The sequence below is a fragment of the Schistocerca americana genome, chromosome 2 (assembly GCF_021461395.2).
Source record: "Schistocerca americana isolate TAMUIC-IGC-003095 chromosome 2, iqSchAmer2.1, whole genome shotgun sequence".
In the NCBI taxonomy this organism is placed as follows: Eukaryota; Metazoa; Arthropoda; class Insecta; order Orthoptera; family Acrididae; genus Schistocerca; species Schistocerca americana.
The window spans coordinates 488,696,346-488,834,461 of NC_060120.1; the positions used below are offsets into that span (position 1 = coordinate 488,696,346).

A 138,116-nucleotide genomic window follows, 5' to 3' on the forward strand; every position below is an offset into this window, starting at 1 on the left:
GTCAAATGAAATAGAAACTCAAACAGTTTTACCAAGAACCTTATAAATGTTCAATATGAGCACCATTTGTCACATGGAACACATCAAATCTATAGGCCGAGTTCTTCCCAAATGTTGATAAGTGTGTTTTCAGTATTGTAGCAACAGCTGCTTCAATCCAGTTTCTTAATTCAGGGCCGGCTGAAGTGGCCGTGCGGTTAAAGGCGCTGCAGTTTGGAACCGCAAGACCGCTACGGTCGCAGGTTCGAATCCTGCCTCGGGCATGGATGTTTGTGATGTCCTTAGGTTAGTTAGGTTTAACTAGTTCTAAGTTCTATGGGACTAATGACCTCAGCAGTTGAGTCCCATAGTGCTCAGAGCCATTTGAACCATTTTTCTTAATTCAGGGAGGTCTGCTGGTAGCGGAGGCACGTACACACGATCCTTGGTGAAGCCCCAAAGGAAAAAATCGCTTGGCGTTAGGCTGAGTGAACATGGAGGCCTTGCAAAGCAAGCCCTGTCATTGGGCCCCTTGCGGCCTATCCAGCGCCTGGGTACAGTGAAGTTCAACCAATTGCATACTTTGCTACGCCTGTGAGGTGGAGTATCATCTTCCTGGAAAATGAAGTTCTCTGGTTCATCTTCTTCCAACTGAGGGAAGAGCCATTGCTCTAGTGTATCAAGGTAAGAAGTTCCAGTTACAGTAGGTTCACCAAAAAAGAAAGGCTCATAAACTTTCCGCTGGGATGCAGCACAAAAAAACAGTCACTTCAGGGGAATCTCGTTGCATTTGTACCACCTCATGAGAATTTTCTGAGCCCCAGATGCGCGCATTTTGAGTGTTAACATGTCACTAAGGTGAAAGGTCGATTCATCACTGAAGACAACATGATCCAGAAAATCTTCATCGTCATGAAACAACATTCCGTTTGCGGATTTGGCACGTAATCCATGGTCTGCTGGCTTTAGAGCCTGTAATGACTGTAAATGGTAAGGTTTAGTTGTATGTGTTTTCTTAAAACTTTCCAAACAGTCGACACAGCCTTCCGAACTGATTTCTTTGGGCTATGAGTGAATGACTCTGTCACTCGTTCAACAGTCACTTCACTAACTCTTGGTCGTCCTGTGCTCTTCCCTTTACAAAGGTATCCAGTATCTTCAAATTGATGATACCATCTACAAATGTTATTATCACTTGGAGGATCACAACCGAACTTCAGCTGGAACACATGTTGCACAGTAACTACAGATTCGGTCTTTGCAAACTGCAAAACAAAAAACGCTTTCTGTTCACTAGTCGCCATCTTCGCTACTACCGCTGTCTAGCGAATTGTGGCGGAAACATTGTGTGCTGCGCATGCGCACTGGTGCCAAACACAACTGTTTGAGTTACTCTTTCATTTGACATATCATTTATAACTGTAAGTTTAATGTAATAAATATTATGCAGCGTTAAAACGCCGACGTTCATTTAGAAACACCCTACTAAGATTCAGCCACGATTCTTTGCTCCAGGCACTGATCAATTGCAAGTCCTTGAACGCTGTAACAGTGTGCAAACGAAGTCACCTCAATGTGCAGTCTGTTTTAGATGTCGCAAGTACGTGGTCCGAACCTGCACTTTTAGCTGCTGTGACGTGGCATCTGTGATATGACCCTGACGTACCGAATTGTTTCATTGCACATGGTCTCCGTCGCATCCAGCCATTCATGCTGATTCAACTGCTGCCTTTCATAACAACATTTGCATTGACGAAATTCTCAAATGGTGTGATTTGACGATTTCTCTGCTGGCCCATCCCTAGGTTTTATTATTATTATTATTATTATTATTAATTCGTGGCCAGGAGTTATCTTAAGGGACAGGCTCGCTGAAAACGGCAGAAATTTTCATGACAGTTTTCTGTGTAACACATTATGAGAGAATTTATGTAGTTTTCGTTTCTGTGAATTGTTTTTATATTGTATGAAATGTAAAACTGTCCGAGCAGGCCTCGGAAAGTCCAAAGGTAGCGACCGACAGCTGTATCATCGTCAGCCGATAGACATCACTGGATGTGGATACGGAGGGGCATGTTGTAAGCACACCTCTCTTTCGGCCGTTGTCAGTTTCCGTGACCAGAGCCGCTACTTCTCAGGCAAGTAGCTCGTCGTTGGCCTCACAAGGGCTGAGCCCACCCCGCTTGCCACCAGCGCTCGGCAGACCTGGATGGTCACTCACTCAAGTGCTAGCCAAGCACGACAGTAGTTAACTTCATGTATGTTTTTTCGGACAACAGTTAACTTCGGTTATCCGACGGCAATCAGTGTTACCACTGTGGCAAGGTCATTGGCGCTATGAAACATGAAACTTCCTTGCAAAAATGTTAAACGGTCTCGCCCAAAGGAAATTAATTTTCTAAATATATTACTGTTCATTCAGATGAGTCCAGAAGCGAGAAAGAACCAGCTTAAATACGAGCAGTCAAATAGAGAGGAAAAGACACATGTCTTAAAATGGAAAGAGAAGTGGTATTGATGTTTTGTTCTTTTCTGGCGAAATTTGTAATAGTAAAACAGTTGAAACTGAACGATATAATTGTTTAACTAAGAAGCGAAAGAGAGAAGTAAGAAGGAGTGTGTTCTTTGTAATGGAATTCAGTGGTAATTTAAAAATATAAGTGTTGTGCAACGAATGACAGATAATTCCTTTCCTCTGTGAGGGAGAGGAGGTGTGAGTACCAGTTATTCTACACTGGAGTGACAAAAGTCGCGCAATAGTGACAGGCACATACACAGATGGTGCACAGATGCCGATAGTATTGCGTACACAAGGTATAGAAGGGCAGCGCTCTGGCGGAGCTGTCATGTGTATTAATGTGTGAAAAGGTTTCCGACGTGATTATGGCCACACGACGAGAATTAACAAACTTTGGAGGGGTGAATGGTAGTTGGAGCTAGACGCATGGGACTCTATTTCTAAAATCGTTGGAGAATTCAATATTCCGAGAGCCACAGTTTCAAGAGTGTGCTGAGACTACTAAATTTCAGGTATTACCTCTCACCACGGACAACGCAGAGGCCGAGGGCCTTCACTTAACCACCTAGAGCAGCGGCATTTGTGTAGAATTGTCAGTGCTAACAGACAAGTAACACTGCGTGAAATACCCGCAGGAATCAATGTGGAACGAACGACGAGCGTATCCGTTAGAACAGTGCAGCGAAATGTAGTGTTAATTGGCTATGGCAGCAGACGACCGACGCTAGTGCCTTTGCCAACAGCTCGACATCGCCCGCAACGCCTTTCCTGGGTTCGTGACCATATCGGTTGGACCGTAGACGACTGGGAAACCGTGGCAAGGACAGCTGAGTCCCGATTTCAGTAGATAAGAGCTGATGGTAGGGTTCGAGTGTGACGGAGACCCGACGAAGCCACGGACCCAGGCCGTCAACAAGGCATCTAGTGGTGCCTCCACAATGGTTGGGCTGTGTTTACATGGTATGGATGCTCGGCTACTAGAGACCATTCGCAGCCATTCATGAACCTCATGTTCCCAAACGACAATGGAGTTTTTATGGATGACAATGTGCCATGTTACTGAGTCACAGCTTTTCGTAACTGCTTTGAAGAACATCCTGGACAGCTCGAGTGAACAGTTTGGCCACCGAGATGGCCCGACATGAATCCCGTCGACCTTTATGGGACATAATGGAGAGGTCAGTCGGTGTACAAAATCCTGGCCGGCAACAGTTTCGCAATTATGGACGGCCATAGAGGCACCATGTGTCAATATTTCTGCAGGGGACTTTCAACGACTTGTTGAGTCCATGCCACGTCGAGTTGCTGCACTACGCCGGGCAAGAGAAGTTCCGGTGCGATATTGGGCGGTATCCCATGACTTCTGTCACCCCAGAATAAAATTACTGTGTATGAGTGGTTTTGTAATTCAAAATGGTTTTGTGAAATTACACACATCAAAAAAAGTTTTGCATCGCTCTGGTTTCCAGAACTCCTGAAGATAGACGTTGACTGTGGGTACTGTATAACAGACACAGTCCCTTTGACTGTTCAGAGATGTCAGTAAACCCACCCAAAGATGTAAACATCCATGCATGACAGCCGATCGGTTCCAGTCATTCCACCAGGAAGGAGGTACAGGGCTCGTGCTGTCTGTAGTTCAGCCATGCCTAGGCGGTCAATACCGCGGTTCGATCGCGTCCGCATTGTTACTTTGTGCCAGGAAGGGCTCCCAAAAAGGGAAGTGACCAGGCGTCTCGCAGTGAACCAAAGCGATGTTGTTCGGACATGGAGGAGATACAGAGAGAGATAGGAACTGTCGATGACATGCTTCGATCAGGTCGCCCAATGGCTACTACTGCAGTGGATGACCGCTACCTACGGATTATGACTCGGAGGAACCCTGACAGCAGTGCTACCATGTTGAATAATGCTTTTCGTGCAGCCACAGGACGTCGTGTAACGACTCAAACTGTGCGCAATAGGCTCCATGATGCGTAACTTCACTCCCGACGTCCATGGCGAGGTCCATCTTTGCAACCACGATACCATGCAGCGCGGTACAGATGGGCCCAACAACATGACGAAAGGACCGCTCAGGATTGGCACCACCGATGTGTGTCGCATATGCCTTCAACCAGACAATCGTCGGAGACGTGTTTGGAGGCAAACCGGTCAGGCTGAAAGCCTTAGACACACTTCCCAGCGAGTGTAGCAAGGTGGACGAGATTCCTTGCTGTTTTGGGATGGCATTATGTAGGGCCGACGTACGCCGCTGGTGGTCATGGAAGGCACCGTAACGGCTGTACGATACGTGAATACAATCCTTCGACAGATAGTGCAACCGCATCGGCAGTATATTGGCGAGGCATTCGTCGTCATGGACGACAATTCGGGCCCCCATTGTGCACATCTTGTGAATGACTTCCTTCAGGATAACGACATCGCTCGACTAGAGTAGCCAGCATGTTCTCCAGGCATGTACCCTGTTGAACATGCCTGGGATTGGTTGAAAAAGGCTGTTTATGGACGACGTGATCCACCAACCATTCTGAGGGGTCTACGCCGAATCGCCATTGAGGAGTGGGACAATCTGGACCAGCAGTGCCTTTATGAACTTGTCGATAGTATCCCACGACGAATAAAGGCATGCATCAATGCAAGAGGACGTGCTACTGGGTATTAGAGGTACCGGTGTGTACAGCAATCTGGACCACCACCTCTGAAGGTCTCGCTGTATGGTGGCATACCGTGCAATGTGTGGTTCTCATGAGCAATAAAAAGGGCGGAAATTATGTTAGATGTTGATCTCTATTCCGATTTTCTATACAGGTTCCGGAACTCTCGGAAGCGTGGTGATGCAAAACATTTTTTGATGTGCGCATATGATTTATGTGTCAGTGCACGTACCTGAAACTGCAATACGCAAGTCTTCCGATTCTATAAAAAAAAAAAAAAAAAAGGTTCCGTCTACATCCCGAAATGAGATTTTGTCAAATTATTTTTCAGTTTACATAACATCAGAATGCATGGAGAAGTTCTGCACACTGAAAAATTTGCTGAAATAACAACTAGAATTTTCCACCTGTTGAAATTAAAGAGGCTCAATAACAATGTTGGCACGCACATCGACGGTCATGGATTATTATAAGCGGATTATAGATCAACGAGGAACGTTTTCCACTGTCGATGTTATGTCGCGTAACAGAAACAGCAACACCAACCATAGCTGACAACAATGAACAGAAGAGTAGAAGCGCAAAAAAAAACTGTCATCAATTGTAAAAAACTTATCGGAGGCTTGTAATAAATATTAACGTAAATTATGAAGAGTTTTTTCAGTATAAAAACATACACAGACGGTATGAACTCAGGAATATATTCTGTCACTATTCCATTGTAATGTAAAAGTAATTCTCACAGGTCCGATTATGTGTGTGAGTTTTGATATCAGCAATACTTGGTCATGTAACTTCTGTTTTGGATGATATTCTGTTAAAACAGTTATATATATATCAGATAAAATGATTCTGACAAAACAACTTAAATTAGTTTCGCTTTATTCAAGTGCAGATATTTTTATAGCAAATTTCAGAAAACATGTAGCACTAAATTTCTTGTACTGGCTATGTTGTTGATGAACTAAATACACTACCAAACTATCTTTGAATGTATAGAATTGTTATATTCAAATTGTCGAAGTCCTGTAACAACGGCGTTGTATTAGAGACTGACTTTCTATTGACAGTGTGTGTGGTTTGTACGTCAGTGTAGTATAATTCACTCAAGAAGGCAGAAGTAAGGTCCTGTACTGCAACTTCCGAGTTAAGGTCCTAGCCGAACTAAGAATGAGCATACTACGGACAGTCGCCATGTAGTCAAGTATCAAAGAATACCAATGTGAGACATAAGAGGGTTTATATGATACAAGTGCTATATCCAGCGCAGATGTATTTGAAAAGCTGTAACAGTAGGCAAAGTTTTTAACCATTTAACGCCATTCCAACCCTAAATGTTATATTGACAAATAATGTGTTGTTGAACTGTTTCGGAAATGAGCGTGTGTAGAACATGAACGGGCGGAAGGCGTGGTTTAGACACAAAAGCACTCTTTAATACGGTCGGAAAGAATTACGTTCAGTTCGCATCACTGTGCTTCTGTAATAAATAACAAAGGAAGAGACAGTCCTCACTTCCATACTTATGTATGCGAAAGAAACTCTGTTACGTATCCATGACTAAACGGCTGAACCGATTTCGATTAAATATGGTTTGGAACACTAAGTAAGGAAGAACAAAGGCTACTTTAGAGAGTGTGTAATATAAGATACTTATTGATTTGAAGAATATAAGGCGAATTAAGGAAATAATTACTTTGTAAAACGTATTTAATCTTTGACTTTTTAGCTTCATCATATTCGTGAGAATGGTTTTATTGGTTCATATGTTCCACATAATGCGATTCAACGTAATGAATACAATGCTTAAACCTTCCTCATCGTGTTTAATCCATTCTTCCATACCAATGTTACTGAATGTGGCAATAACTCTATTAGGTTTCCACGACGAACCCGCTGAACCGATTGCAACGAAATTTTGTACACTGAGGAGGAACATAGGCCTCTTTGGGGTGAAAAAGGAGAGAGAGAGAAACCACCCCCTACGAGAGTGAAGTAGGGAATGGAAAATCTTTTTTTCCGTCAGGGAACATAAACATCTACATCTATATGATTACTCTGAATTTCACAATTAAGCGCCTGTCAGGGGGTTCATCGAACAACGCTCAAGTTATTTCTCTATCGTTCCACTCTCGAACAGCGCGCAGGATAAACGAACGCTTAAAGCTTTCTGTGTGAGCTGTTATTTCTCTTATTTTGTTATGATGACCGTTCATTCCTATGTAGGAGGGTACTAACAAAATATTATCACGCTTTGAAGAGAAAGTTTGTGATTGAAATTTCATCTTGTCGCAACGAAAAACGCCTTGGGATTGTCACCCCAATTCACGTGTCATTTCAGTGGCGCTCTCCCCTATTTCTCGATAGTGCAAATCGAGCTGCCCTTCTTTGAACTTTTACAAGGGTAACGTAGGCATTCCCTTTAGTAGACCTGTTGCATTTTCTCTTTGTTCTGACAATAAATTGTAGTCTTTTGTTTTCTTTATCCACAACATTACCTATTTGATAGTTCCAATTTAAATTATTCGTAATTGTAATGCCTAAGTATATGGTTCAATTTACAGCCTTTAGATTTGTGCGATGTATCGTGCAACCAAAATGCAGCCGATTCCTTTTGATTCCCATGTGGATGACTTCACACTTTTCATCATTTAGAGTCAATTACCACTTTTCGAACCATACAGATATCTTGTCTAAATAGTTTTGTAATATTTTATCATCCGATGAGTTTATAAGACGGCAAATGACAGCATCATCTGCAAACAATCTAAGAGTGCTACTCAGAGTGTCTCCTAAATTGTTTATGTAGATCAGGAACAGCAGAGGGGCTGTAATACTTGCTTGGGAAACGCCAGATATTAACTCTGTTTTACTCGATGACTTTCCGTCAGTTAATATGAACTGTGACGATAGTCCATAGGCACACAATTTGATTAGAAGTTGCTTATGAGGTACGTTGTCAAAAGCCTTGTGGAAATGTAAAAATATGGAATGAATTTGACGTCCACTGTCAACAGTATTCATCATTTCGTGAGAATAAAGAGCTATTTGTATTTAATAAGAACGATATTTTCTCAATCCGTGTTGACTGTTCGCCAAAAATCGGTTTCTTCGAGATATCTCAGAACGTTCGAACTTAGTATATGTTCCAAAATCCTACTGCAAATCGACGTTAGCGATATGAATCTGGGATTCAGCGGATTACGCCTATTTTCCTTCTTGGGTATTGGCGTGACTTCAGCAACTTCCTAGTCTTTAGGTACGGATCTTTCAACGAGCGATCGGTTGTATACGATTACTAAATCTGGAGTTACTATGTCAGCGCACTCTGAGACGTATTAAATTTCTTGTATAATGTGCACATTGTATTGTTGTTGTTATTACTGTTCACGATGTCTGTTGTTGTGCTCCCCAGAAAATTTTTTATATAAAAAAAGTTGCTAGGAGTAGTACCATAACTGCTAAGCATAAAAGGCACTGGAACACCTGCTTGCGTTAACCTGTAGTTTTCTGGAGCAGCTTGGTAACTACTGTTTGTATTGATCTGAGGTCTCCTCATATAGCGCAGCACGTCCAAGACAGGGAGGTGAGTGTGGACCACGTTAGGTTATGTACCCTAGCCAGCCCCGGCGTGGTGTTAAGTCTGTTCCACATGTCTGCTTAAGTGAATGGTTCACTGGTTCCCTATCTCTGAAATAATAACACATAATAAAGATACGATAGCACACAATACAGATGCGGACTCAGCAAAGCAGGGTAATGGCAGGAAAAATCCAAAAAAATAGATATAGTTGATTAGCTCTCGTGGTTTGGCGGAGTGGATAAAATGGATGGAGTTTTAATCTGTTTACACTAAGAATAACATTTCACAAAACGTTTGAAATATTTTTTACGGCCTAAAGAAAAAGGGCAGACAATACATTCCCATCGTCACCAGCTAAGAATACGGCCATACTAGGCATCACAAATCATCGACGAATAAAGAAATATAAAGTAGGTGGTGCAAAGCAAGTATGAAATTTCCAGCACAGAAGTCGTCTAAGTTACTAAACTGTTAAAAGGAAGAAAACAAACAATTGACTTTCAATTACAGGGCGTAAATTGGTAGCTAAAAGCCCTCCGAAATCCAGAACTGGGTTTCCAACTGAAAAAGCAATATTTTATCATTTCTATGCGAAACAGTAGAGCCGCTTCATGAAACGCTTCGACCAGCAGATTTCCTTTACGACTTAATATACTTAATTTATTGACTCGTGTGAAACTATAGAACTGCGGCCTCGGATGAAAAATTACATTACTGGCTTCGACGTAAGATATGTCAGCGAAAGACTGCAGAAATCCCGCTCCCTGACATCTGTGTTTATCTACCCTGTACTCGTTGTGCCGATTATTATTTCAGTTGTACTGTCGAGATACAAATGCAGCCCCCCTTGAAACAGATGTTGATAGTAAAATCGGTCTTGAATATTCTCCAACCAAGTAACATGTGAAAACAGAAGCAAGACCATATTGAACATTTTTTAGAAGGATTCCGTAAACTAAGCATTATAACGCATTTTTATGACATCAAGAAACTGTGTAATTTTTTTGTCTCTGTTTCGATGTCTCTCTGCCATTTACTGTTTCGTTGAGAGCTTTTAAGAAGAGCGCGGATTAATCGAGTTCAGGAATATGAAAATTTCTGTGGGAATTGGTATATGAAATAATATGGTACATGGTATATGAAATTACCATAAGCAAATGTAAGAATATCATGGAGAGCTGGTTTTGTACTACTAAAGACTTCTGAGTTGCTTGCATAAACAGTAATCAACTGCGAATAATACAAAATAAGTGGTGAGTCGTGGATCATCCATTCTAGGCACTCCAAATAGGTTTTTTCTCTACGAACATTATTACTTGAGAATAAGAGCATTAGGACTATCAAAGTACTTCGAGGTGGGCATTTGCCTCCACATTTATCTCATTCTCTTCCTGCGAGCATCCTTTCTCTCTTCAGACACGTTGTTCCAGTCTTCTGATACGGTTTTTCCTCTTGGTCAACTTGGATTTGTGAATTTTAGAACTGAAAGTCTCCGGTTTTGTACGTCATATGCAGTAATTCCTATCAATTTCAAATCAGTTTTGATCTTGCCAATCCATTTCGTCGTGTTCGTTTTGGTTTTATTCCTGCTGTCGAAGAATTCGACTACTTGTTTTATAAGTCTGTGTTCATACTTTTAATGTTCTCATAGACTATTAACATGCGAATTTTAATGTCACTATGGCTATTTGTGTACTGACTGATTTCCTGTTTGCCCTTGAATCGGTATTGCTCGTCTACGCGTTTTGCTTCTAGAATTTTCTTACGATTGTATGTTCCTATTTCTCAGTGTTTTCGACGTCTTTCTTCGTGTTCAGGATTTGTGTTTTTGGTCCATACAGACATTCTAGTTTAATTATGGGACTGTAATGTCTTACTTCTGTGTGCTTGAAGATCGATTTCTCGTTTTACATAAATGGGCAAGTCGGTATGCAGTTTCCGTCTTTTGCTTTCTACTTTTGTTTCTTTTGTTTAGGTTTCATTTTCCTGAATAGTTTTACTGAGATATTTCAACTGTGAAACTCTTTTACTTTGTCATATTCCGTCTCCACGAAGTTTTGCGCTTGTTTACAGCAGATAACGTTGGCTATCTTTTCAAAAGATATCTGGAGACCGTTTTTTGTGCAGTTTAGTGCACGGTTGCCAGATTCTGATGATGTCATGAATGTTGGTAGTATTTGTATGGTGATTCTGTCCCACTTTGTTTACATTTGTGATTTAGATCAATGACCTAGACATGGATTCTGGCCCACTCCATTTAGATCACATGACATAGGTCATTGACCTCTTCATGATGGCATCAAAATACATGCCCCATTGTCACCAAGCCCTCCCCCCATGCTCTCACAATCCATCCCAGCCCCTTCCCCTTCCAGCCAATCACAATGTGTAATACAAGGAAACAATCAGTATCCTAAATGGCAGAATTAGTCCAATTGTGCTGGTGCGAAAATTAGAAAACAAAAACATGTCACACCCTCTTAGCCCTCCTCCCCTCCTTCTCCATCAAATCACAGTGAAAAGTAAAAATTACAAGGTCAAAGATATTTGACACACACACACTGCATAATCCATAATCCATCACTTATCTATCATCCAATCAAAGCCTAGTATTTTAGCCATTGTTAAAATGAAAGAGTCAGTTACCATGTAGCACCATATAGGCTGTGCTCAAAAGTATATGAGTGACCTGAATTATTTATTAGAATAGGTCACATACTTAAAATGTGTTTGAACTGCGTAAAATGACGAAAGGGTGTCGAAAAAGTTTTCATTACTGACTTCAAAAAATCGTTTATGGACTAGCTCACTATTTGCATCAGTAAATTTTGTGGAAAGCTATATATCATTCGCCACGGAGAATTGGAAAGTGTGTAAAATATACTCTCCATAAATAGCTAAAAACCACTGTCTGCTTATCCAATGTAATGAGCAAATCAGAAATAATGATGTTGTCAGTGATGATTTTCACTTTAAATACTTCTCCACAAAATATAGAAAAGGGAAATAAATTCAACTACTGATTTAAGCTCATTCTGCGTGTCTTAGTCAATAGATGGCTGTTCTGGAAAGACATCCATTGTTCAGTCTGAATGTCAAGCTTTGTTCAAGGCACAACAGAGCCTCAAATTATTTTCCTCATCTAGGATGCTTGTCAAGTGCCATAAGGCTTTTCCCAAGCCCAAAACGTCTGAAAAAATACGTCAGTGGCACAAAACAGTGCTGTGTTTACATCAAGTATTTCAGTGCTACATATTTTTCTCATACGCAGATATTCGTGAAATTAAGGCCTGAAACATGATTTCCTACTCTAAAGTAAGTTCACCAATGGTATTTCCATGTCCAAATAGCTACATATAACACGTTAAAGCAACAGTGGATATTAGAAGTTAGGCATAAGAGATCAGTAGCATAAAACTAATCATAGTTGCAGAAAATACGTTAGTTAAAATACTATGCTAAGCAAGAAAGCACACAAACTTCCTGGAAGAACGTAATTTATTGGGTCAACTTTCTATGTAAGTCACAATACTCCGTCAAATTTAAAATTTCCATATCCAAATTGTCCTGAAACACCATTTTGGGAGCGACAAAGATAATGCATCATGTTATGCACTAGAAAAAATATAATCGATTATATTGACTGACAATTACTGTTTTCATGACTAATGATTCAGACCTACTAGAGGCTGTATACAGTATCAACTTTCGATGAAAGCTGCAATATTTACCAATAGTAATTATGGTGCCAAGGGTCTCTAAACGTTTATAGACTGTATCTCCTATAATCAACTACCGGCTTCTAATAAAAATACACGATGTGATAACACACACCACACATGTGACATAACCAAAAGACAAACAAACAGAGCAAATGCCACGTTATGAAGGAAGAAAGAAGGTGTTTTGATTCTTTTATTGCAATATAGCTCTTAAACCTCATGTTTTTTCTTAATACAAATCGAGAATTTTTCCACTTCTTAGACATATATCACAACTAAAGAAGATGACAGAGCTGAAACATCTCCATAGGGGATGGTGCAACAAGACAAGGTCGATATCTCGAAAGTATACTCTTTTATAAAATCGTTTATCGAGTACAAATACACACACACACACACACAAATGCACACAAAAAGACACATAGGTTGTTTAGCGTAAGGCACAAGCATAATTGTAAATGTCTACAAAAATTCGAGCAAAATAAAATTGTAATATTGCTCAATATAAGTAAGACTTTGCTCACTTCGCAAGCTGTAGAGTCCCCCAAATTTAATAAATTCTGCATCTAAACTGTTTGTATTACTTACTATAATATACATAGGTCAGTTATTGGTACCTTTTAAATATATTATGGATTAGTAGACGACTGTAGTTCGATCTTGTATTAAATTCATCTAAATACATAACGATTAGTTGCAAACACATGCACATGAGCACTTCTGCAGATCTAACTTATAGCTTAAAATGCACCAAGAATTAACAATGTCGCTCTCACGTCTAAAATTCGTCTCTAAGACGGGAGTCTGATATTCCTACTCACACTCTGCAAGTGCAATGGACCTTCAAATTAAATGTTTCCACTTTTAAATTGTGTGTACAGCACATTGAAGTACACATGGCCTACCCACTGGCAACACTAAATTCATCTAGAGCGTTAATGCAGATTTAATTTACAGCCAAAAGTACACCAAGAATTAGCTAAGTAAACGATGATAATATTAAAAGGAAGCAGTTAACCATACATCTTGAAATGCGTTTAGCGTAGTAATATGATCAGAATACCTTCCACTAGCACAGTGAAAAACGTGTTCATCTTTTGCTGTTACACAGTGAAAAACTGTGTTCTCTGTGGACTGTTTTTTATAATGCTGTTATCTTATTAAAGTAACATTGAAGACAGAGAAAGTATTATATAGCTTATTAAAATGGTGTGTCTCTGCGGTAGGTGTCAGTTCCTGAGTATGTCAGCAACTAAGAGAGCTATTAGCTACTGGGAGTGTTAGGTACTGCGTTGTCAGCTACTTGATCTTAAATAGGAGGGTTAATTATTACAATTGCTGCAGTATTGCTGCAACATGAGTTAGAGGTAAATATAATGCTGTTATCTTATTAAAGTAACATTGAAGACAGAGAAAGTATTATATAGCTTATTGAAATGGTGTGTCTCTGCAGTAGGTGTCAGCTCCTGAGTATGTCAGCAACTAGGAGAGCTATTAGCTACTGGGGGTGTTAGGTACTGCGTTGTCCGCTACTGGATCTTAAATAGGAGGGTTAATTATTACAATTGCTGCAGTATTGCTGCAACATGAGTTAGAGGTAAATAATGATATCAGTACTATTCTTTACCCAGCACTAATTTTCGCTGTAGGTGTGCCTTGGTGTGTTTGGAACTTGGTATTGATTTGAATGAAACATTAAACTCTAAATGTCCTTCCTATAAACAGTAAGTGATCATCGACAACACTCTCCTGTGTAAAATTTTGTTTCCTTGAAGAGATGGGAGTGCTATTCCATTCATGCAGACAAGCTGCTCTTTAGATTAAATGTATATCCTTCGTCATGTGCTGTGTGTCTGAATCCTATTTTAGCTAGAGTAAGGGCGTTTCTTTTTTGTCACAATAAATTTACTAAAAATTAACAGTTTTCTCATATACAATGTGTGATCAATTTTTTTTCATTCATAATTTTATCTCTTCTAACAACGAACTGCTAAGGCCAGCAACAACTGAATAATGTGTGAACTGCTCTATCTGAATGTCACATTCCAACAGCTGACACAGTAAGTTTCGACGTAGAAATGTGCTAGGTGTCTTCGACATAGCAACAACTGGACTGTTTCTCGGACAGTGCAAATTTGTGAACTACTAAGACTCCCTCTCCAATAGCTGAACTGTTAAGTCTCATAGGATATCTGTTCAATGGAATAACACCATATTATAAATTGAAAAAAGTATTATTAATATACTATTTGATATATTTTATAGACATTTTTGTACTTTATATACTGTGGAAAATAAACCAATATCGTCAAAAAATCATACACTAACTCTATTCAGCGCTCTGCAACATTTTCCAAAAACTGTTTTTCATATCTTTTAAATTCGGCTTGTATTGCACACAAACCAATTAGAGCACTAATAGATTTAGGTATGCCATCTGCAAACTCAAATTCAACAGAATTTCTGTCTATAGGAGTAATTCTGACACAAGTACAACACACGTACAAACACTTGTATACTTATCTGACTTCTGCTCCTCATTGTGAATTTTATGTTCCAGTACGTACTTGACAACATTATCGAAGAGCAGTTTAACATGTGTGTGCCAGACTGAGAGTATGCACTGAGATGTTAACTTCATCTTATCACCCACAAAAATATCGACAAGGATGCACTGTTTGCTGCTGAAGATACTAAACTTTTGAGGGAAGGATTTGTAGTCAGTTGTCATGCTATCCTCCATGTATTTCAGTTTCCTGCACAGTTGATCCCACTTCATATCACTGAACTGCACCTTTGTTCCTCGCCAGACATTCTCTATATCTATTATAACTTCATTGTCTATGACAGATGTTAAGCTGACATTCTGTGTTCTGTTCTGATACACCATATTTTGCATCAGAGAGCTTGTCTATGGGCTTAGTTAGTGGAGCAAGTGATGGGTCTCGAAATAGTTCTGCATGCTGATTTCCACTCCAGCATGGTGGAAGCTGTATACTGGACTGATTTCTGGTGTTGCTCAAATGTATTAGCACACTATTATATACATGAAGGAGACGTTGTCCTGGGGGGAGAAATAAAAGAAAATCACGAAAAAAACAAATAATGAATAAAAACAATAACATGAAGACAGAGGAATGTGTCAGTACTTATTTCCAAGTGTGCAAAGCATTTTTTTCTGTCTGAAGGTGGTAGATGATTATCATCCTTTCACTATGGAGTACAGACAGCAAGTGGCAGGTCCACTTGATGGCTAGTAAGCTTGGATGCTGAGGAAATTGAAACAGCTATTTTCGACTAACAGCAGCGCAGGCTGTCCCCATATCGTCAGGTCCGCCAGCTTGTATTGTGGTCTTGGATTCTGATATCGCCATTTTGAATTCTAAACTCAGAACCACGCAGACTGTACCACTACCATCAAAATTATCATCTCACAAGTTTTCTTGTGCTGGCCATCTTCGCAGCAGCTGTACGTAAATTAAAGTAGTTCAAAAGAAAACTCCTTTTGCGTGCTGCACATTAAGTTTTTTATTGTATTTATCTTGTGCACTCAGATGCGTTTTGCCTTAGTTGCAAGGCATCTTCAGTGGGTGTCAGATCAGCGTCTAATTGATCAATTTTAAGTCAAATAGCTTTCTTTCAGCCGGCAAATTGGTAGAAAGTTTGCACTTATCTTTTTGGTCAGTTTTCAACGCATAGCAGTTGCATTTGCTATACATTGAAAACAGTGATCAAATGATTAGTTTCTACACCTGCAGTTTACAGTAGTTGTGTCTGATATTTCCGGAAGAAACCTCTGTAGAAATGATTTGTCTTCATGCTTCACAATCGTGAGCCTGCATGTGGAATGTAGTGTAAGCTATAGCAGCAGACTCTCACTACCATGAGCATTCACAACCTTGGCCAGCAAGAGACTTACTGCACAAACATCGTTGTTATATGAAGCACATGAGTATTTGTCTGAAATAATTTAGAAATCCTATGGAAACATCAAATGTCTATAACACTTCCCTTTTAGAACTTATTACAAGAGACCATTTTCGCATGAAATCCGCTAATTCGACGTAATATTTACTGTATGCATCCACTATAGTGTCTATGTCCAGCGCATATTCTGTTGTTTTGGATAGTTGTCTTTCTTCGTCTTGCTTGATCTCCATCCTGATATGCAGCCGATATCATTACTTCATTCCCTTCCCTTTCCTTTCTCCCCTCTCCACCCTCAGTTTCTATACAGACAAGGCTTACGGGCGAAAGGCTGCATAATTATGGTAACGAGTGTGAGCGTCAAGCAGGGCTCAAATTAGCAACAGGTCATCGCTTTTGGTTACAGACAGAGGGCACTGAGCTCGACAATAAAGTCTGGAATCCCTAAATACAGGATGCGAGTAGTTTCGCACAGTTACGCATGTTTAACTGCCTGCTTGCGAATCGAGAGCGCAAATAAACCACGTAGACGGCTTGTGGCTGACTCCGAAACGGTGTTGTACGCACTTCCGTCAGGTGCTAGAGCGGTACCATGCCGCAAACACAACACTGCTGGAAATCATAGGAATGCGTATAACCTTTAGGTACACAACTGTATACGAAGACCACTATGCTATTGCGTTGCTGAGTGGTAGACAACGAAGCGTTGTTTAGCCACCTAATACGAAACGTTTCCTTCTCATTAATTGACCCTTTCCCTTCATTATGTATGTTGTAGCTTAATTGTATCTGTTAACAGAGCTGATTGCCTATTTGTTATTCGTCTGTATTGCCGATAGATAAAAGGTACGACGCACTCGGTGGAGGGTAGAAGAGGGGATAAAAAGGAGGCTTCGTAAATCTAACTCGCCTCATGCCCCACCAGGCAGATAGACGTATCTGTTCAGCATCCGTTCGAAGAAACCCAAAGAGAGTAGCGGACAGTGACAAGTGGCAAGCGTGGCGCCTTGCTAGAGCCGTTTGTCGTGAAATCTCAGTACTGTTTCGTCACTCATCGTGAAACTTCCAGCACAGTCTCACCCTCGCCCTTCCTCCCTCCCTCCCCCAACGCTATTTCAGATCCTGTTCACACAATCCTAAGGAACAGAGAGAACTGAACCCCGGTGACGGAATACTCACCGAAAAGCCAAACCATTGTGACCACTGCCAATACCAAACAACGCCGCCTGGTGTCATTTCACCCACATGACACGGTAGGCAAACCCCAGCGTGCCACGAATGTAACGATTCATCTTCATGGAAACATTCATGTAAACAGTTGTTATTGCACATGTCCTTAAGATGCTCTCTGTAAAAGAAAGACCGGCCGGAGTGGCCGAGCGGTTCTAGGCGCTACAGTCTGGAACCGCGCGACCGCTACGATCGCAGGTTCGAATCCTGCCTCGGGCACGGATGTGTGTGATGTCCTTAGGTTAGTTAATTTTAAGTAGTTCTAAGTTCTAGGGGACTGATGACCTCAGAAGTTAAGTCCCATAGTGCTCAGAGCCATTTTTGCAAAAGAAAGAATAGCCATTGTTTCCTCGAAACTTTGTGATAAAACATTCCAGGAGGTGTGTGCGCTTTATCGCCGAAGTTGTGGAAGAGAGACAACAACAAAGACTGATATCAGGCTTCATGTCAACAAATTCAGACAAAGAGGACGAGTGCTCAACGAGGAACGACCTGGACGACCATCAACATCTGACGACGCAGTCCAAGCATCGAGGATGCCAAAGAGGATGCCACTAAAAGGAGTTCACGAACTTCCATTCGTCGGCTGAGCGGCGAGTTTAGCATTCCGCGATTCATTGTCTGGTGTATTCTTCGTTTTACGGTGAAGAAGAAGGCGTATCGCATCCGGGTAACACATCACTTAGAGGAGGAAGATAACGTGGTCCGTATGGAAATGTGTGCTGACTTTTAAGAGGTTGTGGAAAATGTAAACCTGTTAGATAACCTCGTCTGCTGGGACGAGCCCATATTTCACACAAATGGTTTTGTGTGCCATCACAACTTCCGGATATCGGCCGACAAGAATCCTCACGGGCTGCAATAATGCTTGAAAACCACGTAAAAATTGAACGTTAGTGTAGGGATGCCCAAGCCTAAGATTTATGGACCACTTCCCTTTGCAGAGGAATCCATGACAGGTGTCAGTTACCTTGACATACTAGAGCTTTTCCTGGAACCGCCCTGAAATCTGATGGAATTCTCAATTCCGTTGTGAACCAAAATGACCGTTCTCCTCCATATTTTTCTCACATTATTGGAGACTGCGCCAACAGCATGTATCCTGGACGAAGGATCGGCAGAGGTTCACCGCCTATGTGGAGTCCGAGGTCACCTGACCTTAACCTCGTAGTCTTCTTCGCATGGGGGCTACATCAAGTCTCACAAGATTAACAATCAGTAACCTACGTCAGCTGCGTGATCGGATTGTGGAGGCAGTCAACACATCACACCTGATCAACTCTACAGGATGTACTGCAGCGGAAAAGTAATCTATTTATGTTGACAGACAGGATGGCCATTTTGAAATATAATAACACTCTAAGAGAAAAAAGGGACGCGTCACGCAGGAATTACTCAAATTCGTCACAAATTGACTTTCACACAGGTATACTTCGGTGACTGATGGATGTTGTGACGCTGCAGCGCAATTTTAACGGGCAGCTGGCAAGGATAATAAACATCGGATATGTCGATACCATGGCATAAATTCTTTGCAAATTTTATTCCGTCCACTCAGTTCGAAAGTAATTAGGCCTCGCAGATACGCACGTGAACAACATACGCAGATGTCACCATTTGAGAGAGGACGTGTTGCTGGGCTCAAGGAACCCGGTTGCAGTAATCGGCGAACCGCGTGTCACTTCACTAGGGCGATGCCACTATTCGACAGTGCTGGCGGGAATGGATGAACCACGGCTAAACACAGCACCAAGAAGGATTCGATCCATAGAGACAACAAAACTAGATGACCGAGCAATCGTCAGAGAGGCACTCAGAGCCCCGGATTCATCATTATCACTGAGCTGTGACGCCATATTTTACTTCGTTTGGGCCTCGTGTGGCGCCCTGGAACGAGTTTTCTATAGATTTACTATTTGTTCAGTAAAAAAATGGTTCAAATGGCTCTGAGCACTATGGGACTTAACTTCTGAGATCATCAGTCCCCTAGAACTTAGAACTACTTAAACCTAACTAACCTAAGGACATCACACACATCCATGCCCGAAGCAGGATTCGAACCTGCGACCGTAGCGGTCGTGCGGTTCCAGACTAAAGCGCCTGGAACCGCTCGGCCACATCGGCCGGCACCAACAGTTTGCCCAGGTTTGAATTCACTTGGTTCCGCACAGTTACACAAACAACTGTTTCGACCACGACTGACACTCGCAACGATATGTTCCGTTTGTTGTCCAATACAACAGCGCAAGATGCATACTTGACTAGCATCTACATACAGTTTAAAGCGTGCATTTCTCGAGGCGTTTCGGTATTTTTGTAACTCCTGTATACATTGCTACAACACAGATACACACACGATCGTCAACTGATCTAGCTCGTGAATCGTTTACCACGAAACGTTGTCGATCTTAATCCATAAGCTTCTTCGTACTAACGCATACCATCCAATCTGGTGGCACCGTTGAATCAGTATTCCATTTTGCTGCACAGCAGCTTCCATTGAAACGTCTTTCTCTAAAGCATCTCACACTAAAATGATGACTGATGATCCTTCTAATCGTGATAACAATGCGTCACCATTGAAGATGTATCATGTAAAACATTCTTCCACAAACAGAAGAGGCGTTCAGTGAATTCGAAAGTAAAGTTCTATGTACTGACTCGGTAGAAAATTCTAAGAAATTTTGGTCTTATGTCAAAGCGGTAGGTGGATCAAAACAAAAATGTCCAGACACTCTGTGACAAAAATGGTACTGAAACAGAGGATGACAGACTAAAGGCCGAAATACTAAGTGTCTTTTTCCAAAGCTGTTTCACAGGGGAAGACTGCACTGTAGTTCCTTCTCTAGATTGTCACATTGATGACAAAATGGTAGATATCGAAATAGACGACAGAGGGATAGAGAAACAAAATCGCTCAAAAGAGGAAAGGCTGCTGGACCTGATGGGATACCAGTTCGATTTTACACAGAGTACGCGAAGAAACTTGCCTCCCTTCTTGCAGCGGTTTACCGTAGGTCTCTAGAAGAGCGTAGCGCTCCAAAGGATTGGAAAAGGGCACAGGTCATCCCCGTTTTCAAGTAGGGACGTCGAACAGATGTGCAGAACTATAGACCTATATCTCTAACGTCGATCAGTTGTAGAATTTTGGAACACGTACTACGTTCGAGTATAATGACTTTTCTGGAGACTAGAAATCTATTCTGTAGGAATCAGCATGGATTTCGAAAAAGACGATCGTGTGAAACCCAGCTCAAGCTATTCGTCCACGAGACTCAGAGGGCCATAGACACGGGTTCCCAGGTAGATGCCGTGTTTCTTGACTTCCGCAAGGCGTTGGTACAGTTCCCCACACTCGTTTAATGAACAAAGTAAGAGCATATGGACTATCAGACCAATTGTGTGATTGGATTAAAGAGTTCCTAGATAACAGGAAGCAGCAGGTCATTCTCAATGGAGAGAAGTCTTCCGAAGTAAGAGTGATTTCAGGTGTGCCGCAGGGGAGTGTTGCTATTCACACTATATATATAAATGACCTTCTGGATAACATCGGAAGTTCACTGAGGCTTTTTGCGCATGATGCTGTAGTATATCAAGAGGTTGTAACAATGGAAAATTGTACTGAAATGCAGGAGGATCTGCAACGAATTGAACCATGGTGCAGGGAATGGCAACTCAATCTCAATGTAGACAAGTGTAATGTGCTGCGAATACATAGAAAGAAAGATCCTTTATCATTCAGCTCCAATATAGCGGGTCAGCAACTTGAACCAGTTAATTCCATAAATTATTTGGAGTAGGCATGAGGAGTGATTTAAAATGGAATGACCAGATAAAATTAATCGTCGGTAAAGCAGATGCCTGACTGAGATTCATTGGAAGAATTCTAAGGAAATGCAGTCCGAAAACAAAGGAAGTAGGTTACAGTACACTTGTTCGCCCACTGCTTGAATACTGCTCACCGATGTGGGATCCGTATCAGATGGGGTTGATAGAAGAGATAGAGAAGATCCAACGGAGAGCAGCGCGCTTCGTTACAGGATCATTTAGTAATCGCGAAAGCGTTACGGAGAAGACAGATAAACTCCAGTGGAAGGCTCTGCAGGAGAGACGCTCAGTAGCTCGGTACGGACTTTTGTTGAAGTTTCGAGAACATACCTTCACCGAGGAGTCAAGCAGTATATTGCTCCCTCCTACGTATATCTCGCAAAAAGACCATGAGGATGAAATCAGAGAGATTAGAGCCCACACAGAGGCATGCCGACAATCTTTCTTTCCACGAACAATACGAAACTGGAATAGAAGGGAAAACCGATAGAGTTACTCAAGGTACCCTCCACCACACACCGTCAGGTGGCTTGCGGAGTATGGTTCTAGATGTAGATACAAAAAATCTTTTTCCTGCGCACACACTGAAGTCAGGAATAAATATTGTAGTGGTAGTCAGGTGTCCTTGGCTGCACACTGTACAGTAGCGTTTGGAATACAGATACGAAAGTAGAAGCAAAGAGTGTTGAGACATCAAAGGCAAGCATCGCACTCGTTAATGCACACGGAGTCTAACGGTGTAGCTTGGCTCTCGTAAATAACAAATGGTAAATGCATATCACCTCCGGCAAACAGCTGCTTCTCATTTGCGCAGCCACATGTATCATGTTATTGTTATATACGTCCGATAGTCTATTGCTTTGGTGGTATGATGTACGACCAGTGCCAGAACATTTCAAGCGTTCCATCACGCTAATAACCGGTTTATCGTTGTGAGTAGTTGTACGCAATGAACTGCCCGTCGCAATACGTTCTGGCTATATGAGCTCGTTTGTATTGATATCATTAGAGGTATTCTGTATGAGAGGTCGGTGTAGCGCATTGGTGTTCTCTCAGTATGAGTCATTGTTTCATCAATTTCGTGAGCAAACATGCAGTTAGCAGGAAGTGTGAAGGTAAAATTTAAAGGATCCACGATGATATTACTGAATTTTTAATTCATCATTCTATATAAAATGTTAGAACTTCTGCAGATATAATTCGTATCCACTAGCAGTAGGTTAATTCCGCGGCCTATCGAAGTGCTTTCCAATCACAAATTTGTCAGTTTTCATTGTTTTTGCTGAGATTTTTGACGTTTGCTTGAACAATGTCAAGTATCTTATCGTTCTAAGTACAGTTTCTAAGTACGGGTGGGGGGGGGGGGGGGGGGGGGAGGTAAGATGCCAGAGATAATTTTAACCAGGCTATTCGCCCAATGTTTTTATTTGCTTTTTCTTCTACTAAATGATAAGTATATAAATTATTTGCAAAGATATTTTCACGTTTCATTTAAGAGCAGTTACTCAGTTTAAAAGTAAAAGAAATAATCAGAAACTAATAACAATTTCAATGTCAGTTACCTGAAGTGATTAACAGACTTTACCTCAAATATTAGTGAAATTATGAAATGATAAAATCAATAAAAAAACTTAAGTTAGTTGTACTAATCACTCTTATTTCAAAACAATAAACAAAGTACACTTCTGGCTCACTGGTGTTGGTATAACTAGCCGAGCGGCGCCTTAGAATGGTAATAACATATGGACAAAATCACAAATAACGAATTGCCTTATCAGGCATGAAGCAGCAGAATTAGAAACAGCGTTGAAACCGTTAAAAACATCAATTTAAACACAGATCAAATTTGGCCACTAAAAACACGAGAGATACAGAAACATACTCGGCTAAAACCTTAAAACTTTTAAAATTACCACAGAATATAAACAAAGATAGTTACAGTTCAGTGCTCTTAAGTATATTGTGCTTTAGCAGTCCCGAAATCAACGTAGTTCAAGAGCAACAAACAATAGTTACGTTACAATAATTCCACAGCTAAGCAAATAATAGAAAAGATACCATATTCGATGCGACCCAGAGGAATATGAGTACGTGTTATCACTCAGCATGGATGACCCTGTTGAACGCAAACACTAAATACCTACCACGCATACGATTAACAAGTTAAAGTTCAATGCCAGTCTCCGGTGAGATTAGCAAGGACAATGATTAACGTATGGTTCTCACCAAAGCAATTTTCCTCTGTGACTGTCCTGAAATAACGATTTCATAGCTGTCAGTGTCGTGTGTCTGTGCACTCGGGCTCACTTCCTTCTTAAGGTGCTTCTCGAAGTGCATAGCCATGTGCCTGGACTGCAGAAACGCTCCAGAAACAAAGGTCCCAAATAGAAGCCTCCCGCTCGTCCACAAGGAGTAGCGATATGACCAAGTAGCACATCTAACCCGCGGTCGGAGACGCTGACCGTGCTTCCTCCAGCCGCTCCATTTTAAGTCCCCCTCTGGGCAAGAAAGGTAAACATGTACTCTTGAGCCTAACTAAAACACAGTCACTCACTCTCTCTCTCTCTCTCTCTCTCTCTCTCTCTCACACACACACACACACACACACACACACACATACAAACATACCTACTGTATTATCAGTCCCGCGCCCTCTCACTGGTCAGCGCCAAATCTGGTTTACGTCCGCGAGGAAACGAAGGCCCAAAGCTACGCAGCCAACGGAAAAAGATACTCCATATGGCATTCCTTCCATTGTGTGAAGCAAAGTTGAAAGTACACTGTGGTCCACTACGCAAACTTAAAGAAACACATCTTAAGTAAAAAGGAGTAAATAAAGAAATGAGAAAGAGATCAGCGAACGTTCAGACTGGCGTAAACATTCCTGTGAAGTGTTAGGAGTCTGGTTTGGAACAAAGAATTCCCACAAAACAGCAAAGAAGTGATACATAAAGAAGTTACTACATCCTAATATTGACCTGATTATAGGCACGTGAAATGAAGTTCCTCAGAAGTAGGATAGGAGTAACAAGGAGAGAGTGGATGAGGAAAGAAAGGGTAAAGGAAACGGTGAAAGAGGAACCCTTGCAGACCAGGACAGGAAAATCAATGCTAAGATCGTATGGTCACTTAAAGAGTGTGAAAAGTAAGAGGATTCCCAAGAAGATACTCCAAATGGAGACTCGAAGGAAACGACCAATAAGACCAAGGGATAGATGGCTGAAATTTGTGTAGGAGTGTGTTGAATAAACAGGCGAGGGCTGAGCCAGAGTGAACATAGGAAGTTGCTTGGAGAACAGGACTAGATGCTGAGGCTTTTGGCTCAGACAGACCCAGTCTGGGGCTGAGAACTGTTCAAGATAATGATGATGATGATGATGATGAAGCTCAGTATAAGACTGCCTTTGTTTGAGAGTACCTGTTGCTAACAAAGGCCGACAAACATTACATTTGAGAGTACCTGTAACAAAGCTGATAACATTACGTGTAGCAAACAACATGCACCGCGTTCGAGAGCTATACAAATATCACATCAAATTTAGTCAATTATAGTGGAACGCAATCTTATGAAAGGACGTAGGATGTCCTTTGAAGAAAAGAAGATTTTATTTAATGCTTCTTCTTACTAGTCCCTGTCATGATCTAACCTGTGTGTGTGTGTGTGTGTGTGTGTGTGTGTGTGTGTGTGTATTATGCGTCTGTGGGCTTAGGACGCACAACGGCGACGCTATTAGCGTCGTTGCTAAAATAGTCCGAGACAAATATGTTTGAAAGAATTAAAATTGAAAATGCTGAAATGTAATGACACTTGAAATTACAGTCGCTTTCTCTCTCATATTCACTAATCCTCACCTACCCATTCATACCGAATAATGAAGAATGTAAAACTTAAAACTTCGTCAACGTTAAAAGGTGTTATTAAAATCCTAACTGAACTACAGGATAAAAGTTTAAGAAACTCAGGAGAAAGTGTGATTCGTTGAAGAAGCCAGGATCAGTCAGCCATCCTAGTGACACATCAAAACTTTCTCCCTAATAGGATAAGAAAGAAGTTATAATCTCACAAAATCTGAAAGTCGTACCACATTCGCCTCATTGTCAGCCAAAATGGAGGACACATGAGTCAGTAAACTACTCTCTGCCTTCTTCTCTGAAAATAACACACATTCATTGAAAATGTGGTGTACTGTAATCCATACCAGTTGGAGGATCTTTCTGCCAGAGCAGGAAGCCATGGCTCACCGGACTGTGCCCTATCTCAAGGCGACTGAGAAGTGCTTCATGTCGTCTCAGTGGCCGGGGCAGTCAGTCAGTTCCTGACGATGATGATGATGAATATCTCCGAAAGCTCAAGTTTGAACACGGATAAAATTCTTCTATTCAAGTTATACGTTCGGAAACATCCTTTTTTACACCACTGTTTACTCTCCGTTTCGTTTATTTCATTTTAATTTATTTTTTGTTTTCTTTTTGATGGGCCAATTATGGACCGCATACCGATTTCAATTCCTTATTTGTTGTTATCATCTTTTCTTACAGTACACTTTCATATGTTCACTACGTTTTTTCTTACTGCATACCTGTTCTTTTCGCTCTTCCACCTTGTAATCCTTCATTTCTTTTTCCTAAGCACTTCTCTGTCTATTGTTTCTTCAGCTTATTTTTTCTAAATTCTTTTTTATTTCATGGGTCCAACTTGTTGCTGACTTCTAATCCCAAAAACATCTGAAGATCTTTTTGTTTAATCTACTGTCTCACAGTCGATATAAATGTCCAAAACACCAGTCTTCTTTTTCTCATTGCTTCTGACATGTTTCCTGTGATTCGATAAACTTCATCATTACTACGTAATTTCCAACCTTACATAGTTTCTTATGGGACAAATATTTCCGTTATGATTAACTTTTCTAGTATTTCTAGGTTATCTAAATTATAGTTTAATGCTAGACATTCGATTGCATGTAAACGTTCTGACTTCACAATTGTATTGTAATGACTTATTGTTGCATTTTTAAAAAGGCACTTTTGTTGTAAAAGTCTTCAGTTGTACCACATTCCCTTCCCATTCTATGAACCCTTATCTTCATAGCAACTTTCATCAATCATTTTCTTGGATTATCTCCCCAAGATATTTCTTCTTTTTTTTTTTTAACCTTTTCAATCTCGTCAACATTTGTTTTCAGAAATTTCGGTTCATTTTTATGTTTGTAAGAATTTGTCTTTTCTGGTTACTTCTTCTACAAGATTAATTTATGTTACGGCTCATGTAACATTTTCGGAAAGTATAGCAGACGCATCCACATATGTGATGCAGTTTATCCCAGTACTCTTGTCCCCCCCCCCCCCACCTTATTGGTGAATTATATTAATTCAGATTTTCATTCTAAATTCTCACTGTTTTTTTCTTTTTTCTAGAACACAGCTAAAAAGCATTGGGAATGCACCATTTCTTTGCCGTACACCTGTGTTTATTTAGAAAGGATCAGGTATTTCTCCCATAAGTTTCACTTTAGATACTGTGAGTTTCACGACTTAGATTTGCCAATTTAAACTTTACACTAAGTTTTCGGATTATGTTATCTATATTATCTGTCACCGAAATCATTTGACTTTAACAAACATTAGTACAACATCATTTGAATTCAGTAATCTAAGGCGAATGACTGACTTCGGATGAAATATTTGTTCAGAACATGATCTGGCCTTCCTAAAATCACCTTGATATTCAATCAAATGACTGTCCAATGTTGTTTGCACTATGTTTGGTGAAGTATTGGAAATTATTTTATGTGCAATTGGTAACAAAGAAATCGCTCTGTAGTTGTTTACTGCCTTTCCCATGTAGTGAATTATCAAGACTACCTTCCACTCTCCTGGGATTTTTTTATGTTTTCCTTATTGCCTCAAAGTAAGCCCCCGGTAGCTGAGTGGTCAATGCGACATAATGTCAATCCTAAGGGCCCGGGTTCGATTCCCAGCTGGGCCGGAGATTTTCTCCGCTCAGGGACTGGGTGTTGTGTTGTCCTAATCGTCGTCATTTCATCCCCATCGACGCGCGAGTCGCCGAAGTGGCGTCAAATCGAAAGACTTGCATCCGGCGAACGGTCTACCCGACGGGAGACCCTAGTCGCACGACATTTATTTATCTATTGCCTCAAAAATTAATTGTAGCTCATTTTTTATTTCAAAAAACATCCTAAATGAATTTTGATGTGAGAGTAAACGCAAAAAAGACGGATATATTGAGGGGACATTGGATACAGTTCCACATTGTTGTTTAGTGAACAAAATACGAGCTTACAAAGCATAGGACTAGATTTGTGACTGGATCCAGGATTTTCTTGGAGGTGGAACTCAAGACATCGTTCCTAACGCAAATAAAATCTGCAAATAAAAAGGTAATTTCGGGAGTGCTAGAAGAGAATGTCATAGTGGCGTTAGTATTCACAGTTTATAAGGGTCACTCAAATGGAAACCCAACACCCACCACAAAGCGAACATGGAACAGTTCGATCATCACACGCGTTAAGACATTTAGTCCACTGGGAGATGAGACAATCATTTCCTATTTTGTAGAACGCCGTCCGCCGCTGACGCATGCACAACCGCACCCACTCATGCACTTGCTCATCCAACTGAAACCGACGTCCACACATGTCTTACTTCAGGTCGACAACGATGTGAAAATCACATGGCAAAAGATCCGGGACGTACGGAGGATGTTGTAATGTTTCCCAACCAAACCGCTGAGGCGTAGCCATCGTCCGATTGGCAGAGTGGAGGCGGGGCTTATCCTGCCAACAGGATGATCCGGTCCGATCAGTTTATGAGTTTATAGAGCGTTGCAGTTTCCACGAAGTGTCTTCAAACCGTTGAGCGTTGATTGTGGTTCCACACTCGAGGAACTTGACCACCCGAGGACTCCTGTAGTCAAAGAACGATGTCATCATGACCTCACCGGAACTTAGGTGAAAAGCTTTGGATTTCCAGAATGAGATTTTCACTCTGCATTGGAGTGTGGCCTGATATGAAACTTCCTAGCAGATTAAAACTCTGTGTGCCGGACCGAGACTCGAACTCGGGACCTTTGCCTCTCGCGGGCAAGTGCTCTACTAACTGAGCTACCCAAGCACGACTCACGCCCTGTCCTCACAGCTTTACTTCTGCCAGTACCGCGTCTCCTATCTTCCAAGCTTTATAGAAACTCTCCTGCGAACCTTGCAGAACTAGCACTCCTGAAAGAAAGGATATTGCCGAGACATCGCTTAGCCACAGCCTGGGGGATGTTTCCACAATGAGATTTTCACTTTGAGATGTACTGGAGTTTCAGCTTTGGATTTCTTTGGCAGAGGAGATGTGGAATGTTTCCGTTGTTCCCGTTTGCCGTTGGACGGAAACATCATGCTTGCCTCCACACAGCCAATCAGACGAAGGCTACGCTCCATCGATTTGGTGGGGAAACACTGCAACATCCTCCGAATGGCCTGGATCTTTCATCGCGTGATTTTCATATCCTTGGCAGCCTGAAGAAAGACACGCTTGAACGTCGGTTTCAATCGGACCAGTGAGTGTAAGAATGGGCGTGATTGTGATTCCTTCATCCGCCGATCTCGTTCTACGCAAAAGGATTCGATCGTCTCGTCTCAGAGTGGGATAAATGTCTTAACGCGTGTGGTGAATATTTTTGAATGGAAGCATTCCATGGTTCCGTTATTGCGGTCGTTCCTTTTTCATTTGACTGCCCCTCGTATATTAATGATCGAGTGGATAATGTTGGGGATTCTGTGAGGCTTCTCGCGGGCGATGCTGTTGTCTGTAGGGGAAGATACATCAGAAGAGTGTAGCGAAATGAAGGAAGAACTGCACAGGAATGATGGTTGGTACAGGGACCGCGAGTTGACCCTGAACTTAAAGAAATGTAACGCGTTGCGCGCAAAAAGACTAATAAATCCACAGCTGTTCTTCTACACTATTGGCAGCAATCACTGGAAACAGTAACTGTCGTAAAATTCCTAGGGATAGCCATCCTGATCGACATAAAATTTAATGATCACATAAAACAAACAGTAGGAAAAACAGACGCCAGGCTAAGATTCGTTGGGTGGATCTTAAGGGTATGTAATTCATCCACGAAAGAAGTGACTTACAAAACGCATGTTCGACTAACTCTTGAGTATTGTTCAACTGTCTGGGAACCAACGCGGATTAATAGAAGAGATAGAAGATCCAATGAAGAGCGGCGCGTTTCGTCACTGGACCATCTACTCGGAACGAAAGTGTTACGGAGATGCTCAGAAAACAGACGCTACAACAGAGGTAATGGAAATGAGCGTATGGAGTCGGTGGCGGAGAGTTCTCAGACGGGAAGTTCGGCCACCATGTGCTGGTCTTATTGAGTGCGACGCCACATTGGGCGACCTGCGCGTCGACAATGGGTATGAAATGATGATGACAGCACAACACCCAGTCCCTGAGGAGAGCAAATCTCCCTCCCCAGCCAGGAACTGAACCCAGGCCCCCGTGCGTGGCAATCTAACGCGCTAACCATTCAGCTAATGGGGCGGACTTACAACAGAGGTATTGTGCAGTTACGCATCAAGAGGGTTTACTGTTGTACGTCGCAAGAAGAGTCGGACACACATATTACAGCCTCCATTATACGCCTCGCAAATGATCTCGACGAGAAAATCGGATAAATTAGAGCTCGAACTGTGCTTCACCTCGCACCATTCGTGAATAGAAAAGGAAATATAGGGGAAGCGGGGGGTGGGCGGGATGGTGGAGGGGGAGGGGAGGGGGGTAGAATATAGTGGTATCAGAAGAACCCATTCCCTCTGTTTGCGGAGTACTAATATAGATGGAGATGATAGGCTGGCCGAATATTAAATTGGAGCACTGTAAATATAACTGTGGATGAATGGATTTGACATTCCTGACAAAAAAAGTGAAGCACCCAGAGGGAGATGGAGGAAACGAAATGAAAGTCATGGGTTGAGATGGTATGCGATATTATATTGCTGATTTAAAATCGAGTCAGATTTAAAAAGAACTTGGCAGCATGAGCCCACTTATGAGTATGACGTTGCATCCCCTCTCGTCTGGACGCATGTACACACTGTTTCGGTTGAGAAGGGCGCCATAAGGCGTTGTTGAATCCTCTCCTGAGGCATGATGGCCCACAATTGTTGTAGCTCGTTGTTGATGTCCTGGATGCTGGCGCTCAGATATATTTGACATCCGAGCTGGTTCACACATGTTCTATTAGGGACAGATCTCGGGATCTTGGTGGTCACTAAGTATCTCAACACAAGGCAGAAGCTCGTGGAGACATGTGAGATGTGTGGACAAATACTGTCCCGTTGAAAAGAAGCACCACGATACTGTCACATGAGGATGCAGCTTGTCCATGGCGTCACGTTGTGCCATCAGAGTTTCCTCAGTCACTACCAGCCATAACCTCAAGTCATACCCGATGGTTCCCCACACCATGATGCCAGGAGTAACACCACTGTGCCTCACCAAAATATTGAAAGAATGAGACTTCCCCTCTCCCCTCCCCCCGGGTCGCTATCACAGTCAACGACGATGGTCCATGCTTCCCAATCACGGCACCACTTCGAATGCAGCCGTTTGTGTTGTTGTGTTAACGACAGCCTGCACGTGGGACGGTAATTTTGTACGACGGCTGCTGGTCTTCTACCAGTGGTGCGATATGGCTCAGAATGTTGCGGGCAGTCCACCACTTATTCTCGGGTGGCAAGTGCATAAATGAAGAGGTTACGGTGTACTTGGTGCACAATAACGCGAGCCTCCCTTGCGGTGGTCAGACATGGTCGACCAGTATATTGACAACAAGTATGCCTGCCCTCACATTACCATTCAGCCCAACATCGGGTCATTGGCACATCCGAACCCGCCACAAATCTGGGAATTGCACGATTCGATCAGCACATCAATTGGAGACCCACAATGAGGCCCCTTTCAAACTCTCTCAGGTGCTGATGACGCTGTCTCACACGTTTACACAACCTCTCCGTGTCCTTCATAGTGATCAAAAATGGTTCAAATGGCTCGGAGCACTATGGGACTTAACTGCTGAGGTCATCAGTCCCCTAGAACTTAGAACTACTTAAACCTAACTAACCTAAGGACATCACACACATTCATGCCCGAAGCAGGATTCGAACCAGCGACCGTAGCGGTCGCGCGGTTCCAGACTGTAGCGCCTAGAACCGCTCGGTCACTCCGGCCGGCCATAATGATCACTCATCATCTGAAGCTCTTCGCGCCCTTATCAACCCTACCAGGCCTGGTATCACCACTAATCACAAAAGAAACAAAGAAAAAACACTTATCATTATGCCTGTCACGATTAAATGCAAAGCTAATCATTTACATAGCCGAGCAAGAAATTAGACTGACATCCGATATGGCTTCCGGGTGCTTCGATTTTTTTGTCGGGCAGTTTATTAAAACTGAGGGACCCATCGGGATACTTGGTACCTTCAGAGAGCTCGTGGGTTTATGCACTTTGACACGTCACGTGTGTACAATTTCCGCTATGACGCTATGCCTACCTGTGCCGGCGGCCGCCACGCCTTGCGGCGGCAATAACGCCGGGTCTGCCGGCTCTGGCGCAGACGTAAACACGGCTGTTTATTCTGGGAGCCAGCGGTTCGCGAAATACGAGCGCACCATTTGTTTCCCGCCGGCACGGCTATTGGCGTTAGTAATTTGCGCTGATTTACAATTCGCGCTGCGGTCGACAAGTCACAAGTCGGCGTGCGATGACCGCATAAAACAAAACTAAAAAAAAGGTGTAGGGTGAGATGATGAAGGGGAGGGCGCGAAACATACGCTAAGAGATACTGCCGTTCTGACTGTCCCGAAACAAGGAGACGTTTTTATTGCAGAGCATACGTTACGGCGCGGCCATCCAAGAACTTGCGGTATTGCCGTGCTCTCTGCGAACAGTGTGACTGCCAGCAAACTATTGCGCTCATAACGAGTACCTCATTCCGGTTGACTCTACAAATTCGCTATACAAAGCCGGTGTCGTAAAACTCGCAGAGAAAAATGGCTTGTTGGAACAGGGCCCTTGGTCGCAAATTATTTCGTAAATAAATCTTAAAGGCGGAACATTATTGAAAGACGCGCCAATAATCACGGGAGTAGCTCTATATGTCTTCTTTCGGAATATAGTTATGCTGTTATACAAAGCGGGCACTGTGTTGACAGCGCAAGATACATCGTCCCGGATGAAGGGGTTTTTGAATATGGCTACAGAGCGCCTCCACAAAAAACCCTAAAGCTATAAAGAATACTATATACTTAATTTCAACAAAAATTGACTCTGCTCCTCATACGACAGGGCCTGTCGTTAACGACCAAGATTTATTACTTACAGCAGGGATCCATATTCTGAATAAATGGTGTACAAAGTTGTTGTGCTCATTTTCCACAGCTATCAATATTCCGTGTGATCTATTGTGAAGCTATAGCGCAACTGTATCTTCATATCAATACAGAGATTTTGACGCACCAGTTATCCAAACGTGTGATTTATTCAATTTAAAAATTGTACAACAATTCTGGCATTAGAGTCTACCAACCTAAAGTGTTTAAGCCAGTATCCGGATTTCATCTTTCAAAAGACGCATAAATCTTCAGATCTGTATTCATCAACGTGAATTTCTCCCAACAATCACTGAGTTCTAAATTACGTACCTGAAAAAAAATTACGAACTCAAAGTTTGAATGGTTGCAAATTGTGGAGTTCCTGAGCTTTCTCTACAATGTGAATCAACTAAACTTTTCGCCTTAAATATTTTCAGAATCGTTTATGGCAACTTGAGAGAAAATTATCACTAAATACGCATATTCTTTTCATAGCTATAGTAGATACAGAGACATCAGTATCAGCTTTATTCTTTATCGAATGGAAATATAGTAATTTCTGTTGCTGGTACGATACTTAACATAATATAATTTTAAGCTCTGTTCCCGTGCTAGCAGCAAGTAACAAAAAGTTAAAGACGTACTACCTACTTGCAAAAAGCTCTTTCTTTTTGTTGAATTCTCAAACATAGTTCATCACAGATAAGGTATCTCAATAGATTTTCCTCTCTTATTGTTTCTCAAATATATACAAGCACATTTCATGTAGATTGGGGTCATGTTGACGTCAGATTGTGTTGTTGTTTAGATTATATATGTACTTCACCCTTTTTGCATTATATGTGTCCTGTTGCTGTCAGCAGAGATCAGCCGCAAGTTTATATTAATAATGCAGCACTACATATCCAGCACAGTGATGTTAGTATTACGTCTGAATTGGATGTTTGTTTAGAATATAACCTCTAAACTATGTATTCTGGTAACATAGTAGTATATGACTCTTTTTGACGCTTACAATTACTGTAGTTGACCTGTCCTGAGGTGTACTTAGTTATTTTTTGCATGGCAAATTTGCTATTTTTACTGTTTTTATATTTAAAGTGATCTGTGAAAGTCAGTAATCGGTACTAGAAGAAATAACTGCTTAACACCATACAGATTTAGAATTAGTCAGTTTTATTAAACAGTCTCTAACGCTTTATGACATTATTGGACAAGTGAAATACCATGTCAAAATAGTAATAGAATAGAAGCAGCGGACACATGACCAGAAACTGAAGATATATAACAAAACTGGAAGAAAGGAGTGATACAGGAAATTTTATTGCAGGGCTAACCATAGAACCGGTAGCAGATCAGTCGTACAGATTATTAGAAATGACAGAAACACAGTCAATGCTAACAAGATAACCACGGAGGAGTAAACAGCAAAGACACACACAACAAACTGAAAGCACACAATGTAATGATCGCAAAAGTGGAAAAGGGGAGAACATTGGTCATCAAACATGAAAGACAAGATACTGAGGAAAACTGCAGCTCCTTACAGAAATCCAAACAAAACGGCTAAAAAGTGACCCTACCCAAGGATTCCAAAGAAAAACTTAAAAACTACTGAAAAACATTAAATTTACGCTGTCACAAAGCCAACTAAAAACAAAAAGACACAGATAACCCCCAGAGACCCAAAGTCAGCTGTTTACCAAAAATTCACAAGCCCAGGACACCAAACAAAACACTGATAAATTTCAGAACTCCACAAGTATATCATTTAGACAGACATTTGCACACTTTTCTGCAAAACACTACATGTATACAAACGACAGAAAACATCAAAGACCTAATCTACAAAAATTACAGACATAACTGTTTTCGACACAGCTATACTATTCTCGTTTAACATTACATCAATGTACACCCACATACCAACTTAAGAAGCAATCCTAATAATTGAAAGGCAGCTAAGATAAACATTATACTAGAAATACAGACACAAAAAATTAGTCATAAGGTAAAACTATTTCAATTTTAAGAATGAATCCTGCATCCAATAGAAAGGAATCCCCGTGGCCCCACTTATTGTTAGCTAACATCTTCCTTTAAAATCTTGGAAACAGAATATTTGAAGACATAATGAAACCAAATCAGTACAAAGCAATATTTGATACCACTGTGTTAATGGAATAACTTGTTTGCTACATGAAACACATGACCAGATTCAACAATCACACAGAGACATCAGTGCTGTCCACCCGAACATTCACGTTACACTTAAAATCAAAACATACAAGGAAACACACTCCCTAAACATCATAGTGAAAACAAAAATTACCATAATCGTTTCTCAATTCACAGAAAACTCACAACAACGACTACAATAATTCAGAAAAGATCTAGCCATCCCACAACACACAAACAAGCCAGCTTCGGATACCACCTAAACACACTGAATATAGTTCCATTGGGTAAGGATATCTACATGTAAGAACTAAACATAAGTGGACAGACCGTCACAGAAAATGGTTACAAACACGGTATACAAATTAAACCAAAAAATAGCACCACAACTGACACAGAACACACACATCAATATTACAACACAACGCACCATCGTAAAGGGAAGAAGTTGAACGGACATGAAACCAGCGCCAGAGTGCCAGGATCGCAGGGAGGCCACATACTGGATGGAGTCAGGCAGGTCCCAATAAATGAGCATCAAGGTGAGAGGACTTCTATTACTTTCACGTTTCAGCCATCTATGTGAAGAAACCAGGGCAGTCACCAGGAGGAATTATAGTTCGACCCACTGCCAGTTATGACAGCCAGTCATTGCCATCTCTCCAGATAATTCGGCATGACAAGCCAACGCCACACCTCCCGCTTGGTCAGCAAGTTATAACAGCCCATTTGAACCACTCGCTCATGATTCGACCAGTTGGGTAGTATGTGACGTCCAGTCTGTGTTAACTGGAGCCACTGCCGTCATCACTGCCACAGCCAGGCCATGATCCATCGACTTAGGCCTGTCTGTCCACCCCACGCAGCCACTGCGCTGTTAACCACTCGTCTCAGGCCTTCAGTATCGATCCAGACGTCGACTCTGGGCAACGCCAGTGCTGTGCCACTGGGACACTGCGAATTCCTGCAACGCCAGTCGACTCGGCGTCCTGCTCTCAGAAAGCCACGAGCGGTGCTTGTCCACCGCTGCCTCCTCAATTCAGCTTACCAGAGACGACAGCTCGGCGCTTCCTCCTGATTAGTGTCCACCATGCCCACGTTGAGTGCTGCTACAGCGCTAGGATATTGAGTGAAGAAGAAAAAGCGCGAGAATGACTGTGTGAGTTGCCTGCATTAACTAAAAATTTGTTCTGTCTGTCCTCTTGCCTTCCACAGCCACTTCAGACCAGGTACATTGTCCAATCCAAGCTACACAAATTAAATGAAACAACAAGTTTACTGTTACCAGTCACCGTTTTATTTACTTCCACTACGCGTTTCAAAGGTTTAAACCTCCATCATCGGGTGGATTTACATTAGTTAGTATGACATTTGTGTGTGTGTGTTGTGTTACGATTTTTGGAGGAAATTGTGGCACAAATACGGCGTCATATTTGTTTACAAATGTGACAGTATACATTTGATGTGTTACGACAGTGAAAGGAGCCTGTGACCACTGGAGGCAGTGCCACAAGTTCCTCCAAAAAATCGTAACACAACACACACACAAATTTCATACTAACTAATGTAAATCCATCCGATGATGGAGGTTTAAACCTTTGAAACGCGTCGTGGAAATAAATAAAACGGTGACTGATAACAGTAAACTTGTTGTTTCATTTAATGTCAATAACAGTCACGGTAAAGCCTAACCTAAAATGTTCGCATTTAAAATCTACACAAATTAGTGAAGAAGTAAAAAAGAAGTTAACGTATCCTCACCAGGGTCTTCGTTGCCTGCACACCTGCATCCAGTGTTCAGCAGAAAACTGCACCACCACGTACAGTGAAACCTTTCCCCCGATCCACTGTTTTTAAAGCAAGAGATTCGCTTAAGTATGTACCCACCCTCATCGATGTGCTTTGCACTGATCGCCTTCAAACAACATTCCAATAAGGTAAGGACACAAGTTCACAAGCTGTGTATACCTGCTGCCTACAACAAATCTGACAGGGTTCGTGAGTCCACAGATAGAATGGGCAAATCATAGAACATCGAGTAAGACAAGATGAAAAGGGAAACGCCTTCCACTATGGAACATCTCCTTTTCTAACTGTAGATAGGAATGCACTCGAATGACTGTGTAGTTGGCTGGATTAACTAAAGACTTGTGTTCATCCTTATGCCTGTCCACAGCCGCTTCAGACTAGTTACATTGTGGAGTCCAGGATGTATAAATGTATAAAGAAGTAATAAAAAAGTAAAATAAAGAAGTTATTCAGCAGAGAACCATGCCCACACCCAGCTTTCAACTTTTCTCCTGGCATAAAATTAATGATCATACAGCAGAGGACATACAAAGTGCACATATTCAAGAAAGTGGAAACAACAGGAAAACATAACGCACACATTTGACAATAAGATAACCCACTGCATAGGAAAATATTACGAGAAAACATAGAGCACATGTGGCATACAGAAGAAACAATGCATTACAGAAAAGATTAAAAACATCCAACACCACCATAGATCAGTTCAGCCAAGGACGTATGTATATACCAGTTAAACTACAAAGACTTTGATTCTTTGTATGAGTGACAGACATGAAGAAATTTAAGAATAAGATACATGAACATTGAGAAGTGCAGCACACATCCCACATATGCTGACTTCACTGAAAACAGCCACCACCCTAGATGTACAATAACAGACCTCCAGATCTTAACACATTAATCTTCTGCGCCAGTTATTGACAATGGAAGAGAATTACCACTTTCAAAACGCTATCACACGGGGCAAAAAAGTCATCAATTATCAAATAATACTCTGCAACCGAGTATTTTCAACAATCTAAGCAACGTGCCAAAGAACAAACAAACCAAATGAAACCACACCTGAACAAATTCAAACTTCGCGGCCGCCACTCCACTACAAAACAGTGAAACAAATAACTATCAACAAAATATCTGAAATTAAAATGTGCAGTGAAAATTGTGTGTAGGCCCCAGCAACATACTAACATCCAGAATTCACCAATGAGCACGAGAGAACGTAAGTTAAAGCTCCTAAAAATCTACAGCACGATCTACAAACCGCAATCCAGGCTAAATAGTTCCAAACCAAAGCCTCCCGAAATTTTACCGATGCCCGAAGATCGCTTATTGAAACAATTAGACCAGCACATTTAGCGTGCAAAAAGAAAAGAAAACTAGGTACAGCACAGCACAGATCAACTACAGTAATGATAAGCGTCACTATTTTGACGAAATATATAGTTCAGAGCTTATATTCTAAATAGAAATTGAATTCAGGTGCTGTTCTAACCTGTGGCATCTCGTAAGTATACATTCTGGGTGGTCACAGACTTTTTAATCAGCTAAATAGGAGAGTGTGGAATTATAGCATCCGCTCTACAGCAGTTATGCTTATCAACATTTGATACAGCTTCACCCTCTGTCAGTAATACTAATAATAATAATAATAATAATAATAATAACAACAACAATAATAGTAATAAGGTACACCAATCTTCGGCATGACTTTTCTTGTGCATAGATCTATCATCAACTCTGTCAAGGAAATCTCACCTGTCAACAATCGACTTATGACAATGTGTATCCAGAGCGCCCACAAAAAGTATACCCTCATCAATTCACCTGCCCCCACCAACATCGACAATAAGAAGAACCCCGAAACCGTCGAAAAATTCTGGAATCAACTCGAAAAGACCATTAGCAAAATTCATAAAGATGACGTGAAAATCCTAATGGGAGACTTCAATGCTCAACTTGGCAAGGAAAACATCTATCGAAAAATCTTGGCAAGAATTCTGCACACCAAAACACAAACACGAATGGTACGTGGCTGGTTGATAACTGCCAACAATTTGACCTCAATATTATGTCTACCCACTTCAGAAAACCCTCGCACAAACAGAAAAAGTGAAGATCACCAATCCAACAACTCGGTGAATACCAGATCAATCACGTAGCCATCTCCCACGCCCTCTACAGAACCATCCCGCGGGGTGCGAACATCCCCGATTCGGACCACTACCTTACATGAATCAAAGAAAAATTTTCCCCGAAAAGTGTTCACCACAAAAAAGCCCACGTCCAAAATTTTGATGTATCGAAAATTCAGGAAACAAAAATCGCAGAAGAATGGGAGAAAGAACCGACGAATAATTGGACTGACTTCCGTAACAAAATAATCAGAAAAGCAAAAGAATTGATTCCACTACAAAAGAAGGTAAAACACCCCTGGTGAAATTCTGACTGTGATCAAGCCATCATTAAACGCAGGCTCGCCTTCCAAAAATACAAGAGCCACAAATCACCAGAAACCCAACAGCACTTCCTCAACATCCGCAAGCAGGCTAACAGCACCATCAGGAAAACAAAACGCGACTGCGTCACTGAACAACTCCAGTCAATAGAGGATAACTTCAGGAACTTCAACAGTAGAAATTCCGACAGTACTTTCGCAAGAAAAATTGAAGGTTACTCACCGCAAAATCTGACTTTCAGGAAACTAGATGCAAACTTGCACTCAACAAACAAGAAAACTGTGGAGAACTGGCACGGTACTTTTCCGCCCTCCTCAACTGCCCCAAACCACCCGAACTTTTCCAACACCTAGTCCCAGAGCACACAAAACCCGATGAGAATCACCAACACAAGAAGAAATCCATCACCACATCAAGAAACTCAAGAACGGAAAGACATCAGGAGAAGACGGAATCGTCGCAGAATTACTGAAAAATCTGGGGCCACGATCGCTTCAGGAAATCACACAGATCACCCAAGAAATCTAGCAAAGCGAAAACTCCCAGACGACTGGAAATGTGCACTCATCCGCCCACTCCACAAAAAAGAAAACAAATCCGACGTAAATAACTACAGAGCAATTTCCCTCCTCTCCGTCCCTTACAAAATACTCTCCGCCTGCCTCCTGCAACGCGCACAGGAACAGCTCGAGACCCTAACTGGTGATTACCAGTCAGGGTTTAGACAACACAGATCATGCACTGAACAAATTTTCAACCTGAAATCCACATTAAAACTTCGAGCCACACAAAATGTCCCAACCATCTGCACATTCGTCGACTTCAAGAAAGCCTAAGACTCCATCGGTCGACAATACCTCTTTAATATACTCTAAAAAAGCAATCTTGACCCGAAAACAAGACAATTCATCCAACAAACCCTAACCGACACAACTTTCAAAGTCAAGTTCGGCGGAGAAATCTCCCAACCTTTCCTCATCAAAAACGGCGTCCGACAGGGTGACGGACTCTCCCCACTACTCTTCAACATCGTTCTCGATAATGTCATCAAAGAATGGGAAAAGGAACTGAAAAGACAAAACAGCTGGAGACCCATTATGCTAGAAAAAAAAACGGGATAACATCAATCCACATGTTTAGCCTTGGCTGACGATCTCACGATCTTCTCGGAGGATGAATAAACAGCAATTTGTCAGATCGAAGTACCCAAAGAATGTGCCGAAAAAGTCGGGCTCCAAATCTCTTTCATCAAAACTGAATTTATGGCCACAAAACACTTCAAAACAAAAAATTTGATCATAAAATACGGCACAATAAACAGAGTCAATCACTTTAAATACCTGGGTGAATTCATCGGACCCGCAGGAACAGAAAAATTTGTCCAAAAAGCACGTGCAGTCAAAATGCGAAAAGCACACGGAAAAATTGCGAACATCTGCAGCAAAAGGTGAGTGAATATCAAAACAAAAATTCGACACTATGCGACTGTCATCAAACCCGAAACACTGTATGCAAACGAGACCCTAAACTTTAATTACAAAGGAGATCTCGACAACATCAAAAAAGTTAAAAGGAAAATCATTCGCAAAATCCTGGGTCCAAAGGTCACAGACGAAGGATATCTGCTACATTCAAACGCAACAACAGAAAAATACTCCAATACTGAAACAGACATCCACAAACGACGACTGAAGTTCTGTGGACACATCATGAGACTGGATGACAACAGGTTAACAAAGAAAATTCTAATGTACTCACAGAAACTAAAAACGACACATCGGCAGGCATCGCAGATCGAAAAATCTTCAGACAGGAGATCTGCTTCTGGGAAGTTGCACCAGAAGAAAAACCCAAAAGATCTACGGGAAAATGGACGGTAGAACATCGAACGAACCACAAAAAATGGTTCAAATGGCTCTAAGCACTGTGGGACTTAACATCTGTGGCCATCAGTCCCCTAGACTTAGAACTACTTAAACCTAACTAACCTAAGGACAGCACACACATCCATTCCCGAGGCAGGATTCGAACCTGCGACCGTAGCAGCAGCGCGGTTCTGGACTAAAGCGCCGAGAACCACTCGGCAACCGAGGCCGGCGAACGAACCATAGCAATAGGATGAAACAATTCTGGAAGGACAAGAAAATCCTCTATGGGTCTAAACAATTTAAATAAATAATAATAACAGTAATGATGATAATATTAACAGTTATAATAATAATAGTAATAATAATATGGATAACTTGTCTGAAAAAGAAAGAACTGATTTCGTCGAATTTTGTTGTTTTGTACAAAATTACATGCAGTTTATGACAAGATCGAAATAATATTGAAGCTTTCACTATTCTCCGTTTCGTATTTTCATGTGATTGGGAGTTTTCGTGATTTTTTATGTTTTTGGGCAAATGTACAATATCCATAACACGTATATTAGTTAACTAATTAACATCCAGGTTGAAAATAAAAAAATTGTTCAAATGGCTCTAAGCACTATGGGACTTAACATCTGAGGTCATCAGTCCCCTAGAACTTAGAACTACTTAAACCTAACTAACCTAAGGACATCACACACATCCATGCCTGAGGCAGGATTCGAACCTGCGACCGTAGCGGCAGCGCGGTTCCAGACTGAAGCGCCTAGAACCACTCGGCCAAATGGCCGGCCGGTTGAAAATCAGACATTCTTACGTTGCACCCACACAACAGCTTACGCTTATTATACAGGTCTTTATAAAATGTTCGTTTCTGTCAAGCTTATTTGATTTCGTTACTTTCTCAGACAATAGATGTAGTCTGGGAGACCCTAGTTCCTTTGCGGCTAATTTTTTCTGGTAATTTTCTTTTCTATTAGCACTTAAAAACAGTTTCAACAAAGTTCACATTGACACCGGTCAGGGAAGCCGATTTTTGCACAGTAAACAATCAACTCCCAACACAAACTGCTGTTTCGGAAATTTAAGTAGTACTGTCTAGCAACAGGGTCACTTGACTAGAATACAAATGAGGCGGTGGGAGCCATAAGGGCCAAAATCACATCGTCTTTGACCCTGCATTTAAGTGGATATCAGAAAATCCAATGAGACAGCTTTTCATGAATGTTCGTATATACTCGTACAATACAGTGTGGGCCTGCAGTACAGATAAACCTGATTCACCATAAGAGCAACAGATGTCAGAAACATGAATAAATGCTACAATCTAACAATCGATGATGATGATGCGCTTCATGGATATCAGCACCTCAAATGGATTACTGTATTGTAAAATTCAAAACTTAATATACTTTATCTTATTCAGAATCCCACAAAATAGAATTTTTATCAGTATAACTATAACGTATACTGATATCCAATCCAGTTGTACTATATAGTGAGTGAATCGGCATATCTGAGGAATGTGCTATAGCGCACGCAAATTGCCATGGTCACTAGTGCGCAGTGGGCTGGGCAAGACTGCGGAGAGTGGCAGTGGTGGGGGTCCGCTCAGACCGCTGGAGGGGAAGTGCCACGTGCTGGAGGGGAAGTGCCATTCTAAACAGAAGCCTACGCTCAAATGTTTTGTGAACATTAAGTGGGGCCCCTCCATGCCCACACTTGCGTGGTGGCCATTCAAAAAGATATACTGTCACCTCTGTATTCGTTAGAATCTAAAAAGAATTGAGCCGAAAATACAGCGCTTTATTTTCGCCCGCCTTGTTAACAATGAGTGGCGAATGACAAAAACCTACAGATTTCTCTCTGGCTGCCATATTAAAATTAGCTTCTTTTGCCAAAACACAGCGGGATTATTAAGTTTATTAAGTGAAGAACTGACGAAAAGTAAAGTCAGTAGCTTATGGAAAAGCACATCCCAGTACAAAAAAGACATGCAATGTCTTCACATATTTTGTGCCAAAACCCATAGCATTTCTCGTTTCACCAGCTATCGATTGCCCTTAAAAATTATTCTTTCACCGAAAAGTCTATAGTTACTGGAATAACACGGTAGATAACGAAGTTTTATATAAAAACGATATTGTAAAATACTATCCTGTTTGCGTGGTATCATTTGCCAAAATCTCATTTTGATATCTGAAACTGTTTGTGAAATATAAGGAATGTTAAGATCACTTTTCTCCAGATTGGTGACAGCTAGATACCTCTACGCAAGTCTAGAGAAAAATTTAATATGTTAGCTAAATTTCATATGCTGCAAACATACTATGTAATATGCACCAAACGCAAAATCATAGCGACCTCTATTTTTCATTGTACAATTTTCCGAATTTCGCGCTGTGGCTTACTTTCACGTAAATTTACAATAACTATGACCACTAACGAAATGCTGGGCACATCATGAGCCTGACATATAAAGCAATAAGTAAAGCAAAACTGAATTTTTTTTACCAAATAGTTTCCGTAGAATCGTTTGAGAAAGATTGCAGACTGCGCGCTTCCATCTGTCATCGCTAGCCGCCCGGAAGGTGGAAAACATTATCGACCTCCCCTTCCAAACAAACGACTGAACTCGCCCAGCATTTTGGACGAAAACTGGTCTCTGCACATCGACCGCGTTATCCTCTGCGAGCTATACCGTCTATGAGGATTTATGCCAAGTGAAGTCTGTTGGAATGTGTTGGCACTAGCGTAAACTTTTAGCTGAGCAGTAAGTGAACCATGCACGTTTTTTTTTTTTTTTTTTTTTATCAAATCCGTGTGTGTTTGGCCTGTAAGGCAGTTGTGTCACAAAAATCACGCATGCGCAAAACCTCCTTATACTGTGCACAAGTCAAGGCCAGCTCACGAGCACGATGCGAAGTTTCACCGAGTCTAGAGGAGCAATGTAGCGTAGTGCAGTAGATTCAGTGCTGTGTGTTTCAGATTACCACATCTACGTTCCTTTTTACAGCATTCAAAGAAAAATAACCAACAAATTTGCAAGGTGTCAAACGTTAGGGTCATCAAATGCTCTTGTGCTCTTGCACCACAGCCGCCACTGGTCCTAACATCACCGTGTTGCTGATGACATGCTGCATAACTATTGATATGTGGCTGATTTCTGTTGGCAGTAACAGGGCATACATAATGTAAAATAAACGGTATAGCGTAAATGTAATCCAAACAACAGCAAAATCTGATGTCATCACACTCCTAACCTATATTAAATTTCTATGTATATATTTCAGGAACAATAAAGAAAGATCCATTGCAGATACCATACTTTGGTGGGACTTGCTTGGGTATCAAACAAAAAAAAAACTGTTCTTGCAAGAAGATGGACCCTGTTTAACCCATTACCAAATAAGGAAATATGTCTCCTTGGATAAGGAGGGAACTGCGTTGCACTGCCGCAATACCAGTAAAAAGGGACGCAGAGAAAATGAAGCTTTAATTCTGCGCCATTCATTTCTGTTGAGTGCAGTTTAGTTTGAAAAAGTAAATGCCTTTCGCAACCCAAGGGAAAATATATATGCTACCTTTTTATGGAGAATGCAGAAGGAAGGCTAAGATAACAGAAAACACTAAGCTTTCCCACGGAAGGTGTCCAACAAGATTGACCACTAAGCCATTCTGCAAAAAATTGTTGTTGGAAGGGCACAGAAATACTATGCAGAGGGTAAAAAACAAACTTGAAACAAGCGCAGAGAACGAAATAAAAAAGATGTACTGGTTGATGTTGCTCACAGTCCATATATCAGCTCCAGAGAAAATGCGAGTGCCTCTGAAATAAGTCAGCTTATTGTTAATTACATTTTGCACGAAAATAATTTCCTTCTGTATCATCGCTCACTTCAACAACAGATTAACCAGAGGGACTGCAGGAGGCGTATGTAATTCTGTGGATCAGTAGATTCTGTGCAGGATACGATGGCCGATGCCCAGCGACTGATTTTCGTCCAAAGCACTGGGCGAGTTCGTTCATTTGTTCGGAAGGGGAAGCCAACATTGTTTGTCAGTTCTCGGCCGGTTAGCAGCGCACTGCGATGACAGAATCGAGGCACACGTCCTGCAATCTTTCTCAAACGATTATACAGAAGCTATGCGGTAAAAAGCTTCAGTTTTGGGTTACTTATAACTTTATAGGTTAGTTTCATGAGGACGTACCCATCATTTCGTTAATGGTCATAGTTATTGTGATATTCGGACTGAAGTAAGACACTGCGCGGAATTCACAATAAAAAATAGGGGTCGCTATGATTTTGCGTCCGTGCATATTACATAACATGTCTCTGCATAAGAAATTTAGCTAACATATTGAATATTTCTTCAGACTTTTGTACCGAGGATGTGCGCTTTCATAAGCTATTCACCTTACTTTTCCTCAGTTCCTCATTTAATGAAATTCATGAACCATTGTTTCCAAATTCTCTCGCAATTGCTTCTGCACGACATGTTAGTGAGGTGACAATTTGTAAACTCCGCTGTGGTCTGGCAAAAGAAGCAAATTTTAAAGCGGAAACAAGAGAAATGAATGTTCTACTCAAAATTCACCACTCATGACGCTTCTCTGTAAGTTACAAATGGTGAATAAGCGAGGCAAAAATAAATCGCTGCTTTTGTTGCATTTTCAGTGGAATTCTTTTTTAGATACTAACCAAAGCAGAGTTGACAGCAGATCTTTCTGAATGGTCACTATACATGTGTGGATGTGGAGTGGCTCCACTTAATACTGACGCAAAATGTGAGCGTATGCTCCAGTTTAGAATGACACTTCCCTTCAGCGCTCGTTACATCCCTTACAGCGCTTTCCCGCAACCTCAGTCACCACTACTCTCCACATGGGTGCCCTGCCAACTGTTCCCCTACCGGCCACGTTGTTTTGTGCACTTTAGGCAGGCAACATCAAGACAATAGGTTTTTTCGCCAAAGATAGACCTTTACCGATGAAATCACCTTTACAAATCATGGAAGGCTGAACGTAAGAAATATGCCTTATTTGACCACTGAGAATCCACACTGGCGTAGGTAGGCTCGACATCAAAGCCAGTGGAGTGTAAAGGAATGGTGAGGAATTGTTGGAAACTACATAATTGCGCCTTACATCACTGAAGAAACCTTAAAAAGAAAAAAAGTGTTACCAGCTCTCTTAGATGAAATGAAGTGTTACCAGCTTTCTTAGATGAAATAGCGCTTGAAGTATGTAAAAAGAAGAAGGAGGAAGGAGCATTATGTTTTAACATCCCATCGATACTGAGGTAATTAGAGACGAAGCGAAATACATAGATGTTAGTGTTATCTGTCTGGCTCACTACTCGTTTGTGACTAGGAATCTGTTGAACTATCTCTTTCTTAGTCACAGGATAGGACGTGAACGCATTATCAGCTGACCTGCACATTCGTCTGAGTTGGAAACTATTTTCGCTGGGGTAAATCCAAAGATGGGGTAAACCCAAAGATGTAGTCAAGTTTCGACGAACCAGGAGTGTTTAAAACATCGCATTGTTGCAACATGTTCAAGGATATCGAAGTAATCTCTTCAGTCTGTCTAAATGACCTATCACCAACGACTGCAGACGTGTATGACATTAGACGGAGGGCATTTCGAAAACAGATGATATAAATTTAATTTTATAGAAGTTTTATGGCGATGTTTTTAGTTCCTGAGAGGTAGTGGCTATTTCTACTGATAAATACGACACGCTAGTACGCTCAAAAGAACTGTTTTATTCATAACATACTACACGATATAATACAGGTATAATAGGTAAGATGGTCTGGAAAACCAATGTCCTTGTTATCTCTTTCTCTCAAGAAGCCACACTTTTTGGTTGCATGGGTATCTTGCCTGCTATAGACCTCATTTGGAACAATCATTAAACAGTTAATGTTGTAGTGCTACATATTCATTCGTGATGTCCCTTTTGTTGCTGATGTAATTTTGCAAATTACATAATTGTCAATCATGAGGTTAAATTCATAATGTGTAGTTACACTCTATTTAACAATCTTCATGCGTCAGTTCCCGTTTCACAAATCCAATCATTTTTGACGTGCACTTTCCCCCTTTCTTTCAAGGTTATGGCAAAAACAAGATGAGAACTGTTACTGCAGTTTAACTGGTCCTTTGCGTCCCAGTTGGTGTGGCAATACAATCACATACAGGCAACGAGAATTAGTATCAATTTTAAATCAACTTTTCTCCACTGTTCTGCCCTTGTAAGTTGACTCTCTTAGCTGCTTCAAACTGGAGCGCCCATCAGGTTTATGTAAGTGTTTCATTCAACAGCACCAACTTCCACATAAGGCACTAACCGGTTTCGTGTTCAAAACAGATAAACTCAAAGTTCTAATTATTGTAATTTCTCCGAAACTTTTAATCAAGTTTTGGAGAGTATAACACCATTGAATTCGTCTCTTTTAGAAATACTAGCAGAAGAAATTACTGCAGTTCCATATGAAAAAAACGAAGTTGACACCAATTTGTTTAATTGAATTAAGATTGAACTGTGAGTTTGCTCTTACACGTTAACCCTGCTAACCTAAAGATTGCTATTCTTTACAAGTGTACAAAGTACGCCACACACCTGCTTGTGTTATGAAAAACAGCCTGTCTGCTCAAGGGATAAATAAAGTAAAATTAAAAGGCAAAGACCACCTAATTCATAGGACTTTTACAGCTGATCACAAGCTTTAACTGTTTCACTTTCTATCAAAAGTTTTATATTCAAAATAATAGTTTAGCAATGGGGCCCAGAATTTCAGGGTCTATGGCCAACATTTTCATCAATGACCTAGAAAATAAAGTTCTAAAATCTGACCAAGCTATAAGGGTAAATTTGCTTATTACAAACATTTTCTAGATGACACATTGTTGCTTGTTAATGGTTTCAAGGAAGATATAAAGGAAGTATTATATTAGTTTAACAACGTTCACAGGTATCATGCAGCATGGAACTGACACCAATTTACAATTATTTACTTTAAGCATTAAAAGGCATGGTCACAAGCATGTATTAATGATCTACAGGAACCTCACAACACTCCTGATGCTGTAATTCCCAATGATTCATGCCATTCAAGGCTTATAAAGAGAATGCTTCCATATCTTCAGCTAAGATCAGTGTCCAATCATCCAACATTGATTGGAATTAAGCTTAATCAGACGTTCAGACAGGCAGATACTAGAGATGTTAAAATATCACAAGATTCCCATAACAGTACAGTGAAAAATAATATTAGTATGTCACAAGATTCACATAAAAGCACAGTTAAAAATAATGTTAGTATATTGCATCAGAATATCAGGGGATTAAAAAACAAAGTCGATGAGCTTCTTGTTTGTTTAGAAGATTTATAAACTGAGGGTGGAATAGATGTACTATGCCTGTATGAGCATTACATAGTCACAGGTATGGAAATGGTAAATATAGGTGGATATAAGCTATCAGCACATGGATATAGAGACGCTATTTAGAGAGGAGGAATTCACATGTATGTTAAAATCTGTCATAGTGTGAAAAAGTTGGAAACTAAAAAATTTTGCGAAGACCAGCATATAGAAGCATGTGCATGTGAGCTTATACTAAATAATAGCACTTTTATAATTGTAACCATGTATAGGTCCCCATTGGGAAATTTTCAAATATTTTTGAAAAACTTGGATTCTTTGTTGTGCTATCTGTCAGAAAGGGGAAAGCAAATTATTGTTTGTGGGGATTTCAATGTAGATTTTCTGAAAGAGTCTGATAGAAAGCTTGACCTTGAAGTATTACTTCGATCATTCAATTTGACATCAGTTATTGATTTTCCTACTCAGGTGGTACAGGAAAGCAGCATACTGATAGATAATGTTTTCATAGACCAAGATAAATTTAATCAAATAAAAACTTTTCCTGTTGAGAATGGTCTGTCTGACCATGATGCACAGCTAGTTACATTATATATTCCAATGTCTGTCTTCCCTATAGTTTTTAGCCTCTATCGTTAAATAGTAGTACACGAAGGTACTCGCAATATCTCTTTGGGACGTCAACTGCCAAACATCTACCCTGTCAAGGGTATGAATCTGTACTCTCCGACACTGCTGGTTCTCTCTGGCAGTGTAGTGCATTGACGGGGGTTCCCCACATCATTGCTCCCTCAAGGCGGCGATGTGTAAGCGAAATAAACTGTACCTCTACCCTGTGAATTTCAACCTGTCGATCAAGAGATGGTGCTCGGCCAGAGAGCTCCAGTAGCAGTGTGAAATAAAACCCCATCGCATTTCGATGCCAATACATCTTTTCGCTATCATATTTTATCATTGTGTGACGCATCGCAGGCTTAGCACATTCGAGCCACCACTAAAGCGTTGAAGGGTATGTTGGAAGGCGTGTTTCGCAGGTGGTCCATGTTGCCTCTATTAACTGCCTGCACTCCGGATCCCGGGGAAGTGCGACATTCAACTTCCATGTGCCTCGACTGCGCCACACTCTCTGCTATTGGAGAGAAACAGTGTATATGTACGCGATAAGTCCACAGAAGGCTATAGGCACAGCTCAGTGTCAACTATCACAGCTGTGAGACAGTAGGAAACATAGACACGATCAAGGCCATTCGCCGAATGCTCGTTACGTACGTATATCCACTTCGATCACCATGTTGATGTTCCCACCTTCAGCGATATTCAAGTCCAATACCAGTTGTTATAGTTCCTAACATGGTGTATAAAGGAGAAAATGATTCTTCTAAGATATCACGCAGTTGAAGTCTCTGCCAAGAATAGAATGATCGCAGTGGCCTGCAAACAAAGGCGCGACCTCTTCCAAATAAAACCGAGACGATTCCCGTCGTTTTTCCATTGATGTTTTTGTAGAGATTAGAATATATTGTTCTTTCTTTATTTATGTTGATTATAATTTTTTATTGAATTTGATTATGATTAGTTTTTCCCTGGGAACACAAACATTGATGCCCCGGTCACCATGGAAGGTCATTGCGATTCCTGACCAATGGCAGATAAACCAGATCGTCGACGACGGTCCCCTCCCATAGGAGTAATGCCGTACCAATGTCGCCTTCAACGCGTAGTGTAACATAGATATAGCATTCATTAAGAACTGGAAACTTGTGCTGTGATATTCAGATCACAGTGTCTCCCACAGTTTGTTTATATTCATGGAGGTCGATGTCCAGCGGACGTCTATATACACTCTGACTTATAATGCTATAATTGTTTACAATTTGGACATGGGCGTAAACAGTGCACAAGTAACACAAGATGTGAATACTGTATAGATCCACACCGAAGTGATACCTGTGGGAGGGTCAACCAACCAACATGTATTCATTGTACTGGTGGTCACAGTGCCCATTGTTCATTTGTAATCGACCACTATTAAATTATGATGCTAACGGCGCCTTCTATTCCTACATTTTGTAACGTAAGTCTAGCTATTCGATTTCCAGGTAGTTTATTACTTGCACATTAGCTCAAAGTCCTCAACCCATTCTGTCTCTTATATAAAAAGCTTCAGATTGGCTGACTGTTGTTTCATATTCTTTACTGAACAAGAAACATTTTATTGTTCCATATCAAAGGGAACATAAATCTGAGACATCAGAAGCCTATTACTAGTAGCAGTGTTCGTTTGTGTTCGTCTAAGTTTCTTCGTTCGGCCATTCACTTAGCTTTAACAATGACTAGATGATTAATTACTATGGATCTTTGAAGAGGAAATTTTTTAGCAAGCAATTCTCGTTGGATATAAAGAGTCATTTCTTTGGGTTCTATTAGAGGGATATAACGTTACACATATCTAGGCGAGCTCATCAGCTGCCTAGAATGCTACGAGGTAAGGTGAATTCGATGCATGGCTGAACGCTAGCGGTCCCAGGGCGCAGAAAGCACCACGACCAGCCCAGATAGTGAGAGACAGAGACAGTGAGTGCGTCGCCAGAAACAGGTAAATCCCAGAGCTATGAATTTGGACGGATGATGTTCTTATTGCCTTTGTGCAGAGTATGTTCCAGGAAACAGCGGAGTGTCAGACAGTCTTCAGAGTGAACAAGTCATAGGTCTTTGAAGTCAACAATAACTCACATCAAATATTAGTGCAAATCTGAATACATTTATGATGTCAGAAAAATGAGGCGCATCGAATGACATAATAACATTTCAATACCTTTAAAACTACAGAAGTTAATATCACACAGAGACCCTTTGAATTAACAACTTTTAATCGCTTCATGCGCTTTCAACCAATGTTACCTCAGATGATAGCACTGTATATTTGTACCTATTTTATTTATTGACACATGACTTTTTTTATATCTTTTATTACTCAAATTTTTGTCAGAACAGTGTACTCTCCACATTTACACAGCGAATGAACACAGCATGTTACCTCATACTGTCATGCTTTTGTAGTTACTTAATGTACATTTACTATTTTTCCAGTAACTTTATTTAAATGTTGGTTTAACAATTGCTATAAAAACCATGGTAATTTAAAAGAGGTCAATTGGTCCACTATTGTAAAGAGTGCCAAAAGACACTCCTGGGAAGCAGGCATAAATAATTGTTTAAACAATACTTAGCGATAATCTATAATCATTTAAAGTTAGTGCACTTGCTCAAGAGTACTGGCTTATTTATCTATGAACAAACTATTACTTATATTTATTGTAAATGATTTGAGTGCAAGAGAATTTTTATGACGTTTCTTTCTTTAAGTAATGTTGTAATATATTAGTTTAGTCCGGGAAGTGGTTAACTTGAATCACATCATGTCTATAGAACTTGAGAACGATGTATTTTTGGTAGGTATGGCCTTCAGCCAATGAGAGTTGGACAGTGGTGGAACACAGCTGATGTGACGACTGGGACTTTTCGAGTGAAGAGCTCAATGGAGCGTTTTGGATACGTTATGTCGAGTTCTGGAAGGAGGCAGACCTGCCTATGGTAACGCGTGTGATTCAGTCGTATAAATGATTGATTCTGGGTGGTGAACGGGCCTTGAAATACTCTAGCTTTTGAAGGGACTTTGTATTTTGAGAGGTCCGAATATGCTCTGGAGCAGAACTGTAACTTTTGCCGCTTGACTTAGGGAACTGAAAATAGACAGAGAATGAACTACTATTCCTTGCATTGTGTGTGGTTAACTTGAACTCTGAACTATTTTCAGATGAAAAATCTTTATGTATTGTGATCACGAAATGGACTTAGCCTTCACGAGTCTTTTATGATTATTTAGATTGGGGATTTTGCTACCACTTTCGTAACGCTCTCAACGTAACTTTACTGCATTTGATAAGGGTATTTTTGTCTGTATTTTAATTGAATATCGTAGGTCCACTTCCCATTTATTTGAGATTTCTTGAATGAACAATATTCAACATAATTCTCTGTCATCTACATTAATTACAGACGTTAGAATAGAACCTTTTTTAATAAATTGGTAATTGATCTTTTATTAATTCGCAATTCTAGCAAATGCACAGGCTATTTGACTGCAGGATCATAGCTACAGGTTATTATTTCCAGCATATTAGCTGCAGTCCATGAAAGCAGACATGCGCGGCTGGACCCTATGACTACACCGAGCTATTCTTTTCAAAGATAGCTATGCATAGTCCTAGTACCTAAAGTACAGGTAACCCCAGGTAAGAACACAACTAGTTTGCTTGTAAATACTGTTGTTTGGAAGAGCAACTACTTAGCAGTAACCATTAAGCACCATCACAAGGGCATTAGTTGGAGACAACTTTATTGCTCCCCACTGAGTATTTTAGGTGTTTTCATGTAAGAAAACTACAAAAGATTTTGACTATTCCTCAGCATCATTTAGATAGTAGATCAATGGCATTATTCATTCACGAGCAACACAATTCCATGTTGATGAATGCTGTATGGTTGCAGACATCAAGTGGATATTGTAGCACATGAATAGTGGGGCCAAATATGTTTTCCAAATCTGCTATAAATAAGGTATATAAAAGGGGACTTAGAGCAGCACCTTGAGGTTGAGAAGGGTCCATATAAACTGTTGTCTTGCTTTCTAACGCAAACAGTTCTAAGATGTTAATAAGTTTGAGGAAAATGAAAACAAATGTGTGGCACACCTAAGTTGTCTAAATTCCGAAAGAGTAAGAAAACGTCAACAGAGTTACATGTTCCTGATATGTCAAAGAATAAAGCCTTAAGATAATCTTTATCGTCGGATGCTTTTTCAAGGTCCCATCTTGAGGATATTTATGTGGTCAATAGCGCTGCTTTCTTTCCGAAAGCCTTACTGTGACAATGGAAAAATTGCATTATGTTCTAACCAGCACTCGAAACTTAACTTGAGATGGCCTTCGAAAGTCTTTGCTAAGCGTGATGACAGTTCAATTGGACGATATAAATCCGCTGTTGAAGGATCTTTACTGGCCTTTAGTGTTGGTAAAATAATTTAATAATTTGCATGGTCCTTTCTTGAGGAACTTCGGTTTCTGCCCATAGTGCATTAAAATCTGTAACAGTATGTTTTTTTGCTGCTGTCCGTAAGCTGTATGTGGTTATCACGTATGGTTGGTCGGTAATAACACACACTATGTATCGTATAGACATTTATTAAAGACTTAGACAGAAAAAACAAACATGACAGAACACAAGTTGCGCGCCGAGAGAGGACATAGAACAAAAGTAGTTCAAAGAAATAAGAGTCAAAGATAGGATGCTCTGCGCCAGAGACCCCCCCGGTAGTGCGGAGTACGACGGAGGGAAGCTTCATCACTCGAATTCATAATCTTCGGTAGTTGTAGGCGGCGGCCGGCGCGAGAAGTATGTGCGTCAGAAACTGCACTGCAAGAGTCCCGTGCGTCCAAAGGTTGTGCAGGCGGTGAGACATCGGTCAAAGGCAGGTCGTCAGTGGCAGGAGGCAGGGCAGCAGTGCCGGGATGTAGGTCGACAGTGTCTGGTGGCTGCGCAGCAGCGTCGAGAGGCAGGTCGGTGAGTGACCACACTGCTTTCAGGAGATTAACAGACACAGTCTATGGTCGTCTAGGTATGTGAATTACAAACGTGATCGTACCCCAACGTAACACGTGGTGAGGGCCCAGCCCGAATAAGGCGGCTGCAAGGCCGCTCGCACGGTGTCATCGCAAATATCACAAATTCACAGCCGGGGTGGAGTGAGGCCGTGGAAGGGGGCTGCGGAGGCATGTTACGTGTGCACGAACCCACTCAACCAGAGCAGGAAGATCTACAGTATCAGCTGACGGTGAATGCTCCATGAATTCTGCAGGAAGGAGGAGGGGTTCGCAGTACAGAATCTCGGCGAGCAATGCACACAAGTCTTCTATATGGGTCGAGCGAATACCCAGTAGGACCCAAGGGAGGGCCTCAGACCATAAGCCACCGTGGCACATAAGCACAGCCTTGAGAGTACGGTGTCACCGTTCGACCAGGCCGTTCACCTGTAGATGGTAAGCCTTGGTGTGGAATTTGGCAACACTGCAGAGTTCGCATAGTTGTGCATAGCGTCGACCCGAGTAGGATATGGGGTTGGACAGAGAGAGATGACTCTTTGTCTGATATTATTCGCTGTATATCGTCGTCTTCGGGTTGAAGTTGGGCGAGCTCTTCAAGATTCAGCAGTGCAACTAGCACGCAGATGCAATAAAGATAGTCTGCCACAACATTCTCCACACCGCGGATATAGCACATGTCGGAAGAGTGCTGATAGATGTAGTCCATATGGCAGAAACGCCTTGGCGGAAGGTCTTTAACCAGGTTATGAAGAGTGTCCACGAGTGGCTTGCGATCTGTGTAGATCGAGAAAATTCGCCCCTTGAGGTCACTACGGAAATGTTTAATTAACTTGTACATAGCAATAAGCTCACGGTCGAAAGCCGAACACTTACACTGGCTCTTAGTCAGTTTCTTGGAAAAGAAGCGGAGCGGTTGGGTTGAGTCAGTGGTGTGCTGTCGTAAAACAGTGTCCACAGCTAAGTCACTGGCATCAGTGGTAATCGAAACATGGGCCTCAGGGCTAGAGTGTAACGGCTTTGGCAAGGGCAGTTTTAAGGTTACCAAAGATGTCTAGCATGTGTTTTGTCCAGTCTAACCTCCTTTTTTTGCTGGAGAGGGCGTCAGTGAGGGCCATTTCGAAGAGGAATATGTCGGCAGTAAAAGTTGGCCATACCCAGAAAACGATGGAGCTGCGCATAATCCATAGGAAGAGGAAGATCAAGTATGGTTTCCACACGAGAACGCGTCTGCTCAGAGGCCATTGGCACAGACAGTATGGCCTAGGAAGGCAACTGATGTGGATCGCAGTTGAGATTTATCATGGTTGATCACCACACCGTTGCAGCAAGGGCTGAATGGCCTGCATCGAGATGAACTTGATGCTCCTCAGCAGAGGAGGAAAAGATAAATATGTCATCTAAGTAATCATAATCAAATGGCAGAGGTAGCAAAATGGAATCAATGAACTGCTGCCACATCTGTGCAGCATTTTTCAGTCTGTAAGGCATGTAACTGTATTCAAATAGGCCAAAGGGTGTGATGATGGCCATCTTGGGAATATCTGGTGGATGCATAGGGATTTGATGGTACACCTGGGAACAAAACAGAGAAAAACTTAGAATTATGTAAGAATTGCATGAAATCCTGGATATGAGGATTGGGTAGTTATCAATAATAATTTGGGGACCTGTAGTCCCTGCACATGCATAAGGTGCCATCCTCTTTAGGGACAAGGTGAATAGGTGAAGACCAGTTGTTAACAGAGGAGTGGAGCATGCCTGAAGCCAACAGATTCTGAACGATTTCCCCGGCACGCAGCAGTTTAGAAGCATTAAGGCACTTGGCCTTATAATGTACAGGTGTGAATCCAATGACAAGTGCCGTTACTGATGGCTGATACAAAGGGAGGTTGGCAAGAGGGGTCAGGAAGAGGTCCACAGACAAAATCAGTTCACTGACCTTGCTGAACCGGGGTGGCATAGGCGATGCATCAGCTGAACTCGGCAATGGAAGATGCGGTACAGGAGTGGAGCATGGAAATGCATCTTGTAGATTCTCCTGCAGTAGTGAGAAAATAACAGCAGGTGGGGGAATGCTTGAAACAGGAGCAGATTGGGAAGAAGGCGCAGTAGCGGCATGTGTTGGGTCACCTCGTTGTGGTTCTGCAGATAGGCAACATATTGTATGTCATGCATGTGACAGTTCAGCACAAGCACAGGCAATGCAGATGTATAACACATCATTCTGGATGCAGAGTTCGTCGATTTGTGAGCGCACATCCGTCAGGTCAGAGAGCCGTGTAGTAATGTGCTCGAGCAGGGATGCACATATGGAAAGCGTAGCCAAATAGCAGAGAGCAAAGTCGTGCTGAACTCGTTTGAGCAGAAAACAGTAGAGCCAGACAGATGGCGTAACATGGCAGCCTGCAGGCCTGGTGAAAGTTCGTAATGGTGTAGAAAATCCAATTCGATCACAGGTTCATCCACCTCGGCAATGTGGAATGTCCAAGGAAAGGTGGACCAGTGACAGGCGAAGCAACATTTTGATGGAGCCATGGACCGCAATAGGAGAATGATTGGCGGCGATCAAGGTGAGGTTAGCAGGTGAAAGTGTGTCGCCGGCATGCTTCGCCAGGATAACGCTAACATCAGCGCAAGTGTCGACGAGAAAGCGAGTGCCCGATGAGATGTCTGTTGCATAGAGGTGTCGCATCACTGAAGCAAGTGGTGCAGCATCTTACGGTAGGCGCCGTGGAGGTACGTGGCCGGACATGGCGCCTAACGTGCCCATTGGAATCGTTTGGGTAGGCGCAAGGAGTGTGGCAGTTGCGGGCAGTGTCTCTGTAAGTAGCGTGGTACCACCATAGCCAGTAGGCTGGTAGGCTAGGCGATGTGGAGTGGGAGGGCGCCGTAGTTGTCCGCTTCGGGGCTGGTAGCCGATCGGCCTGGTGCTCAGACGAGGTCGGCGGCTGTCGGGAGGCCACCTCCTGTAGGCCGCTAGGTGGCAGCTCCTGACTGGCAGCTGAGGTGTTGAGGCGAGTGCACTGGCCTCTGCTGGCAGGGTGCGGAACCGAAGTTGGAGGTGTGCCAACTGAGGGTGATGAAAATGTCGTCCATGACAGGCAGAGTCGGTGATGAATAATAGCGTAAGCTCGATATGCCATGTATAAACGTACCTCAAGTGGGTCGGTGACTTGAGACAGCAGATGGAGTTGTAGATCCAAAGGCATTTTGACCATCCACAATGTTCAAAGTACAGCATCAGGCAATGCTTGATCATCAATTAATGCACGTAGGTGCCACCAAAGGTGTGAAGGAGTGCAGTTGTTGAGATGCTTGTCATGAATAATGTGGTGAATACCCTCCAACGGAGAGCGAGAAAGGCGCTTCATGAGCAGTTCTTTCGCCGTTGAATACTGGTGTGAGGTGGGCAGTGAGAGAAGCAGATCACTGATGAGGTCCAGATGAGTGTGGAGGTGACTCACCAGGCAGACAAACGTCCATCGTCGTCCAAAATGCCGTGGATGTCCAGTAGGTGATCCACTAATGCGAACCAAGTCCTAAGGTTACCTTTTTGCAAAGCAGGTAACTTGGGAAACCTGTCGGGTAACACATATTGAGGCAGCACTGGCAGGCGGAGATCCAAGCGAGCAGGGTGTGTTGCCTGAGGTTTGCATGGGGGGCGGCCGCATGCAACACACTGTGTGCGGGTGCAAAAGTCAGCATGGTGTGTCAAAACTGTATGCACAAAGACGAGCACAGCGCAGGTGTAACGGCCAGTGCTGTTGCAACAGTGGCTGGAATGTGGTCGCAGCCACAGGGGGGCTGACCCAGAACCGGCGTGGATGGACTGGCTGGTGCCATTACGAAAATGGGTGGAAGGCAGTTGTGGTGCAACCACAGTGCAACGGTCACAGAAATCGGCACAGTAGAGGCGGCCGGCGTCGCTGAGACGACGTTTGGTCGAGGGGGGGGGGGGGGGTGCTGCAATACTAGGCATATACGAATTTGCTACCTCGTGCATAGAAATGTTCGAATCACAGTTCTGGAACTTTGGCTGCACGTCGCACCAGCCCGAAAGTAACTGTGTAGATTAGGGGTGAACCACAATGCCTTTAACTGGATGATTGTTGGCGATGTCATTGGGTGTACACTGTCCATGTTGTGGCCATTGTTGTGCTGCTGCACTAGACATTGGCCATGTTGAGCCTGTTAAGGTTAGCTGGCTGCTGGCGTGGCCGGGTTTAAATAATTGTTCACTTTTAACCAAATGTGCATTAGGTACACTTGACCACTCGTGGTCGCAAGCGAAGTTAATAGGGTGTGTGGCACTAGCACAGAAAGACACTGGTAGATCCATTGTGGTGAGAACAATGTGGGCTGGCACAAGTAGAAAATAACTCATGATCGCATGATGATGATGTCAGGGTCACCACTGTGGTTATCACGTATGGTTGGTTGGTAATAACACACACTATGTATTGTATATGCATTTATTAAACACTGAAACAGAAAGAACAAACATGGCAGAACACAAGTTGTATGCCGAGAAAGGACATAGAACAAAAGCAGTTCAAAAAATAAGATTCAAAGATAGGGCACTCTGCGCCAGACACGCCACATGTATATCATAGAGTAATTTATTTGAAAATTTCCCAGTGCCGTGGATGTAGGACACTTAAGTACTGTTTCTAATTCTTGGATTGTAAAACGTTTTGTTAATAATTCGCTAGATGACTGTGCCTCTTTGTGAACGCTCGTTTCAAATTGTAATGTTCCTCTTTCTGCCTATGGAGGTGCAATGATATCTGTGAAGTCTTCCAGATTTTGGCATTAGAGGTTTACTGTTGATTCTTCTTATCATTGCCCAGATCTTTGAATCAGGGGTATTTCTTGCAATCCTTTACAGTATTTTTTTGCAGATAGATTTACTTTGGGGTTTAAGGAAACGTTTAGTTTTGGCATCTCTTTCTTACAGTTGCAAAAATTTTTCCACATGCTGTTGCACTTTTACAGTGTATATGCTAACTTACATTGAGCATCTACACATGAACACTCAGCATTTCACCACAGAACAGTTTGAAATTGTGGACTTGTTGTCGCCTTCTTCTGAGGAATGGAGGTTGGCGCTACTGCATTGACCATATTTATAACTTTACTGTACATAGTAGGGCATTCTTCTGAGAGATCAAATGTCTTATATTTTATGTCTAAAAGTCTTTGTTATCAAGTCCAGTTTTCTTTCCTTACATTCCATTTCAATTCTGGTTCATAGGTAACATTAATTGAGGAATTATATATCGATATTTCAATTGGAAAGCGACTGGAACTTATTGGATATGAGTCAGCTTTCCACTCGAATGTGTCTGCTAGCGATGCTGAACAAATATATGAATCAACAGCCAAATTTCACCAGAGTGGAGTCGTAAGCAGTGTCAGAGACCCATCATTTAATATAAGCAAATTAAATTCATCCATTGCTTCAATAATGACTTATCTGAAGATAACATCTTGGACCTACTGATAACAGACAGACCCAAACTTTTCGACTCTGTAAGTGCAGAACAGGGAATCAGTGATGGTAAGGCCGTTGCAGCATCCCTGAATATGGAAGTTAATAGGAATATAAAAAAAGGGAGGAAGGTTTATCTGTTTAGCAAGAGTAATAGAAGGCAGCTTTCAGACTACCTAACAGATCAAAACGAAAATTTCTGTTCCGACACTGACAATGTTGAGTGTTTATGGAAAAAGCTCAAGGCAATCGTAAAATGCGTTTTAGACAGGTACATGCCGAGTAAAACTGTGAGGGGCGGGAAAAACCGACCGTGGTTCAACAACAAAATTAGGAAACTACTGCGAAAGCAAGATAGCTTCACTCCAAGTTTAAACGCAGCCAAAACCTCACAGACAAACAGAAGCTAAACGATGTCAAAGTTAGCGTAAGGAGGGCTATGCGTGAAGCGTTCAGTGAATTCAAAAGTAAAATTTTATGTACCGACTTGACAGAAAATCCTAGGAAGTTCTGGTCTTACGTTAAAGCAGTAAGTGGTTCGAAACAGCATATCCAGACACTCCGGGATGATGATGGCATTGAAACAGAGGATGACACGCGTAAAGCTGAAATACTAAACACCTTCTTCCAAAGCTGTTTCACAGAGGAAGACCGCACTGCAGTTCCTTCTCTAAATCCTCACACAAACGAAAAAATGGCTGACATCGAAATAAGTGTCCAAGGAATAGAAAAGCAACTGGAATCACTCAACAGAGGAAAGTCCACTGGACCTGACGGGATACCAATTCAATTCTACACAGAGTACGCGAAAGAACTTGCCCCCTTGTAACAGCCGTGTACCTCAAGTCTCTAGAGGTACGGAAGGTTCCAAATGATTGGAAAAGAGCACAGGTAGTCCCAGTCTTCAAGAAGGGTCGTCGAGCAGATGCGCAAAACTATAGACCTATATCTCTGACGTCGATCTGTTGTAGAATTTTAGAATATGTTTTTTGCCCGCGTATCATGTCGTTTCTGGAAACCCAGAATCTACTGTGTAGGAATCAACATGGATTCCGGAAACAGCGATCGTGTGAGACCCAACTCGCTTTATTTGTTCATGAGACCCAGAAAATATTAGATACAGGCTCCCAGGTAGATGCTATTTTCCCTGACTTCTGGAAGGAGTTCGATACAGTTCCGCACTGTCGCCTGATAAACAAAGTAAGAGCCTACGGAATATCAGACCAGCTGTGTGGCTGGATTGAAGATTTTTTAGCAAACAGAACACAGCATGTTGATATCAATGGAGAGACGTCTACAGACGTTAAGGTAATCTCTGGCGTGCCACAGGGGAGTGTTATGGGAGCATTGCTTTTCACAATATATATAAATGACCTAGTAGATAGTGTCGGAAGTTCCGTGCGGCTTTTCGCGGATGATGCTGTAGTATACAGAGAAGTTGCAGCATTAGAAAAGTGTAGCGAAATGCAGGAAGATCTGCAGCGGATAGGCACTTGGTGCAGGGAGTGGCAACTGACCCTTAACATAGATAAATGTAATGTATTGCGAATATATAGAAAGAAGACTCCTTTATTGTATGATTATATGATAGTGGAACAAACACTGGTAGCAGTTACTTCTGTAAAATATCCGGAAGTAAGCGTACGGAACTATTTGAAGTGGAATGATCATATAAAATTAATTGTTGGTAAGGCGGGTACCAGGTTGAGATTCATTGGGAGAGTCCTTAGAAAATGTAGTCCATCAACAAAGGAGGTGGCTTACAAAACACTCGTTCGACCTGTACCTGAGTATTGCTCATCGTGTGGGATCCGTATCAGATCGGGTTGACGGAGGAGATACAGAAGATCCAAAGAAGAGCGGCGCGTTTCATCACAGGGTTATTTGGTAACCGTGATAGCGGTACGAAAATGTTTAGCAAACTCAAGTGGCAGACTCTGCAAGAGAGGCGCTCTGTATCGCGGTGTAGCTTGCTCGCCAGGTTTCGAGAGGGTGCGTTTCTGGATGAGGTATCGAATATATTGCTTCCCCCAACTTATACCTCCCGAGGAGATCACAAATGTAAAATTAGAGAGATTCGAGCGCGCACGGAGGCTTTCAGACATTCGTTCTTCCCGCGAACCATACGCGACTGGAACAGAAAAGGGAGGTAATGACAGTGGCACGTAAAGCGCCCTCCGCCACACACCGTTGGGTGGCTTGCGGAGTATAAATGTAGATGTAGGTGTAGATGTCATTGATTTCACAGCCCCATGAGTTATGAGCATTGAAGTCTCTGCATATTAAAAATGGTGGATTTAAATGGTTAATTAATGAGTACCATTCTACTATTGTTATTGTCGATCTTAGCACCCAATACATTTAGATTATAGTTAAAAATTGTGACGATGTATGTACTTTTGCTATTACTGCTTGCAAATTACATGTATTGGTAAAATCTGTATACCATTCAGCAAAAGACACAGAAGATCTTATGAACAGAGCTATGCCTCATTTTCCATCGTTTTTATCTTAGCGGAGAACATGATACCCTTTAAATTTAATATTTGAGTCTGGTTTGAATAACATTTCACTTATCGCTATGATATTGACGTTTTTGAGAAAAAAGTTCATACTCTAAAGTATCCTTGCTTGAGATTGCTGCCGGCCGCGGTGGCCGTGCGGTTCTAGGCGCTTCAGTCCGGAGCCGCGTTGCTGCTACGGTCGCAGGTTCGAATCCTGCCTCGGGCATGGGTGTGTGTGATGTCCTTACGTTAGTTAGGTTTAAGTAGTTCTAAGTTCTAGGGGACTGATGACCACAGCAGTTGAGTCCCATAGTGCTCAGAGCCATTTGAACCATTTTGAGATTGCTGAGTAGGCGCTGCACTGTAAAATTTTCATTAAATGTATTTCTTTTAAGATAAAATTTTAGCAATTGCCTGTTGTATACCTAATGAGTCTATCGATTCCATGTTTGGTGATTGGGCTTGTCTTATAAGCGTAGCAACAAAGTTTACAAGTTCTTCAATAATTTGTGTTTTGCTTGGCCCATCTGAAGAAGAAATACTGATTCTGTTTATTTCCTTCTGATTAGGAAATTTATAATACTGTGGGCAATATGGATTTGCTGCTCTGTGTCCCAATGACAGTCTACTTTGACGATGAACGATTGGGAATCGTGGTACAGTAGAAATTACTAGACGGTTTGTTTGTTTTCAAGGCTGCCTGTATGTTGCGTACCTGTGTTGTGTGTCAGGAAAATTGTGGTAAGCTTGCCCATTTCTCTCGGCGACTGAGTCATCGCAATTTCTGTGTAAGGCCTGCAAATTTCTAAATTCTTAGCTTCAGTGTATGGAATGTCGAGCTCAGCAGAAGTTATCTTTACTTTCTCTGCTTCTCATATTCTGGACAGTTCTCATGATTCCCTTTGCAGTGACCACGTGTGGAATTTGGATTTGAGCACTCAGTTCCTGACTGATTATTATCAAGATTTTTTCGACATTTCTGAGAAAAACATTGACTACTAATATGGTTTTTGAAACCGTGTCTGACTGTTGGTACATATGGTCGGACTTGACACCTCATACCATACGCACTTACATATGCCTGCAAGTTTTGGGAATCAATAGTCAAAACACAGGTTTTGTATGAGACAGATGACAATATGAGACAGATGTCAAAGAATTGCGATTTAAAACAAGCTTAGTCATTCTTCTGATACTCAGAACTTTTGTTGGTGATTCTATGGCGTTGGATAATTCTTCATCCTTAATGTTCAGATCAGCATTACGGATTACAGTGCGTTGGGTTAATCTGTGGACTGGAATGTGGGTTAATAACTGTTTAATATGAAATAAGGAGACGATTCTGCTAAGCTGTTGGCAGCATGTGTAAAATTTAGATCTATTCTCATTCTGTTTCGCACTGCAGATCTGATGTTTGTCATGTTCCTTGGGAAATCTGGTTTTCATTGAAAAACAATTTTTCCCAATGCCGTCGGGTGCATGTTGCCAACATTTCCGGCCTTTCCTTCTATGTATATGTAAAAAGGACCTGATGAATCGATTTTGTATCGATTGTTCTTGGATGTCATGTACACACATTCCATTCACATGGGACCCCCAAAATCGGATTTCGTAAATCGATTTTCCAATAGTGTTTCTGGATGGTCATGTAAACACTTCAAAAATCGATTCTGGACCTCCACTTCTGATTGCCGGGTTTCCAATTCCTCAATCGATTTTCGCTCCCATGTAATTGCAACCGGTTCTGAAACGCGTTTGGGCTGTCGGGTTTCGTCTTGTTTCTAAAAAATTTCGGTTAATATGCACGGAGTGGCTTTTTGTACGGTGAAGGTTGAGTAGAAATGGTGAACTAAGGCTATTTACGCATCGTCTAATTGAAGATAAATAGCAATTATGCTGACTAAATCATAAACTGTAACACCTGTTTTCCAGGCGCGATATTTAACCGAGCTAGCAAATCCGCTTCAGACCTCAACATGTAAACACGACAGCGAAAAACGGTTAGCGAAATTCGGTTTTCGTCTTTCTGAAGATGTGTCCCATACAAACGTAGTGACAGATTCTACGTCTGTCGTTCTAACTGAATGAGCAGTATTGAACACAGGATGTGCAGGGGTTGTTTTTCCATCGGTTTTGCAAGACTTTTCATTAGGCAAAACAATATAACTGATATCTGGTTCCACTGAGTGTTCCAAGTTATTGTAATGCAATACCTGTGGCGTCTCTTCGTCCGTTTAATTCGGTAGTTTCTTTGTTTTTGCCTGCTGCTTATCTTTATTTTCAGCTGTTTCATCAGATAAACGTTTGCATTTCATTTTACTATCTATGGGGTAGTCATCCTTGTTCAAGGTCTTGTGATTTGTTGTCTTCATTCTGGTTAATGAGAGGCACAGCCTCACTTAAATCTGCGTACCATGGCTCCCGTGTTGCGAATTCGTCGTTGTTCGCCATAATTTTGAATGGCGGCCTTCACCGTACTATCCACTGTCTATTATATCAATGTTTGCTGATGGGTCTGAAACATCACAAAAAGCACCATTGTGTAAGGCAGCTGGCTTTAGAAGTTAGAAACTTATTTCGCAAAGCAAAAAAATACCGAGCAATGTAAACACCAAATTCTTCGTACGTTGCTAGGTCAGAGATGGTAGACTACATGTGAAATCTTTGGAGAAACAAGTATTTGTGTGCCAGACAGTGTTGCCAATTTAGCTGGTAATAGCGACTTTTGCCTTCGTCTTAGCAACCAAAAAACAAAAAGGGCAAAAAAACTTTTTAGCGAAAAAATTATTTAGCGACTTATCTGGCTACTTTTGGAGTACTGACGACTTTTGAAGTACAAATCAAAACTATTTTGGGCCAGTATTTTCATTAACAAAACTAAGATTTTAACTATAGAATGGGTACTACACTGACTTTGTTCTAGATTTACTAAGTTATATTAAGTTCTTAGCAGATGATGTAGTATTGTTCAGCATTTAGTAAAACTGAATGTGGGAATTGCCTACAGAGTAAGAAAACCTTAACTATAGAACAATTCATTATTCATTACCCACTAGCCTGTTATCATTGATAGCGTATCGATCTATAATTCTTCAAGTTTTGAACTCCCTTTATTTTTGGAATTGACAAAAAACATACTTAATATTAAGTATAATAAAATACATTTCTGTCCAGCAACCTCTAATTTTTCGAAATGTTAACTCAAAGTCAAATTATTACCACATGCACAGTGGTAACGCAAAAACAATTCGGTGGAGGTATCTCAGACATTATTACGTTTTAAACAATGAACGATAGGACTGATATCGAGTTACCGAGTGAGTAGATCGTTTCATGACCTCTAGTTCGCCTGAGTTTTAATGTATTTTCAGTGATTATAAATTGGTAAAATCTATGTTGTGATGGCTTACATAATGAATTTACCGCAGAAGAAGAAGCACTACGCTCAAAAATATCGGGATGCGTGGGAAGCAGAACCTGAATTCAATGGATGGCTGAACCCAGTCGTTGGAGACTTGTCCAAGGCAAGATGTCAAATATGTGCAAGAGAGTTTTATGCTAAATTGTGTGATATTAGAAAGCATTCGCGAAGTATTAAGCATAAACAAAAAATTGATTTTAAAAAAAAACACCAACCACCTTACCCGTGAAAATTTTTCCGAAAACTACAGTTAGAATAACAAGCAGAGTGGAAGGCGCCCTTTCTTTATTTATTGCTGAACATTGTTGTATTTTAGCTGTAGATCATTTAGGAATACTGTGCAAGAAGGTGTTTTCCGGTGATGAGGGCGCTAAAAACAAGAAATTACATCGTACAAAGTGCACTAACATTATAACTGAAGTTTTGGCTCCATATTTTGCACAATCATTGGTTGAAGCTATAGGTAACCAAAAATACAGTGTACTAATAGATGAATCCACAGATGTATCAATGTCTAAAATGCTAGGTGTCATTATACGGTACTATAGTGTAAACAACCAAATCATTAGATCAGCATTTCTCAAACTCGCTGTAGTAGAAACTGCAGATGCACGAAATCTGGCTGCTGTTCTTGTGAATTCTTTGAAAGATCTCAAACTTCCAATCGCTAATATGGTAGGAATTAGCACAGATGATGCTTCTGCAATGGTTGGAATAAACAACGGGCTTTTCGAACAACACAAGAGAGAATATGGTTAGAAGCATTTGGTATTGATCCGTTGCATTTGTCACTCTCTTCAGCTTGTAGTTTCGCACGCCTCAGTGAATACCATACCTAGAAACATACAGTTTCTTGTACGGGAAACCTACAATTGGTTCTCCATTTCACCCAAAAGACAAGAGGAATATGAAAAGGTTTATGAGACAATAAAGTGTGGAAATCAGCCACTAAAAATTTTGAAGGTCTGTGCAACACGTTAGCTTTCAATTGAACCAGCAATACGAAGAATTCTGGAGCAGTGGGAAGAACTAAAGCTACTTTTTCACTTGCCATGGTTCAAGACAATTCTTACACAACCGATCTTTTGTACAAGATGTATTGTGACGACTCAAATCATCTTTACATGCTTTTCCTTAAACTTGCTTTAAAAGACGTACAAATAGCAATAAAAGCTTTTGAAGGAGAAGACAATGACCCCACTAAATTACTAGATACACTCGTATTTCTCATGCAGTCACTCGGACAAAACATAGTTTTTCCAACTGTTGATTTGTTGACAACACCAGTTCCAAGCGAAAGTATGTACGCAAATTCGAACCATGGCTTTATGTTTGAACAGAAATTGTCTAAGTCAGGTTTATTTGAAGAAGAGATGCATTCAGTTTAGTCTGAAACTCATAAAAGAAATTCAACAAAGACTGCCAATTAACGTTACGAGCCTGAAAATATGTCAATGCAGAATGTTGAAGAAACACTAAAAGTGAACAAAAATAATGCTGTAGCGGATGTAGCCAAAGAACTGGGTTTTAGTGGCGATTTCATAGACGGTATACTGCAAGAATGGCATAATATCAACTTCATTAGGTGGAATAACACTACTAACACTGTTCGATTTTGGAGTGAGGTTTTGCAGTATAAAAATGCCCCAGGGGAGAATCCTTTTTCTTTGATTTCACAGCTAGCAATGACTGTTCTATGCCTACCGCATTCAAATGCAGAAGTGGATAGAATATTCAGTTCTATGAACATTATGAAAACTAAACAACGTAACAGATTATCGTTAAAGACAATTAATGCTTTGATCATATTGAGAGACCAGCTGAAGAAACAAAATAAAGATTGTGCATCTTTTGACATACCGTCAGACGTATTGGAGCTTATTGGAATGAACAAAAGTTACTCTTTTGCGACAAAACCAGTCGAACTACAACATCATCTTTTGAGCGACGTTCAACCCTCTATATCAACTACAGTTCTGTCAGACATGAAACAGAAGAGTTACTCGATCTTCTGAGTGACGACGATGAATAGCTCACATACCGGTATGTATATATTTTGTAACCTAATTTGAGTTCTTGCTTTCTTTTGTTACAAATATAGTTGTATATTTGACTACTGTGATTGAAACAACAATTTATGTATTGCGTCAATTATGATAACATGTTTAATTAAACGTTAGCGTATTTTGTATGTATGTTGTTGCAAGCGATGCATCATTTAATTAAGACAGTATAGCAGTTACGTATGAGACAATTTTTATTAATATTTTATTACACCCCCCCCCCCCCCCCCCCCACCTGGCTTATTGCACCATTCACAGCACGAAATTTTCAGTACACCCCTAGTAAAATCAGTTTCAGCGACTTTTGATATTGAATCTAGCGACTCGGGTTTTTTTAAAGTTGGCAATGGCAACACTGGCGCCAGATGTAAGCGACGACAGTGGAGTGCATGTAAACAACATGTTTGCTATCTAAATTTTTCCGGCGAATTGTGAATGTAATACTCTGTAACCAATGGAAGATTATGTAGAACATTTGTGGCGTTCAGCGGACAGTCTTCCACAGACAGGCACGGAAAATACGAAAGTTCGCTCATATTTATTGTAAGTAGGCCTTCTTTATTAGCGGCACCTTCTACCTAAAAGTCACTCATCTGTTTGACTAAACAGTAATACAACACACTTCACTTTGTTAACCAAGAAAATACAGGGATAACATTTCTACAATGTTTATTTCCGTTATTTTTGCACCTTTATTTATTGCGTAACTTTTAATGTGTTGGAAAAAATAGCCTCCGGCATTCTTATGTTGATTGGCTTATGAAATTTATAATAATACTCTCTTGTATCCGACGTAACTGTTGTGTCAAACACTATTCGGCCGGCTCTTCGTAACGTCCGTTTCTGTGGGTGCACATTTCATACAGCTTAGAAATAATCAGTCATTCCGTCGTATTCCTTTCCAAAAATGTTGTGGTCTGGTTTTACTCCGGATAATCAGTTAGCCGTTGCATAAAACCTAGCATCAATTGTAAATACGCGACCTCAACATGACAGTGCCTACACAGTCAAAATGAGCAGACTAATTTCCTGTTGCGGAAGATTCCAGCTGTATCCCTGTTTTGATGATGGCTTATTATTATTCTTACACAGGATCATCAACTATTTAAAAAATAAAATTGATGAGCGTAATATTCACTTAGGTATGAGAAGTACGTACTAATGAACACCAGCAAGCGAAGATCAGTTACAAATTTATGCACCACCTGGCTTTGAATTAATTAAAAGTTTCTGCAGGCAAAAAGATGAATGATGAAGCGGCATTGATAAACGTTAGTACTGGCGCACATTTGCAATATAATTCCTAGTGTTAATCAGCACTGTATAGAAAATACACTGGGAGCAACTGCAGTGTTACTGCTCAAAGTAAAAATTATTATTGTATCATTATACTGTACACCATATTTTGATACTGAAGCATTTTCACATTTCTGTGATAAAATCATAATATATTTGTAAAAAATGATTTCATTATGGTATATTAATTTTTGGTGATTTATATATTAACAGAAGATGGTTTTCTTAATACCTGTGCAAAGATCACATGACCTTTATTGCATTAATGATAATTCACCTAGAGGGTCATTCCATGTCAAGTCACCCAGGCCTTGACACCAACCATGTCAGATTTTGATGAAACTTGGTACAATTACTTCTTTTATCATCCTGAAAGCACTTGTAAAATTTTTTTGCTCTATCTCTCATAGTTTTTCTTTTATAAATTTTTAAAGGTTTTAGATTTGGCGTTGTTTCAGTAGTCGGAAATAGTAACTTAAACGTGTCCTCACAACTAAAAAAAATTGTATGTTAAAGAATACTCAAGATATCAGTATGAAATTTTGGAATAAGTTTGTGTATTATATCTAAATGTTAAAAAAATTACCATAAAGATATATTAAAATCTTCCAAATGAAAAAAAATTACAAGTAGTTGTTGGGTTTCTTTTTGTTTAGTTTTACAAAAACTGCAATATCTAGAGTCTCAGACCTGATAGAAAGCTCAAATTTGTTTTAAAATACTCTTTAACTGTATAGGCTATTAGATAAAAGAAAAATTATGTTGGCTTTTTAACCTGTTCAATAGTTATCTAATTTTTTAAATAATATTAATTATATTTTAAAAATAAAAAGTACCAAGTGACTTAGACACCAAAAATAAGTTTTTGTCTTCTTGGAGTAACAATGTATGCTTGGATTTTGTTTTGTTATTCCTGTGTTTTGAAGTAAAAAATTATTACAGTGTTAAATAGTGCTTGGATAGTATTTTATTAAGTTTACTCGAACTTTCAGTAAGTACTGTTACTTAGTTTACAGAGATTCTTTTCCAATATCCTATAAAAGTAACCAGAACAGTAATCATACCAAAAGTGAAATCAGTATGTCAGATATTCAAACCTGTAGCGTAGGGTTATTTAAAAAATCTGACTGTTTCCAAACAACCTACACACCTTCAAAAAAGTTACAACCGGTACCTGAATTGAGTGAGGAAGAAAAAAATTTGATCCTCTTCCGATCTGGAATTAATCTGTGTGAATTTAAGAATATATGTTCACACCACAGCTACTACTTTTTAAATGTTTTTGAAAAGTATCAAACAACATGTGTAGACCCACTAAAAAAACACAAAAAGCCCATCAAAAGTTGCTGAGAAGTGTAGGCTTGGATCTTTCTAAACAATTACTGACAAAAAATAATAGCATAAAACCTGGACAAAAGCTTTGCTCAACATGCCATAACTTTTGTGAGGAAAAATTAAGAGTTGAAGTCAATGAAAGTGAAACAGATGATGAAGTATCATTGGAATCCAGAAATGAATCCCTCGTACAAACAAACATTGCTCTTGATAATTTACGTTCAACACCGATAAAGTTTCATGGCTTGTCAGAACAAAGTAAAGGGTCTTATTTTAAAAGGAAGGTTAGTAGTATTGAAAAGACTGCAAAAAAGGCGGTTTCAAAAGCATTAAAATATGATGCACCAAGTTCTGATGATGATAAAGAAGATACAAGTGTGGTTGAGAAAGCGAAGGATTTTGATGTAATGATTTCTCTTATGAAAGAGAAGATGTCATCTGTTGGAGGTCTAGAAAAATCCAGATTCTGACCTTGGCTCTAGATTCTTGGAATCGAAATAAAGTGATGAAAGAATTTAATGTAAGTGAGTACATGGTGCGACAAGCTAGAAAGCTAAAATCTGAAAATGGTATTATGGAAACTCCTGGTCCAAAAAAAGGTAAAACTCTTTCTGAAAATACAGTAAGACTTGTAACAGATTTTTATGAAAAGGATGTAAGTTCCAGAGTGCTACCTGGAACAAAAGACAAAGTAAGTGTTCAAAAAAATGTGTACATGCAAAAAAGACTCATTTTGTGTAACTTGAGAGAACTCTATTATTCTTTCAAATGGGATAATCCCAAGGTAGAAGTAGGATTTTCAAAATTTAGTTTCTTGAGACCTAAATGGTGTATCCTTGCTGGTGCTGCAGGCACACACACTGTATGTGTATCCAGTATCCACCAGAATGTTAAACTATTATTGGATGCTGTGAAAATTGAAGAATCTTATAAAGACCTAATTAAGATGCTTGTGTGCAACACGGAAAACCAAAACTGCATGCTACGTCATTGCGACAGCTGTCCTGCAAATGCTGCACTAACTGAGTACTTAACTGAAAAACTAAGTGAAGATTATGATTTAGAAGAAGAAATTGTAATCAGTCAGTGGGTTAACACAGACAGGGCAGAAATGATCAAACAGTCTATCAGTGTTGAAGACTACATTTCTTTATTGGTTAGGTCATTGAAAAAGCTCACCCCACACTCGTTTATAGCAAAATCTCAATCAGCAGCCTTTAAAAGATTGAAAGAAGACCCACCACCCAAAACAGCAATTATTGTGATGGATTTCAGTGAAAATTATTCCTTTGCTATACAAAGTGAGATCCAAAGTTACCATTGGAATAGAGGTGGTTGTACTCTACACCCAGTTGGAGTTTTCCTAGGAAATGAGGAAAACAATGTTTTTGTTTCCAACCACTGTTTTATTAGTGATGACCAAGAACATGACACTGGTTTTGTTAACTTTGTACAAAAAGAAATTACAAAGTGGCTGTCATTACATCATACTGACATTGACTCAGTTCACTACTTTACAGATGGTTGTGCTGGGCAGTACAAAAATAGAAACAGTTTTAAAAATTTGACTGAACACTTGAGAGACTTTAGTTTGAAGGCCCAACACTCTTTTTTTGCAACAAGTCATGGGAAGTTAATTTGTGATGGCCTAGGAGGAACTATTAAAAGAATTTTAAGGAAAGCCAGTCTACAGCTTTCAGATGAAGAACAAATAATGACAGCAATCGATGTGTACAAGTTTTGTGAAAAAAATATTGAAAACATTCATTTTCACTTTGTTGACAAAAAAGAAGCTGATTTGCTATGGTTAAAACTAGAGAAACGTTTTTTCAGCAACCCGAACCATTCCTGGAACAAGAAGTTTTCATAACTTCAAACCATTTCCAACAAACAACCTTGAAATTAGAAAGACTACAGATAGTGTAAAACCTTCCTTAGTCTTTTCTTTCCATTCTTCTTCTGATTGGGTTCGTGTTGAACCATGGAAATCATGATGGTAACTGGTACTTTGGACAGGTAAAAACAATATTCAATGATGAAGAAGATGCAGAAATTCTATTTCTACATCCTTCAGGACCAGCTGCATCATTTTATTGGCCTGAAAGAGAAGATTCTTGCATAGTGCCTTTGGAGCACGTAGTCTGTGTAGTAGACACACCTCAATCAAGCAGCGCTGGAAGAATGTATTACTTCAAAAAAGACTGTATCAAAAGAACTGAAAGCTCTTGGATGAAGTGGAAAAACAGTTTGAATCAGCATTAATGTTTATTAAAAAGACAAAATTACTCAAAAAATTCAATGTTTCAAGCAATCAGTTGGGTTATACATAAGTGTTGTAAGAACACTATCTTTGTACATAATTCTAATGTAATCTGCTATAATTAATAAACATGTTAAAAAGCCATCATAATTTTTGTTTTATCAAGTAGCCTATATGTTTAAGAGTAAATTAAAACAAATTTGAGCATTCTATCAGGTCTGAGACTCTAGATATTGCAATTCTTATAAAACAAAACATCTGTTAAAAAAAAGAAAAAATACATATATATATTTTTTTCATAGAAAATATTAATATATTTTAATAGTATCATTTTTATCTTCAAATATGTATAATAAATAAACTTGCTGCAAAAATTCATGATGTTATCTAAAAGAGTTTTTAAGATAAGCAATTTTAAAGTTTTGAATACAAATTAAATTTACCATTTCCAAAGGTTCGGCAAACGCAAAACATAAAAACTTTAAAAATTTATAAAAAAAAACTATAAGAGATACAGCAAAAAAAATTACAGGTGTTGTCAGGATGGTATTAGAACCATTTGAGCCAAATTTCATGAAAATCTAAGGAGGTGGGTGTAAAATTTATTTTTTATTGGGTGATTTGATATGGAATGACCCTAGAACAACTTTCCTGTCTTGATATTTTAGTCATGAATGTTTAGCAAAACTGGTCTGAGCCTGAATGTTTCACTATCTGTTTTTAAGAGACCACAAGGGTAAATTCAAAAGAGAAGTTCCTGTACCACACTGCATCAAAGTGAAGTGTATTAGACTTCTGGGTGATGAGAACATAGATTATTATGTAGACACTGTTAGAGATCAATCCAAATTCTCATCTTGATGATACATTTACATTATTTATCAATTTACTTGCAGATAACCTTATAACTTGTTGACCTAAAGAAGTATAAAAATATAAAGCAAAGCCAGGAAACGTGAGCTCCCACTTGGACATAAATTTTTCACGTGTGACCTGCAAAGAATTAAAACTCTTAGTGATGATTTCTTATAACAAATTGAAAAATTGTGAAGCAAAGAAAGTCAAATACATATAGTTAATAAGCAAATACAGGTCACAAATCACATTAGCCACATGGGAGGTGGATAATGATTACATCAGTATCTCTCAAAACAAATGTAAAGCCACTTTAGATGTTTTCAAGACCCAACTAATTAGAATTAAGATTGGCAAAAATACTTCCTCTGATTCTGTTATCTCTCTAGACGTTTCAGTACTTTCTTCATTAATGTCTGTGATTCAAGCAATACTGCTGCAGATGAAAAAACCGTATATTAGACCTCATCCTGAATGCTGGCTATGATAGCAACTTCCTTCAACGATTTGAAACATTGTTCCTGCCTTTCGGTAGAGAGAGGTTAAAGTAAGCAATAGCAAAGTAATTCACTCAGTCAAGACATTTATGGTCTCTCCAACACAATGATAAAAAACATAGCACACCTACTACTTTCCTAATTAACTTGATATTTAGTAGTGGCCATTTCACTTCATCCTTAAAAATGTCAATTCTTACACCTCTACTCAGAAAAGGTGACAAGTCATGTCCTAATAATTGCCACCCAGCCCTCTCTTCTACCCATCCTTCAAAAGTAATAGAGTATTTGGTGCAGCTCCAAATCTATTTATTCATTAATCTGTGAACAAGTAACATTCAGAGTGGCTCATAATATGGTTTCACGACCAGTTTGTCAATGGTGAAAGCAACTGAAGGTATATATAACAAAGAGAAAGAACTCGATAGAATATGATTACAAGATTATTAGTGACTGTCTGGAGAATGTCACATTGTTTGGATATTTAGGAGTAATACAAAGAAGGGATATGTGGTGAAATGATCACTTGAGATCAGCATGAGAAATGGCGAATGAAAAACTTAAATTTGCTGGAAGGATTCTGGTAACATGTGAGTGCACTTGTGAAGCAAATTATGTACAATATGTGAATATGGTGTCCAGTGTTTTGATTCATTGTCAAATAAGAGTGACAGTTGTGATTTGATGAATCAGAAGAAAGCCTACACTGCTAGGATCATAATAGGATTGGAATAGCCCACACGAAAGTGAAACAGAAATGCTCAAGGATTTAAATGGGAATCCTTGGAAAAAAGACAAAATACGAGGGAAGATTGAAAAGTAACACACAGTAATTGGAAACACGGAAGCGTCCGATCCCGCCCGTCTGCTTTGACCCGTGACGTCACAAATATGACGGAAACGACCGTAAACCACGATTCCAATATGGTGCATATAAAGTCGTTATGTACACAAAAATACATCGAAAAACAAACACACACACTTCCAACAAAAAGCCCTATGACACAAACAGGACAAGTGCGGAAAATGGTGGGGTTTTTGGGTGGGGACAAACTAAATATAAACAAATTTAGACACCCACCCCCATACAAAACCACACAAAATGACGAAAAAAACCGACATCACAAAACTCCGCAAATACCACTAAACACAATATTATCTGGAATCGGACACTTCCCTTGACCTATATAGCTCAACAGCAGCTCCCAATCCCAAAAATTAGGATCAAACACTTCCCTTGACCTATATAGATCAAAAACATCTCCTGATACCAAAACCATCACACACAGCCACACATTGGGATCGAACACTTCCCTTGACCTGTACAGCTCAACAGCAGCTCCAGATCCCATAAATTGGGATCAAACACTTCCCTTGGCCTATATAGCTCAACAGCAGCTCCCAATCCCATAAATTAGGATGAAACACTTTCCTTGATCTATGTAGCTCAAAAACGTCTCCGATACCAATACCAACATTCACAGCCACACATTTCAATATAACACTTCCCTAGACCCCAACACACAACACATACATTAAAAACAAAAAAATAAAAACTTACCACAAAAAAAGTTCCTGCGCCACAAACTAGGTTGGCCACCACAATCTCTCTCTCTCTCTCTCTCTCTCTCTCTCTCTCTCTCTCTCTCTCTCTCTCACACACACACACACACACACACACACACACACACACACACACACACACACACAAAACCAATGAAAAAATACTCAACTAAAAGAAAGACCCGACCCACCCACACCTCAACAACCACCCCCCAACCAACCCAACCCCCCCCCCTTCATCCCAAAATAAAAAACCCATAAACAAAAACCAAATGCAACATAAAAAAATCTGTCACTCACTACAACTCAACAAAAACTTCAACAAAATAGATCCTCCACAACTAAAACACAAACCAACACACTCCCTCCCCCCCCCCCCCCTTTCACAAACATGAAATAAACCAACCACCCCACCCTGAGCCGCACCCACCCACCCACCTACCCAAGCCACCCTAACTAACCACTTTTGGCCTATAAATTTTTCTAACAGCCCTTAAAAAAACCCGAAAAACTCAGTAGCCCTCAGGGACACTCTTCTGCCAACAGTACTCGTCTAAATGAAGGTTGGAAGAGCACCTCTTTCCCCTCCCAAGAACTGACTTAACAGTCCCCCACATCCCCTCTACTGCATTTGTGCAAGCCCCTGTCTCATAATTTTTGAACTCTAAGCTATGGTTAACAACTAAATGATGGAATCCCCTCTCACCCAACCCCCCCCCCCCCCCCCCCCCAAATATGAAGAAAATGCATCTGAAACTACTGTGGACCCCGGATCTATGTACTCCTCAATTAACCCCACTAATTCCGCCATAGACCTCCCTTCCACAACCCTAAAAACACATTCAGAACACCCACTCCCCGGAACAACAGCCCCCCCCCTCCCCCACACCCAGACACCAACCACAGACTTACCCCTCCCATACTTCCTTTTCCCAAACTGCGACTTGTCCACCTCCACAACCACCCCATGCTCCTCTCCCCTCGCCCCCGCCCCCCCCCCCGCCCCCCCCCCCCCCCCCCCCCCAGCTTACCACTGTACTTAAGGAACTCGGAACACACTTCACAGCAAAAAGAAAACTATTCAAGCACACTCCTCTCACTCACACCAGTCTCATGCGTGCAAAAACTGTGTGGGGATCTATAACAAAAATAATAAGTCACCAGTACAATCTCGTGCATGCCCAACCTAGACTTCTCAAACCAGTAATCATGCCGTATGGAACGCCAAATGTCATCTTTTCGACAGCACCACATATAACTGTCCCTGGTTTGAGATGCCGGAACTTTAGCCAACTCCATTTCCTCACAACAAATAGAGCACTTCACAACCTCGGTAATTAAACCGAAAAGCTGCAAAAACTTTATCAGTTCCAAAGGAGTGTTCCCCATCATATCCCTCAGATGCGCACTGTTAATTTTATCTGTCTGATCCATTCCTGAACAAAAACAACAACCAATTAATTTTACTAAAATTACCACACAACGTACAGCGAACAACACTAAATTAACCTTCACACAAAACCACAAAATTGTTAACTCACTGAAACGACTTCCACTACAAACATAGCCTACACTCAAACAATTCTGGATAATGAGCAAGAGCAAACTGAGCCCATTACACCATGCAAACCCTGAACATACCACCAGAGGGCACAACAAATCACAACACAATGACATCTACAAACACACCATACTCACAAACCAAGCTCCGCACCGTCATGACGTCACACACCACAACACCCTTACGTCACGGGTCAAAGCCGACGCGTGGGATTGGACGCTTCTGTCAACCCCAGTAATTTTATTACCAAAAAGTTGAATAGGTAATGAAACAAAAAAATCACAAATGAACTTACATCTTTTGCCTACTTTTTTACATAGTCACCAACATTCTCAACACATTATCGCCATCGTTTTATCAGTTTCAATATGCCCTGTTGGTAGAAGTCCATTTGGTTGGAGTATAGCCACCTGTGGACTGCCAATTTCACTTCTGCATCTGTTGTCAGCCTGGAATTTCCTCATGGGACCAAACAGATGAAAATTCAGCAGTGCAAGTTCAAGATTCTGGAGCACCTCCCAACCAAATTTGGCAGTTTTCTCACAAATAGGAACAGCAACATGGGGATGAGCATTGTCATGAAGAAGTTTGACACCGTCAGCGTTTATGTTGGGGTGTTTATCGTGAAGGGCACGACGCAGCTTAACAAAAGCTTTAATGAAGCCTGCAGCATTCATAGTGGTCCACCAATGACATGCCGTGCATATCCTATAGCACTGTCACAAGCGCTTCACAGCAGATTGAGTCACTTTGAATTTTTTTGTATCCAACCAGCATGTTTCCACTCCATAGAGGGCTGCCTGGTGTCAGACAAGTAGTGGTAGGCCCACGACTCATCACCAGTGATGATTTCTTTCAGAATGTCATGCCCTTCTGCAGAGTAACGTGTTATGTGATCCAAGCTTGTCATCATTTGCTTGTGGTTATCTGTCAGGTTCTAATGCACCCATTGAGCACCAACTTTATGAAATTTCAGTGTGTTGTGAACAGTATCATACCTCCCACCGTAGGATACTTTGAACTGCTGCAATAAGATTTGCAATTCCACATGCCAGTCATTTGAAATTGCTGCCACAATGGCTCTGACATTCAGTGAGGTTGCAGCAGTTACCAGTTACCTGGAGTGTGGGGAATCACTAAGATTCACACGGCCCTCTTGGAAGAATATACACCACCTGGAGACATTGCTATGGTCCATTCAGTTGTCCCCATACATGCCATGCATGTTCCTGTGCACTTCATTAGGTTTATGCCCTTTGGCCCACAAATATTGATCTACATTTTACTGTTATTCACAAGTTGACAACAGTAACATGTGCTCCATGCTTGTTTCGTAGTTTGAGCTTTTCACGCTAGAGTTGTACATGAAAACAAGATACCCTATGTAGCGCAAACTTCAAAATGTATGGTATTGAAATTTCAACATTCCAGCTGCAAGAACAGGGGAGTAAAAAACTACTGTGTGATACTTTTCAATTCTCCCATGTGATTAACAAGGAATGCTGTTGAGTAAATTTAATAAACCTATATTTGGGAAAGACTGCATGTTGATTCTGCTGCCATCTACATCTGTGTGATTACTCTACTATTCACAATATAGTGCCTGACAGAGGGTTCAGTGAACCACCTGTCTCTCTAGCGTTCCACTCTCGAATGGCGTGCGGGAGAAACGAGCACTTAAATTTTCCTGTGAGAGCCCTGATTTCTCTTATTTTATTGTGATGATCCTTTCTTCCTACATAGGTGGGTGCCAACAGAATGTTTTCACAATCAGATGAGAAAACTGATGATTGAAATTTCATGAGACGATCCCGTCGCAACAAAAATCACCTTTGTTTTAATGATTGCCACTCCAATTCACGTACCATGTCTGTGGCACTGTCACCCCTATTTCATAATAATACAAACTGAGCTGCCCTTCTTTGAACTTTTTCGATGTCATCTGTCAGTCCCACCTGATACTGATCCCACAACACACAGCAGTACTCCAGAATAGGGTGACAAGCAAGGTGTAAGCTGTCTCTTTAGTAGACCTGTTGCACCTTTTAAGTGTTCTGCCAATGAACCGCAGTCTTTGGTTTGCCCTACCCGCAATACTACCGATGTGATCATTCCAATTTAGGTTATTTGTAATTGTAATCCCTAGGTATGAACTTACAGCCTTCAGGTTTGTGTGAATTACCACGTAATTGAAATTTAGCGGATTTCTTTTAGTACTCATATGAATAACTTCACACTTTTCTTTATTCAAGGTCAATTGCCACTGTGCACACCAAACAGATATCGTATCTAAATCATTTTGCAATTCATTTTGGCCATCAGATGACTTTTGTTGTTGTTGTTGTGGTCTTCAGTCGTGAGACTGGTTTGATGCAGCTCTCCATGCTACTCTATCCTGTGCAAGCTTCTTCATCTCCCAGAACCTACTGCAGCCTACATCTTTCTGAATCTGCTTATCATATTCATCTCTTGGTCTCCCTCTACAATTTTTACCCTCCATGCTGCCCTCCAGTACTAAACTGGTGATCCCTTGATGCCTCAGAACATGTCCTACCAACCGATCCCTTCTTCTAGTCAAGTTGTGCCACAAACTCCTCTTCTCCCCAATCCTATTCAATACCTCCTCGTTAGTTATGTGATCTACCCATCTAATCTTCAGCATTCTTATGTAGCACCACATTTCGAAAGCTTCTATTCTCTTCTTGTACAAACTATTTATTGTCCATGTTTCACTTCCATACATGGCTACACTCCATACAAATACTTTCAGAAACGACTTCCTGACACTTAAATCTATACTCGATGTTAACAAATTTCTCTTCTTCAGAAAAGCTTTCCTTGCCATTGCCAGTCTACATTTTATATCCTCTCTACTTCGACCATCATCAGTTATTTTACTCCGTAAATAGCAAAACTCCTTTACTACCTTAAGTGTCTCATTTCCTAATCTAATTCCCTCAGCATCACCCGACTTAATTCGACTACATTCCATTATCCTCGCTTTGCATTTGTTTATGTTCATCTTATATCCTCGTTTCAAGAGACTGTCCATTCCATTCAACTGCTCTTCCAAGTCCTTTGCTGTCTCTGACAGAATTACAATGTCATCGGTGAACCTCAATGTTTTTATTTCTTCTCCCTGGATTTTAATACCTACTCCGAATTTTTCTTTTGTTTCCTTTACTGCTTGCTCAATATACAGATTGAATAGCATGAGGGAGAGGCTACAACCTTGTCTCACTCCCTTGCCAACCGCTGCTTCCCTTTCATGCCCCTCGACTCTTATAACTGCCATCTGCTTTCTGTACAAATTGTTAATAGCCTTTCACTCCCTGTATTTTACCCCTGCCACCTTCAGGATTTGAAAGAGAGTATTCCAGTCAACATTGTCAAAAGCTTTCTCTAAGTCTACAAATGCTAGAAACATAAGTTTGCCTTTCCTTTATCTTTCTTCTAAGATAAGTCGTAGGGTCAGTATTGCCACACGTGTTCCAGCATTTCTACAGAATCCAAACTGATCTTCCCCGAGGTCGGCTTCTACCAGTTTTTCCATTTGTCTGTAAAGAATTCGCGTGAGTATTTTGCAGCTGTGACTTATTAAACTGATAGTTTGGTAATTTTCACATCTGTCAACGCCTGCTTTCTTTGGGATTGGAATTATTATATTCTTCTTGAAGTCTGAGGGAATTTCGCCTGTCTGATACATCTTGCTCACCAGATGGTAGAGTTATGTCAGGACCGGCTCTCCCAAGGCCGTCACTAGTTCTAATGGAATGTTGTCTACGTCCGGGGCCTTGTTTCGACTCAGGTCTTTCAGTGCTCTGTCAAACTCTTCACGCAGTATTGTATCTCCCATTTCATCTTCATCTACATCCATTTCCATAATATTGTCCTCGAGTACATCACCTTGTATAGACCCTCTATATACTCCTTCCACCTTTCTGCCTTCCCTTCTTTGCTTAGAACTGGATTTCCATCTGAGCTCTTGATATTCATACAAGTGGCTCTCTTTTTCTCCAAAAGTCTCTTTAATTTTCCTGTAGGCAGTATCTATCTTACCCCTAGTGATATAAGCCTCTACATCCTTGCATTTGTCTTCTAGCCATCCCTGCTTAGCCATTTTGCACTTCTGTCGATCTTATTTATGAGACATTTGTATTCCTTTTTGCATGCTTCATTTTCTGCATTTTTATATTTTCTCCTTTCATCAAAAAAATTCATTATTTCTCCTGTTACCCAAGTATTTCTGCTAGCCCTCGTATTTTAACCTACTTGATACTCTGCTGCCTTCACTACTTCATCCCTCAGAGCTACACATTCTTCTTCTACTGTCTTTCTTTTCCCCATTCCTGTCAGTTGTTCCCTTATGCTCTCCCTGAAACTCTGTACAACCTCTGGTTCTTTCAGTTTATGCAGGTCCCATCTCCTTAAATTCCCACCTTTTTTGCAGTATCTTCAGTTTTAATCTACAGTTCATAACCAATAGATTGTGGGCATAGTCCACAACTGCCCCTGGAAATGTCTTACAGTTTAAAACCTGGTTTCTAAATCTCTGTCGTACCATTATATAATCTATCTGAAACCTTCTAGTATCTCCAGGGTTCTTCCATGTATACAACCTTCTTTCATGATTCTTGAACCAAGTGTTAGCTATGATTAAGTTGTGCTCTGTGCAAAATTCTACCAGGCGGCTTCCTCTTTCATTTCTTCGCCCTAATCCATTTTCACCTACTATGTTTCCTTCTCTTCATTTTCCTACTGTTGAATTCCAGTCACCCATGACTATTACATTTTCGTCTCCCTTCACTACCTGAATAATTTCTTTTATCTCATCATACATTTCATCAATTTCTTCATCATCTGCAGAGCTAGTTGGCATATAAACTTGTACTACTGTAGTAGGCATGGGCTTCGTGTCTGTCTTGGCCACAATAATGCGTTCACTATGCTGTTTGTAGTAGCTTACCCGCACTCCTATTTTTTTTATTCATTATGAAACCTACTCCTGCCTTACCCCTATTTGATTTTTTATTTATAACCCTGTATTCGCCTGACAAAAAGTCTTGTTCCTCCTGCCACCGAACTTCACTAATTCCCACTATATCTATCTTTAACTTATCCATTTCTGTTTTTAAGTTTTCTAACCTACCTGTCCGATTAAGTGATCTGACATTCCACGCTCCGATCCGGAGAATGCCAGTTTTGTTTCTCCTGATAACGGCGTCCTCATGAGTAGTCCCTGCCCAGAGATCTGAATGGGGCACTATTTTACCTCCGGAATATAAGAGAATGCCATTATCAATTAATCATACAGTAAAGCTGAATGCCTTCGGGAAAAATTGCGGCTGTAGTTTCCCCTTGCTTTCAGCCGTTCACAGTACCACAACAGCAAGGCCATTTTGGTTAGCGTTACAAGGCCAGATCAGTCAATCATCCAGACTGTTGCCCCTGCAACTACTGAAAAGGCTGCTGCCCCTCTTCAGGAACCACACATTTGTCTGGCCTCTCAACAGATACCCCTCCGTTGTGGTTGCACCTACGGTATGGCTATATGTATTGTTGAGGCACGCAAGCCTCCCCACCAACGGCAAGGTCCATGGTTCATGGGGGGGGGGCAGATGACTTTACAAGATGGTAAATGACAGCATCATCTGCAAACAATCTAAGAGGGCTACTCAGATTGTCTCCTACGTACTTAATACAGATCAGGAACAATAGAGGGCGTGTAATGCTTCCTTGGGGAACACCTGATATTGCTTCTGTTTTACTTGATTATTTTCCATCTATTACTATGAACTGTGACCTGTCTGACAGGAAATCATGAATCCAGTCAGGACAACTAAGGCAATATTCCATAGGCATGAAGTTTGGTTAGAAGACATTTGTGAGGAACTGTGTCAAAAACCTTCTGGAAATCTAAAAATATGGAATCAATTTGACATCCCCTGTCGATAGCACTCATCACTTCATGCGTATAAAGAGCTTGTTGTGTTTCACAAGAACGATATTTTCTGAATTTGTGCTGACTCTGTGTCAATCATTTTCTTCGAGGTAATTCATAATGTTTGCACACAGTATATGTTCCAGAACCCTGCTGCAAATTGACATTAGTGATATGGGCCTGTAACTCAGCAGATTACTCCTATTTCCCTTTTTTGGTATTGATGTGGCTTGAGCAGTTTTCCAGTCTTTAGGTGCGGATCTTTCTGTGAGCAAGTAGTGGTATATAATTGCTAAATATGGAGCTATTGTATCAGCACTCTGAAAGGAACCTGGCTGGTATACAATCTGGTCCCGACGCCTTGCCTTTATTTAGTGATTTAAGCTACTTTGCTACACTGAGAATATCTACTTCTATGATTCTCATCTTGGCAGTTGTTCTTGATTGGAATTCGGGAATATTTACTTCGTCTTCTTTGGTGAAAGAGTTTTGGAAAACAGTGTTTATTAACTCTGCTTTTGTGGTAGTGTCATCAGTGACTTCACCATTGTTATAAGTGAAGTTATTGATTGCATCTTGCCACCAGTGTGCTTTATGTATTACCAGAATCTCCTTGGGTTTTCTGCCAGATTCCAAGACAGAGTTTTGTTGTGGAAATTATTATAAGCATCTCACATTGAAGTATGCGCTATCTTTCGAACTTCTGCAAAACTTTGCCAATCTTGGGATTTTGCGATCTTTTAAATTTGGCAAGCTTTTTTCGTTGCTTCTGCAACAGCGATCTGACCCATTTTGTGTACCATGGGGGACAGTACCATCACTTATTAATTTATGTAGTATAGGCTATATCTCTCAATTGCTGTTGATACTATCTCTTTGAAATCATTCCACATCTTTTCTACACTTATATGATCAGAATGGAAGGAGAGGAAACTGTCTCTTAAAAAGGTGTTAAGAGAATTTTTATCATTTTTTCAAATAGATGTACTTTGCATTTCTTTTTAATGGTTGAGGGTGTTATGCTATTCAGCCTAGCACCAGCTGCCTTGTGGTCACTAATCCCTGTAACAGTCATGATACTCCCTATTTGTCCAGGATTATTTGTTGTTAAGAGATCAGGTATGCTTTCTCAACCATTTATGCTTAGAGTGATCTCATGAACTAAGTGTTCAAAACAATTTTCTGAGAAAACATTCAGTACAGTTTCAGATGATGTTTTACACCTGCTGCCGGCTTTAAACGTATAATTTTTCCAGCCTATGAGGGTAGATTGAAGTCATCACCAACTATAAATGTATGATTAGGGTACCTATTTGAAATGAAACTAAAGTTTTCTTTGAAGTGTTCAGCAACTATATCTTCTGAGTCTGGAGGTCAGTAAAACAATCCAATTAATAGTGTAGTCTGATTGTCAAGTGTATTCTCTACCTACACTATTTCACAGGAACTATTTACTTCAATTTCGCTACAAAGTAAACTATTTCTGACAGCAGTAAACCCTCCTCCTCCAACTGTATTTAATCTATCCTTTCTGAACACTGTTAGGTTTGAAAAAATTTTGGCTGAACTTATTTCGACCTTTAGCCAGCTTTCCATACCTATAACTATTTGAGCTTCAGTGCTTTCTGTTAGCTCTTGGAGCTCTGGTTCTATCCCAGCACAGCTACGACAATTTACAAATACAATACCAATCATCTTTACAACTACCTTATTATGTTTTACCTGCTCCCTTTTAGACAAACATCCTTTCCGTGGTTTCCTGAGACCCTCTAACCTAAAAAACCATCCAGGCCCTTCCACACAGCCCCCGCTACCTGTGTAGCCACTTCATGTGTGTAGTGGACTCCTGACCTATTAAGTGGAACCTGGAAACCCACCACCCGATAGTGCAAGTTTAAGAATCTGCAGCCTACACGGTCATAGAATTGCTTGAGCCTCTGTTTCAGACCCTCCACTGGGCTCTGCACCAAAGGACCACAGTTGGTTCTATTGATGCTGCTGCAGATGGTGAGCTCCACCTTACTCTTGCAAGCAAGACTGGCAGTCTTTACCATTTCCGCTAGTCGAATCTCCTCCGATCCAAAGTGACATATGGCATTGGTACCAGCATGAGCCACCACCTGCTGTTGGCTACAAATTGTACTCTTCATGGCATCTGGAAGCACCCTTTCCATACGTCTGGGATGACTCCTCCCAGCATGCACACAGACGGCACACTGGCTTCCTTCCCCTCCGTGGCACCCATGTTCCTAAGGGGCCATATCATTATATATCTTGCATAGGGAGCATAAAAATAAGAGAAGAGAAAGATTAGGGCATGTAAAGAGACAGTCAGTTTTCTCTGCATAAATTAGAAATGTAATAGGGCTGTTTTTCACAGGAAATATCCTCTGCCAAGCACCAAACAGTGGTTTGGAGAGTACATGTGTATATGGGGAAAGGTGACAATTGTTTAAAGTACTGGACTCACATTTAAGATAAGTGTTGCTCATCCTGATTTTATTTTCCCGTTATTTTAGCACTTTAGTGAGTACTGTGATGGTTTCTTTCAAAGGGTGATGACCAGTTTCCTGCCTGACCCTTACCCAATGAAAGATTGTGCTCAGCCTGTAATAATGTTGATGGGGTATTAAACCCCAATTTTCATCTTTCTTTTCTAATATTTAGCTTTACTTCACAGTATGCTTTTAGATCATAAGTTGTAATTTTTGTTTTTGACACTTTATTTCTTTATTTCCTTTTCAGATCTCTTTGCAAGGAAATTTTAGCAAAGGAAGGTCTTGAACCACCAAGCAAATTCTTTGGTGGATATACAATATGTAAATTTTGTTTAAATCATTGGAAATCAGGACGATTTACAGTTAGAATTCTTCCTAGGGTAGTTCCTGGTAAACGAATGAAGAAAATAATTCGAAAAAAGCTCTCAGATACAATATCTCTGAACAAGCATGAGCTGCGTCTCTTTGAAAGATATGAAAAGAGCAACACCAATAAATTGGTAAGGTAGTAGTTGTTTGATATTTATCTATAATGCTTGCTGTAGGAGAAAAATCCAACTTGTGCTTGGTGAAACAAGTGCCAGTGTTATGTCTACTGTCTTTCATAGTGTACTCTGTGACAGGTTTATGTTATGTTAACTGTGTAAGAACTCTGTCCTTTTATCCAACTTGTCATCCACTAATATAAAAAGATTACTGTATTTCTCACACCGTTCATTGAAGTTTTCCATCAGCCTTGTAACATCCTGAACTGCCCTCTTGCCTTTACTCAACTCATTTTGAAACAGTCGGTTTCATATCTTTGTGGTTTCCACTGCAGAGAAAATTCCCCAATGTAATCTTTTATTGTTACCCTTTCATAATCTATCATAAGACAGATTACATCAAAGGAAGACTTGTCTGCCACCAACTTCAGTGGCTTTATAACTTATCGTAAGACATATTACATCAATGGAGGAATTGTCTGCTACCAACTTCAGTACCACAGAACGTGTTTTATGTCATTTGCATTACCCCAGCCAGTAAAAGTTACATAAAGGACTCCCCTCGAATTTTTCAGTATGGCGCAGCTGTAAGCATTAGGCTTACAACCGATCAGTTTGTTACCACAACCAGATATTGTTTTTCCACATTTGTTGGCTTCGCCAACTCACAACCAAAGTGTCACCTTCCAACCTAACCTAGGCCTCAGGCTGCCACATTTTAAACCCCTCCCCAACCACTCACAGCCCCCCAGCCTCCATTTGGTCTACTTGCTTTTATTGTTTCCGTAACTTTCTTTTTCACACTTACCATTTACTGCCATCATTTTTCATGTAAATTTTCCATTCTGTTATACTTATTTTCTTTTTCACTTCCTTTCCAATGGTATAGTAAAAGCTATTTACTCCCTATTATTTTCCTCATTCAATTTTGGATTCTGCTACCAGTTTGGTTTTATCTAAGTCTGTCCATTCAGTTGATCATTGTAGCACCTCTGATTTATTGACTGGCCTTCTCTACTACTTATAATTTCAAGTTTTCAAAACTCTTCTGTTACCAGCATTTCATTGTTGATTGCTACTTCATAGTGCTTTCCTATGTACTTCCTAACCCAGAGTTGAGGGAACCGTAAGTAATCAATGATTAGTTTTTTTTTCCCCACAATCTTTCTCACTTTTTTTCCAATACAGGAACCCAGATATCAGCAGTGTTGTGACTTGGTTGTTCATGTCTGTCTCTGTCGTTGCTCAGAAGTGGTTTAAAACTCCAGCAGTTTAAGATAGTGAGGAATTCAATTTTGTAAAAGAGCCCTATTTAAGAATGTTAAAAATCAGTCGTTTCTGCCAGGATTGTGATTGTTGGCCTTTTATTTGCAAACTGAAATCTCTGTCTTATACATCTTGCCACAAGCTTACAGTTATTATGATATGAGATTTCTAACAGTTCTGGGTCCAATTGATTTACTCAAAATGTGACAAAAAATCACTAGCATTACTTTGTGTTGTCTAGTATATTCGACTAAGTGAAGTAATCTTCGAAGATTCTGTGGATAAGGAGCTCACATTGTACCAATGTGATCAGAAAAATGTCTTCCTGTCACTGTTGTATTCTTTGTTTCTAAGAATAGTAGCCCTACCTTCATTTTTTGTGCAACAATCAGCTTTCCTTTATCTGTCATTATCATAAGCTCATGGTTTCACTCACTGTTCCTATCAACAGACAACATTATGTGGACAATTTGAAAGGTAACATGCCAGTGTTAAAGATTCAAAAACAGAATTACTTTTGACGATACTTTGTGCACCACCCTGTAATTTCTCACCTAATTTATGGCATGCATTCCTTTTATATTCCATTTCTACACTGTGGTTTGCTTGTCGTATGACAGTTAGCTATCTGCCACACACATATATCTACCTGACCCAGTCTTACAGAGAAATTTTCTAAGCCTATGCATTAAAAAAAAACCCCCCCCCATGAACCATGGACCTTGCCGTTGGTGGGGAGGCTTGCGTGCCTCAGCGATACAGATAGCCGTACCGTAGGTGCAACCACAACGGAGGGGTATCTGTTGAGAGGCCAGACAAACGTGTGGTTCCTGAAGAGGGGCAGCAGCCTTTTCAGTAGTTGCAAGGGCAACAGTCTGGATGATTGACTGATCTGGCCTTGTAACAATAACCAAAACGGCCTTGCTGTGCTGGTACTGCGAACGGCTGAAAGCAAGGGGAAACTACAGCCGTATTTTTTCCCGAGGGCATGCAGCTTTACTGTATGATTACATGATGATGGCGTCCTCTTGGGTAAAATATTCCGGAGGTAAAATAGTCCCCCATTCGGATCTCCGGGCGGGGACTACTCAAGAGGATGTCGTTATCAGGAGAAAGAAAACTGGCGTTCTACGGATCGGAGCGTGGAATGTCAGATCCCTTAATCGGGCAGGTAGGTTAGAAAATTTAAAAAGGGAAATGGATAGGTTGAAGTTAGATATAGTGGGAATTAGTGAAGTTCGGTGGCAGGAGGAACAAGACTTCTGGTCAGGTGACTACAGGGTTATAAACACAAAATCAAATAGGGGTAATGCAGGAGTAGGTTTAATAATGAATAGGAAAATAGGAATGCGGGTAAGCTACTACAAACAGCATAGTGAACGCATTATTGTGGCCAAGATAGATACGAAGCCCACGCCTACTACAGTAGTACAAGTTTATATGCCAACTAGCTCTGCAGATGACGAAGAAATTGAAGAAATGTATGATGAAATAAAAGAAATTATTCAGATTGTGAAGGGAGACGAAAATTTAATAGTCATGGGTGACTGGAATTCGAGTGTAGGAAAAGGGAGAGAAGGAAACATAGTAGGTGAATATGGATTGGGGGACAGAAATGAAAGAGGAAGCCGCCTGGTCGAATTTTGCACAGAGCACAACATAATCATAACTAACACTTGGTTTAAGAATCATGAAAGAAGGTTGTATACATGGAAGAACCCTGGCGATACTAAAAGGTATCAGATAGATTATATAATGGTAAGACAGAGATTTAGGAACCAGGTTTTAAATTGTAAGACATTTCCAGGGGCAGATGTGGACTCTGACCACAATCTATTGGTTATGACCTGTAGATTAAAACTGAAGAAACTGCAAAAAGGTGGGAATTTAAGGAGATGGGACCTGGATAAACTAAAAGAACCAGAGGTTGTACAGAGATTCAGGGAGAGCATAAGGGAGCAATTGACAGGAATGGGGGAAATAAATACAGTAGAAGAAGAATGGGTAGCTTTGAGGGATGAAGTAGTGAAGGCAGCAGAGGATCAAGTAGGTAAAAAGACGAGGTCTAGTAGAAATCCTTGGGTAACAGAAGAAATATTGAATTTAATTGATGAAAGGAGAAAATATAAAAATGCAGTAAGTGAAACAGGCAAAAAGGAATACAAACGTCTCAAAAATGAGGTCGACAGGAAGTGCAAAATGGCTAAGCAGGGATGGCTAGAGGACAAATGTAAGGATGTAGACGCCTATCTCACTAGGGGTAAGATAGATACCGCCTACAGGAAAATTAAAGAGACCTTTGGAGATAAGAGAACCACTTGTATGAATATCAAGACCTCAGATGGAAACCCAGTTCTAAGCAAAGAAGGGAAAGCAGAAAGGTGGAAGGAGTATATAGAGGGTCTATACAAGGGCGATGTACTTGAGGACAATATTATGGAAATGGAAGAGGATGTAGATGAAGATGAAATGGGAGATATGATACTGCGTGAAGAGTTTGACAGAGCACTGAAAGACCTGAGTCGAAACAAGGCCCCCGGAGTAGACAACATTCCATTGGAACTACTGACGGCCGTGGGAGAGCCAGTCCTGACAAAACTCTACCATCTGGTGAGCAAGATGTATGAAACAGGCGAAATACCCTCAGACTTCAAGAAGAATATAATAATTCCAATCCCAAAGAAAGCAGGTGTTGACAGATGTGAAAATTACCGAACTATCAGCTTAATAAGTCACAGCTGCAAAATACTAACACGAATTCTTTACAGACGAATGGAAAAACTAGTAGAAGCCAACCTCGGGGAAGATCAGTTTGGATTCCGTAGAAACACTGGAACACGTGAGGCAATACTGACCTTACGACTTATCTTAGAAGAAAGATTAAGGAAAGGCAAACCTACGTTTCTAGCATTTGTAGACTTAGAGAAAGCTTTTGACAATGTTGACTGGAATACTCTCTTTCAAATTCTAAAGGTGTCAGGGGTAAAATACAGGGAGCGAAAGGCTATTTACAATTTGTACAGAAGCCAGATGGCAGTTATAAGAGTCGAGGGACATGAAAGGGAAGCAGTGGTTGGGAAGGGAGTAAGACAGGGTTGTAGCCTCTCCCCGATGTTGTTCAATCTGTATATTGAGCAAGCAGTAAAGGAAACAAAAGAAAAATTCGGAGTAGGTATTAAAATTCATGGAGAAGAAGTAAAAACTTTGAGGTTCGCCGATGACATTGTAATTCTGTCAGAGACAGCAAAGGACTTGGAAGAGCAGTTGAATGGAATGGACAGTGTCTTGAAACAAGGATATAAGATGAACATCAACAAAAGCAAAACAAGGATAATGGAATGTAGGCTAATTAAGTCGGGTGATGCTGAGGGAATTAGATTAGCAAATGAGGCACTTAAAGTAGTAAAGGAGTTTTGCTATTTGGGGAGCAAAATAACTGATGATGGTCGAAGTAGAGAGGATATAAAATGTAGGCTGGCAATGGCAAGGAAAGCGTTTCTGAAGAAGAGAAATTTGTTGACATCCAGTATGGATTTAAGTGTCAGGAAGTCATTTCTGAAAGTATTCGTATGGAGTGTAGCCATGTATGGAAGTGAAACATGGACGATAAATAGTTTGGACAAGAAGAGAATAGAAGCTTTCGAAATGTGGTGCTACAGAAGAATGCTGAAGATTAGATGGGTAGATCACATAACTAATGAGGAAGTATTGAATAGGATTGGGGAGAAGAGAAGTTTGTGGCACAACTTGACCAGAAGAAGGGATCGGTTGGTAGGACATGTTCTGAGGCATCAAGGGATCACCAATTTAGTATTGGAGGGCAGCATGGAGGGTAAAAATCGTAGAGGGAGACCAAGAGATGAATACACTAAGCAGATTCAGAAGGATGTAGGTTGCAGTAGGTACTGGGAGATGAAAAAGCTTGCACAGGATAGAGTAGCATGGAGAGCTGCATCAAACCAGTCTCAGGACTGAAGACCACAACAACAACATGCATTAAAACTATAAAGTTCATTATGTCCACTGTGTGGTGAAGTAACTGTGCTACTGATGTTTTTACCCTCATTTATATTGTGTCATGTGCCAGGTGTTCTGATGGTATGTAATTCAAATCTGTTGATGATCAAGATCAACTTAGGCCCTGTCATCCAATGATGCAAATCTTAGAGAAAGACAAAAGTGTTCTTGACAACTTGCCTGTTAATTGTAATTCCTTGTTCAGATAATTTATTCCCATAAATAGCAAAACATGTTGTTCACCTTGATTTATGATATCTTTCTTAGATGCTGGACTGATATAGGATTGGAAGTATATACTTGTCACAAATGTATATGCAGAACTTATTAGATTGTGCAGCGTTGTATACAGTCTTTTAACTAGAAATAATGTCCCATTAATTTTTACACATTTAGCTGGTATCATTTGACACAGCGTCTCACTGTGCTGAGTATTCTCAGAACAAATGCAATGTGCTTGCAATGAGTTAATATTACTAGCAGCATTGTTCCCTTTCACAATGTGGTCCATCATAAAATTCTCCTAATTTCACATCAACTAGTGGAAGTATTCCAACTTATTCATTTATTTATGTAGGTACTTTCATGCTCAATGGACCATTTGCATGATAAATCATAATGACGTGGAATGATCATTTTACATTCACATCGGAAATAAATGTGCCTATGTGTTGAAAATTTATAGGTTTTTTTATTTTATTTTTTAAAAATGTTCAGAGGTAAGTAATTCTCACCCTCCACATTTTACACATTACAATAATAGTTACTCTTCTACAGAATAAAAGGAGTTGTCAAAGAGAAACATTTCTCAGTTTATTTTCAAATTTTACTTTACTGTCTTTCAGACACTGGATAAGCGGTTAAAAATTTCAGTTGAACCAGAGTGCACTTCTTTTTGTGCTAAATACAACTTTAATGCAGAGTAATGAATGTCATTTTTCTTTCTGGTGTTGTAATTCTGCATTATTCCTATCAAACTGCACTGGATTTTATATGGCAAATTTCATGAGGGAATAAATATATTGTGAAGCTGTAGTCAAAACACCCAACTCTTTAATCATATGTGTACAAGATAATTGTGGGCATGCACCACATATTATTCTTACAGCATGTTTTTGAACAGCAAAGACTTTCTTTCTTAAGGATGAGTAACCCTGAACATTATTCCATGTGACATTATTGGATGAAAATGAGCAAAATGTGTCAATTTACTGATTTGTTTCTCCCCGAGATTTGCTATGATTCCAAGTGCAAATGTGGCTGAACTAAATGTACATTCTCCAGTTTAAACCTAAGAAGTTTGAAATGTCCACCCTATTTATTATTTCTTCACTATGTGTTAAACTTATCATTTGTGTACTACCCCAAACTAAATATGGTGAGTCTTTTCAAAGTCGAGGATGAGGCTATTTGCAGAAAACCACTCAATTGTCCTTTTGAGAACATTCTGTACCATTTCTTCCGTTTAACTATGTACGCTTGGATTGATTACGATTTTAGTGTCATCTGCAAAAAGAGATTATTCTGCTTATTGTATATTAGACAGAAGATCGTTTACATGTATGAGGAACAATAGTGAACCTAAGATTGAGCCGAGGGAACCCGATATGTGATTTCTTCCGCATCAGAATAATGTCTCTGGACTACATTTGTTGAATTACTAAGTACAGCTTTCTGCATTCTTTTGGCTAGATATGGTGTCATCCATTGATTTGCTATACCATTAATCCCAGTAAACCTCAATTTATCTAGGAGAATACAGGGATCTCATGGTTAAATGCCTTAGATAGGTTCCAGAAAATACCAACCACTGCAATTTTATTATTTGATACTTGTTAAAATTTTTACCTTCAGTATTGTACCATTTCAGAATAATGTTTACAAGGATGGTTGTACTGAATCCTGAATTAGGTCCAGTATCCAAACTAAATTTCTCTTCCAGATCTATATGTTGCTTCCTGTTTTTCTTTCATAGTTAACTAAAATGGTTCCATATCTGCAGTGCAGGACTGGCATACTAAGCATCTTGGCTATACCTGTGTATGACTCTATCTTTTTCTTTTTTCATCTCGGCTATAAATCTGTTGAACAAACGACCCAGCATTTCACATCTGATCCAAAACCATCCTACATTCAAGAGGATACTGTAGTTTTTGCTGCTGTTACATTACATTAACATTTGTTCCGTAGATTGTGAATACGACATTCGGTAATGATGTTTGATGTGTCAGCTTAACATAAGTTTTCTTTGTGCAGAAATTCTTTTTCCTATTTCATATCTAAAAAAATTATCTAATCTTTTGCAATTGCTATTTCATATCAAAAAATTCATATGTTGAATAAAAGGAGTTGTCATTCAGAAATTCTTTTAATTTGTTTTTAAATGCTGGTTGGCTGTCTGTTAGACTTTCAATGCTCTTTGGTAGATGACCAAGGATTTTTGTGGTAGCATAATTCATCCCTTTCTGTGCTAAAGTCAGATTTAACCCAGAATAGTGACGATCATCCTTTCTTTTAGTGTTGTAGCTACGCACTTTGCTATTATTTTTGAATTGAGATGGTTTATTAATAACAAATATTCATAAGTGAATATATGTATTGTGAAGGTACTGTGAATTTCCCAAGTTATTTAAATAAATGTCTGCAAGGTGGTCTTGGGTGGGCTCCAGCTATTATTCTGATTACATGCTGTTGTGCAATGAATACTTTTTTCCTTAATGATGAATTAGTAGTCTAAGTTCCTGATATGTTTATCACCAAAATTTGCAGTAACCTTAATAGCATAAGCAGCAGAACCTAAATGTTTCAGCAGATTGTCAATGTGTTTCTTACAGTTCAATTTCTCATTGATATGTACACCCAGGAATTTTTGAATATTCTGCCTTAGGAACTGACTTCTGTTCGAAATCTATATTTATCAATGATGTTATGCCATTTACTGTACGGAACTGTATATAGTGTGTTTTCTCAAAATTTAGAATGTCCATTTGCAGTGAACCTTTTAATAATTTTTTGAAAGACGTTATTTTCAATTCTTGTTTGTTGGGTGTGATTACTATACTTATATCATCAGCAAAAAGAACTAGCTCTACATCTTCATGAATACAGAGTGGCAAGTCATTAAAATATGTTAAGAACAGTAAAGCACCCAAGGCTAAACCCTATGGGACTCCATTCTTGATAGCTCCCCAGTTAGTGGATTCTGCTGATTTTTGCAGACTGTGTGTACTGTTAATTTCAACCTTCTGCATTCTTCCAATTAAATATGAATTAAATCATTTGTTTACTGTCCCACTCATAGCACCAATCTTATGCTTATCTAGAAGAATTTCATGATTCACAGAGTCAGAAGCCTTTGAGATATTACAAAAAATCCCAATTGATGCTGTTCGATTATTCAGAGTATTTAATATTTGAGAAGTGAAAGCATATATATGGCATTTTCTGTTGAAAAGCCTTTCTGATAACCAAAACTGATATTTTGTTAGTACTTCATCTTTACAAATATGTGAAGCTATTCTTGAATACACTACTTTTTCAAGAATTGTGGATAAACCTATCAGAATTGAGGTTTGGTGGTAGTTGTTAGCATCAGACGTATCCCCTTTTTTTATGCAGTAGCATATTTCAGTCTGTCCGGAAAAGTGCCCGGTTTCAGTGAGCTACTAAGCATGTGGCTGAGAATATATTTATCTGTTGGGAACAAGCTTTTAATATTCTGTTGGAAATGCCATCAATTCCATGCAAGCTTTTACTTTTGAGTGAATTTAATATTTTCCTAATTTCAGGCGGAGAGATGGAGTGAATTTCAGTTTTATCAAATTGCATAGATATTGCCTCTTCCATGTACAGCCTTGTATTTTCTAATGAACAGCTGGATCCTATTTTCTCGACAACACACAAAAAAATTATTAAAAATATTTCTACTTCTGACTTTGTGTTTACAAACTTTTCATTCAGTTTGATATAAATAGTCCTCTTGTGCTCTTGGTTGTCTTGTTTCCCTTTTAACAATATTCCAAATTGTTTTAATTTCATTATCAGTGGTGCTTATCTCAGACCTAATGCACGTACTTCTGGTTGACTGTTTCTGGATCATTACTCCTTCTAGCTATAAGATACATTTCCCTTTTCTGTTTTCAAGGTATTTTTATCCCTTTAGTAAGCCATGGCTTTTTAGATGATTTCTTACAATTATTTTTCACTGTTCTCTTTGGGAAACTGTTTTCAAATCTACTCATAAAGGTATTATGAAACAGGTTAAATTTTAAATTAACATCAGGTTCCCTGTACACCTCAACCCAGTCTAAAGGTTGCAACCTTTCCCTGAAATTTGCAGTTGTTCAATAATTAATTGAATGCACTTTTTTGGAGGGCTGTAAAATCTACATTGACATCCCCAAAATAATAATCTGCTTCCCTGTGTCTGACAGATAGCACAACAAAGAATCCAAGTTATTAGAAGTAACTAAGAATTTTCCTACGGGGACCTATACACAGCTACAATTATAAAAGTACCATTATTTAGTTTAAGCTCACAGCCATGTGCTTCCGTATGTTGCTCTACACAAAATTGTTTAGTTTCTAAATTTTTTGCGCTATGGTAAGTTTAATATATACTGCAACTCCTCCTCTCTCCATAGGCTCTACTTACATGTGATGAAAGCTTATATTCACCAAAATTTGCCTTTTCATACCTGTGGCTGTGCAATGTTCCATCCTCAGTTTCTAAATCTTCTAAACAAACAAGAAACTCATCTACTTTGTTTTTTAATCCCATGATATTCTAATGCAGTATACTAACATTATTGTTCTGTGTACTTATATAAGAATCTTGTGATACTTTAACATCTCAAGTACTTGCTTGTCTGAGTTTCTCGTTAAGCTTAATTTCGTTCAATGTTGAATCCTTGGACACTGATCTTAGCCTGAAAAAGAGGTACTCCCATGAGCTTCAGTGCTACCCACCCCAATCCCCTTCCCCCCTGCGGGTTCGGGGGTAAGAATAGGCCCGCGGTATTCCTGCCTGTCGTAAGAGGCGACTAAAAGGAGTCTCAAACGTTTTGGCCTTATGTGATGGTCACCTGTCGGGTTTGACCTCCATATCTCCAAATTTTTCCGAAGAGCGAACCGATTGCAGAAGGGCGCCTTACTTGGTGCATTGTGTCCATCTTGCGTTGAGAACTTTCGCCAGCTTATTCATCGTTGCATTGCAGTCCTGCCCGCTCTCCATCTCTTGGGCATGGATACGCTCCTGCGTGCACTTCCTGCCCAGCAATGTGCAGGGCCACTTTCTATGCTGACAGCGACCATGGACCACATGTCACCTAACATCCAGCACGGTAACCAGTCCGTTGTGGTGGGGCCGCCATGTACCCTGTTGGTTGTAGCCCCCTGACCACACAGGGATCGCTCTACTGATGCCTGCGCTGTTAACTCCCCACGTATGCCAAGGAGTAGATGCCCATCTCCCTGGGGCATCGGGACTCCCGGCAATGGCCATCCTGCCAGGTGGCCTTTGCTGTGGCTGGGTGGCGCCCGTGGGGAGGGCCCTTGGTCAGAGTAGGTGGCATCAGGGTGGATGACACGCAGTGAAGCGTGGCACATCTTCTCTTGCTGGTGGCCAGCCACCAGCAGTCTCTAAGCGTTCGAGGACCCATTTTAAAGGTAACGTTTATGACCCCAAATCGTTCCCCTCCCTTGCCACACCATGGGAGGAACGAAAGGCATTGAATGAAAGTGAGACGTATTCGCCCAGATATCTTGTCTGTACCAGAGCTGATGGGGACACTTTTATGTCCGTGAAGCCTCAGTTCTTTGTAGAGCATTTAGAGGACAAGTTTGGGGAGGTGGAGGGCTTGTCCAAGATGCGGTCCGGATCGGTGTTGATAAAAACAGCATCCCCCGCCCAGTCGGGGGCCTTGCTCGCTTGTACTAAGCTGGGGGATGTCTCCGTAACTATCATGCCCCATAAAAGTCTGAATATGGTCCAGGGCATTATCTTCCACAGGGATCTCCTTTTACAGTCCGATGACGAGCTGCGCGCCAACTTGGAGCGACGAGGTGTCCATTTCGTCCGGCGCGTCCACTGGGGTCCGAGGGATCGTCAAGTTGCCACCGGTGCCTTCATCTTGGCCTTCAAGGGTGACACGTTACCTGAGAAGGTCAAGGTGATGGTGTACTGTTGTGATGTCAAGCCCTATATCCCTCCCCCGATGCGGTGCTTCAAGTGTTGGAAGTTCGGCCATATGTCTTCACGCTGTGCTTCCGACCTCGTCTGTCGCGATTGCGGTCGACCATCCCATCCTGATCATCCCTGTGCCCCGCCTCCAATCTGTGTGAACTGTGGTACCCACCATCCGCCTTGCTCGCCAGACTGTCCGATTCTGCAGAAGGAGAGGAAGATCATGGAAATCAAGACTCTCGACCGCCTGACGTACACTGAGGCGAAGGGGAAATATGATCGGCTTCATCCAGTGCGCATGACATCTTCTTATGCCGCAACTGTCACTACTGCTACAGTTCCATCCGCTCCAGTCAGCTATCAGAGTCGAAGGCCCACACCTGCCCCCTTGATGGTGGGGGGCACTAAACTCACTGTTGCTCCTGCTCCATCTACTTCAGGAGCAACACCCCCCAACCATCGGGGACATCAGTTCCCCCTTCCCAGCCGGAGAAACATAAGTCTTCTTCGGCTCCTCTTGCCAGGAAGGGATCCCTTGGGGATCTATCTTCGCAAGTTCCGACCGGTACAAAAGCGGACAGCCGCAAGTGTCTCAAACAACCACCGGTCCCTGGTCGTAGGGCCTCACGGTCGTCGTCTGTCCCTGAGACTGACCCAGTGAAGCCCTCCCAGCCTGACCCACCAAAGGCACAGCGAGAGAAACAGAAGAAGAAGAAGAAAGTCTCCAAGGCTAACGACGTTGCAGTGGCACCCATCCCACCGCTTCCTACAAGCTCTGCGTTGGAGGACGAGGTGGAGATTCTGGCGTCCGCTGAGGACCTCGATCTCGCCGGTCCCTCAGACGCCTTGGATAGCGTTAGCACCGGTGCTCAATTGGAGGCAGCAGGTGACCCAGCGGCGTAATCTGCCTTCCAAGTCCCGTGACGCCTTTCTTAGACATGGACAATGCCATCCTCCAGTGGAACTGCAGCGGTTTTTACCACCATCTAGCTGAGCTCCGACAACTTATCAGCCTTCACCCTTTCTTCTGCATTGCTCTTCAGGAAACTTGGTTTCCAGCAATGCGAACCCCCGCCCTCCGTGGCTATCGGGGTTATTATAAGAACCGGGCAGCTTATGAAAGGGTGTCTGGTGGCGTCTGCATATATGTCCTTAACTCTCTTCACAGCGAGTTTGTACCTCTACAAACAGCTTTAGAGGCTGTCGCTGTTCGGCCACAGGCTATTACCGTCTGCAGTATTTACCTTCTACCGGATGGTGCTGTCGCGCAGCATGTCCTGGCTGCTCTGATAGCGCAACTGCCGCCACCTTTCTTGTTGCTGGGCGATTTCAATGCCCACAACCCTCTATGGGGTGGGACTGTCTCCGAAGACCGTGGTCGTGCCGTGGAGCATTTGTTGGCTCAGCTCGACCTTAGCCTCTTGAACACCGGTGCTCCCACGCATTTCAGTGTGGCCCATGGCTCGTTCTCGGCCATCGATCTCTCTCTTTGCAGCCCCTGACTTGTCCCATCCCTCCACTGGAGAGTGCATACTGACCTGTGTGGTAGTGACCATTTTCCCATCTATTTGTCACTGCCCCAGTGTCATTCTTCTGGGCGTCTGCCCCGCTGGGCTCTCCACAGGGCTGACTGGCCGGGTTTTACTTCCGCGGCAACCATTGAGTCTCCCCCACAGGGTGACATTGACGAGGTGGTCCGTGTCTTAACCACGTCGATCATTTCGGCGGCTGAAGCTGCCATCCCCCGCTCTTCTGGACTCCCTCGGAGGAAGGCTGTACCCTGGTGGTCGCCGGAGATTGCTGAGGCTATTCGCGACCGTAGGCGGGCCCTCCAGCGTCATAGGCGGCACCCGTCTCTCGAGACCCTCATCGCCTTTAAGAGGCTCCGTGCCTTCGCCCGTCGTCTTATAACACGGCGTAATCAGGAGTGCTGGGAGCGGTATGTCTCATCCTTGGGCTCCCGTGTCTCCCCCTCGCTCGTGTGGTCCCGGATATGGCGGATTTATGGACACCAGACCCCTATGGGTGTCCCTGGGATCTCCTTGGACGGCGCTGTCTGTACGGACGCTGCCGCCATTGCTGAACACCTTGCTGCGCACTTTGCTAAGAGCTCTGCGACTGCAACTTATCCCCCCCGCCTTTCGCTCTCTCAAGGAGCGAGCTGAGCAGACGCCGTTATCGTTCCGCACACGTTGTTCTGAAAAATACAACGCTCCTTTCAGCGAGAGGGAATTCCTCGCTGCCCTCGCCGATTGCCCTGATACAGCACCAGGACCAGACTGCATCCACGCACAGATGCTGAAGCATCTCTCCAGGGACTGCCAGAGACACATCCTCACCATCTTTAACCGCATTTGGAGCGAGGGCGTGTTCCCATCGCAATGGCGAGAGGGTCTTATTGTCCCCATCTTGAAGCCCGGTGCGGACCCACTGGCGGTGGACAGCTATCGTCCCATTACCCTCACCAACGTTTTGTGCAAATTGCTCGAATGTATGGTGGGGCGGCGTTTGTGTTGGGTCCTTGAGTCGCGCGGTCTCCTCGCTCCATCCCAGGGTGGCTTCCATCGGGGCCGGTCTGCCACGGACAATTTGGTGCGGCTGGAATCTGCTATTCGTACAGCCTTTGCCCGACGTCAGCATCTCTTTGCTGTATTTTTCGATCTGCGGAAGGCGTATGACACCACATGGAGGCATCACATCCTCGCCACGTTGCATGAGTGGGGTCTTCGTGGTCGGCTCCCGGCTTTTCTTCAAACCTTTTGATTGCGCCGCTCTTTCCGGGTGCAAGTCGGTGCCGCCTCTAGTTCATCTTATATACAGGAAAATGGGGTCCCGCAGGGCTAGGTGTTGAGCGTCTCCTTATTTCTAGTGGCCATTAATGGTCTGGCTGCAGCCATGGGATCGTCGGTGTCTCCTTCTTTGTATGCCGACGACTTCTGCATCTCATTTAGCTCCACGACTACGGGAGTCGCCGAACGCAGGCTGCAAGTCGCCGTTCGCAAGGCAGCATCATGGGCTCTGACTCATGGTTTTCAGTTCTCTGCAGCCAAGACTCGAGTTATGCACTTCTGCAGGCGTCGGACGGTCCACCCTCATCCTGAACTTTACCTCGACGGCCACCTGCTTGGAATGGCGGACACTTGCCGCTTCTTGGGACTCGTGTTTGATGCCCGGTTCACATGGGTTCCTCATATTACTCAGCTGAAGCAAAAATGCTGGCGGCACCTCAACGCCCTCCGCTGCCTTAGCCACACGTCTTGGGGTGCAGATCGCTGCACGCTGCTGCGATTGTACAGAGCCCTTGTGCAGTCCCGGCTTGATTATGGGAGCCTGGCCTATGGGTCTGCATCACCCTCAGTGTTGAAGTTGTTAGACCCCATACACCACTGTGGGGTTTGGCTTGCAACTGGCGCTTTTCGTACGAGCCCCGTGGATAGTCTACTGGTGGAGGCCAGGGTGCCCCCGCTGCGGATTCGCCGCCATCGACTGCTCGCCGACTATGCTGTCCACGTGCATTGCTCACCGGGCCATCCCAATCATCGCCTGCTTTTCCCTGCCATGGTCCTCCATCTGCCCGAACGGCGACCTAGGTCTGGGCTTTCCATAGCTGTCCGCATCCAGTCCCTGCTGTCGGAACTGGGGTCATTCCCTTTTCTGCCTCCCTTCCAGGTCTGTGCACCTACGCCTCCCTGGTGTTTGCCCCGTCAGTCTGGACTTGGCACAGGGACCCAAGGACTCGGTTCCGCCTGTGGTCCTCCGTCGCCGTTTCCTTGCGCTCCTCGCCTCATTTTCGGGCTGTGAGACTGTCTACACTGATGGTTCCCTGGTTGATGGTCGCACTGCCTATGCTTTTGCTCACGCTGCCCATGTTGAACAGCGCTCCTTGCCGGCTGGCTGCAGTATTTTTACTGCCGAGTTGGTGGCCATATTGCACGCTCTTGAGCATATGCGTTGCTGCTCAAGTACGTCCATCGTCATCTGCAGTGACTCCCTGAGCAGCCTCCAGGCCATCGACCGCTGCTATCCCTCTTCTCCTCTGGTGTCCTCTATTCGGGAGTCTGTTTCCGCCATTACCCGCTCTGGTCGTTCGGTGGTCTTCATTTGGACGCCAGGTCGCGTCGGCATCCCGGGGAATGAACGTGTCGACAGGCTGGCCAAAGGGGCGATCGACGCACCAGCTTTGGAGATCGGCCTCCCGGCTCGTGATCAGCGGTTGGTGTTGCGCCGTCAGGTGCTTGGGATGTGGGCTGCTGAGTGGCGTGGCCTGACATCCCCCAATAAACTGCAGGCTGAAGGAGATGACCGATGTGTGGCGGTTCTCCCTGCGGGCTTCTCGCAGGGACTCTGTAATCCTGCGTCGGCTCCGCATCGGCCATACCTACCTGGCGCATGGCCATCTTTTGCGTCAGGAGGATCCCCCCATGTGTCGGTGTGGGTCCCGGCTGACGGTCGCCCACATTTTGCTGGAGTGTCCCCGACTGCGCAATCTCCCGGGCACTTTGCCTCTGGTTTTATGCGACGATGCCTCCATGGCTGATGACGTTTTAAATTTTATCCGTGGTAGTCCTTTTTATGGTTCCATTTAGGGCGGTCCTGCCCCTTTCCCTTTCTGTGTCTGTTGTCCTCGAGTCTCTCATATTTGATTGCAGGTTTTAGTGTGTAGTCCGATGGTTGACTCTTTCCCTTTTTTTGTTCTTGTGGTCAGTCAACCAGTCTCCGGCCATCTTCTTTTCTTCTGTTACTTTCTGTCTGGTGTTTATCTGTACTCTTCTTGTCTGTAGTGTTCGTTGCCTAATTTGTGTTCTTTTAGTGCCTGGGGGGAGTTTCCTTCCCCTTGGGGTTTTACCTGCTCCGCGAATTTATGTCTCGCCTGTTTTTGGAATGGGGCACTGATGACCTTAGCTGTTTAGTCCCCCTTAAACATCCCAATAACCACCACCACCACCCAATCCCCTTAAAGATTTTGCTATCATCCTGACCAATTTACCCTTCCCTTTCCTGTTGAGATGCAGGCCAAGCCTTGTGAAGTCCCAACTACCAATAGCACCAACAGGAACCAAACAGATGCCTGTCCAAGTAGCCACCCAAAGCAGCTCCATATTGACCCTCCTGACAGAGCTGTTCAGTTGGGCTCGAGCATACCACATGACAGCAGGATGTCAATTTTCAATGATGTAGCTTCTGTAAGTGACAGTGTTATGACTGATAATTCACAAGTTGGATATACTTTCAACAATCACTTCTTAAATGTAGTAGCAAAAGGATTAAAAGTTTAAGTTTGAAGAAGCAAGAGAATATATTTAAAATGTCATTTGACAATACTTTAAGTAAGTGGAAGTAGCGTCAATATTCTTCGCTGAAATTAATAGAATTACAAAAATTCTGGAAAACAAAAGCTCATGTGGTGTTGATGGAATTTCAAACAGAATTCTGAAAAGCTGATGGAATTTCAAACAGAATTCTGAAAAGCTGTTCCAACTTAATATGTATTGTCCTTAGTGATACGTGCAATGCTTTACTGATGCATAGAATTTTTACATATATTCAGTTTGCAGCCTACCCATTACCTAGACAATATGCCCTTCATAGCTGCAACTCTGTCGAATCTGGCTGAAAAGTTGGTGGTGGTGATTATATACTACTAATAATGTAGTCCACACTGAAAATTTGCAGTAAACACTTTACTTGCACTTACATGTTGAATAAACTTCTGCTTATGGCCATATTGAGTCTCATCTATTATAATTACAGTACAAATAAATGGAAAGCCACAAGCTATAGTGAGTGATATCCAACAATATGTAACATTTAGTAACTTGACACTATCATAGTTAAACATTGAAGTCCATGTATGGCAAACATGCATAATTAACAGTCACTGAATAAAGTTCTTAAATCACTGTCCATGAAATATAATATTTATATCAATACAAAAACTTCATGCACAGCAAATAACTATTGGAAGTACAACTGTTTGTAGTCTGATCCTATTGTCACAGTAGATGATGGTCATTATTGAAGTTTTACACTGCAATGAAAATAATTACCAAATTCACAGTCAGTCATTGAAGACCATCACTAAATCATGACGGGAAAATCCCAAACACAAAATTTAAATAAAACACTGTAAACTTTCCACCTGATAATCTGCACTAAATCATCTGCAATACATTTCCCCATATTGGGGGGCATAGGCTTTTCTCCTTTCAAACTCACCACAGACTTAAAATGGCTTCCAACGTGCCTTAATAATTAAAACTGAAGTTAGCTGTTGTTGTTTACTGGATTTTTACAAATTAAAATTAAAGATTTACTTTTCCGAGTAACTGAATAGTAGATGATGATCCTTTTTGACAAGGACTTTCAGATATAGAATAATTTCTGTTGAGTTTATGCTGGTTAGTTATTACTCCAGAATTAAATGAGTGCAAGTGTTGCTAACATATTTCTGTTGCTGACTGTATGAATGCCTTATTTATTTCTATATATTTTTCATCTACTTTATCAGGAAGCCACTATTCAGGTATACGTTTACATATGAACAACGATAACAAAATCTGAAATTAAAGATTCTTTTTTGTAATAAATATGGAAAGGAAAGCAATAGATGATAAAATTAAGTTGGATAAGCCCTGATGCAATATTTGAGATTTGTAGGTGTTGTGCACATATGATGTAAATGACAGTATAGAATAAATCTCAGGATTTTCAAGGAAAAAAAGTAAAAATAATTTGGGGAGGAAGAAAAACTTAGCAGCTGGAAAGAATCCACCAGCTTTAGGGCAAATTGTATCACCAGTTGGTAGTTTTTGTGATCTTTCGTAGGAGTTTAATTGTGTAGATCATGTTGCACTCATAGAAAAACTTGAGTTTTATGGAATTGGTGGCTTTCTACACAGCTGGTTTGCATCATACTTAACAGACAGAATGCAAAAGGTTGTGTTGATTAATTCAAACAATGTTGGAAGGGTAGAAAATTTAGTGACCGAGGAGAAATTACAAAGGCAGTCCCACAGGGTGTCAATTTTGGGTCTACTGCTATTCCTTTTATACAGGTTGAATCATCCAAAACTTGCACCACAAACACTGCGAAAATGGAAAGTACTACTGATGTGCTGTTTTCACAGAATGGATTGGTAGTCAGTGGCTCACAGTGTTAGCCAATCAACAGATTGTGGTAATACTTAGAAAGTGTATTTTTGTGCAAACATACACTTTTTAAATGGAACAATGCCTATTGACATTAACAATATACAAGTAGGATAAATTAGAATGTCACGGGTGTGCATTGCAGGATCCTAGTGTGTGTCATTTACAAGGTATCGTATGTTTAAAAGTTCCCATACCAACACTTGTACAATACCTGTGGTATCGCGAGCCAAAGAACAACACGTGCATACACTAGATGTGCGGATTCGGACAGTAATGAGACAGTTGACCATCACAGCTTGTGTTCAAAACGACCACCAGCAGTGGCAATACATGCTTCCAGTCTGGCACAGAAAGATGCTGCACATGTGCTAGCATTTCAGTGAAGACGTACAACCAGGCTGCAGCATTACATCATTGAATGTGGTTGATATGCCATTGTAGACAGCATCTTTCAGCTTTGTCCAAAGAAAAAGGTCTACGTGCTGTAAATTCTGGAAAGAAACCAGCCAAGGAACAGGTCCTCTGTGTCCAACCAAACAATTTGGAAACAATTCATGAAGACATGCTGTAGTACTTTGTGCACTATGGGCTGGAGAGCCATAATGTTGGTACCACAGCTTAGTCTGTAGAGGTACATCTTCTAGCATCCGCAGAAGGTGATCTATTGGGAGCTGTGATACTTTTCTGCATTCAGTGTTATGTTGTGGAAAACAGACCTATGAGCTGATGGTTCACTATCCCACAGCACGAATTTGCACTCCATGGATGCTGATATTCCACCTGACAAAGCCAACAGGGATTGTCAACAGACCAGTAGTATGTGTGTTTGAGCAGTTTCAGTCCATGATTGGTAAATGTGACTTCATCACTAAACAAGGCACATAATACATCTGGAATATCCTGTCATGAAGTCCATGTACAAAAGTTAACATGAGTCTCGTAATTGTTTCCATGCAGCTCTTGGTGGAGAGAGATGTGACAGGCATGGTACCTATGTTGACAGAGAATGCATAGGACACTTGCCTGACTCTTGCCATTTCCTCGTACAATTGTATAGGAGCTAAGGTACAGATCAACTACAACAGCAACAAAAACATTAACTTGCCCCTCTTCTGTCATCACTTGTTTCCTTCTGTTATATTGTCTAGCTGGTACACTACCACTATGACATAACTGGCTGAAGAAATTCATAAAATAATTGCCAAGTTGGTTGATGTCTATTGGGATATTGTGCCACATACACTGTATAAGAATAAACTGCGTTCTTCCTACACTCTCCATACACCATGAGTATCTTAACCTTTCTAACCTGACAAATCTCATCATCCACTCACAACCTATTGCTTAGACTGTCATACACTAACTGACTGGCAAGTCACAATGTACTCATGGAACACACAAGCACACTAAGTAAACATAACCGCAGCGTACCTAGCAACTACGCAGGTTGACTGGTACAAACAAGTGCTGGTTGGGAATTTTTCAAAATACAATATCTCATAAACAGCTCACACTAGAATCCTGCAACAAGCACTACTGACATTCTAATTTACCCTACACTTTTAATTTTTTAATGTCAATAGGCATTGTTCCATTAACAAAAGTATATGTTTGCACAAGAAATAAACTTTCTAAGTATTATTCCAATCTGTTTATTGGCTAAAAATACAAGCCCCTGAATACCAATTCATTCCGTGAAAACTGCACATCAATAGCACTTTCCATTTCTTTGAGTTTTGGGTGATTCACCTTGTGTGTGACTGACCTTCCAATTAACATTAAACAAGCAGAATTGGTACTTTTTGCAGATGATAGTAGTGTTATTGTAAATCCCAGTAGAGTGAAAGCAACAGAAGAGATGGTAAATAATATAAGAATTATAAAGTAGTTTGCAGAAAATTGACTTTCCCAAAATTTTGAAAAACACACTATATTCAGTACTGTACAACAAATAATCATGCCAACAATTCATATAGCACATGAACAGGAGTCAGTAAATAGGATAGAATGCTCGAAATTTTTGGGTGTACATACTGATAAAAACTTGAACTGGAAGAAGAAGCATATTACTTGGCTTCTCAAACAATTAAGTTCAGCTTCTTTTTCTCTTCATGTAATTGCTAATCTTGGAAGCAAACAAATCAAGCTCCTGACATATTTTGCATATTTCCACTGAATAATGTCTTATGGAGTAATTTTCTGGGATACCTCACCACTTGGAAAGAAGGTATTGATTGCACAAAAGCGAGCAGTAAGAATAATATGTGGTGTTTACCCATGGATGTCACGTAGGTTCCTCTTTGAGGAGCTAACCATTTTATCTGTGCTGTCACAATACATTTATTCGCTAATGAAAGGCATCATAAATAATCTAAACAATGTGAGAAAAACAATTATGTCTCTCTTCAATACTAGAGAGGAAAATAACCTTTATTACCCATTAGTAAAACTGTCAGAGTCTCAGAAAGGAGTTCAGTATGTAGCAACAAAAATTTTTGATCATTTGCACACTAATAAAACATGTCTAACAGATAGCAAAACAAACAAGTTTTAAGTCTAACTTGAAATCATTTCTCCTGGACAAATGCTCCTATCCCATTGATGGATTTGTTCTTACAAACTGGTAGCCAGCAGAAAAAGAAATAAGTTGTTTCTGAGAGTACCTACGTGAGAAGGACTAAAAATGTGTTGATTAATATTAACATGAATCATGTATACATATAGTGTAAACTGTCTCATTTCATGTAATTTTCATAAAAGGATCATTCAAAAGATATTTTGATAAAATAAATCATTCAAATTATCTACAGAACATGTAACTAACTCCCAGCATATCCCAGCTGCCTTCCATCTGTGATACAGCGAAACATTGCCTCTGTTCCAAGTCATCTCTATCCCAGTTTCACCAGTCGTATTTCTTTCTTCTTCTTTTTCCTTTGTTATTTCTTCTGCTAAATTTTTCTTTAATGTTCCTCCATTGTTACCAGACACATTAACTTCCTTCCAAGTCATTATTCCTACTGTACCATTACCATTTCTTTTGTAAGAATGTCATTACTTCCTTTTTACAGGAACAATATACTTATTATGTTCATTAGTATAGCTGCTGTTAAGCTGTGGAAAATCCAGGATGGAATAACAGCTGTATGAATTATGGTAGATTGATACTTATCACATAAAGGAGATACTGAGTGGCAGGCATGCACATTTAAAAGTAGACTGTTGATATTATTTGGCTATTGCACACAGACTGTCATCAGATGAAGGAGTGTATGCACAGCTTTCGCATACATGTCTGCTGTCATCTCAAAGTGCCATGGCTCCACTCTACTTTTAAATCTGCCTGTATGCCGTTGAGTGCCACCTCTATATAGTGACTATGAGTGTCATTATTCTCATGTGTACATAATATGCTAGCACATTACAATGTCAATTATGAAAGGAATCTGGGTTCCTAGCTAGATATAAGAGAGAGTCAAAGATGCATTACTGTTTGGCATAAAATAAATGCATAGACAAAATATTGATGTGGCACACACAAAAATTAAAAGGAATGAAGAAGAAATGCTGAGATTGTCTGGCAGTAGAGACAACTCTCGTATAAACCAAATCGAGAGGTATCTGCCGTCTTGTTCACTTGAACCTTGAAAATAATGAATGTAACTTTTCTGCTTGAAAGTAGCCTTTTTCTTTATTGGTTTGCTAGTTTTTGTTCATGTTTTTGTTTATATTTGTATGTTTTACTAATTTTTACGACTAATTTGACATTAAGTGGCTATTAGAATACAGTAAAAGTATTCCAGGCAAGATCCTTTTACATTTAGTTAACATGTGTAATTAACAGTCAGTGCAGTATCTCATCCAGGTCATAGTTAAGCTGCAGTAGTTTCCAGTTTCGTAGCTGAACTTTTTAAACAGGTCTGTAAGCACACTGAAATATAATCATAAATCCTTTGTAACATAATGTCCATGCAGAAAGAGTTGCAAGGAGAATATGGCAGAAATTTAATAAGTCTTATGCAGTTAATAAATTAAGCATGACACTCACCTGGTGTGTAAAACAAGTGTCTTTCAATTGGAATACACCATAGGTAGATTCGTAATTAACATTGTACTCAATTTCTTTTATTTGTTTCTTTTTCCCTTAATGCCCATTTTTGTGTCATTGTTAATATCTAGAATATCATTTACAACTTCACTTATGTGTGTCTTCTTTCTTTTCTAGATTATCACGTGCCTTGAATGCCACAAGAAGACAATAATTTCTTCCAAGAAGCCATTCACCAATTTGTACAAAGCTAAAGAATCGGAATCAGCCCCTGAATATAATGAAACACAGACACCAAGCAAGAAGAAAAAGAAAAAGAAACGTGATCCATTTGCTGGGCTAAAACCCTCTGTTTGCACCCCTCTTTCCACCAAAATTAAGAACAGTCCAGTAGGAATTTCTAGTCCTGCGCGGAAAATAAATTCGAAAAGTTCAACTGCTGGAAGTGTTTCTGTGAGACAAAAGAGTACTCCTCTTAGTACCAAGACTGGTTACAAAAGTAGAATAAAGAACACAAATACTCTGCAAAAACTTCTAGCAAATAGCTCTAAAAAGCAAAAAGTGTCTTCACTGAAAGTGTTCCTGGACTCTGTGACCTGACTGGCTATCTTGCCTCTGTGTATAAAATATAAATATTGAGAGTATTCTTTACATATTCCATTATTGTTGGGTATTGAAAATCCTTCACAAATTTGTGAAATATTGTAAATACTGCTAAAGAAAATTCTAGTTACATTGCAGAAGATAAGCTTGAATGGCTCAGTACACACAATGACAGCTAAGATTAGTATTATGTCTTCACTTTATGAAGTGTTATGGTGCGTAGGCTGATAGAAGTCACTGCATCAATAAAAATCAAAAGGCTGTAAATGACTATGGAATGATATTCTCTCATTTCCAGTTGCTACCAAGCTTAGCTTTCAAAAGTGAGTGCTGGCCCACCAATATTGTTGTAAACATACTGTTTCCAAATTAACTCTGCTGTGCCAGTTTGTGACATGTGAAGCTGTTTGTTATGTATTTATATTGAAAATGAGTGATGGATGTGATGCTACTACATTGAGGCTGACACTCTCAACTATTTCGATGCCTGTCCATGGAAAGAGAGCTGTGATTCAGAACCAGCCTCACAAAATGATGCTAAATGTCATAAAATGCCATGGTGTTAAAAAACAATACAGTGAACTGCTACATCTGCTTGCTCAATCTATAAAGCCTACACAGGAAAAAGCCGGGCTGTCTTAGCTATCCAAGACAAGTATTTTAGTAAGTGCATTTGATTTTTGCCAAATCACTTCACACAGATTCGTCAGAAACAGTCTATAAAGTTTGTAAGGGTGTTTCAAGTTAGATTATGCTGAGAAATACTAATAAAGAAAAAAATTTTATACTTTGTGCTTCTAAGGTATTTAGCATTGAAGTTGGCCAATCAAGCTGTTGTGCACTTACATTCAAGCCGCCTGCTAGATAAAATTAGTGTGAGTTGCAGATAAAATAAGTGTCAGTTGTTCTCATAGCCTAGATGATAGTGCATGAGACTGCACAGCTTCTGGCTCGGGTTCAATCTTTACTATTGTCCCAGATCCAGTCTTTGTTTCAAACTCTTGTTCAGTTTTAGGAAACCAAATGAACACACTTGGTGACACCCTGTCTCCTGCGGCTTGCTTGAATTTGTGCGTGCAACCAGATTGGCTAACTTCAATGCTAATTAACTCAAAATGGTGCAATGCATTAAATTTAATCGTAAAAATCATTTCTCATCACACAAACCCTGCATCATCCTTACAAGCTTTTCAGACAGTTTATGACTATCCTGTACAGAAGTGTAGCTACATATTGTATGGATTATGTGATCTACTATTACCTGATTTATAGATGGAGTCATGAATGGCAGCGGGCCAGTTTAGGCTCGTTCTGTGCATCTGACATGACATGACATCCTTCGACAGCCAATGGACATTCAGTAGTTTTCTCAGCACTCTGCAGTGAAATTTTGGCCATTGCAAGTGTACACTGTGATTGTCAGTTATTTTGTGAATTTTTATTCAGCTTGTTGCGATTTGTCATGGTTGATGGTGGTGGGAAGTGACAAATTCTCCATTAACAAGTGAGAGACATAATTTACAGAATACACACTTTCTTCAAGCACGAAGCAGAAAACAGTGGACCTAACACGAATGTTGGCAGATTTCAGGAACACTATGCAGAAACGAGTGGCATTAGCTCCAGAAGCATTCAGCGGATTGCCAGTGAAGGTAATTCATCAGTCCAGACTGCTAAGGAAACATCACAGTTGTCAGAAGCCTGTTGTGAATTTAGATGATTTTGACAAAGATTTTCTAAAATGGATTGTGCTCAGTATGTATAAGACAGGCAAATTTCTTACTGTCAAAGAAATAACACTGAAAGTGCACGAAACCATAAATTTTAAAGGCAGTGCTACCCATGAAGAACTCTGAAAAACATTAGATTCAACTATGTAAATACGAACAATGGAAGGAAATGTTTCATGGAATATTGTAATATCACTTCTTCAAGGGTGCAGTTTTTAAGTATTATTCTTGAAATACGAAAATTTGGCAATCAGAACATTTTTTACTTGGATGAAACATCCATAAACCAGAATCATCCAAGGAAACTGTTATGGTTCGGGTGGCTTTAAAGTACCAGTTCATAAAGATGGGCAAATAATTGTGCTTCACACTGCTTATGCTTCCAGATTCATTCCAGAAAGCAAATAAGTGATCTGGACAAAAAAGAGCAATTCAGGGGATTACAATTCTGAAATGAACTCTGAGACATTTATATTATGATTTAGGAAACAATTTCTCCCTTGCCTGAAAACTCAGCTATTATTATGGACAATGCGAGTTATCATTTAGTTGTTTAAAAGGCTCCCAGAACAGGTACAAAGGCCGATATCATGCTGTGGCTTGCAAGTAAAAAGATACCGAACACTGCCAACCAAACTCAGGCTGAATTAGCCTTCATAAGCCTTGAGTAAATGTTTATGAGATCGACTGTATTGTGCAAGAACATGGATGTAAAGTTTTGCATTTCCCACCATATTATTGCCAGTACAATCCAATAGAGCTCATATGGGCATAAGTAAAAGGAATATGTCACAGAACAAAATATAACATTTAAAACTGCTGACACAGAAAGGCATTTGCACGAAGCGCTTGGTAGCATAACTCCTTCAGCGTGGGCTGAATGTGTTTGGCACACAGAATGGCTACAGGAGGAGGACATGGAGAGGGAAATTTTAATTGACAATCTGCTTGATCCCATCATCATCACTCTAAGACCGGATGAGTCAGATGCTGACAAGAAATTGAGTAATGTAGATGATGACAGTCGCGGCAATTGAAAACAATGAAAAGTGAGGCACACATAACAATATTCATGTAGTCTTTTTTTCTATAGCTTCTCTTCCACACTCACAGCTTTGCTGGTAATATTGAGATATATTCTGTCTTTTGCAACTGTAATAAAAGTCTTATTTATATCAGATGTGTTTTGCTTTATTTTGAAGCATCTTCAGTGGACCATATTTTGGCTTCTATATTGCCAACCCACGTGATTACCTGTCGTAGTTTTGTGCATTGCTGCGGTGCTAAGATTGTATTCAACATTTGTCTCGATTGATCTATATTTTAGCAAGTAATTGCTGCTTGTGTAAGACAGTCACACTCAAAGAAGTTTGTTTTTGAGAAAATTGCACTTCACTGACACTCATTGTATTTTAGTTTTTATGAGTCCACAATTCACTTTAAGTACTTTGTTTTGATTGAGGATGCTTTAAAATAAAGCAAAATATGTCTGGTCTAAGTAAAACATTAATTACAGTCACAAAAGATGGAAAATTTTCCAATGCTACAGATAATATTCTTGTGGTATTAAAATTATCCTCTTCAGAATGTTATGCAATGTGTAATTTGCGGTAGACTGTGTCCATATTGGCAGTAGTTACGCGCTGCACATGGCAGCAATTTTTTATTGTTTTATGAAAATAGTTATCTCTAAACTTTAATTTTGCCTTTGGGTACAAGCTTTTATACTTCAACATATGTAAAAGTTCGGGACAAAGCACAAATTGCAACTTGCTGTGCCAGACAACTTTCCATATCTTATTCCTTTCAATGTGGTCATCTCTTGTGGTAGTCATGTGGTGGTGAAGCTTATGAACTTTTTGGCATCTACATCTCTATGTGTGTACCGCACCTGTTGTTTGCAACTGGCAATGCTGCAATCTCTGTCTGTGCCTTTACATTGAGCAGACCTACATGGCCCGCTGTCATTTATGGATTCAGCTATAGTGAACAATGATGTCAAAGTTTCTGCATTGGAGCTTTCTTCTCTTTTCATTCTTTAAAAGAGTTGTTGGTAAAATACAGCATGCGTTAAATTACTTTAACAGTTGTGTCATAAGAGATACTGTGCCTGACTTTTATGCTTTACAAAAAGTGGTATCAAATGACAGAAAATTGTTGCTGGTCTTACAGTGAAAGGTTGGATGAAGCTATGGTACTTACTGTGGGAAAAAAACACACATCTACAGTTTGGGGCTAAATCTATGCAAGGGGCATCCACCATAGCCAAAAGAATTCCATGAATTTTGAAAAATGGTTTCAGGAACAAGTATGGCTGAACCTTCCTCACAGGTGGTGATTGTAGTGAACAGTGCACTGCATTATAATAGGCAGCTCGACAAAACAACGGTAAGATGTGGCTGTGATGGAGTGGCTGCACAAGAGGTCACCTGCAATGATAGCATGAGAAAGAAAACTCTCTTCTTCCTCATTCCGCTACACAAACCAGTGGAGAAATTGTATGCCATTGATGAAATGAGTTTAATTTAAGGTCATAAAGCTGTCCACTTACTGCAATTGGCTTGGGCAAAAATTAAGAGACATTTCAGAGAAAATAATGTAATTGGGGACATTTCCAATGAAAATCTACAGAAACTTGTACATGCTTTCCTTCAATCTGGCACTGCAGTGGACTAGGTAGGCTATTGTAATAAGATAGAACCCTTAGAAATGAAGTTTTAGGTGAATAGTGGCATTACGGAAGCTGCCATTGCTACAACTGTTCATGAGGGCACTGCTCATTTGAAAGATGATGAATTGGAACAATCCAGGATCGATGAATGTGTTGTTGGTAGTCCAGGGGAAACTAATAGCCTAGGGTGTATCTGTCCCAGTATGTTATGTTTCAATGTGTTCCAGTTTTCAGGTTGAATGCAATTAGATATTTTCTGGAAGAAAAAGAAACTCATTGTTAGTCTGTAAGCGAAGATCTGACAAAAATGCTATGACAGTATTTCATATGAATAAAATAAAATTTGTAAGACAAAAAAATATGCATTTTTAGTAGTAGCAAAGTGGCTTTCAGAGCCATTGAAAGCATTTCTAATTCAAATACATATAACATTTCTGTAGTCTTGAATTGTGTTACATCTGCTTTTGTCTATGAGTATGAAGACATTCTAACTACACTTGGCTAGGATGCCTGCGCAAAACAGCTGTCTGTACTGACTCAGGCCATTGCGTCATTCCATGTCAATTCAACCAATTTGAGAAAATGTTCCAGCTCATAGTCTCATATTTGGCTGAAATTTAGCACACCAATGCTACCAAGTGTGGAACACTCATGTACAAAATTTTAAGTTCCCCTGCCAATTAGTTCCAGAATTATGGCTTGTGAAAGAAGGTGGCGTGACCCGGAAATTGCAACCCGCATCTGGCAATCTATCTTCAGACCCAACTTCAGGTCTTAATAACTTTGGAACTATTTCGCACAGTCCAGTGAAATTTTTACAACCCAGTAACATCCACTTAGAGAACACACACTATGAATCAAAACACCAACAACATATTTCTGAGTGAAAATAAATATTCCAAAATGTGATTAAAAAAATGTAATACGTTAAAAGGTACATATTGTAGGAGCCCTCTATGCCAAATACAATTCACTCTAAAAGGGTATAAATTTTTTTGTGGTAAGCTTAATGTGGCCTAACACACACAGAACTCATCTTGCCCTATCAGTCACACAAACAGAGTTACATGCACACGAAAATACAAAAATTTGAAAAATTCCCTGAAAAACATGGATTTTCTAAGTGCGGTAGCACAAAAGGGACAAGTGATATCCAAGCCAAATTTCAAACACTGCATAAGTAGACTATAATATTATATGTGGCAAAATTTCAACTTGTTATTGCAAGGCATTTGCGTACAATAAAAGTTGACAGAGCTGTATTTGGTTACATTTCTTTTAACACGATTTAGCAAGTAATAGTGATGATGCACACAGCTTGTTTCAGATAAAGCTGCAGCAATTGTTGGGAACCATAGGCAACAGAAAGTTTAAACAATGGTAGTTTTCAGGGACAGAATGAGTCATTGTTAGGCAGGAGCAACAAAGGAAACAAGCAACAATTACAGGTTACTCAGGTTTTTAAGATTGTATTTCAGACTGGTCAGTACTGTTGTGGAAAGTCAGTGTGGAGGCAGAAGAGTATACTAGTGGTGCTTTTGTTCAAACAAGTTGCAGTATTGGTAGAGCACAAGCATCTGACTGTAATAAAACAACATATGGAACAAAATGTAGCATTCGCTTTGTACTGTATGATCTGGATGAATCGGACCAAGATTTGTTGCTATGAAGATCCGGGATACACCCTGTGGGCACAAGAACTACAGTTCCAGGAAACTTTAGTGTAGCACAATCTCATGAATTTATTTTTGGATTAAAAGTATTTTCTGTTGGTACGAATTATGGTAAAAGATTTAAGAAAACAGAAAATAATATATATTTTACTGGTGTTTTACCCACTCAACATTAAACTATAGACATGGGTGTTAAATATTCTTGTACCATTTGTTATTAGTTGGTCAGTAAGATATTCTAACTGCAGCAGGTGCCTGGAATACATAGTATTTATTGTTGGCAAGCTTCCATCCTTGACATAAAGTATCACAGACGCTTGCATTGTTTTGTTACATTCAAACAATGTGCAAGGTGAATGATGATCGAGAATAACTGGCCGGAAAAATAAAGGGTGAAATTACGTAATACAGCAGAGATGAAATGTATTCATACATTTATTGACTCTGATAAACCGAATTATTCAGATCATAACTACACACATACCAACAGCTTTTAAACAGTTCCTCTAAAACTCCTACAATCTTTCCAAATTGTGTACTCTACTACTTATGAGCCCCCTCATTTTGCCCAAATGGAACTGACTACTCACTATATTTCTGTAACATTGTGTACTACCATTAGATTCCTACACTTATATTCTTAGTCTTAGAGTTGTCCCCTACTGCCGCTCATTCATTATTTATAATCAAGGCTACTTGAGGCAAAAGTTATCTGGATCTGCTCTCGTTTATATCTCAAATGCAAGTGCTACTGATCATTCTCTTCGAGATTTGACATTTTTGACCACAATGAAAAGTAAAGTTAATTTCTTCCAGCATTTAACAGAAACCACATTCAGATATTCAGCAACTCCTATGCTTTAAAACTGCATGTCTTGGAAAATTTCTAAGTTGTGTAATGCCACCATCATAGCCTTATGTTCTCCTGTACAACAACTGTTAATTAAGCAAAACAGGAGATGGCTATCTTTAATGCTAATGCACAGATTGTTGCACTCTTTCCAACTTTAAAAGTTTCACATAGAAAAACCTGAAATCCTAATCTGGATAAGCACTTTGATACACAGTCCCATTCAGATTGCACTTTACCTGTTATAAATTGTTGTTATTGTTTATTATTAATGTCACTGAAGTAAAGTGCCATAGTGAGGGATGACTGGAAACAGTTGTAATGCCATTGATCTAAAGTAATTCAGTAACTAATACAGGTTTGTGTGTGGCACTGTCCAGATGCCTGTGCATAACAGGCAATTAAACTATTTTCGAGAAATCAAAGCAACTGATAGTGGAATCAATATACACTTTATTTGACTAGTTACTCATATTTTGGTATAAAACCCCCTTAAATACAATAAAGTGTCATTGCAGACATTCTGTGATATTTAGAAAATGGTTCAAAATTTTACTGTCTGTACTAGTAAAAGGTTATACATTATTTTTATAAAAAACAGATCTGTCCAAAAATACTCTTGTCCAATGATCTCTCATTTGCCTCTGGTGTCTGCTCTGTTTGGTTTCTCTGGCACACCACCTGTCCTGTCCTATCAGTAGAAAAACCTCCAGATCCCACAGTCAACCATCTTGACAATTGACTGATGTGAATAGTCATTTGGCCAAGCTTTCAGAAATTCGGCATGTTGTCATCCTCCTGTTTATCATCTTGATAGGCCTTGTTTTGCCTTTAATTACTTGGCAGAAATTGTGACATTTGGCTTTCATCTATTACATTGGCTCAGTTCTGGTTTCTGAAAATTAAAAAAAAGAAATCATCATTTTTGTACGTCAGGCTTTTTTTGGTAATGTTTGAAGTTAGCACAGTTTTTGTGTTGAACCTTGCTCTATAACTGTCTTCTCTCATTTTGCTGCACCTTTGTACTTATTTATTTTTATTTATTTATTTATTTCGAGTTCAGTAGATCCATATGAGAATATATCTGTGGATATAGAATGAGTCAAATTTTTACTAATTATTGTTTAGTGCGCACGTACATTGTTCTTATGATACAAATAACAGGAACAGATTAGCTAACACATAACTTTATGTATGAGTTATCATACTTGACTTCCGAATGAATATACAGTTATACATACAGATATACATACAATTTTTAAATTACCCTGTAGATGGACAAAGAATGATGATTAAGGCACAAAAATAGACTTAAGCATACTCAGGAGGTATTATTCATTTTGGCTTAGAAATTCATCTATACTGTTACATCACATTTATTATCATTTTCCATGAATCCTGTGGGGGTTTTTTTTTTGTGTGTATATACGGGGGCCGTTCAGAAAGTAACCTCCGGTTGATTTAAAAAAATACACCAAGTTAAATAAAAATATTTTAATATATACATCTTACAACTACATCTTTGCACTATTTTTCTACATAGTCTCCATAGCGATTGAGGCACTTATCGTATCTCTTCACAAGCTTTGAAATTCCTTCTGCATAAAAATCACCCGCTTGTGCCTGGAGCCAGCCTGTGACCGCATCTTTGAGCTCTTCGTCGTCATCAAACCGCTGTGACCCGAGCCATTTCTTCAAATGCATGAAGAGGTGATAATCACTTGGCGCCAGGTCTGGGCTGTAAGGTAGATGGTTGATAACGTCCCACTTGAAGGACTCAAGAAGGGCCGTTGTTCTGCGAGCAGAGTGAGGACGGGCGTTATCGTGCAAAAAAACGATACCGGAAGTCAGCATACCACGGCGTTTGTTCTGTATAGCCCGTCGTAACTTTTTTATTGTTTCACAGTACACGTCTTGATTAATGGTCGTACCACGTTCCATGAATTCAACCAACAACACCCCTTTGGCATCCCAAAACACCGTTGCCATCAGTTTTCTGGCAGAAAAATCTTGCGAGGCTTTTCTTGGTTTGGTAGGCGAATTTGAATGTGCCCACATGTTTGATTGTTCTTTTGTCTCAGGGTTCACGATTCTGTTTAACAATGGTTCTCCTTCGTCCTCATAACGTGACAGAAAGTCTAATGCAGAGGCCATTCTTTGAGTTTTGTGGTGGTCGGTAAGAATTTTGGGCACCCATCGTGCACAGAACTTACGGTAACCCAATCTTGCTGTCACTATCTCGTACAAGAGAGTCTTAGAAATCTGTGGAAAACCAGTAGACAACTCCGACATTGAGAAACGTCGATTTTCACGAACTTTTGCATCAACTGTCTGAACGAGTTCGTCAGTCACCAATGATGGTCTACCACTCCTCTCTTCATCATGAACGTTTTCTCGTCCACTTTTAAATAAACGTACCCATTCACGGACAACTCCTTCACTCATAACTCTTGGTCTGTACACGGCGCAAAGCTCACGATGAATAGCTGCTGCAGAATATCCTTTGGCTGTAAAAAACCTTATGACAGCACGCACTTCACATTTGGCGGGGTTTTCTATTGCAGCACACATTTCAAACTGCCACAAAAACTAAACTAGTGCAGGTACGACGTTCACTCGACCACGGCTTGATGCCGACTGACCTGTTGAGTGCGTGAACGCACAGATGGCATCACTACTCCCCCCACAACCCGCACTGTGACCAATCGAAGGTTACTTTCTGAACCGGCCTCGTAGATACATGGATATTGTGCAATTCTAATGCAGACAGAGTTATGAGCTATAATCCTTGTGAAGATATTCATCGATGGAGTAGAAGGTGTTGGCCAACAGGAAGTTCTTTAATTCACCCTGAAACCGATCTTTATCAAACCTTTGTATGCTCTAGTAAGGTATTGAATATATGAGTGCCCATGTATTTGACTCCATTTTGCACTAATGTTAAGCTTTTATAGCCTTTATACAGATTTTTTTGGTTCTGGTATTATAATCATGTTTTGCACTATTTTGTGTAAAAAGAGACATGTTGGAAATCACAAAGGACATCAATGAGTATATGTAATGAAAAGTAGTAGTTAGAATACCAAGTTTCTTAAAGATGTGTCTGCATGACGATCTAGGACTGACACCAGATAAAATTCTAATGATTCATTTCTGAATTTTGAAAATGTTCTCTTTGTGAGAGAGGTTTCCCCAAAAGATGATTCCATAACTCATTAGTGAATGAATGGAAGTAGGCCAAATAAACTAACTTCTTCATTTTTAAATCATCTTTTTTGTCCTATCATGCATACTGCAGATGTAGCTGAACTAAGGCATTTCATTAAGTCTAGAGTGTGAGTTTTCCAGTGGTCAATTTGTAGCCCTAAAAAATTGACACTGTCTACAGCTTTGATTTCATTGTTTGAATACATTATACTTATAGGGTCAGGTAATCTTTGTGAAGTACTAAACTGTATGTACTGGGTCTTGTCAAAATTCAGTGACAATCCATTTGCTGTGAACCACCCATCGATACTTACAAATATTTGATTAGCTAATTGTTCAATGAGATCACAGGTACTAACCTCTTTTTTGTAATAATTTTACGATGTGAAGATAAGTCTGAGTATACACCTAAACTTCATCAAACTGAACTGGTGTTTTTTCAACACTTCTGTGTTAAGTGAATTACAATAATGCCATATGAGCATTCATTTCACTAACTGTTTCGGTTACTGTAGGTGATATGCATATACTCACAACAGTTCACTTCCTTTTGATGAGTGAAGAAATCTTCCTTAGTTTCCTGATTTCGTATTCCTTATTAAATATTTTACAAAACTTGTGATCACTTGATTCACCTTGCTGGCCACTCGCCTGACCACTCGCCTGACCACATACCACACTGGAATACATCTGCAGCTGGCAGGTTGCCACACCCTTAGACATCTCCTACCAAAGCCAGAGACACCCAGACTCTGGTCTTACACACTGCACTGTGTATGTGCCAGACCACAACTGCAGCATTTCCCACTGTGTACTCGAAGAATAACAGCAACATAAACTTTCCTCTGTGCACAGGCGAGAATCTGGTGGGCTCCATGAGAGCTACAGTAATCGCCTGCCAGCAGTGCGTGCAGCCGATAGTGGCACTGCAAGTCATGGCATTACACTTTACACACGCACCTCATGATCCGCAGGGAAACCCGTCCACAGGATTACATAAGTCATAGCGCAGTCACACCTACACACAGTCTCCCCTCTGGGCTTGACGCCAGCTGCTACCCGCTAGCCATCAGGCAGCAGTGACCTTCAACTGGACATCGACCCAGGGATTTCGACGAACACAACAATTGGCCAGCACTCGACAGAACCAGACTGCTGCCAGGATGCCGGCCACGTCACCGACCCAAACAGTGGCCATATCATCAATTAGCATGCCAACCAAACATTGACCCAACACCGATCGAGAACTTACATGGGTAGTTTAAAAAGTTCTTGGAACGGAAAAAAAAGTACTTACATCACTGAAACTTATTTTTCAATGTAGTCTCCTTATAGATCAATGCACTTGGTCCAACGATGTTCCAGTGCCTTGATCCCATCTCAAAAATGAGTTTCCTCCAGGCCTACAAAATAGTTGTCAACTCTGGCTATCAATTCTTCATTTGAAGTCACTCTTTGTCCACCAAGAAAAATTTTCAGTTTTTGCAAGAGATGGAAGTCTGACGGAGCCATAGCAGGTGAATAAGACGGGTGTGGCAACAGTTCATACCTTAGTTAACGTAATTTTGCCCTGGTGACGGCACATGTATGCAGACGCACAGTTTCTTGATGGAAGATGACTTTCTTCCTTGCTAAACCTGCCCTTTTTTCGTGTATCTTTTGTTGTAATTTGTCCAGGAGGCTAGCATAGTATTCTCCAGTAATTGTTTGCCCAATGGGGAGATAATCTACAAACAGAATCCCCTTTGCATCCCAGAACGCTGATGCATGAACTTTCCCTCCGAAGGAATTGTCTTTGCTTTCTTTTGTGGTGGAGAATCAGCATGTTTCCACTGCTTTGACTGTTTTTTGTCTCTGGATTATAGTAGTACACCCAATTTTTATCTGTGGTCACAAACCAGGGCCAAAAAAAAAAAAAAAAAAAAAAAAAACCACCCTCGTTCGTTTCTCCTAAAATGGGCGAAATATTGTTCTGATATGTCCAATCTCATGCGTTTTTGATCCAGTGTCAAGAGTCGCAGCACCTATCTTGCAGATAGAGAAGTGACACATTTTGGCCAACCACTGCATGGATCATCATCTAAGCTCTCCCGACCAAATTTAAATATATTTGTCCACTTGGCAACAGTTTAATATGGAGGAGCAGAGTCCTCCAGTGTATTCTGGAAATCAGCATGAATGTCCTTTGCTTTCATACCTTCCTGTACGAAGTACCTAATCACTGCTCGAATCTGGATTTTTTCCATCTTTGCAAATCACTACACGGAAACAACAACAGAGCCACATCACTGCCACAGCTCTGTTCCGAGAGCACTGACATGGCACATATTTACAGGCTATGGTCCAATGAATATCACGTGACATATTCGTTGCACTAGCGCTGACCTCTCCTGGTGATTCCGAGAACTTTTCAAACCGCCCTCGTTCTTGGACTATTGTGAGAAATCTTTATTCCTACCAAAAGTGGATTTGCTTTCAACCTTCATGCCATAATTGTGAGATGTTCATTTTTCATGTTACCAGTGAAAGTGTTCATTTCTTGTAACCAGTCTATCGACTTATTTGTGCCTTGTCCTCGCCACCTCCCAAGGTGAAGGCATAAAATTGATGGTGAGGATATAAGTTTCTTGTTGGTTGTGTCACTTATCGTTTTTTGTGGTTTCTCAGTGCAGTGTTCTTCTCTGTGACCACCATGGACTCTGATCCATAGACAACAGTGGGGATAACTGAGGATCTCGCAACAAGTGATGCTGCAGATGTTGCGCAGGCAGTCTGGGCATTGGGTCAGGCATCTGTGGAGATGCCTCTTCCTCTGCTGCCTCCACTGCCCAGCCCTGGCTCTGCTCCGAATCCCACTGTGGCACCTCCAGCCCAACCAGTACCCTCATCACCAGCCTGCCCCCACCCAACACAGTGCTACCACTTGCACTGCCGGCCAGCGCATTGCCAGTCTGCACTTCGCGGGTCCGTACCTCACCAGCCCATCTGGTGCCACATGCATCACCAGTCCGTACTCCACTGACGCACCAACTGATACTGTTTGTTTCACCAGACCGTGCATCACCAGTCTGCCTTTTACGGGTGTCCACCTCACGGGCCCCTCTGCAGCAGACACACACTGCTGTCGTGCGTCATATCACTGGTCCACTCTGTGCTGGCCCACCAGCTACTACTAATTACATCGCCGGCTTACCTACCCATCATCAGCGGGCACACCACAGGTCGGCACACTGCCATGCTGCCCTTCACCAGCTGCCTTGCACTGGTCTGCCCGCTCCCAGTCCCAGCACTACCAGTCTGCACATCATTGGCCCATTGGTGTGGTCACCCCTGCACACCTAAGCACACCAAATGCACCCTCACACAGTCTCCTATTCCTTCTCAATCACTCTCTCTGATTTCTATGCCTGAGGCTGTGCCAGTTTTTGCGTCACTTGTCCGTCCAATTCGTGCACCATAGAATCCGGGGCTACTGGCTCATCCACCATAACTTGTGCCAGCACCACCAGCTCTTCTCATGCCACCACCTGTATTTGTGCCTGCTCACGTTATGCTGACTGCCGCACCAGCTCCTGGACCGATCTGTCTCTCAACCGCCTTCCCTCTGCCGTGCCAAGCCCGATGCTGCCATGCTGGTTGATGCAGCCACGGCCAGCCATTTTCTTGTGATTGGCGGTTTCAGGAATGGTCAACGATGATGATGACTTTGATGAGGTTGCTCTTCACGTGTGCTTCCCTGTTTCTGGTTGTTTTTTCTATTGTTTTGCTAGAGCCCAGTTTCCCCTCTTTCTAGACTGTTTGTATTTTTTCCACCATATCAACCTTGCTTTATACCCCTGTCTTTCCTTGTTGGCTTCCGGTTGGCATTCCTTTCTGCTTCCCATTCCCATCTTGGCATCTTCCCATTCTTGCTGCTTCTTCCCCTGCCAAGCAGCTCAGTCAGTCAATTCCTGTGTTCTTCGTATGTGCATGCCTTTCTGTGCTGTCACTGTTCTGCCTCTGTCTTGTGTTTCTCATTGTCTTCAGATTGCAGTCCCTCTGTTGTATCTTCATGCTCTCCAGACCTTGTGCTACTGGCCCAGCCATCACAGCTGCAGTCGCTGGCACCATGTCTAGGGCCAGCAACACAGCCATAACTGGCCACAACAGTGCTGCTGCCAACACATCCCACACTGCCATCACTCTCCTGGACAGCTCTTCCAATGGCATTGCCATCATCTGTCGTAGCCAATCCTGTCCAAAATGGCAGCACCACCGCTACTGCTTTCTCCACCACAGTCGCAGCCTTCCTCCTTGCGGCTGGCCATCTATGCAGCATCTCTGCTGTCTCGGTGGGCCCCACATGGTCATACCTGCAGCTCCTTCTTTGGTCGACTCTGGCCATTCTCCTGCTAGGCTCCTCACTGTTGTCCCAGCCATCACCATTGCCGTGCACCTTTGGGCCCGTATGTGCACTACTATGCCCCTGTTTTCCCTATGCACCTCCTCAATGCATGGCTACACATACCCACTCCTTCACAGTGGCCTTCCACACCTGCAGCTGCAGGACCTTTCTCTAGGTGGTGTTGCTCCACTTCTCTTTCTTACCAATCCAATGCTGATATTCTGGCTGGTCTTTTGTTTTGCCTTATCAGCTTTCCATCTGTTGTTTTCCTCTCCCTTTTTTTCACACGTTCTTGTCTTTTCTTTTTCCACATGTGTATTCACCACAAATGGCTTTTCTGTTTGGCACCTCTGCATTGAGCCTCTCTTCTCTGCCCTTAAGGCTTCTTGCATTCTCGTGCACAACCTCTGCCCTGCTATGCATCTCCTCCCTTCTTGCCATCTGTGCCTAATGGATTCACCATCTTTTTGAGGTGGGAGGGCTGTAGTATCCAGCCACTTGCCTGGCCGCATACTATCATGGAACACATCTGCAGCTGATGGGTTGACACACTCTTAAGTATCCCATACTAAAGCCAAGGCACACAAATTCCAGTTGTAGACACCGCACTGTGTACATGCTGGACCACAACAGCAACATTTCCCACTGTACTCAGAGGACAGCAGCAACAAAAACTTCCCTCTGTGTACAGGCGAAACTATAGTGGGCTCCGCGAGGGGTGCAGTCATCACCCTCCAGCAGCATGCGTCAACCATATCACTGACCAGCACACCAACCGGACTTCAACCCAACAACGATCAAGAGAGAAATCTTATTTTTTGTCTCCTCTTTCATTCATTTGAGAGTGTATTGTACATTTTCAAGTGCCAACTTGATTATATAATATGGTGTAGGATTATAAGAACAGCTTGTGGTCTAGGGCTAGCATCTTTGACTAGTAATCATAACTTCCTGCACCCTTGGTTCGAACTCAACAAATGTTTAAATTTTGAATAAAAATCATCAGCAGTGGCAGTTGAAGACTTCCAATGTAACACAATCACCTGGATTCTGCCAACAGTGTTGTCCTAGAGCGCAGAGATGTCGGATTTGCAATTGACAGGGAAGTAGGGCAGAGAGTTAGCTAATGTTGTCATCAAATTTGACAGCAAATCATTGCCAACAACTATAGTCCAGGTATACATGCCAGTGTTGGAATCAGAAGATGAAGGAAGTATATGAGGGTATTGAATTGGTAATTAAGTATGTAAATGGGGATGAAAATCTAATGATCATGAGGATTGGAATGTGTTTGTAGGAGAAGGAATAGAAGAAAGTATTTCAGGAGAATATGTACTTCACTGTAGGAATGAGAGAGAAAGAAAACTATTTGAGTTCTGCAATAAATTTCAGAAGGTAGTAGCAAATACTCTGTCCAAAAATCATAAGAGAACGTGGCATACTTGGAAAAGACTTGGAGACATGGAAAGATTACAGCTGGATTATATCATGGTGAGACAGAGATTCCTAAATCGGATATTATATTGTAAGGCATACCCAGGTGCAGATATAGATTCAGATCATAATTTAGTAATGACGAAGAGTAGGCTGACGTTCAAGAGAATCTTCCAGAAGAATTAGTTACGAATGGAGTGGGCACTGAAGTAGTAAGGAATGATGAGAACCATTTGAAGTTTGTTAAAGATGTGGATACTGCACTAAGTAATACCAAGAGTAGCCAGTTCAGTTGAAGGGGAGTGGACATCTCCAAAAAAGGGGGGGGGGCAGTCACAAAAGAGGTACAGATGAATGTACAGCAAACTTAACTGCAAAGAAGACTTAGGTGCCAGAAGAAATACTTCAATTGATCAACAGAAAAAGGAATTACAAAAATGTTCAGGAACAGATGGCATGGCGTAATGTATTACTTTGGTGAAGTGATGTGTTGTAAAAGCATTTTTCGAACTGATGAATGATGATCACTACTAAAAAAAGTTTATTTCTATAATGAATTAGCACAATCTATTGTTTGGGTGTGGATTTATTTGTGTACATACACTATGTGATCAAAAGTATCTGGACACCCCAAAAACATATGTTTTTCATATTAGGTGCATTGTGCTGCCACCTACTGCCAGGTGCTCCATATCAGTGACCTCAGTAGTCATTACACATCATGAGAACAGAATGGAGCGCTCCGCGGAACTTTGGGACTTGGAACGTGGTCAGGTGATTGGGTGTCACTTGTGTCGTACGTCTGTATGCGAGATTTCCACACTCCTAAGCATCCCTAGGTCCACTGTTTTCGATGTGATAGTGAAGTGGAAACATGAAGGGACATGTACAGCACAAAAGCGTATGGGACATGTGCAGCGCAAAAGCGTACAGGCTGACCTTGTCTGTTGACTGACAGAGACCGGCGACAGTTGAAGAGGGTCAAAATGTGTAGTGGGCAGACATCTATACAGACCATCACACAGGAATTCCAAACTGCACTAGGATCCACTGCAAGTACAATGACAGTTAGGCGGGAGGTGAGAAAACTTGGACTTCATGGTCGAGCAGCTACTCATAAGCCACACATCACGTCTATAAATGCCAAACGATGCCTCCCTTGGTGTAAGGAACATAAACTTAGACTGAACAGTGGAAAAGCGTGCGGAGCGTCGAATCACAGGACTTAATGTGGCGATCTGATGACAGGGTGTGGGTATGGCGAATGCCCGTTGAACGTCATCTGCCAGTGTGTGCAGTGCCAACAGTAAAATTCGGAGGTGGTGGTGTTATGGTGTGGTCGTGTTTTTCAAGGAGGGGGCTTGCACCCATTGTTGTTTTGCTTGGCACTATCAGAGCAAAAGCCTGCATCGATGTTTTAAGCACTTTCATGCTTCCCACTGTTGAAGAACAGTTTGGCGATGGTAATTGCATCTTTCTACATTATCAAGCACCTGTTCATAATGCACGGCCTGTGGTGGAGTGCTTACATGACAGTAACATCCCTGTAATGGACTGGCCTGCACAGAGTCCTGACCTGAATCCTGTAGAACACCTTTGGGATGTTTTGGAATGCTGATTTCATGCCAGGTCTCACCGACCAACATCGATACCTCACCTCAGTGCAGCACTCCGTAAAGAATGACCTGCCATTCCCCAAGAAACCTTCCAGCATCTGATTAAATGTGTGCCTGTGAGAGCGGAACCTGTTATCAAGGCTAAGGGTGGGCCAACACCATATTGAATTCCAGCGTTACCGATGGAGGGCACCACGAACTTTTAAGTCATTTTCAGCCAGGTGTCCGGATACTTGTGATCACATAGTATACGAGGGTTGGAACTTAAATAGTGGCAACTATATATTCACAACCAATACAAAAGATTTATATGTTTGCACCTGTTACTGTCCTTCAAAGTAGTCACCAGCATTGTGGAAGGCGCAGTATACGAGGTGCATTCAAGTTCTAAGGCCTCCGATTTTTTTTCTAATTAACTACTCACCCGAAATCGATGAAACTGGCGTTACTTCTCGACGTAATCGCCCTGCAGACGTACACATTTTTCACAACGCTGACGCCATGATTCCATGGCAGCAGCGAAGGCTTCTTTAGGAGTCTGTTTTGACCACTGGAAAATCGCTGAGGCAATAGCACCACGGCTAGTGAATGTGCGGCCACGGAGTGTATCTTTCATTGTTGGAAATAGCCAAAAGTCACTAGGAGCCAGGTCAGGTGAGTAGGGAGCATGAGGAATCTCTTCAAAGTTGTTATCACGAAGAAACTGTTGCGTAACGTTAGCTCGATGTGTGGGTGCGTTGTCTTGGTGAAACAGCACACGCGCAGCCCTTCCCGGACGTTTTTGTTGCAGTGCAAGAAGGAATTTGTTCTTCAAAACATTTTCGTAGGATGTACCTGTTACCGTAGCGCCCTTTGGAACGCAATGGGTAAGGATTATGCCCTCGCTGTCCCAGAACATGGACACCATAATTTTTTCAGCACTGGCGGTTACCCGAAATTTTTTTGGTGGCGGTGAATCTGTGTGCTTCCATTGAGCTGACTGGCGCTTTGTTTCTGGATTGAAAAATGGCATCCACGTCTCATCCATTGTCACAACCGACAAAAAGAAAGTCCCATTCATGCTGTCGTTGCGCGTCAACATTGCTTGGCAACATGCCACATGGGCAGCCATGTGGTCGTCCGTCAGCATTCGTGGCACCCACCTGGATGACACTTTTCGCATTTTCAGGTCGTCATGCAGGATTGTGTGCACAGAACCCACAGAAATGCCAACTCTGGAGGCGATCTGTTCAACAGTCATTCGGCGATCCCCCAAAACAGTTCTCTCCACTTTCTCGATCATGTCGTCAGACCGGCTTGTGCGAGCCCGAGGTTGTTTCGGTTTGTTGTCGCATGATGTTCTGCCTACATTAAACTGTCGCACCCACGAACGCACTTTCAACACATCCATAACTCCATCACCACATGTCTCCTTCAACTGTTGATGAATTTCAATTGGTTTCACACCACTCCAATTCAGAAAACGAATGATTTCACGCTGTTCAAGTAAGGAAAACGTCGCCATTTTAAGTATTTAAAACAGTTCTCATTCTCGCCGCTGGTGGTAAAATTCCATCTGCCGTACGGTGCTGCCATTTCTGTGACGTATTGACAATGAATGCGGCCTCATTTTAAAACGATGCGCTTGTTTCTATCTCGTTCCAGTCCGGAGAAAAAAAATCGGAGGCCTTAGAACTTGAATGCACCTCGTACAGTTAGCAGAGCCTGTTCTGTTGATGGTGAGAATAGAGCGGTCTACTGCCTGTTGAATCTCTGGAACAGTTCTGAAGTTAATGCAACGAAGTGGTTCCTTCATCTTCGGAATCAAGTCAAAGAGTATGGTGGATGGATGGTACAGTACTTCCCAGTCCCATCGACTGAACAGAGCAGCCACAGCTTGCACTGTATGCGCCCGCGCATTGTCGTGCAAAATGATGGCTGGATTGTGCAGAAACTGTCACCACTTCTTTTGCAAAGCTGGCCACAGTGATGATCCAAAAACGAACAGCAATACTGTGCATTGATGGTGACATTCGCTTCAGGACTGTTCCAGAAGTTCGACAGGCAGTAGACTGCTTCATTCGCACCATCAACAGAACAGTCTCAGCTAACGATATACTACGCCTTCCACATGGCTGGCAATGGGTTCTACACAGTGCTGGTGGCTACTTTGAAGGACAGTAACAGATGCAAACATGTAACTCTTTTGTATTGGTTGTGAATAAACATTTGCCACTATTGAGGTTCCAAACATCGTACAGCATGAAATAGATGGACACAGCATATCTCCAAGGCAGGACGATAAACAATGTACCACATTCGCATTAAATGTTGGTTGGGTTGTTTATTCTCTGTCATCAGTCTCTGCCTTGGTGCAAGCCATAGAGAAAGAGTGGCTGTGACAATGCCTATAATATCATGGGTACAAGAGAAAACTTGTTATACATTGACTCATTTGGAAGCTGCTAAAGAAGACAGCCATTTGTGGACTCAGTTCCAAATCTGAAACAACTTTATCATAAAGGGTCACTGTACTCAAAGGTTAAATATACTATACTTATGAGAAGCCGTACATTTATTTCTAGAACTGGGTGTTGGATTTGTACTCTTAACTTCCAGCAGTAACTGCAGCACTTCGTGACTTGAAGTTCGCTTAGAAGAGGTTGGCAAGCATGCTGAAATAGCAAGGTGAGCAAAAGTGAATAATAAGAAGTCATAGCTCCCAATCAGACTTTACTTGGCCACACAATATCACAGTAAAGAACAAGCAGAACATTGCAGTAGGAATCCACCAATGGAAATCCCATAGGAATAAAGTAAATAGGAAGTGGGGCAGCCAAGGAGAAATGGTTGGCGGAAAGATGTGAAGAAATTGAAAAAGAAATAATCATTGAGAGGACTGACTCAGAGTACCAGGAACCAGCACATTGAAGACCTCTGTGAGAGAGGAAGAACTTTCCTGATGATTTGATAGAAGAAGAAATAGGAGTCGACAGGGAAGAGATATGGGTTCCACTATTAAAGTCAGAATTTAAAAGCGCCTGGAATATTTGAGATCAAATAAGGCAGATGGGATTGATAACATTTCATCAGAATTTCTAAAATTATTGGAGGAGGAGGAGGAGGTAGTCAGACAGTTGTACTTTGCCCATATGCAATAGATTTGACCAACTGTCAAGAGTTGAGTGGAGAGGAGCCTCTTGTATCTGTAGATGTAGGGAACATGCAGCAGTCCTCAGCAGTTAGGGGGCCTAGGTTAGTTGCAACGTCAAACAGATAGAAGAAGGTTCTGCTGCTAGGTAATTAGCATGATAGGGGTGTAAGCCAGCAGTTGCAGGAAGTGTTAGGGAGTGAGTACCAGGTCACCAGCATTGTGAAGCCTAGTGAGGGTTGGCTCAGGTGCCTGACAGCATAGGGAAGTTATGTAGGAATTTTACAAAGGAGGATCAGGTAGTGATAGTGGGTGGAGCAGGGAACAATCTTGATAGGGACGGGGAATATGATGCAGGTGGTGACCTGGTAAAGGTAGCTACTGAAACTGGTGGCACTAATGTGCATTTCGTGCAACTGTTTCAGTGTCATGATCGGCCTCATCTTAATGCGGCTGTTACACGTGTTAACATGGGGCTGGAGAGAGTGCTGATAGCAGAGAGCATGGGTCACATTTCAGTGGTGCCAGTTGGATCTATCAGTAGATCAGGTTTCCCTAGGCATGGCCTGCACCTCAATAGGTATGGGAAGGGGAGGCTGACAAAGCTTATAGGTGGTGGTGGGATCACTCATGGAAAAATTCCTGCAGTAGTTGGTGTTAGAGGTGCACCGTTTTTAGATTGAAGTCAGCTGATAGGTATACCTGCTTAAAGGAAGTCCCTCAAACTAAGGGCTCACTTTCAGAGGATGTCATGTTTCCAAGTAGAGAAGGATTTAGCATATTTCATCAAAATGTAAGAGATATTAGAGATAAAGTTAGTTAACTGCTTACAGATGTTGACTCTGAAATTATTGATATGTCAGAGCACCACATAAATAATTTGACAATTCAGAGGCTTCCTTTACCAGGATACACATTAGCTGGCTGTTTGTCAAGGAGTTTCTTGCGGGGTGTGGCAGTGGCTATGTATGTAAAAAACAGTATTCCATTTGAGTCTGTAGTCCTATCATGACACTGCACTAGACAGATATTTGAATGTTGTGCAGGGGCAGTTGAATTTAGTGAAATTAAACTAATTGTTGTTGTTTATAGGTCCCCTAACTCTGACTTCAGGGCATTTCTGCTCAATCTTGAGAGGGCTCTTGATTCACATTGTAGGAAGTACCAGAAATTAGTTATATGTGGTGACATAAATTTTGTGTATGATGGTCCAAGAAAAAGGATGTTGGTAGATCTCCTAAATTTATATGATCTGATGCAGACTGTGTTTTTTCCAACTAGGGTGCAGGGGAACAGTAACACAGCTATAGACAATAACTTTTTTTTTTCATTGCTAGACGGGAATTCTGCTATTAAAAGCATGAATGGCCTTTCAGACCATGATACACAAATTTTGGCACTAAAAGGCTTTTATACTCAATCAAATGTCACATGTAATTACAAACTATGTAGGTAAGTTAATCCAAAAACCAGAGAGAGTTTTTTAAACCTTTTCAAGGAACAAGAGTGGCAGGATGTTTATAGTGCTGATAACATAGATGATAAATATAATGCTTTCATTAACACATTTCTCATGCTCTTTGAGAGTTGCTTTCCATTAGAACGTTCTAAATGGGGTACTAGCAGTAATAGGCAGCCTGGATGGATGACTAATGGGTTGAGGATATCATGTAGAACAAAGTGGGAATTATATCAAAATGTTAGTAGTAGGCACACTCGAGCTGCAGTAGCCCATTACAAACAGTATTGTAAGGTGCTTAAAAATGTTATTAGGAAGGCAAAGGCTATGTGGTATGCAAATAGAATAGCTAATTCACAGGATAAAATTAAAACCATATGGTCAGTTATGAAGGAAGTGTCTGGTCAGCAGCACAAGGTTGATAATGTAAAGTCAGTTCCCAGTAAAGATACTTCTGTTACTGATAAATCAGATATATGTTCAGTATTTAACAATCATTCTCTGAGCATTGCTGGTGAATTAAATAAAAAATTAGCTTGTACTGGGAATCGTATAAGACTTTTGGCAAATGCCTCTCTGAGATTGGTGTCTGAAATACTCCTCTGTGATACAGACAAAGGGAAGATTGAGTCAATAATTAAATCACTGAAGACTAAGGACTCTCATGGTTATGATGGGCAGAATATTAAAGTACTGTACTGCACGTTAGCCCTATATTTAGCCATATTTGTCATTTTTCCTTCAGGAATGGTCAGTTTCCTGAATGATTAAAGTTGTTATTGTTGTGGTCTTCAGTACTGAGACTGGTTTGATGCAGCTCTCCATGCTACTCTATCCTGTGCAAGCTTCTTCATCTCCCAGTACTTACTGCAACCTACATCCTTCTGAATCTGCTTAGTGTATCCATCTTTTGGTCTCCCTCTACGATTTTTACCTTCCATGCTGACCTCCAATGCTAAATTTGTGATCCCTTGATGCCTCAGAACATGTCCTACCAACCAGTCCCTTCTTCTTGTCAAGTTGTGCCATAAACTCCTCTTCTCCCCAATTCTATTCAATACCTCCTCATTAGTTATGTGATCTACCCATCTAATCTTCAGCATTCTTCTGTAGCACCACATTTTGAAAGCTTCTAGTCTCTTCTTGTCCAAACTATCTATCATCCATGTTTCACTTCCATACATGGCTACACTCCATACAAATACTTTCAGAAACGACTTCCTGACACTTAAATCTATACTCGATGTTAACAAATTTCTCTTCTTCAGAAACACTTTCCTTGCCATTGCCAGTCCACATTTTATATCCTCTCTACTTCGACCATCGTCAGTTATTTTGCTCCCCAAATAGCAAAACTCCTTTACTACTTTAAGTGTCTCATTTCCTAATCTAATTCCCTCAGCATCACCTGACTTAATTCGACTACATGCCATTATCCTCGTTTTGCTTTTGTTGATGTTCATCTTGTATCCTCCTTTCAAGACACTATCCATTCCATTCAACTTCTCTTCCAAGTCCTTTGCTATCTCTGACAGGATTATAATGTCATCGGCGAACCTCAAAGTTTTTATTTCTTCTCCATGGATTTTAATACCTACTCCGAATTTTTCTTTTGTTTCCTTTACTGCTTGCTCAATATACAGATTGAATAGCATCAGGGAGAGGCTACAACTCTGTCTCACTCCCTTGCCAACCGCTGCTTCCCTTTCATGCCCCTCGACTCTTATAACTGCCATCTGCTTTCTGTACAAATTGTTAATAGCCTTTCGCTCCCTGTATTTTACCCCTGCCACCTTCAGGATTTGAAAGAGAGTATTCCAGTCAACATTGTCAAAAGCTTTCTCTAAGTCTACAAATGCTAGAAACATAAGTTTGCCTTTCCTTTATCTTTCTTCTAAGATAAGTCGTAGGGTCAGTATTGCCCCACATGTTCCAGCATTTCTACAGAATCCAAACTGATCTTCCCCGAGGTCGGCTTCTACCAGTTTTTCCATTTGTCTGTAAAGAATTCGCGTGAGTATTTTGCAGCTGTGACGTATTAAACTGATAGTTTGGTAATTTTCACATCTGTCAACACCTGCTTTCTTTGGGATTGGAATTATTATATTCTTCTTGAAGTCTGAGGGAATTTCGCCTGTCTGATACATCTTGCTCACCAGATGGTAGAGTTATGTCAGGACTGGCTCTCCCAAGGCCGTCACTAGTTCTAATGGAATGTTGTCTACTTCCGGGGCCTTGTTTCGACTCAGGTCTTTCAGTGCTCTGTCAAACTCTTCACGCAGTATCGTATCTCCCATTTCATCTTCATCTACATCCATTTCCATAATATTGTCCTCATGTACATCACCTTGTATAGAGCCTCTATATACTCCTTCCACCTTTCTGCCTTCCCTTCTTTGCTTAGAACTGGATTTCCATCTGAGCTCTTGATATTCATACAAGTGGCTCTCTTTTCTCCAAAAGTCTCTTTAATTTTCCTGTAGGCAGTATCTATCTTACCCCTAGTGAGATAAGCCTCTACATCCTTACATTTGTCTTCTAGCCATCGCTGCTTAGCGATTTTGCACTTCCTGTCAATCTCATTTTGAGACATTTGTATTCCTTTTTGCCTGCTTCATTTACTACATTTTTATGTTTTCTCCTTTCATCAAAAAAATTCAATATTTCTCCTGTTACCCAAGGATTCTACTAGCCCTCGTCTTTTTACCTACTTGATCCTCTGCTGCCTTCACTACTTCATCCCTCAGAGCCACCCATTCTTCTTCTACTGTATTTCTTTCCCCCATTCCTGTCAATTGTTGCCTTATGCTCTCCCTGAAACTCTGTACAACCTCTGGTTTAGTCAGTTTATCCAGGTCCCATCTCAGTAGTAAAGACGCTTTATAAAAAGGGAGAAAGGGATAATGTAGACAACTTTAGACCTATTTCTGTGCCATCAGTGTTTGCTAAAGTTATTGAAAAGGCTGTATATGTAAGGATAATTGATCATTTTATATCACATGATTTACTATCTAATGTACAATTCAGCTTCAGAAGTCACTTAACAACTGAAAATACTATATTCTATTTTGTTTGTGAGGTACTGGATGGGTTACACAAAAGGTTTCGAACGTTAGGCATATTTTTTGATTTAACGAAGGTGTTTCATTGTGTTGATCACAAAATATTGCTTCAGAGGTTGGACCATTATGGAGTACGGGGAGTAGCTCACGATTGGTTCACCTCTTACTTTAGCAGCAGACAGCAAAAGGTCATTATTCACAATGTTGAGAACGGCTGTGATGTGGGGTCTGAGTGGGGTACGGTCAAGTGTGGGGTGCCTCAGAGATCAGTGTCGAGGCCACTCCGGTTCCTTATTTATAAAAATGATATACCCTATAGTTTACGGGTAACTCTAAAATATTTCTGTTTGCTGATGACACTAGCTTGGTAGTAGAGGGTGTTGTGTGAAACATTGGCTCGGTTTCAAATAGTGCAGTTCATGACCTAAGTTAATGGCTTTTAGAAAACAAGCTAACGCTAAATCACAGTAAGACTCAGTTTTTCCTATTTCTAACACACAATTCAACAAAACTTGATGTTTTAATTCGACAGAATGGGTGTATGGTTAGTGAAACTGAACAGTTCAAATTTCTGGGTGTTCACATAGATAGTAAACTGTCATGGAAAGCCCATGTTCAGGATCTTGTTCAAAGACTTAATGCTGCCATTTTTACTATTCAAATGGTATCTGAAGTGAGTGATCATTCGACACGAAAGTTAGTCTACTTTGCTTATTTTCATTCACTTATGTCGTATGAAATTGTATTGTGGGGTAATTCTTCCAATTCTAAAAGCATATTTTTGGCTCTGAAACGGGTGGTTCGGGCAATAAGTGGTGCAAGTTCATAAACCTCTTGTCGTCCCCTGTTCACAAGTCTGGGTATTTTGACACACACACACACACACACACACACACACACACACACACACACACACACACACACACACATATATATATATATACACACACACACACACACACACACACACATATATATATATATATATATATATATATATATATACACGTCGATAGACACACAAACATACACACAAAATTCAAGCTTTCGCAACAAACTGTTGCCTCATCAGGAAAGAGGGAAGGAGAGGGAAAGACAAAAGGAAGTGGGTTTTAAGGGAGAGGGTAAGGAGTCATTCCAATCCCGGGAGCAGAAAGACTTACCTTAGGGGAAAAAAGGACGGGTGTACACTCGCGCGCACCCACCCACACACACACACACACACACACACACACACACAAGCATATATATATATATATATATATATATATATATATATATATATATATATATATATTCTCTCCTTACTGACATTTCTTGTTAACAATATTAGCTTATTCCCAAGAATAAGCAGCTTTAACTCTACTGCAGAAAGGTGTGCAGTATACTGCTGCATCCATTTTCAATAAGCCACCACTCAAATTCAAAAATCTTAGTAGTAATCCACGCACTTTCAAATCGAAGCTGAAGAGTTTCCTCATGGGTCACTCCTTCTAGTCTGTCAAGGAGTTCCTTGAAAAAGTAAGCTGATTCCTGTTGTATTGCTGATTGCATTTGCTTAAACTTATGGACTGACTTTTTTCGGGCTCATAAACATTTTATTTTTATCTATTATTACATTTATGTTGTAATTTCATGTACTGACATGTTCCATGACCTTTGAGATTTGCTCCTCAATTTGGTCCTATGGAACCTGACATATAATAAAGTGGCAACCGAACGACTATTCAAATTGGTGTAGAATTTTTGAGACTATCAACATGTCATATGACTTTGAGAGAAAATGTCATCCACACAATTCGGAAGCTAGTGAGGGCAATAAGTATGAGAACTAAGCGAGGGCAGTATGTGTGAGAACTATCACATAATCAGCTTAACAGCTGATGCATCCAAGCCACTAACAAGAATAATATACAGAAGAATGGAAAAATATTGTGGATCGATGACATGGTGGATCAGTTTGGCTTTAGGAAAGGTAAAGGCACCAGAGAGGTAGTTCTGATGTTGCACTTTATAATGGAAGCAAGAGTGAAGAAGAATCAGTACACTTTATAGGATCTGTCAGCAAGAGGGAAAAATAAGATTGGAAGATCATGAATGAAGTACTCCATTAAAATGAGTGTAAGGCAGGGATGCAGTATTTTGTCTCTAATGTTTAATACACTCCTGGAAATTGAAATAAGAACACCGTGAATTCATTGTCCCAGGAAGGGGAAACTTTATTGACACATTCCTGGGGTCAGATACATCACATGATCACACTGACAGAACCACAGGCACATAGACACAGGCAACAGAGCATGAACAATGTCGGCACTAGTACAGTGTATATCCAAGTTTCGCAGCAATGCAGGCTGCTATTCTCCCATGGAGACGATCGTAGAGATGCTGGATGTGGTCCTGTGGAACGGCTTGCCATGCCATTTCCACCTGGCGCCTCAGTTGGACCAGCGTTCGTGCTGGACGTGCAGACCGCGTGAGGCGACGCTTCATCCAGTCCCAAACATGCTCAATGGGGGACAGATCCGGAGATCTTGCTGGCCAGGGTAGTTGACTTACACCTTCTAGAGCACGTTGGGTGGCATGGGATACATGCGGACGTGCATTGTCCTGTTGGAACAGCAAGTTCCCTTGCCGGTCTAGGAATGGTAGAACGATGGGTTCGATGACGGTTTGGATGTACCGTGCACTATTCAGTGTCCCCTCGACGATCACCAGTGGTGTACGGCCAGTGTAGGAGATCGCTCCCCACACCATGATGCCGGGTGTTGGCCCTGTGTGCCTCGGTCGTATGCAGTCCTGATTGTGGCGCTCACCTGCACGGCGCCAAACACGCATGCGACCATCATTGGCACCAAGGCAGAAGCGACTCTCATCGCTGAAGACGACACGTCTCCATTCGTCCCTCCATTCACGCCTGTCGCGACACCACTGGAGGCGGGCTGCACGATGTTGGGGCGTGAGCGGAAGACGGCCTAACGGTGTGCGGGACCGTAGCCCAGCTTCATGGAGACGGTTGCGAATGGTCCTTGCCGATACCCCAGGAGTAACAGTGTCCCTAATTTGCTGGGAAGTGGCGGTGCGGTCCCCTACGGCACTGCGTAGGATCCTACGGTCTTGGCGTGCATCCGTGCGTCGCTGCGGTCCGGTCCCAGGTCGACGGGCACGTGCACCTTCCACTGACCACTGGCGACAACATCGATGTACTGTGGAGACCTCACGCCCCACGTGTTGAGCAATTCGGCGGTACGTCCACCCGGCCTCCCGCATGCCCACTATACGCCCTCGCTCAAAGTCCGTCAACTGCACATACGGTTCACGTCCACGCTGTCGTGGCATGCTACCAGTGTTAAAGACTGCGATGGAGCTCCGTATGCCACGGCAAACTGGCTGACATTGACGGCGACGGTGCACAAATGCTGCGCAGCTAGCGCCATTCGACGGCCAACACCGCGGTTCCTGGTGTGTCCGCTGTGCCGTGCGTGTGATCATTGCTTGTACAGCCCTCTCGCAGTGTCCGGAGCAAGTATGGTGGGTCTGACACACCGGTGTCAATGTGTTCTTTTTTCCATTTCCAGGAGTGTATATACATTGAAGAATGATGGAAATAAAAGAAAGGTTTATGAGTTGGCTTAAAATTCAG

The 138,116-nt window shown here is 41.1% G+C and overlaps 1 protein-coding gene across 1 annotated transcript; it reads left to right on the forward strand.

The window, feature by feature from the left end:
* Window positions 1-68,065: 68,065 nt before the first annotated feature.
* LOC124595999 lies at window positions 68,066-109,527 on the forward strand. Its single transcript, XM_047134945.1, has 3 exons — window positions 68,066-68,239; window positions 85,750-86,002; window positions 108,832-109,527. The coding sequence occupies exons 1-3, from the start codon at window positions 68,151-68,153 to the stop codon at window positions 109,252-109,254; spliced, it is 765 nt and encodes a 254-aa protein (XP_046990901.1). The 5' UTR covers window positions 68,066-68,150; the 3' UTR covers window positions 109,255-109,527.
* The last annotated feature ends 28,589 nt before the right edge of the window (window positions 109,528-138,116 follow it).

Bases quoted from the DNA above. Each gene is read 5' to 3' on its own strand.
- LOC124595999 (XM_047134945.1), top strand. From the start codon at position 68,151: ATGGAAGATTATGTAGAACATTTGTGGCGTTCAGCGGACAGTCTTCCA. The intron at 68,240-85,749 runs GTAAGTAGGCCT...TTTCCTTTTCAG, and splicing joins AAAGTTCGCTCATATTTATT to ATCTCTTTGCAAGGAAATTT. The intron at 86,003-108,831 runs GTAAGGTAGTAG...TTTCTTTTCTAG, and splicing joins AGAGCAACACCAATAAATTG to ATTATCACGTGCCTTGAATG.